The following is a 144,179-nucleotide window of genomic DNA, read 5'->3' as shown; positions in this document are numbered from 1 at the left end:
CAGCCGTCCCAGTGCAGGCAGCAACTCAGTCACCCTTTTAAGCCCCGTTTTCAGCCCTCCCCCCAAGAAAACCTGCAGGAAAAGATCTGGGGGCTGGGGGAAGGGCACCTCATGGCCCAGGCAGGATATTTGTAGCAAGTTTCATGCGAATGGAAAGGGGGGAAATCGGGAGCTTTGGACCCCCAAGCCCAGCAGGTGTTGAGAGTCTACATCTTGTCACTCTTCACCGCTGCCAAGCACACACCCCTGGGCCAGCACTCGCGCCTGGCAGCCGTTCCTGGAGCACCCCAAGGAGAAGGCAGGACATGCGCGGGGCTCTTTTCTGGAACAACACCTTGGCTTGCCAACTGCGCTGAGCCACTCTTCAACCCACACTAAGACGCCTCTTCTGGCTCGTCCCTCCTGCTGCCGATCCACAGCAAGTTCCTGGCTTGTGGTGCAAGCCAAGGCAGCAGCCATACAGGACACCACCAGCCTTGCTGCCACTCTCCCCTTTGGCCTAGCAGCTCCAGGGGACTGGGAGAGAGGTGGCCATGAGTCCTGGCCCATGGCGGCCAGAGGAATGCAGCTCCATGGGAACAGTGCTGTCATGGAGGGGAGGGAGGGCTTGGAGGGGCTGCATGAATGATGCTGACCTTGGCCCAGTTCCATGGGACCAGTGGGCGTCACAGGCCGAACCCCCTGCCCTTCCATCACCCCACAGAAATGCTGGGGATGCCTTTAGAGGACGGTAACAGCCACAGAGCTTACAACAGTCCAGGAGCTCTCGGTGCAGATCCCAAAGGGTCACACGTCTCAGAGTAACATCTCCAGAAGTTTCCCCTCAGCCCTAGCAACAATGGCTGGTGCAGTAGCCACTGCTGAGGAGATTGGTCGGCTTCTACAGAAGCTTTGGAAGAACTGGGTTTCGTCCAATTCCCTTTCAGCGTTCTGGAAAGAATTCTCCTCTGGCTTAAAAGCCAGGATGAGTCATTTTAGACAAACAGGAACGCTCAGAACGTTGGAGACAGAGGATTAAAATGAGGCGTATAATGGAAGCTGTCTCCCAACCTTCGTTACAGAGCCATGACTGCGGCCCCATGGTTATATAGGGAGAGTGAGTGTGGGTGCAGATACTCCGCTCAGTGTCCTGAAAGGGTTTAAAGGGTACCGTGTCTGCCAAACAAGGAATGCCACACACTATGCTGGGTGTCGTGAGTCTTCAGAGGCGAGGACAAATACCAGCCCTTAACACCTACTGGCTTGCGCCCTCCTCCAGAGCCCAGTGAAGTCAAAGGGAGTCTTTCCATGGACTTCAGTGGGCTTTGGGTCAGGCCCCCAGTGTCCCCACTGCCCGTGGGGGGTCCAGGGGAGCTGCAAATGTTCCATACTTTAGGAAGAAGCACTCAGCAACTCTCAGGATCTGGCCCTTACATCAGCAAACCCCTTCTGGCTGATTGTCAGCCACCATTGCATGCAAGCTCTCCGGCCCAGTCAGCGTACACACCAATGACAATGGCTGTCTCCAGCTGAGGCTAGGTCTATTGCCCCGTCAATGGAGCTCCTGGGTTGTGGGCATGAGCACCCCACCGGGTCCAGCAAAGGGCTCACTGCATTTTCCAGTGAGCCACCAGAAGGCACCAGAGCTCGTCTCTCGTCTTCCCTCGGCGTGGAAAGATACAGGGTGGGAAAGCGAGGCTGCTCCTTGCAACAGCAGCAGACAGGCGGCACCGCACCCAGCCCACGGCTGCGGGGTTCCGCCCAGGGGAGGGACACGGGGGCCGCTGCCAACGCAAGGAGCTGTTTAAAATACAGGCGGAGGGTGACATCTGGTGGCCAGCCTGGGTCTTAATACTTACAACCTTGGCAATAGGGAGGAGGGACAGATGAGTGAGGAAACTTCAGGCTGCAGGGCGTTATTAATTGGGTTGATTTAGTTGGGGATTGGTCCTGCTTTGAGCAGGGGGTTGGACTAGATGACCTCCTGAGGTCCCTTCCAACCCTGATATTCTATGATTCTATCGTTACCCTCCGGCCCTGCCACCAGACTCCTAAGGCACATGTGAAAACTTACCAGAACAATTATGCCGATAACAAAGCCATCCCCAAGAGGAGAAGGATTCTGTATTTATTCAGGCCGCTTGGCAGCCTCTTCGATGTCAATACCAATCTGAGAGTCAGTTTAGTAAGACAGGGCCCGATTCTGCTACCCTCACTGAGTAACACCTTCTGCGATGAGTGCCCCCCTGGGGCCAGCGGCTGTATTTGCGCAGTAAATATCACCCTTCTGCCCGTCAGAGTTGGCAGCAACAAGGGCCGGGTTCAGTATGTAGGGGTTCCATTCCAATAACACAATGGAAAACCAGCACGAGCCCCCACCCAGTGACCTGGGACAAATATATACCACCCCCGCTGAGCGCCTCCAAGGGGCAATACTTCCCCTCTCGCAAGCACAGAGTCTGAGTGGAGCAAAAGCCTTTTAATAACAGAGAGAAACAATGTGGCCTTATGTTGGGGAAACACCACCAACAGGATTCATAACACAACCCATGAGCAAAAAACCCACCCCAAGCAAATTGGGGCATGTCCTTTCCCTTTGGTTCTTGAGTCCAGCAACCCAAAGTCCAAAAACCCAGAAGTCTCTGTCCCTGGTCAGTGCAGTGCCAGAGTTCAAAAGTTTATCTGCAGTTTTACCTCCCAACCTGGGTGGAGATGGGGGGGGGGGGCTTAAGCAGCACCTTACGTGGTCCAAAGCTGATTGCCTCACCTCTCCATGGGGCTCCACTCCACTCCAGTCCACCAGCCATCCCACAAATTGCTCTGCTCTGCCAGCCATCCCATGAGCTGCTCCAGCCATCCTGCAAGCTGCTTCAGGCTCCCCCACTACTTAACACAATACTCAGTGATTTCAGCTTGTAGCAGGGGAGCCTCAGTGCTGGTGCACCATTGGCCCAAAATGAATTCAGCTCAGCAGCCTGTAACTAGTCTCCTAATGGAATCAAAACTAGCTCTGATATTCCACAGTGGAGAAAGGAGGAAGTACAATTAGCACATAGGACCCATACCACCAAGCATTAATACCTATCCTCAGCCTCTCTCCATTCACTGAGAGTTGGAACCCATGTCCCTTGCTTAGCGAGTGCTACTTAAGTGATGGTGAGTCCCTCCATCATAACAAAAGGCCAAGTACAGTTCCACTGTCCTTGATTCACATAATCAGGATAATAACAATTTATTCTTCCTGCCCCAATAACAGAGAAACTGGGGATCCCCACAGCAGCCAAAGTGACCATTTGGTCAGCTTTGGGCTCATGCTAGGCGCGGTGGGTGTGCCTATGCAAATGAGATCAGCCCCTGAAGTTCTTTTCCACAACTTGCCACAGCTCACCACCAGATGTCAGGATGGAGCTCATCCTGACTCTGCTTACATCAAGTACAGCTCGTGAGTGAGAGTGGCAGCATCTGGCGCCAGGCCTGATCCAACTCTGCTGAAGAGACTGAGGGTCTTTCTATTGACTTCAAATCCATTTTGAAGCACTTGGAGGAGAGGAAGCTGATCCGGAACAGTCAGCATGAATTCACCAAGGGCAAGTCATGCCTGACCAACATGGTTGCCTTCTATGGTGAGATAACTGGCTCTGTGTTTATGGAGAAATCAGTGGACGTGATATACCCTGACTTTAGCAAAGCTTTTGACACGGTCTCCCACAGTATTCTTGCCAGCAAGTTAAAGAAGTATGGGCTGGATGAATGGACTATAAGGGGGATAGAAAGCTGGCTAGATCGTCAGGCTCAGTGGGCAGTGATCAATGGCTCGATGTCTAGCTGGCAGCCGGTATCAAGAGCAGTGCCCCAGGGATCGGTCTTGGGGCTAGTTTTGTTCAACATCTTCATTAATTATCTGGATAATGGGATGAATTGCACCCTCAGCAAGTTCGCGGATGACACCAAGGTGCGGGGAGAGGTAGATATGCTAGAGGGTAGGGATGGGGTCCAGAGTCACCTGGACAATTGGAGGACTGGGCCAAAAGAAATCTGATGAGGTTCCACAAGGACAAGTGCAGAGTCCTGCACTTAGGACGAATGAATCCCATGCACCGCTACAGACTAGGGACCGACTGGCTAAGCAGCAGTTCTGCAGAAAAGGACTTGGGGGTTACAGTGGACGAGAAGCTGGATATGAGTCAACAGTGTGCCCTTGTTGCCAGGAAGGTTAACAGCATATTGGGCTGCATTAGTAGGGGCATTGTCAACAGATCGAGGGAAGTGATTATTACCCTCTATTCGGCACTGGTGAGGCCACATCTGGGGTATTGCATCCAGTTTTGGGCCCCCCACTACAGAAAGGATGTGGACAAATTGGAGAGAGTCCAGCGGAAGGCAACGAAAATGATTAATGGGCTGGGGCACATGACTTGTTAAAAAAAAAAGCAGAAAGCATACAGGGAGTGGAAGATGGGAGGGATCAGCAAGGAAAGCTACCTTATGGAGGTCAGAACATGTAGGGATAAAGTGAGATAGGCTAAAAGTCAAGTAGAGTTGGACCTTGCAAAGAGAATTAAAACCCATAGTAAAAGGTTCGATAGCCATATAAATAAGAAGAAAACAAAGAAAGAAGAAGTGGGACCACTAAGCACTGAGGATGGAGTGGAGGTTAAGGATAATCTAGGCATGGCCTAATATCTAAACAAATACTTTGCCTCAGTCTTTAATAAGGCTAATGAGGATCTATGGGATAATGGTAGCATGACAAATGGGAATGAGGATATGGAGGTAGATATTACCATATCTGAGGTAGAAGCGAAACTCAAACAGCTTAATGGGACTAAATCAGGGGGCCCAGATAATCTTCATCCAAGAATATTAAAGGAATTGGCACATGAAATTGCAAGCCCATGAGCAAGAATTTTTAATGAATCTTAAACTCAGGGGTTATACCGTATGATTGGAGAATTGCTAACATAGTTCCTATTTTTAAGAAAGGGAAAAAAAGTGATCCGGGTAACTACAGGCCTGTCAGTTTGACATCTGTAGTATGCAAGGTCTTGGAAAAAATTTTGAAGGAGAAAGTAGTTAAGGACATTGAGGTCAATGGTAAATGGGACAAAATACAACATGGTTTTACAAAAGATAGATTGTGCCAAACCAACCTGTTCTCCTTCTTTGAAAGTAACAGATTTTTTAGACAAAGGAAACACAGTGGATCTAATTTACCTAGATTTCAGTAAGGCGTTTGATACCGTGCCACATGGGGAATTATTAGTTAAATTGGAAAAGATGGGGATCAATATGAATATTGAAAGGTGGATAAGGAATTGGTTAACAGGGAGACTACAGCGGGTCCTACTGAAAGGTGAATTGTCAGGCTGGAGGGAGGTTACCAGTGGAGTTCCTCAGGGATCAGTTTTGGGACCAATCTTATTTAATATTTTTATTACTGACCTCGGCACAAAAAGTGGGAGTGTGCTAATAAAGTTTGTGGATGACACAAAGCTGGGAGGTATTGCCAATTTAGAGAAGGACCGGGATACCCTACAGGAGGATCTGGATGACCTTGTAAACTGGAGTAATAGTAATAGGATGAAATTTAATAGTGAGAAGCGTAAGGTCATGCATTTAGGGATTAATAACAAGAATTTTAGTTATAAGCTGGGGATGCATCAATTAGAAGTAACAGTGGAGGAGAAGGACCTTGGAGTATTGGTTGATCATAGGATGACTATGAGCCGCCAATGTGATATGGCCGTGAAAAAAGCTAACGTGGTCTTGGGATGCATCAGGCGAGGTATTTCCAGTAGAGATAAGGAGGTTTTAGTACCGTTATATAAGGCACTGGTGAGACCTCATCTGGAATACTGTGTACAGTTCTGGTCTCCCATGTTTAAGAAGGATGAATTCAAACTGGAACAGGTACAGAGAAGGGCTACTAGGATGATCCGAGGAATGGAAAACTTGTCTTATGAAAGGAGACTCAAGGAGCTTGGCTTGTTTAACCTAACTAAAAGAAGGTTGAGGGGAGATATGATTGCTCTCTATAAATATATCAGAGGGATAAATACCAGAGATGGAGATGAATTATTTAAGATCAGTACCAATGTGGACACAAGAACAAATGGATATAAACTGGCCATCAGGAAGTTTAGACTTGAAATTAGACCAAGGCTCCTAACCATCAGAGGAGTGGAATTCTGGAGCAGCCTTCCAAGGGAAGCAGTGGGGGCAAAAGATCTATCTGGCTTTAAGATTAAACTCAATAATTTTATGGAGAAGATGGTATAATGGCATAATATGATTTTGGCAATGAATTGATCTTTAACTATTCATGGTAAATAGGCCCAATGGCCTGTGATGGGATGTTAGATGGGGTGGGATCCGAGTTACCCAGAAAAGAATTTTCTGTAGGATCTGGCTGGTGAATCTTGCCCATATGCTCAGGGTTTGGCTGATCGCCATATTTGGGGTCAGGAAGGAATTTTCCTCCGGGGGAGATTGGAAGACACCCTGGAGATTTTTCGCCTTCCTCAGTAGCATGGGGCACAGGTCACTTGCTGGAGGATTCTCTGCTTCTTGAAGAAAAGGAGTACTTGTGGCACCTTAGAGACTAACCAATTTATTTGAGCATGAGCTTTCGTGAGCTACAGCATCCGATGCATCCGATGAAGTGAGCTGTAGTTCACGAAAGCTTATGCTCAAATAAATTGGTTAGTCTCTAAGGTGCCACAAGCACTCCTTTTCTTTTTGCGAATACAGACTAACACGGCTGCTACTCTGAAACCTGCTCCTTGAAGTCTTTAAACTACGATTTGAGAACTTCAATAGCTCAGACATAGGTGAGAGGTTTATTGCAGGAGTGGGTGGGTGAGATTCTGTGGCCTGCATTGTGCAGGAGGTCAGACTAGATGATCATAATGGTCCCTTCTGACCTTAATCTCTATGAATCTATGAATCTATGAGGAGAGGCTGAGGGAACTGGGCTTATTAAGTCTGCAGAAAAGAAGAGTGAGAGGAGATTTGATAGCAGCCTTCAACTACTTGAAGGGGGGTTCCAGAGAGGATGGAGCTCGGTTGTTCTCAGTGGTGGCAGATGACAGAACAAGGAGCACTGGTCTCAAGTTGCAGTGGGGAGGTCTAGGTTGGATATTAGGAAACACTATTTCACTAGGAGGGTGGTGAAGCACTGGAATGGGTTCCCTGGGGAGGTGGTGGAATCTCCATCCTTAGAGGTTTTTAGGGCCCAGCTTGACAGCGCCCTGGCTGGGATGATTTAGTTGGTGTTGGCCCCGCTTTGAGCAAAGGGTTGGACTAGATGACCTCCTGAGGTCTCTTCCAACCCTAATCTTCTATGATTCTATGATTCAAAGGGGCCTGGCTCTGGTCCTAAGAAAGTCAGGGGTGACTAGTGCCAGCTGGAGAGGATGCAAAGAGGTGAATGCTTCCCTCTCCTAATCTGCTAATTTACCTGAGCCCTGATCTGCTAAATCCACCATCAGGCCAAATGCACAAGTCTCTAAAACAGGCCCACATCTGTCTTCATTTGTTCTGGGCTTCATCTGAACCAGGGCTATTAGCACTGGCAAACTGCATGCTAGTTTTGTGATGGGGATAAGTAGGAAGAGCCCACCAACCAGTTTCCATTTCTGACCCAAACCAGGATTAAAATTCAGATCTTATCATATATAAAGACAGCATGCTACACCACTGAGCCAGTTAACCCCAGGGCTGAGCCCTGCCTTTGGAACAGGGAGGGTTATATTTCTTTTGGAATTTAACTGATCCATGGACTAGGTATCTGGAATAGACTCAACTACAGCTGTAACTGATCAGATTTAGTAGGAGGTGGACTTCTCAGGTTCCATTTCTTGCAAATGCGATGAGAAAAGCTGTCAAAAATATTTTATACAGAACCAAAACCATCCTTCCACCTCTGTGACCCTGGATAAAAATGATTAAGACTCTATCTATCCCACATCTCCATGTGCAGAGGAATCCTGCAGCCCTAATTCCAGAGGCACTGGGGCGGGGGGGGGGGGTTACATTTTCTAATGGACTGCATGTTGAAAATTAGAATAATTAAAAGTGACTAGTGTGAATACACAAAAAGCTGAATTACAGCTAAAGCAGAAGCATTTAAATGTAAAATGTCTCACTGGTGAAAGTCACTTTCCCGTAGGGAAAATTATCTATTTTTCTAAACCCATTACCAGTTCTATATTGTGTTTTCTAAAGTATATTGCACATATAGTATAGGAAACTATATGTAACAATACATGAAATACTTGGCCTAATTTTTGTTTAGTGCCCAAACGTAAAAGCCAGAAGCACATTTTCCACTTACTGTCAATTTCAAGATATGGAGTTTTCTTTAGTTAAGTGCTTTAAATAGCCAAGGTTTTTACCTCTTCCTGTCTCTTCTTAAACTCCTCAAACCAAAGGAGAAACCTTTCCCAAGAAAGCAGAGCTTGCCAGTCCAGCCTCAGACCAAAATGATCAGAGAGTCAGTCAGCGATATTTTAGGGTGGACTCAAGTGGCAGATTCCTTCACTGACGGAGGAAGCCCTCCAACACCACAGGTGTGAGTTCAGGTCTTCACGGCTAAGCAAGAAAGCGTTCCAGCCGTGCGCCAACTCTAGATACATAGCTGGCACGTTTACTGGGGTCACCCCCTAAACACTGGGCTTGGCTTTGGGGTGTGTCAAGCCGTTAAGATTTACACTAAAGAAACCTTAGAGACTAGCCTGTAGCCCACGAAAGCTTATGCTCAAATAAATGTGTTAGTCTCTAAGGAGCCACAAGTCCTCCTTTTCCTTGTGCGGATACAGACTAACACGGCTGCTATTCTGAAAACTAAAGACACCCTCTGATTCTTTTCACACATGGAAAGTCCAGCCACTGGATAAAATTAACGTTCTCTCAGACCCGCGACCATGCAGATGGGGTCATCTGCCCCCTGCTGGCAGGGGCTGCTCTTGGCAGCTGGAGATGGGACACTCAGCCTTGTGCCTCTTTGGAGCTCTCTGACCATTACTGGGGCACTGACTTGTCATTCCGCACCACCTTGCAGGGCTCTCGCTCCTGGGGCTGAGCTACCTAGCAGGATGCTGCTGTAGTTGGGGATTGGTCCTGCACTGAGCAGGGGATCGGACTAGATGACCTCCTGAGGTCCCTTCCGACTCTGATATTCTGTGATTCTATGACGCTGCTGGAACTCCCCTGGCCAGGCAGCAGTAGCGGGGCAAAGCACAGACCAGGCCATGCCCAAAAGCTGCCCTGCAAATGTTTGTTTGAGTGCGCAGAGGGGATGCTCCCAGAAAACAAAGCCAGCTCCGGATAGCTAACAGAAGCTCAACGCCTCTCCTGAGAGACAGCACAGGGACACCACAGCTGGGGGAAAGCACCCATGCACGGGGATGGAGCATCCTGCCATGCCACGGCTGCAGAGATGCAGAATTACAGCTCAGATAGTCCTGCCTCTGCAGGACGCTCCCCCGAGAGGCAGCAGTTCAAGGGGTATCCCAAAGGAACAGGAGAGGGAAGCTGCAAGGAGCAGCAACAAGGCTGCTATCTGCTGTGTGACCAGGGAGGTTTCTGCGTGCACACAAAAGGCGTGCTCTCTCATGGGCAGTGTCGGGGACATAGCCAGCAGGGTCCTCTGAGGTGGGTCTTTTTCTCAAGCACCCTGGAGCGGGGGTAGCTAGGGGAGGTATGCAGTCCCTCCCATTAGCTGGCTGGAACAGAGACAAGGGCCAGCAACTCTGCTTCCTGCAGCACACCTGGGTTGTGGCCCTGACAAGTTCCTGGAATGGCTGTCACTCAAATTCAGCTGCCCTGGCCACTTTCTGTCTAGCCTGAGCCAGCTCTGCTCCAAAATGATCACAAGCGACACACTCCGGTGAGATGTTCCAATTTTGAGACAACTGCACTCTGCAGTGGAAACCTGTTCCACCGAATTGTCTTGGCCAGCTCTACTTCAAAACCTGGTGAGGATGTAGGTGGGGGCATGCTGCAGTCACTCCAAATGGAATTCGGTTTCGTTTTCCATTTTCCTTTGTGAAATAACCGAGGAAATTGCATACGAAAAGATAAATGAAAACCACATGATTAATGTTACAAAGTCGGAAGTTAGGAAATGACACAATTAAGACTACCTAAACCAGTTAATGGGCCCCCCTTGTACATAGACATGATGATACTCCCTTTTCCACAGACTCTCTGCTTCCATCAGTGCACAGGATAGCTGGCGCTCAGCTCATGGTGCCCAGCTGTGTAGTGAATTGTCTATAAGACCCCTAAAGTGCCAGAACCTCAATGACTTCTGCAGGTTTCAGTTTTCCCCCACAGCCTGGCCCATGTGATGCTTATGCCTGATCTACCCCAGCTTTCATCTCCCTGCATGTAGGACCAGAGCAGACACACTTGCACAGAGGATTTAATGGCTGGCAATTTGCTTCTTGAAACCTGCATGACTCTGCTTTGGAGCCACTTGCTCTTGGTAGTGCCCAGTTTGGGGGTGGGGAGGGAAGGGGATCAGGGACAGGGCTGGCCCTAGACCAAATGGCACCCCAGGCAAGGTGTGTCTTCAGCACTCCCCCCCTCATTTGTTAAACTGTTGAATACCTTATTTTTTATTGCCTTTGTAGCCCATTTCATGAATTTGGTGAATGATTTGCATGCATGATTTATCCCTGTCATATAAGATGATAAATTTGTGTGTTAGGATCCATAAATCTGTATTTATTCCTGCCATAGATAAGCAAAAAAAAAAAAAGAAAAAGTTTCCTCTAAGATTATAGGTTTCAGAGTAACAACCATGTTAGTCTGTATCCACAAAAAGAAAAGGAGGACTTGTGGCACCTTAGAGACTAACCAATTTATTTGAGCATAAGCTTTCGTAAGCTACAGCTCACTTCATCAGATGCATTCAGTGGAAAATACAGTGGGGAGATTTATACACACAGAGAACATGAAAATTGGCTGTTACCATACACACTGTAATGAGAGTGATCACTTAAGGTGAGCTATTACCAACAGGAGAGTGGGGGTTGGGGTGGAACCTTTTGTAGTGATAATCAAGGTCAAGGTGGGCCATTTCCAGCAGGGGACACCATCATAGAGCCTAATCACATCAGCCACACGATCAGAGGCTCGTTCACCTGTACATCTACCAATGTGATATATGCCATCATGTGCCAGCAATGCCCCTCTGCCATGTACATTGGCCAAACTGGACAGTCTCTACGTAAAAGAATAAATGGACACAAATCAGACGTCAAGAATTATAACATTCAAAAACCAGTCGGAGAACACTTCAGTCTCTCTGGTCACTCAATTACAGACCTAAAAGTGGCAATTCTTCAACAAAAAGACTTCAAAAACAGACTCCAACGAGAGACTGCTGAATTGGAATTAATTTGCAAACTGGATACAATTAACGTAGGCTTGAATAGAGACTGGGAGTGGATGGGTCATTACACAAAGTAAAACCATTTCCCCTTGTTTATTCCCCTCCCTTCCCCCCCCCACCACTGTTCCTCAGATGTTCTTATCAACTGCTGGAAATGGCCCAGCTTGATTATCACTACAAAAGGTCCCGTCCCCCCCCGCTCTCCTGCTGGTAATAGCTCACCTTACCTGATCACTCTCCTTACAGTGTGTATGGTAACACCCATTGTTTCATGTTCTCTGTGTATATAAATCTCCCCACTGTAATTTCCACTACACGCATCCGATGAAGTGAGCTGTAGCTCATGAAAGCTTATGCTCAAATAAATTGGTTAGTCTCTAAGGTGCCACTAGTCCTCCTGTTCTGTTTTCTAAGATTATAGAAGCTTTTTAATTTTAACAATAACTGAAATATACTAACGTCGAGAAATTGAACTGTCACCAGCATTGGGTGGACAAGTATTAAATAGGTTTACAGCTGGTGACAGCCTTGGAGAGTTAACCCTCGTCCTTTAGTTCAAAAGGTCGCTTTTCTTGCCTCTGCCCTCGCAAACTGAAGCCCAGCGTCGGAGACATCCAAAGACTAGCCAATGGCACTTTCAAGCAATAAAATAGCAAGTAATGTCCATCTCTCTTTGGCCATCATCGACTGAAGATGTGTTTTAATGAGCCAGAGCTCCAAAAGGCTGTGCTCATCACTCATGACTATGACCGGCAGCGTGAGCAAAAACCTCAAAGCTATCCACACCTTAGGAAAAGGGTCCTTCAGCTCTGCATCATGAATGAATTGGAGAACTTGGTGGGGAGAGTGCTTCCCATGTCGCAAAATGTGACAGACATTGTCCAATTCGATATAGATTATCTTTGACATCCGAACATTCCCCATGTGTCAGCATCCGGTGAGGGTCTGTACAATTGTTCAAGAGCGTTTTCCTGTCTGCCTGCAGCTAAGGTCATACAAAAACCCCCAGGTCTTTTTGTGGTACTTCATTTGTCCAAACCTTTCTTTGACGGACATGCAAGCAGTGTCAACAAGAGAGCAAAAAAAATGCCTCTTGAATTTTTTCTTCTGAGCTCCCCATCACTGCATTTCTTCCCTTGTAACCACACTGTCTCTTCTTCTGATGAATACGAGTTTCCTTGAAGACAGGCTCAACTCCTAAATTTTCCACCATTTCTTTGGCAGCAGTGATGGCATCTGCAAATCTGTTGTCTCTGTAGGCCACAATGAAGTCAAGGCAGCTTCTCATCCAAGTAGCAGTGGTCGTGATGTCTATTGACTGAGTTTGTAATGCCGTGCTTACAACATTGGAACAGGATATCATGCCAAACCACAAGTGAGACCAGAAATTTGAAGTCAGTGATCTGCTTTGCCAGGCTTTGCACCTTGTGTTGGATTCTGGCCTCAGCTTTACTTGACTGCGCTAGTTCCATCAGGGTGCCATAAACCTCAGTCACTTGGTACCTCACTGGCCTTCTGCTGTCAATGTAGCTCTCTCAGTGAGTGTCACTTAGCGGCTTCATTGTCAGATTTGTAACATTGTCCGTGAGGATCTTCCACCTGATAGCTGATGCTGCAAACAGGACATATCTCCCTTGCAGTACTGCTAAGAGAGATACTGAATCTAAAGAAGATGATGCTGCATCTGACATAACCAGGTTGAGGGAATGGCAGCCACAAGGCACGAAGAAGGCTCTTGGATTCAGTGCAAGGATGCTGGCCTCAACACTACTGTTTCTGCCCTTCATATCTGTGCTGTTGTCATAGCCTTGTCCGTGTCAGTACTGAATTTTATTTTATTCTCATTCAGTTCTATTAGCCTTTTCCAGTAGTCATCCACAGACCGGAAACAGACAAAGCGTTCCTTTGCTTGGATACAGCCATCCTTGTCATCAAAAACTCTTACTGTAAATGGCATCTTTTCACCGTGACTAATGTTGGGAGTGCAGTCCATTATTACGATATAATACTTTGCTTTTCCATGCCACACCAATAGGTTCTCAAGCACCTTCCTTGCCATAAGGTCAATCAATTTGTTTTGAATTGTTTTTCTGCAGAAATGGTCCATAGGTTCTTTACAAACTACTCGATGTAGGTGCTCACACATGACATCATCATATTTCCCAAGGAGCTCTACCAAACCAAGGAAATTACCATTATGTTCAGTGAACAACTTATCCGATGAGCCCTGGAAAGCCAAATTATTCTTTGGCAGGAACAGGGTAATTGAGCTCAGATGTATGAGCACGTTTCGCCAGTGCTGGGTTGCTACATTAATAATGCACTTGTTTTCTGCATTTATGCATTTATTCAGCTTGAGCCTGGACTCGATCTCCATCCATTTGGAGTAGGCTGTAAAATGGCCAGGTGACTTTTCATGTTGCTTCAGAGCACCGGCTAAGTTATGTCAGTAATTGTACCCGGAACGCGCAAGCAAGGATTTGGCATTCTTGTCAAATATTTTGCAACAAAACCAGAACACTTTGTCAGTTGATTTCGAGTAAACTAGGCAATGCCAATTCAGTTTCTCATCATTCTCAAGCACTCTTTTGCAGTGTGACTTTGAGAAGTGTCGCTTTTGCTCATTTACTGGAAATGGTCATATCCTCAATTTTGCCCAGCCCATTCAAAATTGTACGATCAATAATGGCAGAGTTTAAGATCGCTGGCCATAAAGCAGGCTCTGATGTATTGATTTGTGATGTACAATTTTTCTCACTGCTGTTTCTGTCATCATGCGAGGCTGATTCTTCTTTATCGTTTCTCTCTTTTTCATGTAAACCAGATTTTCCTTTGTCATTACTCCCCTTTTCCTGTGAGCCACTTTCTTCTTTATCACCACTCTCCTTTACTCCGCCAGGAAAACTGGATGATTCTCCATCACTTTCCACACATTTCCATTCCTTATCTTCAGGCAAATCTGCTAATTCCTTAGTAAGAGGACTTCCATCATTTACGCTTCACTCCACAATGTCTTCTGCCCTGGGACGATTGCTGCTACCTAAAGCCCGGTCTGTGTTATTCTGTTTCAGATATTTTCCCATCAACTTTGCCCCTTGCTGAAAGCTATATTGCAATTGAGCTCTTTGCTTCCTACACTGAGCTCCTGAATGCTTCTTTGGGGGTATCTTTTATTTTCTCCAGGAGAAAACAGACAGCATTAGGGAGAGCAAAAGTCTATGTTCCACAGTCTGAGAAAGTCATCAGATATTACATGTTAAACATGGCAAAAGAAGTAACTATTTGTTTTATATTGTTGCATATATAGGGATTCAATAGATATCTCTGGCATCTCATTAAATATGTCCTTCATTAGTCGCTACTTACACTCTTCAACTCTTAAAACGTAAGTACACTTTCACAATTACACAGTAAAACAAGGTTCACAATATTGCAGCTGGACTCTCATTTTGTTCTTATATCTCACTGATTCACTGGCGATGCCCCACCCCTCATATACCCGTGAGGGCCTGGCTGACAACATTCTAGGAAGTTCAAGGAAAACGTGCTCTCAGAAAGTCTGGAAGGTTCCATGAGATTCTACAAAAGTCCAGAACATTCTAGGACATAAGTGCAAAATGAATCCACATCAGACATGCCAAACCTGTGAAAAAAACGCAGAAATTGGGCTTGTTTTTGGCTTAATTGGCTTGTGAGTTGCTTGTTGGCTAGTTTTCGGCTTGTAGCTTGTTTGGCTTGTAGCTTGTTCCTTGTTGTAGCTTGTTGCTTCTTTTTTTGATCAGCTCCCGGCAAGCAGGGGCAAGGGGGGCAAGCAGGAGCAAGGGGCAAGCAGGGGCAAGGGAGAGAGAGAGTCTGGGGTGCACAGCGGGCCCACCACAGTCCCAGACTGCACGCCGGGGGGATCTAGACACATAGGGTGTTGGGGTTCTTAGGGATTGGCTTGTTTTGGCCTTGTTTTGAAATGGGATTAGTTTGATTTTTGGCTTATTGTGAAAGTTGGGGTGCTTATTTCCGGCGTGAAAGTTGGCAACCGTGATCCACATACGGAATACCAAAAACATTTCACTTCAAACATTTGATTTTCTCTTTTGTCACTAACAACAAAAACAGCACGCCAAGCCTGGCACCTCCCCAAACCTGGCACCCCAGGCTGTCTCCTGGGTTGCCTTCCCCTAAATCCAGCTGTGATCAGGGACCTACTTTCTCTGCCAGCCTCTTCTTCTCTTAGCTGCTGTCTGTATTGTTTGGTTTCAGGGAGAGGACGAGGAGGTGCATCAGCATCACAGTTAATCCCCAAGGCCTCCCCAGCTGGTTCAGCCAGTGAACCCTAGTGCAAGTAGAATATCTCCCCCACCCTTTGCAGAATAAATGTAAAATTAGAGAATTAAAGTTATCTTATGTTTGGTTAAAGAAATGTGTTATTGAATATGAATACACTGGCCAGGGATGGTCTAGGTTCACTTGGTCCTGCCTCACAGGACTTGATGACTTCTCAAGGTCCCTTCCAGCCCTACATTGCTATGATGCTGTGCTGAGAATGAGACAGGGATCTGATGCAGGAGAAAGGCTGATCTCATGGTGAAGGCTGTTGACTGTAATCCAGAAGAACTGGATTCCATACCTGCCTCTGACACAGAGTTTCTATGTGATGCTAGGCTCTTCACCAACATTTTCGTTTAAGCAAGTGACCACTAACTATGTGTTCTTCATTTTCTGAGAATGCTCTGGCCTGTTTTGGTTTGCAGAAGTGCTGAGAGCACACAACTACAACTGCTATCAATGGGAGCTTGCCTGTTCAATGCTGCTAGCCGTAAAGCGGTGCATTCTGGGGGAACAAGCGCGGAATTAGAAGTTAGAATGTTCTAATCCTGGTTTTACCATAAACTCATAAATAGGGACCCCTGAACTGACACCAGTAGACAGGTGAGAGTGTACCTGCATAATACTTTTCATGTTCTCTTTTTCATTCCTTATGCATCCAGAGGTGAAAGTAGGCCAGTACGCCCCGGTACGTGTACCGGCAAGAGCCGGTGCACCGTATTGGGGCAGCCTGGCTTCCCCAGGGGGCAATTTAAAGGGCCTGGGGCTCCCCTGCTTCTACTGCCCGGGCCCTTTAAATAGCCCCAGGAGCCGTGGGCTGCTGCTGCTACCCCGGTGGGAGAGGGGGGGAGAAGAAAGGGGGGCACTTACTTTACAGGGTGAGCTGGGGCTGGCTCTGACCCTCTCAGCCCCGCCCCTTCCGGGGGCCAGAGCTGGCCCCAGAGTACCAGTGAGTCAGTCGACTTACTTTCACCCCTGTATGCATCCTAACTTACTCTTTGCTTTGTTTTAACTGTCACCGTACAGATGTTTTCATTGAGCTGTCCACAGTGACAACCATGTCTTTCCTGTCTTTTTCCTGAGTGCTTCCAGGTAACCAGCCATGTGTCTGTGCGGTTTTACCTCTCCCGAAACACGACACTTCCTGCTGCACAGCGTCCACACTGCTATGGGGAGCCGGGAGGCCGTACGGAAGCGAATCTCTAGCATCACTTTCTGCAGCAACTGCGTTCTCCTTTGTGGCCTCATCTGCAAGCGGACCTGGGCCTGCCGAGCCTACTGACAGATCACAGCAGGGTGGGACGTGAGAAATAGAAGAAATCGGTATGTCTCTGGGTGTTAGTAATACAACTATGGAGCCTTAAAACTCCACCAGCCCTGCAGCAGAGAAATAACAGAAAACGAGTGCTGCTCAGCGACTTCAACCTGAAGGCAGAGAACGCCCTGTGGACAGGGGGAAACTAGTGTCTCTAAGACTCTACAGTAACACGCAATCTGTTTGGCTCCTGAAATAAGCCTTATTATTTCCTTGTGCTCCCTCATCTGTCTGTCTCCAGCTGCTGTAGCCTGTAAGCTACTAGGAGGCAGGGACCGTTTTTTGTTCTGTTTGTACTGCACCTTGCACAAAGGGCACCTGTCCATGGTGGGGGCTCATAGACCCCACAATACAAACAATAAACAAACTTACACTATTCCTGTAAACCTGGCAACGTATGAATAGCAAATGTCTAAACATCACCAGACATTCAGTTGCTAGCACTGGCAGTGTGGCCTAGTGGCTAGCCCAGTGGCCTGGAACTCAAGAAACCTGGGTTCTTTTCCCAGCTGTGCCAGGTGCAGTCACTCCCCTCCACCATGCCTTAGTTTCCCCATCTGTAAAATGAGGCATTCCTACTGACCTCCTTTGTAAAGCACTTTGAGGCCTACGAGCTAGGTAATGGTATTTACTGGCTGCCAAACATTTCCAGACAGGAACCCTGGTCTCGGTCAATTCCAAAGGAGAACCATACCCCACCGTTATCCTGTGATGAATTTGTCCCATTATGACTGCATTGTTTGGGAGGGCTTCACACCCCTTCACATTGCTACAACATTCAAACCTGGGTGATTTGGCCTTTCTTACAGCCATTCACCCCTGTGCAGAGGGTCTGCCGGCTCCTCCAACCCCCTATAGATGGTGAAATCCACCTGGGTGCAGATCCACGCCAGGTCTGTTCACCACGTCCGTCCCTCGTAGCCCCTCCCAACAGGGCCCTGCCCAAGGGTGAATGCCACCCCGAGGGCTCTAATGTTTCACGGGCCCTTGCACGGACGCTCTACACTGGCGCACCCTCCTTCCACTGGTTGCAGCTGCGCGATTAACAACCATTGTGGTCCTGTGAAAGAAACAGCCAGGGTAGTAGCGGAAAACCAAAAGGCAGGAGTGCTGTTTTACTAGAGTCTGTGACCACCGCCCCTAACATGCATCGTTAGCCCGGTTAATCGTGGTTATTATGGTAGGGCTTGAGGCCCAGCCAAGGATGGGGCCCGGGCACTGTGCAAACAGCAGCTGGCCCCTGCCCCGAGGAACTGGCAATGGAACTAGACCAGGCAGAGAGGCAGGGTGGGGAAAGGGTAGCACACACCAGCAGAGGGAACAGTGAACGGCGTGTTAGGGCCCCGGTGCATTGACTTCGGGTGGGCTTAGTTAGGAGGGGATCTGCTCCCTGGAAAGACACGGGGTGAGGGGGCGGGGCCGGTACAGAGCAAAGCTGAATGAAGAGCCAGTCGGCGCGTGGGAGCAACCAGCCAATCAGCACAGGGCAGAGATCGTCCAGTCAAACTGCAGGAAGTTCTCCAAGTGTCCCGCAGTCTCGGCTTTTGCTGCCCCAGCAGCTGTGGCTAGAAGCAAACGCTGCCAAGCTCTGCTGTGCACCTCCATTAATCTGCAAAACTCACCCGTTTTTATCATCTGAGGTTGCATTCGTAAGGGCCTAGCTTGAGTAAATCCACTTGATCTTGCTCTCATTAACCCTTTCAAGGCAGGAGTGGGGCCTTCTCAGTGTGAGGCACCAAGACATTCATCTATCCCCCTAATTGTGATGAAAACTAAAAATGGCAGAGACCACCAGCCGTTACACCGAGGCTGAGCCACGGAGAGGAACTGGTGCTCACCGTCAGGTGCAAAGATTCAGAATGTGTTTACTCAGCACAAATCTCTGGGAAGCTTGGCTGCACACGGGCAGGGGCGGCGAGTTATATGGGCCCATGGTGCCATGCTCCAGCAATATTCAGGGCCCGGGGGCCCGGCTCCACCAATGCTCAGGGCTGGGTCTCTCCCCCAGCCCCTCCTGCTGCCCACCCCGCGCCTCCCCGAAGTGTCCCTTCCTGCCCGGGGCAGTGGGTGGCTGCCTCCTGCAGCTCTGCACTGAGCTCTGCTCTGCTGGCTCCTGGCATCAGCTGCCGCCGCAGGATCCTAGCGCCCCCCAACCACTCGTGCCTGGGCAGGCTGACCCTGACCCTGCCGTCAGCCTCGGACCGATGGACCATTCCCTCTTCCGGCGGGACCCTCCACCAGCACAGCCCCATCCCCTCCCACAGTCACCGCTCCTGCCCCACGCTGGGCAAGGGGCAGCCCCATCCCCACCCCCCGTGAAGCTACCATGAGGGGCAGCAGCAGGGGAGGAGGTGCACACGTGGTGGCAGCCCCCTCTCGCACCCACCACGGGGGAGGCGAGGGGGCTTTCTGGACCTGAGAGGGGCCCTAGGAGCAAGTGTGATGCCGGGGGACAGAAGGGGGGCCTGCCCCGGAGCTCGCGCTGTGTAAGCTGGAAAGCTTGTCTGCTTCACCAAAGAAGCTGATCCAGTGAAAGATCTGACCTCCCTCGCCTTGTCTCGCTAAAGCAGTATTTTATAGAATCACTGGACTGGAAGGGGCCTCAAGAGGTCGTCTAGTCCAGTCCCCTGCACTCCCAGCAGGACTAAGTGTTATCTAGACCAGCCCTCACAGGTGTTTGTCCAGCCTGCTCTTAAAAATCCCCAATGATGGAGATTCCACAACCTCCCTAGGCAATTTATTCCGGTGCTTAACCACCCTGACAGGAAGTTTTTCCTAATGGCCAACCTAAACCGCCCTTGCTGCAATTTAAGCCCATTGCTTCCTGCTCTGTCCTCAGAGGTTAAGAAGAACAATTCTTCTCCCTCCTCCTCGTAACAACCTTTAATGTCCTTGAAAACTGTTATCATGTCCCTCCCCAGTCTTCTCTTTTCCAGACTAAACAATTTTCCAGACGCATATTATGGCAGGTTCTCGACCCTATTTCATTCCCTTTGTGCCTCTCATGCAGCAGGACCCTCCCTCAAATCTCCAGCTACATTCAAAAACCAGTCGGAGAACACTTCAGTCTCTCTGGTCACTCAATTACAGACCTAAAAGTGGCAATTCTTCAACAAAAAGACTTCAAAAACAGACTCCAACGAGAGACTGCTGAATTGGAATTAATTTGCAAACTGGATACAATTAACGTAGGCTTGAATAGAGACTGGGAGTGGATGGGTCATTACACAAAGTAAAACCATTTCCCCTTGTTTATTCCCCTCCCTTCCCCCCCCCCCACCACTGTTCCTCAGATGTTCTTATCAACTGCTGGAAATGGCCCAGCTTGATTATCACTACAAAAGGTCCCGTCCCCCCCCGCTCTCCTGCTGGTAATAGCTCACCTTACCTGATCACTCTCCTTACAGTGTGTATGGTAACACCCATTGTTTCATGTTCTCTGTGTATATAAATCTCCCCACTGTAATTTCCACTACACGCATCCGATGAAGTGAGCTGTAGCTCATGAAAGCTTATGCTCAAATAAATTGGTTAGTCTCTAAGGTGCCACTAGTCCTCCTGTTCTTTTTTCTAAGATTATAGAAGCTTTTTAATTTTAACAATAACTGAAATATACTAACGTCGAGAAATTGAACTGTCACCAGCATTGGGTGGACAAGTATTAAATAGGGTTACAGCTGGTGACAGCCTTGGAGAGTTAACCCTCGTCCTTTAGTTCAAAAGGTCGCTTTTCTTGCCTCTGCCCTCGCAAACTGAAGCCCAGCGTCGGAGACATCCAAAGACTAGCCAATGGCACTTTCAAGCAATAAAATAGCAAGTAATGTCCATCTCTCTTTGGCCATCATCGACTGAAGATGTGTTTTAATGAGCCAGAGCTCCAAAAGGCTGTGCTCATCACTCATGACTATGACCGGCAGCGTGAGCAAAAACCTCAAAGCTATCCACACCTTAGGAAAAGGGTCCTTCAGCTCTGCATCATGAATGAATTGGAGAACTTGGTGGGGAGAGTGCTTCCCATGTCGCAAAATGTGACAGACATTGTCCAATTCGATATAGATTATCTTTGACATCCGAACATTCCCCATGTGTCAGCATCCGGTGAGGGTCTGTACAATTGTTCAAGAGCGTTTTCCTGTCTGCCTGCAGCTAAGGTCATACAAAAACCCCCAGGTCTTTTTGTGGTACTTCATTTGTCCAAACCTTTCTTTGATGGACATGCAAGCAGTGTCAACAAGAGAGCAAAAAAAATGCCTCTTGAATTTTTTCTTCTGAGCTCCCCATCACTGCATTTCTTCCCTTGTAACCACACTGTCTCTTCTTCTGATGAATACGAGTTTCCTTGAAGACAGGCTCAACTCCTAAATTTTCCACCATTTCTTTGGCAGCAGTGATGGCATCTGCAAATCTGTTGTCTCTGTAGGCCACAATGAAGTCAAGGCAGCTTCTCATCCAAGTAGCAGTGGTCGTGATGTCTATTGACTGAGTTTGTAATGCCGTGCTTACAACATTGGAACAGGATATCATGCCAAACCACAAGTGAGACCAGAAATTTGAAGTCAGTGATCTGCTTTGCCAGGCTTTGCACCTTGTGTTGGATTCTGGCCTCAGCTTTACTTGACTGCGCTAGTTCCATCAGGGTGCCATAAACCTCAGTCACTTGGTACCTCACTGGCCTTCTGCTGTCAATGTAGCTCTCTCAGTGAGTGTCACTTAGCGGCTTCATTGTCAGATTTGTAACATTGTCCGTGAGGATCTTCCACCTGATAGCTGATGCTGCAAATAGGACATATCTCCCTTGCAGTACTGCTAAGAGAGATACTGAATCTAAAGAAGATGATGCTGCATCTGACATAACCAGGTTGAGGGAATGGCAGCCACAAGGCACGAAGAAGGCTCTTGGATTCAGTGCAAGGATGCTGGCCTCAACACTACTGTTTCTGCCCTTCATATCTGTGCTGTTGTCATAGCCTTGTCCGTGTCAGTACTGAATTTTATTTTATTCTCATTCAGTTCTATTAGCCTTTTCCAGTAGTCATCCACAGACCGGAAACAGACAAAGCGTTCCTTTGCTTGGATACAGCCATCCTTGTCATCAAAAACTCTTACTGTAAATGGCATCTTTTCACCGTGACTAATGTTGGGAGTGCAGTCCATTATTACGATATAATACTTTGCTTTTCCATGCCACACCAATAGGTTCTCAAGCACCTTCCTTGCCATAAGGTCAATCAATTTGTTTTGAATTGTTTTTCTGCAGAAATGGTCCATAGGTTCTTTACAAACTACTCGATGTAGGTGCTCACACATGACATCATCATATTTCCCAAGGAGCTCTACCAAACCAAGGAAATTACCATTATGTTCAGTGAACAACTTATCCGATGAGCCCTGGAAAGCCAAATTATTCTTTGGCAGGAACAGGGTAATTGAGCTCAGATGTATGAGCACGTTTCGCCAGTGCTGGGTTGCTACATTAATAATGCACTTGTTTTCTGCATTTATGCATTTATTCAGCTTGAGCCTGGACTCGATCTCCATCCATTTGGAGTAGGCTGTAAAATGGCCAGGTGACTTTTCATGTTGCTTCAGAGCACCGGCTAAGTTATGTCAGTAATTGTACCCGGAACGCGCAAGCAAGGATTTGGCATTCTTGTCAAATATTTTGCAACAAAACCAGAACACTTTGTCAGTTGATTTCGAGTAAACTAGGCAATGCCAATTCAGTTTCTCATCATTCTCAAGCACTCTTTTGCAGTGTGACTTTGAGAAGTGTCGCTTTTGCTCATTTACTGGAAATGGTCATATCCTCAATTTTGCCCAGCCCATTCAAAATTGTACGATCAATAATGGCAGAGTTTAAGATCGCTGGCCATAAAGCAGGCTCTGATGTATTGATTTGTGATGTACAATTTTTCTCACTGCTGTTTCTGTCATCATGCGAGGCTGATTCTTCTTTATCGTTTCTCTCTTTTTCATGTAAACCAGATTTTCCTTTGTCATTACTCCCCTTTTCCTGTGAGCCACTTTCTTCTTTATCACCACTCTCCTTTACTCCGCCAGGAAAACTGGATGATTCTCCATCACTTTCCACACATTTCCATTCCTTATCTTCAGGCAAATCTGCTAATTCCTTAGTAAGAGGACTTCCATCATTTACGCTTCACTCCACAATGTCTTCTGCCCTGGGACGATTGCTGCTACCTAAAGCCCGGTCTGTGTTATTCTGTTTCAGATATTTTCCCATCAACTTTGCCCCTTGCTGAAAGCTATATTGCAATTGAGCTCTTTGCTTCCTACACTGAGCTCCTGAATGCTTCTTTGGGGGTATCTTTTATTTTCTCCAGGAGAAAACAGACAGCATTAGGGAGAGCAAAAGTCTATGTTCCACAGTCTGAGAAAGTCATCAGATATTACATGTTAAACATGGCAAAAGAAGTAACTATTTGTTTTATATTGTTGCATATATAGGGATTCAATAGATATCTCTGGCATCTCATTAAATATGTCCTTCATTAGTCGCTACTTACACTCTTCAACTCTTAAAACGTAAGTACACTTTCACAATTACACAGTAAAACAAGGTTCACAATATTGCAGCTGGACTCTCATTTTGTTCTTATATCTCACTGATTCACTGGCGATGCCCCACCCCTCATATACCCGTGAGGGCCTGGCTGACAACATTCTAGGAAGTTCAAGGAAAACGTGCTCTCAGAAAGTCTGGAAGGTTCCATGAGATTCTACAAAAGTCCAGAACATTCTAGGACATAAGTGCAAAATGAATCCACATCAGACATGCCAAACCTGTGAAAAAAACGCAGAAATTGGGCTTGTTTTTGGCTTAATTGGCTTGTGAGTTGCTTGTTGGCTAGTTTTCGGCTTGTAGCTTGTTTGGCTTGTAGCTTGTTCCTTGTTGTAGCTTGTTGCTTCTTTTTTTGATCAGCTCCCGGCAAGCAGGGGCAAGGGGGGCAAGCAGGAGCAAGGGGCAAGCAGGGGCAAGGGAGAGAGAGAGTCTGGGGTGCACAGCGGGCCCACCACAGTCCCAGACTGCACGCCGGGGGGATCTAGACACATAGGGTGTTGGGGTTCTTAGGGATTGGCTTGTTTTGGCCTTGTTTTGAAATGGGATTAGTTTGATTTTTGGCTTATTGTGAAAGTTGGGGTGCTTATTTCCGGCGTGAAAGTTGGCAACCGTGATCCACATACGGAATACCAAAAACATTTCACTTCAAACATTTGATTTTCTCTTTTGTCACTAACAACAAAAACAGCACGCCAAGCCTGGCACCTCCCCAAACCTGGCACCCCAGGCTGTCTCCTGGGTTGCCTTCCCCTAAATCCAGCTGTGATCAGGGACCTACTTTCTCTGCCAGCCTCTTCTTCTCTTAGCTGCTGTCTGTATTGTTTGGTTTCAGGGAGAGGACGAGGAGGTGCATCAGCATCACAGTTAATCCCCAAGGCCTCCCCAGCTGGTTCAGCCAGTGAACCCTAGTGCAAGTAGAATATCTCCCCCACCCTTTGCAGAATAAATGTAAAATTAGAGAATTAAAGTTATCTTATGTTTGGTTAAAGAAATGTGTTATTGAATATGAATACACTGGCCAGGGATGGTCTAGGTTCACTTGGTCCTGCCTCACAGGACTTGATGACTTCTCAAGGTCCCTTCCAGCCCTACATTGCTATGATGCTGTGCTGAGAATGAGACAGGGATCTGATGCAGGAGAAAGGCTGATCTCATGGTGAAGGCTGTTGACTGTAATCCAGAAGAACTGGATTCCATACCTGCCTCTGACACAGAGTTTCTATGTGATGCTAGGCTCTTCACCAACATTTTCGTTTAAGCAAGTGACCACTAACTATGTGTTCTTCATTTTCTGAGAATGCTCTGGCCTGTTTTGGTTTGCAGAAGTGCTGAGAGCACACAACTACAACTGCTATCAATGGGAGCTTGCCTGTTCAATGCTGCTAGCCGTAAAGCGGTGCATTCTGGGGGAACAAGCGCGGAATTAGAAGTTAGAATGTTCTAATCCTGGTTTTACCATAAACTCATAAATAGGGACCCCTGAACTGACACCAGTAGACAGGTGAGAGTGTACCTGCATAATACTTTTCATGTTCTCTTTTTCATTCCTTATGCATCCAGAGGTGAAAGTAGGCCAGTACGCCCCGGTACGTGTACCGGCAAGAGCCGGTGCACCGTATTGGGGCAGCCTGGCTTCCCCAGGGGGCAATTTAAAGGGCCTGGGGCTCCCCTGCTTCTACTGCCCGGGCCCTTTAAATAGCCCCAGGAGCCGTGGGCTGCTGCTGCTACCCCGGTGGGAGAGGGGGGGAGAAGAAAGGGGGGCACTTACTTTACAGGGTGAGCTGGGGCTGGCTCTGACCCTCTCAGCCCCGCCCCTTCCGGGGGCCAGAGCTGGCCCCAGAGTACCAGTGAGTCAGTCGACTTACTTTCACCCCTGTATGCATCCTAACTTACTCTTTGCTTTGTTTTAACTGTCACCGTACAGATGTTTTCATTGAGCTGTCCACAGTGACAACCATGTCTTTCCTGTCTTTTTCCTGAGTGCTTCCAGGTAACCAGCCATGTGTCTGTGCGGTTTTACCTCTCCCGAAACACGACACTTCCTGCTGCACAGCGTCCACACTGCTATGGGGAGCCGGGAGGCCGTACGGAAGCGAATCTCTAGCATCACTTTCTGCAGCAACTGCGTTCTCCTTTGTGGCCTCATCTGCAAGTGGACCTGGGCCTGCCGAGCCTACTGACAGATCACAGCAGGGTGGGACGTGAGAAATAGAAGAAATCGGTATGTCTCTGGGTGTTAGTAATACAACTATGGAGCCTTAAAACTCCACCAGCCCTGCAGCAGAGAAATAACAGAAAACGAGTGCTGCTCAGCGACTTCAACCTGAAGGCAGAGAACGCCCTGTGGACAGGGGGAAACTAGTGTCTCTAAGACTCTACAGTAACACGCAATCTGTTTGGCTCCTGAAATAAGCCTTATTATTTCCTTGTGCTCCCTCATCTGTCTGTCTCCAGCTGCTGTAGCCTGTAAGCTACTAGGAGGCAGGGACCGTTTTTTGTTCTGTTTGTACTGCACCTTGCACAAAGGGCACCTGTCCATGGTGGGGGCTCATAGACCCCACAATACAAACAATAAACAAACTTACACTATTCCTGTAAACCTGGCAACGTATGAATAGCAAATGTCTAAACATCACCAGACATTCAGTTGCTAGCACTGGCAGTGTGGCCTAGTGGCTAGCCCAGTGGCCTGGAACTCAAGAAACCTGGGTTCTTTTCCCAGCTGTGCCAGGTGCAGTCACTCCCCTCCACCATGCCTTAGTTTCCCCATCTGTAAAATGAGGCATTCCTACTGACCTCCTTTGTAAAGCACTTTGAGGCCTACGAGCTAGGTAATGGTATTTACTGGCTGCCAAACATTTCCAGACAGGAACCCTGGTCTCGGTCAATTCCAAAGGAGAACCATACCCCACCGTTATCCTGTGATGAATTTGTCCCATTATGACTGCATTGTTTGGGAGGGCTTCACACCCCTTCACATTGCTACAACATTCAAACCTGGGTGATTTGGCCTTTCTTACAGCCATTCACCCCTGTGCAGAGGGTCTGCCGGCTCCTCCAACCCCCTATAGATGGTGAAATCCACCTGGGTGCAGATCCACGCCAGGTCTGTTCACCACGTCCGTCCCTCGTAGCCCCTCCCAACAGGGCCCTGCCCAAGGGTGAATGCCACCCCGAGGGCTCTAATGTTTCACGGGCCCTTGCACGGACGCTCTACACTGGCGCACCCTCCTTCCACTGGTTGCAGCTGCGCGATTAACAACCATTGTGGTCCTGTGAAAGAAACAGCCAGGGTAGTAGCGGAAAACCAAAAGGCAGGAGTGCTGTTTTACTAGAGTCTGTGACCACCGCCCCTAACATGCATCGTTAGCCCGGTTAATCGTGGTTATTATGGTAGGGCTTGAGGCCCAGCCAAGGATGGGGCCCGGGCACTGTGCAAACAGCAGCTGGCCCCTGCCCCGAGGAACTGGCAATGGAACTAGACCAGGCAGAGAGGCAGGGTGGGGAAAGGGTAGCACACACCAGCAGAGGGAACAGTGAACGGCGTGTTAGGGCCCCGGTGCATTGACTTCGGGTGGGCTTAGTTAGGAGGGGATCTGCTCCCTGGAAAGACACGGGGTGAGGGGGCGGGGCCGGTACAGAGCAAAGCTGAATGAAGAGCCAGTCGGCGCGTGGGAGCAACCAGCCAATCAGCACAGGGCAGAGATCGTCCAGTCAAACTGCAGGAAGTTCTCCAAGTGTCCCGCAGTCTCGGCTTTTGCTGCCCCAGCAGCTGTGGCTAGAAGCAAACGCTGCCAAGCTCCGCTGTGCACCTCCATTAATCTGCAAAACTCACCCGTTTTTATCATCTGAGGTTGCATTCGTAAGGGCCTAGCTTGAGTAAATCCACTTGATCTTGCTCTCATTAACCCTTTCAAGGCAGGAGTGGGGCCTTCTCAGTGTGAGGCACCAAGACATTCATCTATCCCCCTAATTGTGATGAAAACTAAAAATGGCAGAGACCACCAGCCGTTACACCGAGGCTGAGCCACGGAGAGGAACTGGTGCTCACCGTCAGGTGCAAAGATTCAGAATGTGTTTACTCAGCACAAATCTCTGGGAAGCTTGGCTGCACACGGGCAGGGGCGGCGAGTTATATGGGCCCATGGTGCCATGCTCCAGCAATATTCAGGGCCCGGGGGCCCGGCTCCACCAATGCTCAGGGCTGGGTCTCTCCCCCAGCCCCTCCTGCTGCCCACCCCGCGCCTCCCCGAAGTGTCCCTTCCTGCCCGGGGCAGTGGGTGGCTGCCTCCTGCAGCTCTGCACTGAGCTCTGCTCTGCTGGCTCCTGGCATCAGCTGCCGCCGCAGGATCCTAGCGCCCCCCAACCACTCGTGCCTGGGCAGGCTGACCCTGACCCTGCCGTCAGCCTCGGACCGATGGACCATTCCCTCTTCCGGCGGGACCCTCCACCAGCACAGCCCCATCCCCTCCCACAGTCACCGCTCCTGCCCCACGCTGGGCAAGGGGCAGCCCCATCCCCACCCCCCGTGAAGCTACCATGAGGGGCAGCAGCAGGGGAGGAGGTGCACACGTGGTGGCAGCCCCCTCTCGCACCCACCACGGGGGAGGCGAGGGGGCTTTCTGGACCTGAGAGGGGCCCTAGGAGCAAGTGTGATGCCGGGGGACAGAAGGGGGGCCTGCCCCGGAGCTCGCGCTGTGTAAGCTGGAAAGCTTGTCTGCTTCACCAAAGAAGCTGATCCAGTGAAAGATCTGACCTCCCTCGCCTTGTCTCGCTAAAGCAGTATTTTATAGAATCACTGGACTGGAAGGGGCCTCAAGAGGTCGTCTAGTCCAGTCCCCTGCACTCCCAGCAGGACTAAGTGTTATCTAGACCAGCCCTCACAGGTGTTTGTCCAGCCTGCTCTTAAAAATCCCCAATGATGGAGATTCCACAACCTCCCTAGGCAATTTATTCCGGTGCTTAACCACCCTGACAGGAAGTTTTTCCTAATGGCCAACCTAAACCGCCCTTGCTGCAATTTAAGCCCATTGCTTCCTGCTCTGTCCTCAGAGGTTAAGAAGAACAATTCTTCTCCCTCCTCCTCGTAACAACCTTTAATGTCCTTGAAAACTGTTATCATGTCCCTCCCCAGTCTTCTCTTTTCCAGACTAAACAATTTTCCAGACGCATATTATGGCAGGTTCTCGACCCTATTTCATTCCCTTTGTGCCTCTCATGCAGCAGGACCCTCCCTCAAATCTCCAGCTAGAGCAGGGCTGGGATAGCTGGTTCTTGTGCCCTCCTTTACCCTGTGGTGCAGGGGGCGTGTTAGCTATGAGGACAGGGCATGGCTGAAGATCATTGCCCGATGGGGCAAAGAATCAGCCAAGCTGTCCACCTTCTCTCCCTCCAGGGCGGTCCTGGGCCTTTCTCGGAGCCCCTGTAGGCTCAGAAAAAGCTAGTCACGCTCCTACCAACATGAGCTAACAATTCCTTGCCATTAAGAAATTTGATTCATGTCACCTGGTTGTCTCTCGGTGGAGTTGATGGTGCTGGTTTGGACTTATGAAGCCTGGGAGCTGGAGAAAACCCTCTCTCCCCTTGCTGCACTGCTGCTGAGATCAGCCGAGGGGAGGGACACCACCGTGGCCTTCGTCGCTGGGAGAAAGGTTTGCTGGTGGGGCTGTCTCCACAAAGACCCCTTGGCTCTGGAACATTCTCCCCAGACACCGGGCCTGACCTCCGGAGCATGCTTTCAAACCCGAGGTGCAGTGTGATGGGGGACATTTTGCTGCTCTTCTTACTGGCTGGTGTGTTAGCTTATGCTGGTGTGAACGACTGCTGGGTGGCATTCTTCCACGGACCATATGTTCGTTTGTTGTCAGGGTACCTAGGGCTCACGTACGGGCGTTTCTTGTAGTTGAGTTAGAAATGTGAAGGCTCCAAGGAGTTCTGATACTGGAGGAGCCGGTCTCTGGCTAAGCTATTAAACCAAAATGTGGTGTGTGCGACAGAGTGAAATGAAAAGCCCACCCTACAGGTGTTTGGTCTGTTTTTAAATGAGGGGACAGCTGTCAGCCAGGTGCCTGCGCTCGTGGATTCTTTTGCCCAGATGTCAGCACAGATGGGCCTGCGATCACTGTCTCCTGGCCACATGGCTGCTGGCCCTGTTTGGAGCATGCAGCCACCCCACTACCTGTACGTAATGAGACTCTTTGTAGTGCGCTTGGGTGCTGGATCATGTGCACAGGGAAATACAAACGGGAGTGGATTCCAAGTCACTCTGGCGGCAAGGGAGGAATGGGACAATGCGTTTTAAGGAGTTTGACGCTCGTTTAAACGTTTGGCCTTGAAATTCCTCAGTGAACTCAAAATGCTTGAGGCTAGAGTCACAAAAGGACTTAGGTGCTTAACTGCCACTTTAGGTGCCCCAAACCCTGGGCAGCTGCCCCCAAACCTGTGGGTGGCCACGCTCACGTGTAGCCTCCATAGTAGCCTCTGATCTCACTTGCGGCTGCCCCGGGCCAGGTGTCCAGGTGCCCGAGTCCCAGAGCACTACCCAAATTGTCATTCCTCTGTCTAGCTCACCTGCACAGCCCAGTCCAGCCTGTGGGCTGACCGTGCCCTCTAGGTGAGCTTACACTGAAGGGCAGGGCGAGAAGGCGCACCCCCATAACCATTGGCCTAGTGGGAGAGACCCTGGTTCAAGTCCCCGCTCAGCCTGAGGGGAAGATGGGATTTGAACAGGAGTTTCCTACCTCTCAGGTGTGAGTTCTCATCAGTGGGCTGGGGGGTGTTCTGATGGCGGACTCCTTCTGGCTCGCCCGCGGAAGTGTGGATAAATAACTGGAGAAGTCATTGGGAACAGGCAGGATCTCCCAGGGGAGTGCTCTGAGCACCAGGCTACAGCATCACGCACGTGATGGTGCTCTATCTGGTCCAATGGCTCTCTGAGACCAGGCCTAGAGGCCCCTCTCCCTGAGGGGGCAGGGCCTATTGCACCCCTTTCTGATCAGCATCTCCCAGGTCAGGTTGGGTGGGTCCATGCCTAGCGTGCTGGCTTTTGTGGACCCATCTAAGGTGCCTCTCCATCCCTGATCTTTGACTTGGGAGCCTACATGCCCAGCTCAGCCTTTGTGAATCCCAGGGCACTTTGCGGGCCCCTAAAGTTAGGCAGTGTGATGCTGAGTGCTGCCATGCCCACCTTTCTTTGGGAATCTAGCCCCTGAGGTTCCGACTCTTCTATGGGACAGATTCCACTGCAGGCGCAGGGACCGCTGCCTGTTTTTCACACCTTTGCAGGAGGCAGCCAGAATCCTGCTGCTTGCCTGCCCACAGCACCAGGTGTGGGGTAATCTTACTGTACCAGCCGTGCTGTGCACCAAATGGAGATGTGATGGGAGGAGCTGGGCCACTGCCCCACCCTCTTCCAGGCTCGCTCACAGACGGAGGCCTGTGCTGGGAGAAGCCCACGCTGCATCCTTTCAACTAATGAGTGTCGCTTTGGCATGAGCTTCCCCACCAGCCCACAGGCTGTCTGTTATCTGCAGGAACAAACCTTCTCCCCACATGCACGCACGCACCTGGCTACGGCGGTGGCTCAAATAGCGAGACCATGAGGCGTTATAGCTGCTAGAGAAAGAGAAATGCCTCCATGTTCATTCCTCCCCAGCTGAGCGTATCAACCTGCAGTGGGTGCCCATGTGCAGCACTACAGGGAAACCATGGACAGAGCCAGCGGACACATTTGTGCCATCCGGAGCAACGCTGACCACACCCAGGAGCATTCCAAGCAGACTGGTTGACCAGTGGGCGCTAGCCCAGTAGCACGGCTCCTGAGGCAGAATAAAGGAGACCTGGCACACGTGTGTTTATAGGTGTGCGCTTGTGAGAGACACAGAGAGTGGGGAAGAGCAGGAGATCGTGGAGCTCATATGGAAAAATAACATTTCCCATGTGTTACAATGCTAACGTATTGCACAGATACTGTAGCTAGTTCTTATCATGGTATTTTACACACGTGTAATACATTAAATATGTTCTATACATTCTATACAGTATAAATGTATTGTTATTTATGGAAAATATATCATTTTCCCCACATGGGAAATAGGATAGCGATACAAAGACAAACTTGTGGAAGCAGAAAGCAGGGCTGGGGTTGAAGAACAATAGGTGAGAGCACAGAACCCACCCATGGCAGATTTGTCCAGACAAGTGGGCTGGAGATGTAGGGGTTTTTTTTTCATATCACAAGAGGTCAATTAATCTGAGGGGGAAATGGAATCATTTTGCAACAGGAATACCTTCCTTTTATAAAAAAACATTGGGGAATTCAAAACCTCTCAAGCAATGCATCAATCAATGGGGACCTTTAAAAAAAAACAGATCGGAAGGTTTTGTGGATGAGCCCAGATTACTGAGACAAAATGGAAAGAGTGGAAGGGGAGGAAAAGCCCAGGCTCAGCCTAGAAGCTCATTCGGAGAACCCCAGGAGAAAACCAGAGTCAGAAGTCAGAGCTCGTTGGTAGCAGAGCTGCACAGATATTTATTGAATACAAACAATGGCAAACACAGCAGGCTCACAGAGATTTGAGCTTCCTGAGCTAAGTCCAAAATTCACTATGGGCTACTGTCTTAAGAATACTTGGAGAGGTCCCTGTGGCTTTGGATTCCAGATCCCTAAATCCCCCACCCACCCCACTCCCAAGTACTTCCTAGTTAAAAAATAAGACTGACTGTTTTTCTTCTTTCTTTAGTAATAAAAATGGCTTGTTTGGACACTGCCATGTTGGAAAGAATATACTGTGTGTGGGAACCAACAGGGACTCAGAGGTGTATTCATTGGCTCCTGCACATCCTGCTTCCAAAGTGACACGGGGTAAACCATGCCACATTCTCCGGACATGGATTCCAGGTTTAAAAGGTGAGCCAGGACAAGCAAAATGAAAAATGGACCTTTCAATGGGATAATTATGAGCAGAGTATTTCAAAGCAAGCACAGCTCTAGCTGGCATCATAAATCATACACTACAGTAAGTGCTGTTAAAATGTCAAAATAAAACATTAAAATAGCTAAGCTAAGCTGACACCAGAGACCAAGCCTTCTTCTGAAGTCTCACCAGTGGAAACCCCCCAAAAGGTAGTTAAAATAATTAACACTGTACTTTGAAACCATGGACAGGCCTGGGACCATAAAAAAAGCGTTCAGGAGCAATATCAGGAGCACAGTATGGACTATATAAAGAAACTGTGTGTGTGTGTGTTAGTAAAGAAAAAAGTATCTATGGAGGTAAAGGGAAGGGAGTAAAAATACAGATTGTTCAAGCCGGGTGGAGTGTCATTGGCTTGAGAGGGTCAGGTGATGCAGAATGAAGGGTGACGGGTAGAAATTAGAGTGCCCCCATTCCAGTGACCTCAGACGTCAGCCTAGAATAGACAAAGGTAAAGAGAAAGGGGAAAGGGAAGAGATAAAAACAAACAGCAGGATTAGAAAAGAAAACGAAGATTTTGTGGCATACTCACAAGTCCTCTTTTCCGCTGTCTCCTATTCACTCTTCCCTTTCCGCCAGTGCAACCTGCCAGCTAAAGTGTTCATTTATCAGCCTGGAAGTGACACCATAGTCAAGACTGCATTTTAAAATGGGTCTGAACTGGAGGGAATAATGTCTGCCGGTCTCTAAGAGCAGGTGGCCAATCAGTGAAATTTCCCACAAGGTTAGTTTTATGCCCGTTGAAATGTCGAGGGAGCCTCTTTGGTCTCTTTCCATAAACTTTTAATGGGAAGTCTCTGAACTGGGACTCCAGATGGCTGCTTTCCTCAGCACCCCTGGTTTTACTGTTGACTGACATCTCTTTAAAAAGATGGTCAATCTCCCTCAGTAGAAAGGTGACCCCAGAGATCTCGTCCAATGGGGAGAGGGTTTTTTCCAAAAAAAAATTCTAAAAAAAGAAAAAGAGCAAGGTTGGCCTCGGGTGATTTTTAGACATAATTCACATAATGAATTGGAGTTAATGGCACTGTGCATACAAGCCTGATATACATGAGCCTGGGCACATGCAAGCCTGATTAGTTGTGAGGCGGGACCTTGAGCTCACCCAGGCCTGATTGATTGGCTGGGCACACAAAAATCACTTCCTGTCTGGAATTATCAGCGTTTATCCCACAGTGCAGGAGAACGCATGCACGGATGCTGACAGATAAAATATCTTCCTTCAGCAGCTGCACTTGTAGTGTCACCCAGGCCTGCGCCCCCCACACCTCCACCCCAATGATGCATTACAATCCTTGGAAATGAACACACACAGTCTCCATGGTGAAGCAGTGAAGGTTGCCACCCACACAGCACACTTGACATAAGCCCACAACAACATGGAGATGAAAAGTTAAGTCACCTAACAGTACATACCCTCTACTCTTCCTTCACGGTGCATACCTTGCCACTATCACATCTTGTACACCACAGACCCCACAACCTTAACTCTGCCCACAGGATGCTCGCCTTCCAGCACCCGCTTTTGCACATGACCCTTTGCCAAACTTCCTCTCACAATGCAAACAACTACTGTGCCCCAAAAACCTCCAGCCACAACTACTAGTGTTGGGGGGAAAATAATCTGGTAAAGGGTGTGTGTAGAAGGGCAAAAGGAGGGAGCAGAATTAAGGTTGTGGATGTGGCCTGTGAAGTACAGATCTGTTAGGTGGCTTAACTTTTCATTTCCTTGCTTTTGTGAGTTTGTGTCAGGTGTAGTGTGTTCGTAGCAACCCTAACTGCATCATAACAAAGGGATTTATATATTAAAGTTCCTTTTGGTCTTTTCACGTTGCCATAGATTTTAAAAAGTTGGGAGAAAATGATTTATTAACATTTATTAATCATTTAACAATGATTTATTTGCTACATCCCAACTCCATCTCTTCCTCTGTGCTATTCACAGCTGGAATTCAGATTGCCTAATAGTTATTATTAATAACAGCCCCACCTGCAAAGAAAGGAGAGTTTGTTTAAAGAGGCACTTAAAGGTAAAAGAAAGTTCTATGCCAGCAGCTCAGACATGGTTTTCAAATGTGGCTTTGCAGCTAGGGAAGGACAGACATTTCACACTTTAGGCCATGTGCTAGTCTCTGCTCAAGGGAGACCCAGGGCTTGACCCACAGAGGGGCTACAGGTCAGAATGCAGGTGCTGAAGCACATCAGAGTGGGAAGAAGACGTTTAGGACAGAAAGGCAGAGGTTGGGACAGGTCAGAATTGCGGTTAGTTAGCACAGCCTCCATTATGGCAAGAAAGCTCACACCGACCCTGCTTGCACGATACTTGATCTACCCAGTGTGATCAGTCCCTCGCCTGAATGAGCACCAAAGTCATGAAGTGACTAGGAGAAGAGCACTGCTCGGGGGGCATTCTTACTGCAGTTTCATCCTGACAGCGTGATGGGGCAGGTGCAGAAACACTATCAGAAGGTAATAAATGGGATGGTTAAATGCTAAAATCCCAGTGACCTCTCATGATTGGCTGGCATGATACAGACTCTGCCCTGTGTGGAAAGATTTGATAGTCAATCTAGCTGTATGAACCCCTTCTGCAACTGGTCTCTTTCTAATGTTAATGTGATGCATTGTTCCAGGGGCTCCTAAATAGAAAACTATCACATTTCCTCTGAACTCTGGTCTTCCCTCCCCATCTCACCACCTGTGCATTTGTGCTCAGACACAAAAAGTCTGACTAAATCCAACCTCCACCCCTTTTCCTCCTCGAGACTCAGTTACAGCTTGCACTCTGGGATAAACTCAGCCAACCACACCCAATTACAGCCCTCTTAAAAAGCGTGTTTTACTCAGTAGTCCAAACTTGCACTTTCATGTTTGCACAACTGGGCTTTGCTCAGTGCATCCTTGCCCCAGTGAACCACAGACACTGTTATGACTCCAGTTTGGGCCAATGTTGATGGTGAACATTCACCATAAGTTCAGCTACTAATTACCTTCATGAAATCTTCTGTTTCAAATGTATCGCAGGTGTGCTATTATTAAAGAAAATAAACAGGCTGTTCCATTTTGTTATTTATTGGTCTAATTAGTTTGAAGGAGGAAGACATTTCTGAGTCTTGGAAACACATAACAGAGGCACCTGGGACTTCACATTCAGCATTTGCTGTTCTTTATATTTTTGCCACGTGGACAAAGTGGCTAAATGAACTGTTTTCAAATTTTGCCCTCTCCCCCAAAACAAGCAAATTCCCACACCCCGGCTGAGAATTCACCCTGCTTTTGAGGGAACGTAATATTACAGCCTAATTATAAACTCCTGCTAACAAGGGTACAACTACAGAGACGTTAACAGACCCATAACTCGAGCAACACGTAAGTTGTGGCCTGACTTCTAACCCTGAGGAAATGGCTGAGTTGTCATTAGGAAGGCTTTCCTGGGAGAAAGGCCCACATCGATGATATAATATTCCCACTCACTTTGAACATCAACAACCAATAAAATCACCGGTGTGTTCACTTCATGCAGTGCCCTGGAACCTAATGAAATCACTCCCATGAAAGTAATGCTTGGAGTATATGTTACTGTCTGAGTTTTGTATGACTTATTCAGTTGGCCTCTCTCTTTACAGGGCGGTCATGAGACTGTGGTGGATGAACGTGGCCTTGATTAGCACATCTCACCTGGCGTTGATGAGGTACTGGGCAAGGCTGATGTTAGCTGGGGTTCCTGTGATGGTAATTTGACGTTCCGATGAGCCTTCTGTGGCATTGGCGATTTTGATCTGCGCTCCAGACATCTGTCGAATTTCATTGATTTTGGTCCCTTGGCGTCCGATTATGCAGCCTATTAGCTAGAAAAAAGTATGGAGGGAATTTCTTAAAGCAGATCCTCAGACAGTAACTTGCAGGATGCAAGCATGATCACACGGTGAAGCTCACAGGGGTTGTCAGACAACTCATCATTTCTGTGAAAGGATGTGAGTGACTTTAATGCTCATGAAGGCAGGAGACTGAAAGCACTGGTTTAAGCCATAGGTAATATGAGCAATTTCCTGCCCAAAGCTCTGCCACTGTAAGTTCATCCTGACCTGCAGTAGCCTGGTCTTTTGGGTTCTCTTGAGCAGAGGCTGCTAATTGTACAGAGATTATGCCAGCTAGTGCTGAGGGCTAAGATACAGACATAGCACTAGGTCACCACACTCATTTTCAGTTGTGTCCTCAGCTGGTTGGAATGTACCAGAGGTGAAAGGCTATCTATCTGCATTGTGATTTTAATGTGTGGGAGAGTTACGGAGTTTAAAATGGGGGGTTACTGAACTTCTGCCAAATCACCAAAGACATCATCTGCTTCTGCCTTCTCCTTCACTTTCTTTTAATAACAGCAGCTACACTTTGAATCGGCATGAATGGGTCTGTTCTGTCCCTGACACCCTCCTGGGTCAGTGTGCCTCTCCACATTGAATCAATCCCTTGCTAAGCAGATCCTAGAGGTCTCCATCTAACCAGGTTTGAAGTGGCCTGAGCTCACAAAGGTGAGCATCAGAGAGAAGGTGGCGGTATTTATTTTTGTGTTAGTGGAAGGTAGCAGGTTGACAGCACTAGAGACTAACGTTCTCTATTCCCAGAGAAGATGCATTACAGACATTTCCTCAGCCCTTTTCTGGAAAGGTCAGCTATCGGGCTGAGAGTCGGTCAGGTCTCCATTCCCATGCACTTGATAACGTCTGCTCGCCCTCAAGGGTTAGGTATTTACAGAAGGAATGCCAGTCTACTTATGATGGCAGTGAGATCACAAACTTCCTTTGCATAGGCCCCCAACGGATAAATTTATCAACAGTAAGAGGAAAGAATAGATAAAGAAAGTGAGAGGGGAAACTGGGAACCAGGAAAGTGAGAGGAGGATTTCTGAATGTTGCCTGGGTATTTTTAAAGAAAATCAAACACTGCCAGAGTGGCTACGTTAAGGTACATGGAAGTAAGGAAAGTGTGTCTGTCTCCAGAGCTTCCCCACTGTGTTCGAAGCAGTCAAAGGGAGCTAGCTAACTTCGGGCCTGAGAAGTGGTGGTGAGGTATGCTAAGGAGATTTGCAGTGACCTGTCCACATTAAATATTCAGTTTTTCTGCCTTTCATCAATGGCATTCCCTCAGACACAGTGAATGACATGAGAAACAGACAGAGGGCAAGATTAGGAAACTCCAAATGGTGACCCTTTACTTAAGCTCTGCTCACAGTCCTACAGTACCTGAATTTCATTGTTTCAAGGGTTGAACATTTTAGCAGAAACAGTTAATGGCCTCATTGGGCTTCACAGCTAATGCATCATTGAGCTAATTAGGCATTGTTCACACCTGGTAAAGTGACTGCCATAGCCTACCTTAGATTTCACAGGACGACAGGGTGTAAATTCATTAGAGCTCTCAAGCGATTAAAAAAATTAATTGCGACTAATCACACTTTTAAACAATAATAGAATACCATTTATTTAAATATTTTTGGATGTTTTCTACATTTTCAAATATATTGATTTCAATTACAACACAGAATACAAAGTGTACAGTGCTCACTTTATATTTATTTTTATTCCAAATATTTGCACTGTAAAAAAGAAAACAAATTGTATTTTTCAATTCACCTAATACAAGTACTGTAGTGCAATCTCTTTATCGTGAAAATTGAACTTAGAAATGTAGAATTATGTACAAAAAACCTCTGCATTCAAAAATAAAACAGTGTAAAACTTTAGAGCCTACAAGTCCACTCAGTCCTACTTCTTGTTCAGTCAATCGCTCAGACAAACAAGGTTGATTACAATTTGCAGAAGATAATGCTGCCCGTTTCTTGTTTACAATGTCACCTGAAAGTGAGAACCAGCATTTGCATGGCACTGTTGTAGCCGGTGTTGCAAGATATTTACGTGCCAGATGTGCTAAAGATTCATGCATCAACCACCATTCCAGAAGATGTGTCCATGCTGTTGACGGGTTCTGCTTGATAATGATAGAAAGCAGTGCATATAGACGCATGTTCATTTTCATAATCTGAGTCAGATGCCACCAGCAGAAAGGTTGATTTTCTTTTTTGGTGGTTCAGGATCTGTAGTTTCCGCATCGGAGTGTTGCTCTTTTCAGACTTCTGACAGCATGCTCCACACTTCGTCCCTCTCAGATTTTGGACAGCACTTCAGATTCTTAAACCTTGGGTCGAGTGCTGTAGCTATTTTTAGAAATCTCACATTGGTACCTTCCTGGTGTTTTGTCAAATCTGCAGTAAAAGTTCTTGAAACAAACATCCCAAACTGCTATAACATGAACTATCTGGCAGACTGCAGGTAAAACAGAGCAGGAGACATACAATTCTCCCCCAAGGAGTTTAGTCACAAATTTAATTAATGAATTTTTTTTTTTTTAATGAGCATCATCAGCATGGAAGCATGTCCTCTGGTATGGTGGTCAAAGCATGAAGGGGCATACGAATGTTTAGCATACCTGGCTCGTAAATACCTTGCAATGCTGGCTAAAAAAGTGCCATGAAAATGCCTGTTCTCACTTTCAGGTGACGTAAATAAGAAACAGGCAGCACTATCGCCTGTAAATGTAACCAACCGTGTTTGTCTGAGCGATTGGCTGAACAAGAAGTAGGACTGAGTGGACTTGTAGGCTCTAAAGTTTTACATTGTTTCATTTTTGAGTGCAGTTATATAACCAAAACCAATTCTACATTTGTAAGTTGCACTTTCATGTTAAAGAGATCCCACTACAGTACTTGTATGAGGTGAATTGAAAAATGCTATTTCTTTTGTTTATCATTTTTACAGTGCAAATAATAATATACAGTGAGCGCTATACACTTTGTATTCTGTGTTGGAATTTGAAAATGTAGAAAAAATCTAAAAATATTTAATAAATTTCAGTTGGTATTCTATGGTTTAATGGTGAGATTAATTTTTTGCAGTTAATCACGTGAGTTAACTGTGATTAACAAACAGCCCAAGTCTCAGCTCCACCTGAACTCTGAATCATTCATTGACAGCAAAGTTAATTCTAGCCTGGAGGTGGTTCACTGCGCCTGCAGGAAGGGAGATCAGCAGTTGAGGTAGAGGTTGCACGGCTTTCCACAGAATGAAAGGATTTCCCTTACAACATAACCCCACTCTGGCAGACTAGAGCCTGTATAAAGAATCCAGTGCTGCATGCAATTACCAGGTCAGCCACAAAGTTATGAACACAAAGCTGTGATGTATTTGACACTATTCGACATTGGTGAGGCCTCATCTGGAGTACTGTGTCCAGTTTTGGGCCCCACACTTCAAGAAGGATGTGGATAAATTGGAGAGAGTCCAGCGAAGGGCAACAAAAATGATTAGGGGACTGGAACACATGAGTTATAAGGAGAGGCTGAGGGAGCTGGGATTGTTTAGCCTGCAGAAGAGAAGAATGAGGAGGGATTTGATAGCTGCTTTCAACTACCTGAAAGGGGGTTCCAAAGAGGATGGCTCTAGACTGTTCTCAATGGTAGCAGATGACAGAACGAGGAGTAATGGTCTCAAGTTGCAGTGGGGGAGGTTTAGATTGGATATTAGGAAAAACTTTTTCACTAAGAGGGTGGTGAAACACTGGAATGCGTTACCTAGGGAAGTGGTAGAATCTCCTTCCTTAGAGGTTTTTAAGGTCAGGCTTGACAAAGCCCTGGCTGGGATGATTTAACTGGGAATTGGTCCTGCTTTGAGCAGGGGGTTGGACTAGATGACCTTCTGGGGTCCCTTCCAACCCTGATATTCTATGATTCTATGATTCTATGTGTTATCATGCAGCTTGGAATTTGCAGCATTTGAAGAAAAATGCAAATATCCCCCTCATGGTCACCCGATAGGGCAGGGTCTGGCTCATTTCCAGCTGAACGGGACTAATACATTTCTCACTAACACCACCCACATTTTTTCCTGTTGGAAATTTGGAGTCAAATTCAGAGTCAATTGCCTCAGATGTAGAGTCCAGTAAGTTCAGAGGTAAGAGAAGTCCCCTGTTACTGGGTGGGTGGAGATATACAATGCCTCTCCGGGGAGTGATCGTTCCTCCGTATGCTGCTGTTGTAAATGTCATCATTTCTCAGTCCAGGAGTATCTGCTCAAAGCACATTCAACCCCTGAGCCTCTTCAGGACCAACACTGACAATCGTGCTGAAGATGTCAATCGTGTGTACACTGGCTTGGTAAAATGAGTCTTGATCAACTAATGATGGAACAAAGTTCTCCCCCCTCATTCCAGTTAGGACCTGAAGTTAGAACTGAACGGAGCTCCTGAATTGTATCCGCTCACAGCTTCCCTCCAGACCCAGCCAACCTGAAACCGCTCAGCAGAGTCGTCTAATTAGAAGAAAATGGATAGGTCACTTACCACTGGAGTCCCTTCCTCTCCTCAGGTGGATCCTTAGGACAAGTGTCCCATCAGGAGGTGAGCTGACACATTTTCAGTAGTTCTCAATAATTACTCCTACCCCTTTGTTACTCCTACTCCTTCCCCAATTTCCTCTCTCTCTAACTGTATGGGGATCAGAACCAGACTATGACACTGAGCAACCCAATAGACTCTCCGATACAATTCTCAAGAAATATGGGGCTAGATCCTCAGCTAGTGTAAACTGACCTAGCTTCATTGATTTCAACAGGACTTAAGCACATGGCTACGGGAGGCTGACCCCCCAACCCTGCCCCTTCTGCCCTAGACCCCGCCCCTTCCACCTGAGGCTGGGCCCCTGTACCGGTAAGCTTTTTATGTTACTTTCACCCTTGACTCCCTGTCATTTATGTGTGCAAATTATAGTATTTGCAAAAGCCAACAGGACTTGTGTGTACAAATCAATTAGTGGTCTAACTACTTGATTCGATGTATGTCAGTCTCATTTGTGTGTGCACATTCTACTGGGGCATGCAAATTTAAGTTCACTTTCAAGAAATTTGCCTTGAAATTCTGCATGCCATTCAAATGGCATCTGTGCTCCCTCTGTCATAGTCTGTATAACTGGTGACGGTTTCTTATCTGAATGTTTATTCTTCTTTTGTCACATTGAAGACACATTAACAGATCTTACAATGATTTGCTCCACTTTGCAATTAGATTTAGTGTAAGAATACTGCTTCTATGACAGTGCAGATTTCCTTGTATTGCTGACTTCTCAGTAAGTGGAGGAGAATGGCTGCTGAGGGAGGATGATAAGGAAAGGGAATCCTCACTGGTAACCTATGCTATGTCTCCTTCCTCTTCTGTGGCCCCATAGTACATAATACTAGATTAACCAACGGAGCAATATCAAGTGGGGATAAGTGAAGAAGGTGAACAGAGTTATCCTGGTTAGAGAAGGCAGCACACAGAACTTTAGGCCACTAGAATTCCTCTTTAAAATCTCACAGGAGGCTCCTCCACCAACTAACTGCTTCTTAACTCTGAACACTAGGAGCCAACCACAGAGATAATTATAACATCACTTCATACAACATTGTTCATCTAACAGGAGGGGGCACCATGTCCTGGAATGCAAAGACTCTGAAAAGGACATGGGGCCCTGGTGGAAGAACATCGCCAAGCAGTACAGAGTTGAGACCATTACTGGATACTGTGTCCAGTTCTGGCATCCAAAGTTCAGAAAGGATGTTGACCAATTAGAAATGGTTCAGAAAGAACTACAAGAATGATCTGAGCTCTGGCAAAGCTGCCTTATAGTGAGTGACTAAAGGAGCTCAATATATTTTGTTCATCCAAGAGAAGGTTAAGAGATGACTTGGATCATGGTCTCTAAATACATACATGAGGAGAAGGATCTGACCACAGAGGGCTCTTTAATCTACTAACAGACAAAGGCATAACAATGGCTGGAAACAGAAAGTAGACCAATTCAGACTAGGGACAAGGCAATACCTTTCAACGATGAGGGTAATTGCCATTGGAACAATGTACCAATGGATGTTATGCATTGCCCATCATCTGAAGTATTTAAATTGAGATTGGATGTCTCTCTAAAAGGATCTGTTCTAACTCAACCACAAGTTACTGGGTCTGGTGCAGGAATCACAGGGTGACTTTCTCTGGCCTGTGTTACACAGGAGCTTGGACTAGATGATCCTGACAGTCCTCTCTGGCCTTAAAAAAAAAATCTATGATTCTGCTAATCTCCAGACATTGCTGGATAACATCTTACTAAATGCCCCGAAAAGGCCCAATCCCACAACTGAGGAGGAAGACTGTGCTGGGTTAAAAAAAACAACCTAGTTTAGAGGGGAAGTGAAGGTAGCTATACAAAAACTAAAAAATAATATATAACAAATAGAAGAAAGGGGAACTTGATAGTAATGAATATAAATCAGCAATTATCAATTTTCTACAACTCCTAAGGGAAGCGAAGGGACACAAGGAGAAGTCTATGGCCAGCATAGTTCAGGCCAATAAGAAAGAGTTTTTCAAATAGAAACAAAAAGAACCCTAACCATGGTATTGGTCATTACCAGATGGAAATGGTAGAATTGTCAGTAGTAATGCAGATAAGGCAGAGGTTCAATAAATCTATCTGTTTCTTATTTGGAGAAAAAACAGATTATAAAGTCTGATTATATGGTGGCAATAACACTCTTTCCATTCCATTAGTATCCCTGGAGGATGTTAAACAGAACTACTAAAGTTAGACATTTTTAAATCAGCAGGTTCATATAACTTGCACCCATGAGTTTTAAAAGAGTGGGCTCAGGAGCTTGCTGGACCATTGATATTGATTTTCAATAAGTCTTGGATCACCAGGCAAGTTCCAGGAGACAGGAAGAAAGCTAATGTTGTGACAATATTTAAGAAGGGTGAATGGGGTGATCCAGGTAATGATAGGCCTGTCAGCCTGACATCAATCCTGTGAGAGTGGCTGATACGGGACTTGGTTAATAAAGAATTAAAGGAGGAGACTGTAATTAATGCAAATCAACATGGGTTTATGGAAAATAGATCCTGTCAGACTAACTTCATATCTTTTTTTATGAGATTACAAGTTTGGTAGATAAACGTAATAGTGTTAATGTGAGACATTTTGACTTCTGTCAGGCATTTGGCTTGGTATGATATGACATTTTGATTAGTATAAAATTAATATGGCATGCATTAAATGGACTAAAAGCTGGTTACTGTAGTCATTGAGCAGGGCTGTTTCCAGCGGGATCCCACAGAGATCAGTTTTTGGCCCTGTGCTATTTAACCTCTTTATCAAGCAACTGGAAGAAAACATAGAATCACCACTGATAAAGTTTGCAGATGACACCAAAACTGGGGGAGGGGTAAATAATGAAGAGGACAGGTCACTGATACAGAGTGAACTGGATCGCTTGGTAAACTGGGCGCAAGCAAACACTGTGTGTTTTAATATGGCTAAATGTAAATGTGTACATCTAGGAACAAAGAATGTAGGCCAGACTTACAGGATTGGAGACTATCCTGGGAAGCAGAGACTCTGAAAAGGATATGGGGGTCGTGGCAGATAATCAGCTGAACATGAGCTTCTAATGTGATGCTGTGGCCCAAAGGACTAATGCAATCCTGGGATGCATAAACAGGGGACTCTTGAGTGGGAGTACAGAGGATATTTTGCCTCTGTATTTGGCACTGGTGCGAACAGTGCTGGAATCCTGTGTCTGGTTCTGGTGCCCACAATTCAAGAAGGATGATGATAAATTGGAGAGGGTTCAGAGAAGAGCCGCGAGAATGATGAAATGATTAAGAAATGTTCCTTTTAGTGACAAACTCGAGGAGCTTAATCTATTTAGCTTAACAAAGAGAAGGTTAAGGGGTGACTTGATCACAGTCTACAAGTATCTACATGGGGGAAAATATTTAGTAATGGGCTCTTCAATCTAGCAGAGAAAAGGTCTAACACGATCCAATGGCTGGAAGCTGAAGCCAGACAAATTCAGACTGCAAATAAAGCATAAACTTTTGACTGCAAGGGTTTTGACCATTGGAACAACTTACTAAGGGTCGTGGTGGATTTTCTGTCACAGACCATTTTAAAATCAAGATTGACTGTTTTTCTCAAAGGTCTGTCCTAGGAATTATATTGGGGAGGGTCTCTGATCTGTGCTATACACGAGGTCAGACTAGGTGATAATAACAGTCCCTTCTGGCCTTGGAATCTATGAATTATGCAACTATTAACAACAGTTATTTATTAATGAATCAAGCCTCACAACATCTCTGTGAGGTAGGTCTTGTGTCTTGCACTGCCCAGTTTGCTTAGACTGCCATTGTATTATCTGTTTTATAAGCATGGTTTTGTTCACCAGATGTTCACCATACGCATGACTACAATTCCTGTGGTAATTCTGAACTATCGGCGATGAAACTTCCCAAACTGGAAACAGAGATTTATCTGCTGGGGACCAAGTGATGCTTTTGGTGTCCCTCAGGAATACTTTAAAGGTATTCTGCTCCTCCAACATGTTTGTCATGAACCTTGAAGCTTCTGTCTCACGACTGACTGATGCTACATATCCAGAAGAAATTCAGGATTGACCTCACCTACATGTGCTACAGGAACAAAGAACCCTAATTCGGAGACCAAGTTTCAGGGCTGATTTTGTAGGCTAGTGAAGTTGAAGTATGCATGAAAGAGGTCTTTTGTATATGTGGCTGCAAAGTGTAGCTTGCTTTCATGTTAGAACAGTTATCAGCTAACCAGGAAGCACCAAGGACAATGGTGTTTCTTTCGTTCAGGTCTGGTATATTAAACGCTTTTGCAAAAACCCAGGAGGTGATGGGGAGTGTTTGTTGACTGCTTCTGGACTCTCTGTTCTGCCACAACTCAAGAGTTCCTGTGTTTTTTGCCTGCAAAGAATCGAATTGAGATGGAAGCCTTCTGATTTGGGGATTCCAAAATGTTTTGATTTTAAAATAATATTTTGATAAGCAGAGCAGTTCTGAAATTAACCTTCTAGGATCAAAGAAAATACTTCACTCCGTTACACTCCCTTGCACTCCCTCGACTCTCTCCACCCTGCCTAACACAATTGACAAGGAGCGTCAATGCATGTATTAAATCATCATTAGTCAAACAGAATTTCCAAACCCTAGGGCATTCATCCTTTGACTTCTGGCACTGATTTCTTCTGTAATACAAGGAAAGCTATTCTACCTCTGCTAAAAAGAGTTGTTAGGCTATTTGCCTTACGATATGGAAGGGCATGTGAGCCCTTTTTCTCCAAGCGAAGATAAATTAGTGGATTTGAAAGCTTTCAAAACAGACTTCTCTATTTTCTTGCTCAAAATTATTCTGGTCACCAAGAGGTAAAGAAAAAAGGATATTCTAGCACACTGGATGAGAAAGCAGCTGTAGATATTCAGCATGCTGTCAATGTTTGACAAAAGGTGTGTGAGAACAAGTTTAGTTTCTAGTGACTGCAAGTCCCAAGTCATTGAAGTAATACATAGTAGTTTGTGTAAGGGGACTGGTGCCCCCTTACTAACATTCAGTGGGGGTGTTTTAGTTGCTAGCTCCCAGTACTAAAAAGGGGGAAGGGTTGATGGGGAATCAGGACCCTGAGACTGACAGTCCCCAGGATCAATGGGGAGAGGCCAATGCTCCACGTCAGCCTGAATGACAGGGCGGGCAGGCTACCCAGGGAATCAGGAGGCCAGGGAGGTCCCCTCCTCCGTGTGAGCTGGATTTGCCTGGGTCAGACAGAGCGGGTCCGAGCTAAGGAGAAAGCAGGGGCCCAAGCTGAGCTGGGGAGCAGAGCTGGGCAAGATCCATAGAGAGCAGACCCTGTTCTGGGAGCAGAGCTGCAGCCCCAAAGCCAGAGGCACAGGCCAGAGAGAACAGACCTGTCCCGGGAGCAGAGCTGTAGCAACCGGAGCCAGAGGGGCCAGAGAAGCAGCCCAGGGAGCTGGGGGCAGAGCAGCAGCCGTGCAGAGACCGAGTGGTGGGGCTGGGGCTGGAGCAGTCCGGAGCTGTGTGCGGTGAGCACCTGGGGAGAGCGAGGGGGACCCTGGGCAGCGGGCCCCGCACAGGGAGATGCCTCAGCCAAGGGGCTCTGCAGGCCAGGCTTGGATCGTAACCCCAACAGGGCGGGGGCCACACTGGGAAGAAGGGTCCTGCCACTTCGAGCCTGAGAGCGTGTGGCCACCACCAGAGCGAGTGTCCGACCAGCAGCATCCCCGCAGCACGGCCAGGGCCGGAGAAGGGGCCTGGGACTCACAAGGAGCAGACTGTGAACTGCCCGGACGTTCCAGGGACACTGTTTGTGATGTTCCCTGCCACAGAGCGGGGTGATGTGTTTCCTTTCACCTTTCCCATTTTTCCTTACTCTTTTTAAAATTGTTTAAAATTGTTGATTAAATAACTTGCATTTGCTTTAAATTGTATGTAATGATCAGTGGGTCTGGGAAGCGCTCAGTGCAGAGAGAGTACGCCAGAGTGAGGACACCCTAGCCCCTGTCCTAGGTGACCACAGCAAGGTTGGGGGTCGAGCTCCCCAGGACTCCTGGGCCCAGCCTTGTCGGGGTTACGAGGACTCTGCCAGACAGGAGAGTGGAAGGGGAGTCCTTAAGGGCAGGGAGGCCACTGGGTAAAGGAAGTGGGAGCGAGGACTCAGATCCTTTCACTAGCCCACTTCACCGGGGTAGTGCAGAAGCCAGGAAAGTTCCCCACAATAGCGGGACTATTCCCCCACTTACATTTGTACATCACCTTCACAGAGAGCTATAATTTATCAGAGACTAGATCCTTCTGCAAATAGTTGCTCCAATCTTCACAAAAATGCTTTAACCATCTCTGCATTCATGTTTCCAATCCTGAGATGACAACTACCTGAACCCTTGGGAATCAAGGCACAGGAAAGCACCAGGGATTTCCCCAAGAGGATTTTCCTAAGAACATAAGACCAGCCAGACTGGGTCAGACCGAAGGTCCATCTAGCCCAGTATCCCGTCTTCCGACAGTGATCAGGGCCAGGTGCTTCAGAGGGAACGAACAAAATAGGGAAATTATTGGGTGAGCCATCCCCTGTCATCCAGTCTCAGCTTCTGGCAGTTAGAGGTGTAGGGACATCCAGAGCACGGGGTTGAATCCCTGACCATCTTGGCTAATAGCCATCAATGGACTCATCCTCCATGAACTTATCCAGTTCTTTTTTTAACCCAGTTATTTGGCCTTCACAGCATCCCCTGACAACTAGTTCCACAGGCTGACTGTGCGTTGTGTGAAATAGTACTGCCCTATGGTAGTGTTAATCCCTCTGCCTATTAATGTATGTGTTATATGAAGGGATAAATAACATTTCCCTATTCACTTCCTCCCCACCATTCATGATTTTGTAGACTTTGACCATATCCCCCCTTAGTTGTCTCTTTTCTAAGATTAAAAAGACTCAGACTGTTTATCTCCCCGTATAGGGAAGCCGTTCCCTGCCCCTCAATCATCGTGTTACTCTTCTCTGTACCTTTTCCATTTCTGATGCATGCTTTTTGAGATGGGGTGACCAGAACTGCCTGCAGTATTTAAGGTGTGAGCGCACCAGGGATTTTCATAGTGGCATTATGATATTATCTGTCTTATCCATCCCTTTCCTAATGGCACCTAACGTTCTGTTCGCTTTTTTGGCTGCCGCTGCACACTGAGTGGATGTTTTCAGAGATCTATCCACAATGACTCCAAGATCTCTTTCTTGAGTGGTAACAGCTAATTTAGACCCCATCATTTTATATGTAGAGTTGGGATGTTTTCCAATGTGCATGACTTTGCATTTATCAACATTGAATTTCATCTGCCATTTTATCGCCCAGTCACTGGTTTTGTCAGATCCTTTTGTAACTCTTCACAGTCTGCTTTGGACTTCGCTATCTAGAATAATTTTGTACCATCTGAAAATTTGCCACATCACTCTTTGCCCCTTTTTCCAGAGATGAACCAGAACATAGGTGCCGACTCCGTGGATGCTCCAGGGCTGGAACACCCATGGGGAAAAATTAGTCGGTGCTCTGCACCCAATGGCAGCCAAGCTTCCCTCATCCCCCACCGCACCTCCTCCTCCCCTCCCCCTGAGCGCGCCATGTCCCCGCTCCTCCACATACCTCCCAGCACTTCCCCCCAGCTGCCGCCAAACAGCTGTTTGGCAGCATGCTGGGAGGGAGGGGGAGGAGCGGGAACGTGGCATGCTCAGGGGAGGAGGCGAGGAAGAGGCGGGGCTGGGGCAGGGATTGGGGAAGGAGTTGGAATAGGGGCAGGGAGGGGGCGGAGTTGACGAGAGGACTTTGGGGAAGGGGTTGGAATAGGGGCGGGGTTGGGAAGAGGCGGGGCAGGGGCAGGGCTGCATGGAAGGGATAGCGTCAGGGCGGGGCCGGGAGCAGTGCAGGGGTCAAGCACCCATGGGAAAACAGGGGAGTCAGCGCCTATGAACCAGAGGAATAAGAATAGGTTTGGAAAATGTCCTGTGACTAGCTAGGTTATCTATGCTACCTTCCCTCCTGCGTGCAGCTGAAGCTTGCCAAGGTGCAGAAGGTTTTGAGAATTTTCGGTTTCCCTGACCCTGGGCTGCCTGGAGACCAAAATGCCCCTGGATGGCATGTAGAGGAGCCTCAGGGCTGCTTTAAAATATGATGCCTGCAGTGGTCCTGGGGAAACCAGTGTGGCAATCCAGGATCAGTGAAGTGCCCTGTACTCTGCCTCTTTCATCCCTGTCCCTAACACTCTTCAACTTTTCGGGTGGGAGGAGCCAGTAGCATAGAGCTGGCTATGCCCATGCAGCTCCACCTGAGAAATGACCCTTGGAATCCTTGGATTTTCCATTGGGACAGCTCCGTGCCTCAGCTGGGGCTGAGTTTAGCCCTTAAATGCTTCATTTCTATGAAAATTTGAGCATGTGAGTTTGACATTTACTGTATACTAACACACCAGAGACACTCAACAGCTCAGACGCTGTCAGACCAACCATGGGCACATGCACCCGTAGGCAATCTGCATGAATATTTACAAAAATATACATTCTATTTCCCTTCCCCTGCTGAGGAACCTCGATCGTCTCAGACTCTTCCTTCGCATAACCGCCAATTTTTTTTCCTAAATTGGGATTTCCCTTTCTCTGTTCAACAAGATTAAATTATAGTTAATCCCTTTCCAGATCCATTTACAATAAATTAAACATAGTAAACTGGCAGTCAGCAGAGAGAACAAGGTTTGAGTGGGCAGTTACATCACAGGGGTCCACATAGCTAAAGCACATTGATGGGACCATGAAAAGAGTCTCCTCGTGCTGTACCGGTCATGGAATATTAGATGACCTCATTCTCTAGAGCTGTCAACCAGACATATTTCATGAGCATTAAATTCACTTTAAAGAAAAGACATAGTCATAGATTTTAAACTAGCAAAGAAAAAAAAGGGGAGAGCCAGATTGACCCATTCTTAACTTTCTTTGTTTTATTCTGTGCATTAAGTCTAGCAATCATACTAAATGTTTTGACACAACATTGCCAAACAACATGGCTGGGCTCAATGAACTGGCTGCTACATAGCTATTTAACTGATTTATCTGTAGCTTTCATATATATCCTGGTACAGAGAGCATTCAAAGGTGCTATACTCACATCATTGGGAATGGTGAGTTCATGAGTACTGGCCGGGGGACTGGCATCCAAACCTGAGCATATGCAAGGGAAAATGATTATAGCTTGCAGAGAAAGCACTGTGTATTGCCTGGTATTTAACCAAAATAGCAGACATCACAAATGTTCCATACTCCCTTAGGGCCAGGAGGGTAAGCAGACAACACATTCTGGTATAATAACAAGGAACAAAATTACTACCAACACTCCTACAACTGGTTACCACTGTTCTTCTGGGACCCTGAACCCTCCCAGTTGGTTCTCATTAGGAGGTTCACAGCTTCCAGACTAAAAGCCAGTGACTGTAGGTGCCTTTCCATCACTTTGTCTTCCTTCCAAGAAACAAGGAGGAAGAGCTCCTTGCTACTGCCAGCTAGTCCATGCTTCCTTTCTTTTATTTTAACACTCAAAGAATCCCTAGATTACTGAAAACCATTGTGCAAAATTACAGACCCACCTGGGAAAAGCTGAAATAGGTTAAGCAAGCAACATCCTGTATTGTTTGAAGTCTACCAATGAGAAATAAGAGGTGCATTTTGTGTGGGGAAGTCTGTAAGTAAGCACTGGAGAGTGAGAAATCACATGGCCCACAACAAATTAGAAGTAGTAAATGCCTTATAGGATGAATGCTGTATCATCATGATGATGGCATCAAGGGGTAAGTAGTATACACACTACAAACCTCTCTGATCACATGATACAGCAAAATATGCTTAAGAAACAGTCATGGAGAGGAGGTACAAGATAGATCAAGAATGGTCTTTGTTAGGACATGTGGCATTGCTACATTAGATGATATATTTCTGCATGTCCCTCTGGCAGCAGTCTTCACAAGTGGTTTACAAATGGTAGTGAAAGTGGAATACTGTGTCACAATGCATCAGATAACACAGGCTGAGAGAGGAACTTCTTCACGTTGACTCGTTTGTGTTCTGCGATGCAACGCTGGGAGTCCAGGCACTACAGATTTACACTCAGCAATGAATCAAAGACACAAAGTACAAAACAGGAACTGACTAACTGAATTCAATACCCATCCTGCTCTTCCACCACAGGAAAATCAAGAATTCCAGTTTTAGAGCCTGAATTATTGTTTAACCAGATAGAAACATGCTGTACCTAGTGATTGATTTGTATAGAGACATATATTTCCTTTCAGTTTCCCTGAAGAGATAAAGAACACTTTCCATTAATATGAAAGTGGAGGTGTCAGGGGACAAATCTATGCAGCTTGAAATGTAATCAATCAGCATTTCATACTGTTCTCAGTACAGGACCAAGCATATGTCAGCAGTAGTTTCTCTAAATAAGATTATTAGATCTTCATTCATTGCCGAAATAGTGACATTCATATCCCTATTTGCAGCACTGGGAGAGTGAAGCTGTCTAGTAGCCAACATAAATTTACAGTTACTCGCAAAAACTTTAATCAGTATATAGAATAAATGACAAGGGAAGGAATTTGAGGCAAAGAATATAAATGAGTTCAAGAGACACCAAGGTTTGTGTCTGGACAAATAGGGGAGTAAGAGCATGGAGAAAAAGCACACAGAATGTAGGATTAAAATGAAACAAAAGAAAAAGAAAAGAAAAGGCAGGTACGTTAAGGCCAGATGGCCTTCACGGCTCCTAAAATGCCTCATGTTTTATCATTTCCCCCAATTAACAGCGATGAAGCCAGTTACTTACAGTGTCTCTATGAAATAACACAGCGGCATTATTGAACTCTATCATGCAAGTCATGAAATGAAATTACCCCAGAATTGCTGCTGCATGCCATGTGGTATTTTGTAGTTGCTCCAAAAGGAATATACAAACAATACAAGCAATGATCTAGTTTTGCTATCCTTCAGTTCCGCCAACGTTTTCTGTACTGCTAAAGATGATTTCCCAACTAATTTTGCTGATAACAACAGAGTACATTTAGAAAATGAACGAACCAATACTGGAACTAGGAGTGCTGGGGGTGGGCTGGGGGGACTGCCGCACCACCTGGCTTGAAGTGGTTTCCATTTTTGACTCCAGTTTGGTTCAATGGCTCTCAGCACCCCCGCTGTACAAATTGTTCCAGCACCCCTGGAACCAATGAGCTCCATTTCTGTTGGTATCATTGTGTTTTAAGAATTCAAATCAGAACAACCATATTTTACAGTATTAAGTCCATAAGGAAGATTGATGTTGCATTAATAATACAGTGAAGAGTGAATATATGGAAAAATCCTTAAAAGAAATGTGATGTGTTGCCTTTGTCCTTAGCATGCCAGAGTTGACATGATACAAAGTACTTCTCACTAAGACTGAAATCTATGAACACATTGAAAAAAAGTTTAAATAGGCATTTCGGAGACTACTCCTGGAAATAACTATATCAAATTGCTTTGCTTTGCTGGAAGATATAGCACTTCCCATACATTACTGAATTTAGCCTCACGACCATCCCAGGAGGCCAGGTAAGTGTTGTACCCATCTCCCAGAAGAAGAAACTGAAGGAAAGGTAAGGCCACAATTTTCAAACTTGGCTGCTCAAGGTTAGACACCGAAGGGTCCAGATTTTCAGAACTGATGAGCTCTCACTAGTCCCAGAAATTTCCAAGGGATTTGTTAAGAACCTCTGAAAATCTGGGCACTTATTTAAATATCTAAATATAGACTTAGTTGCGTAATCTTAGGCGCCGAAGTTTAAGTATTTTGGCCTAAATGAATAGTCTAAGGACACAAGACGGGAGTGGCAGAGCTGGGAATACAAGCCAGGACTTTCAACTGCCAATCAAGTGCCTTAACCATAAGAACACCCATCCTGCCGTGCAGCCCTCTGTTGTGGGCACAAAGCAGCATTAGCCCTTGGCTGGGACACCAGCTCAAGAGACTGTCACCACTAGCTCTCCCCTGCATTTAATATTGGTTTTACAGCAGAGGAAGGACTTTACTGGTCAGCAGTAGGCTCCTAAGTGCCAAGACTTAGTGAGAAGCACTTCTCACCAGTCAGGCTTGCAGAGTAACACACTCACTGAAATAGATGCAGCCTTCTTTTATATTACTCCACATTGTCACTAATACTCCCTTTCTGGGTTAACAAATCCGCCCCCGCAGTGTTAATGGGAAGGGCAAATCATTGAGGCAAAATAATAGCCGGTCCTAATATTTGCCCATACTCAGATGGGACTGGAAACTCTTCTCCGGTCTGGACAAATTCCCTCCTCTTCACCATTCCATCTCCTCCTTGCTCCCAGTTCTGATCCAGTCCTGACCCCATGGATCCTTCTTCACTATGTCTGTCTAGAACCTACTCCTCATTCCCCTAGATGAGCCCATCTCAACATCCTCTCCCCCACTGAACATTGTACAGTCCAGCAGGTCTTCTGGCTTCCTTGCTGGGTGCCACCCTAACTATCACGTCCCATGCACTGGAGTTGGGGTTGTCCCTGTTACTTGCACCTCAGAGTGCACCAACCTGCAGTGATGGAAAATCCCAGAGTGCGTGACCTTGAACTCTCTCAGGGGGTTCTCACGTGCATTATGAGGTTCAATTTTGTAACCGCTTGGAATTCCACAGGAGACATTTTCTGAATCAATATGTTACACAGTTACAATTTATAACATCTCCTGGGAGTGAGGCGAGGGGACGCTATCTAATGAAAGGTCATGAACCAGATCGTCAGCTGGTGTGAATCAGCATATCCCTATTGACTTCCGAAGGCCTGGGCTGAATTAATCCAGCCGAGAACCTAGCTCCATGTGTCAGAGCTAGGATGACACTAGTGTGACATGAGCACTGAAGAATGCCAGAGCAAGAAAGTGAGTTGTAGTCATGTGCACAAAACAACGGTCAAAATTTGTCCAACTATTACAAAAATACTAAACCAACACATGCAGAAAAATGTAAGTTTTTGCGTGTCATGTTATACTTTGGGGGGCGGGAATTAAGTCTTGCAGAATCCATTTCAGTGGTCAAAGTTTGCCTTTTTGGTTAAGTAATGTCGTCAGAACATTTTGCAGTGTGCCTGATCTATGTGTATGATGTCACCAGCACATTTATGTTGGCATTTTTATGTATTTATAAATAGGGCTCTGTGTCCATCATGGAGGTTGTGGAAGTCACGGATTCTGCGATTTTCCGTGACCTCTGTGATTCTGCAGGGGCCAGTGTGGCTGACCCCAGGGCTGCCCAAGCGGCTGGCGATGGGGCCAGCTGCTCAGGTGGCCCTCAGGATAGCCATGCCAGCCACTGCTGGAGTGGCCTGGGGCATAGCCACACCAGCCCCTTCTCCGGCAGCTGCGGGCAGCGTTCCCCGGCCGGCTGGCTGGCCGGCTGCAGCAGCTGCAGTTTGCTGGCCCGGACAGCTGGTGCCGCTGGCCCCGGATGCCCCCCGAGTGGAATCCCCCCCGATACCCTCTGAGATGCACCCCCCTTCCAAGATTTAATCACAGGTATTTTTAATATAAGTCATGGACAGGTCACGAGCCATGAATTTTTGTTTATTGCCTGTGACCTGTCCATGATTTTTACTAAAAATACCCGGGACTATACGTAAGGTTATGATTTAAACATAAGGCCAGATCTTCAGCTGATATAAATAGACGTGACTCCATTGGCTTCGTTGGAACTAAGCTGATTTCCATGAGCTGAGGCTATAGCCCATAAAATATACCCATACTGCTTTAACAAAATGTACTTCCATTCCCCAGCAAGAGATATTATAGTACAATAAGATCCCCAAAATTCCTTTCAATGGCATGAAGAATAAAATATTTTTCACCGGAAAATACATTAACTTATTAGCACTAGGCCATATTATGAAATGATTATTTTCCAAATGTATGTTTAAATTAAAGGTATTTTGAGTGTTGTGAATGTCAACAATATTTTTCAAGTGGTTAATTTCTTCTATCATCTATCAAGTGCTAAAACACCCTGTTTTGACTGCATTTAAGATATAAACAATTATTATTAAAGAAAGTCTGCACTGACACGTGTTAGCTTCTTAGCCAATTGTCAGTGCAGAAAATTTGAAATAGGAATTTATCAAAAATGACAGCTTTACTCAGATACATGAATGCCTTGCACAGCTTAGAAAGCTACCTTCCTTTGGATGGATTAATAAAGCTACACTAACGTAGGATTGCTGTCTCTTGCCTCCCATGGGTATTCTTCTGTTATCTCATGGAGAACTGTATAAAACTCAAATACAATAATACAGGTCATAATTCTATGATTTTCTTGACCATGCATAATTCTCATTAGCATGAATGGCGATTATACACCTATATCAAGAGACTATATTAATGGACTATTGAAGTACAGTACAGTACGGGTAAATTTATTCCGTTCCTTGGACATACTGTAGAAAGAAAATGGCAGGTACTGTCTTACGCCATCGGTTCTTGCCCATTGGAAGTCGTACTGTATTGTCAACACAATAAGACAATTTATGTATGATTATCAACACTGATGGGGTCCTATTCAAGAAATACTGCAACAGAAGCCTACTAATTTCCCTATAGCTTTTATTTTACCTGATGACTGGCCCATCAGATTTTGAGCTTCTTCGGAGGAATGTAAGGGCAGCTTTTCTCCTGAAGAGCAAAGAAGAAACAGATTTAATGCTTTTGCCTTCAAGGAGATAAGCAATGTCACTTCATCTAGGAAGCTCAAAATATGATGGACAAAATGGCAGAAAAGGAATTTCCAGTTGGCATTTTGACCATCGAGAGGAATGAAGGTATTTTAAGTATTTTCATTCCCGACTCTATAGTTGCCACCCTAGTTCACAATGAAAAATGTAAACTGTATTATCAATTCTGCTAGCAAATTTTGAGACATATAGCCCTAACTAGAGTTCTGCGGGTCCTCCATTATAGCATATTGCTTCAAAGGCCTCCTTCACCAGAGGACAGGATTCCCCCCTAAAAGTATGGCTAATTCCCACCACTTCTCATGAAGCACAAAACAAAGAGGCTTCACGTACAGTATGTTTCTGTTGACATTCTACAGCTACTTTGTGCATATGAAGAGAACATCCTGGATGGACAGTGACTGAGATCAATAGGAAGAGCTGAAAGGAATTTACACAGCCTTTACAGATTTCTGAATCTGCAGACAATGCTCAACAAATGAAGCATTGTCAGAGTGTATGGATGTCTCCCAAAGGACATACCAACCCGTGGCAATGAATACCCAGTCCTCTGTGCTAGAAAGGGCCCACAAGCATTTGTTTTATCCCAAAGTTGATTCACCTCTATTCAAGCTAGCAAAGCAGGAAGCAGATAAACATGGCTTCCCAAGAGCAGACTGTACACGCACAATTACAGCAAACTGAGCCATAAGGAGAAGCACTTTGAAATACTAATCTTTGTTAACTTTTCACCATTGACATTTGCAACTTCACTTTACTTGTCCTATTTATTTCCATTAAATAAAACAAGCTTAGAAAGAGAGAGAAACTCTACAGGTAAGAAGAGAAGGAAATCTGTAAAGGGCATCTGGGTACGTACCAGGGAAAGCGGGGGTGGTCTGTCCAAGGGGAGTAAAGGGGGTTTGCTGCATAGCCAACTGGTGGAGCTTGGTCAACTGCTGAGGGGTAGGAGGGACATTAGAACTAAGAAGGTTATTGTTATAGAATACAACAAGTCACACCAAAAAAATTAAGAACAAAATTATAATAAAAAAACCAAAGCAGGACGCCATGTTAAGACATGGCAAACATGACATTAACAGAAGGACTTGGCCTGGGTAGATACAGTAAAGCCCAAATCTTTAGCAGAAGTGCTTGATCAGGGTCTGAAGTACAATACCAGCAGCAAGCCCAGTTTTGGTCTCTAACTGAAATCATTTAACTTTGTCAGTGCAGATCTCTCCTGATCCTGCCAGCCCACAGATAGCATCACGTGCCCTGATGGAACAGGGAGCTGTCAAAGCCGGTAGAAGGGTATCAAAGCACAGCAATTCCAGATGCAACTTGGCTGATCAGACTTTGTAACCCATTGTCACTGACTGCTGCTAGTGAAGAATAGGAGTAAAAATATCTGAACAGTGTCAAATATGCTGCCAGGTCCATAACAATCAAATTCCAATATTTAAAAAGCACAGATAGTCCCTGGGATAGCTATCAGAAGTGTACAGTAATTGGCCATTTTGTTTCATTACCCACTGGATGTTCCCCTTGCTTGACTTGAATACTGCACATTGAAAGGGAAATTTATCTAGTTGCCAAACCAGTCGTAGCTCTTAAAGTCGTCACTTTATCGACACAAACTACCCAGCAGTTGGCAAAACATGGGCTTCAGCTAAAACAGGTAAGTATTTCAGAGCCTGCAAATCCCTTGTTGTGCTCGGAGTCTTTTCCTGGCCCCTTAAAAAGAGACCTCGGAAGAAGAATATGTTTGGAATACATTTTGTGCTCCGTTTTATTGCTTCAAATTTAAGAAAACTGAAGAGGTAGAAATTTCATCCTGATAAGGCCCCCTTTGAGATTTTGCTGTGTATGCAGGAAGGAGTGCCCCGTATCACACCCCCTTCAATAATCTTCGAGAGCTTGGGCGGCCTAGGAGGTTTAACAAAACCATAGACATCAGAAATGGAAAAGACCTGTTAGGTCAATTAGTCCAGTCCCCTGCAGGCAAGTGGGGGAGTTGTCATTTAAATTTGCATGTGAAACAACATCCTAAAAGTCCTGGCTCCTGCAGCACGTCTGAGGGAGGGAGTGGAGGGGAGCCTGACATCAGCAGTGGTGAGGGTGAAGCCCTGGAGGCAGAAGAAAACAGGTGGGAAGGCGGAGAGGAGTTTTGGAAATGGTATCTAACAGTCAGTTACCAGAGAGCTGGCAAGTAAGAACATCAGAAGCATTTGGCATGCAAGTGGTCAACTTTTAAACAAACTAGTGGAAAAGAGTAGGCCAGATTCCAACCAACCCGAGTGGGTGAGCTTGCATCAGGTTTTCTAGTGCAACAACAGACATGGAGTATCAGCTTTTAAACTCTCCCAAGGCGTTACTGACCAAGGGGGCACAGTGTCATGCCGGTGCACAGAGAGTTTTGTGTCTAAGTCCCAATGAATCAAAATGAGAATAACCCCTAATGTCACATGCAGTATGAGTCCAGCAAACCAACATGGAAACCCGGGGATAAGACGTGTTAGTCCACTGGGCATGACAACTCTCTAACTGAAACAAAAAAAGAACAGGATTATTTTTTAAAAAACAGACCTTATCCTGCTTTACACTAAAATGGAGACCAAAACAGTCTCCTTGGGTTCATTCCAAAGATAATGATAAAATTTTCAATGGTTCTTTAGCCCTTCACGTTTCTCTTTTAAAATTTGCATCTCCCTGCTGAAGCCTCTCATCGCTGCCATCCAAGGACAGCTGCTGTGCAGTATCTTACAAGAGCTCTTTCCTCACTGCCACCATTACCAGCCTAGCTTTCCCATCCTTCCTGCCCTGAACGACACAACCCCTGCCCACTGCTGTTTGGGCTGTAAAATGGAAACCGGAGTAAAGCCAACCAGATTGCTCATTAACCTGAGCATTCCTAACTACGTCAGTGTGAAGAGATGATGTTTTGCCGAATGGAACAACTTTGGGAGCCACAGACCATTCATTGGAGCTGCTCAGGGCCAGGGGAAACAGTGAAACCCTTTCTGTTTCTATTATTGAATGAAAATATTTTTCATGTGGATATGTAACAAAAGCATATGAGTGTAATGAAAAAACTCAAAAGACTTAGGGGACTCCACAGCCAGGCAGTAAGGTAAAGCAGTTGTTTGAACCAATGCCTAAACGGCTTACAACATCTCCTATATTTCTAATTTCTGTACTCTGACGAGCTGGCAAGAGTTGTGAGGAAAGTGTTGTGAGCCAGCATTTCACAGAACCATAGAAGATTAGGACTGGAGAGACCTCAGGAGGTCATCTAGTCCAACCCTCTGCTCAGCAGGACCAAACCCAGCTAAATCATCCCAGTCAGGGCTTTGTCAAGCTGGGCCTTGAAAACGTCTAAGGACGGAGATTCCACCACTTCCCTAGGTAACACATTGCAGTGCTTTGCCACCCTTTGAGTGAAATAGTGTTTCCTAATATCCAATGTAAACCTCCCACACAGCAACTTGAGACCATTGCTCCTTGTTCTGTCATCTGTCACCACTGAGAAGAGCCGAGCTCCATCCTTTTTGAATCCCCCCTTCAGGTAGTTGAAGGCTGCTATCAAATCCCCCCTCACTCTTCTGTTCTGCAAACTAAATAACCCGAGTTCCCTCAGCCACTCCTTATAAGTCATGTGCCCCAGCCCCCTAATCATTTTTGTTGCCCTCTGCTGGACTCTTTCCAATTTTTCCACATCCTTCTTGTAGTGGGGATTCTAAAACTGGACGCAATACTCCAGATGTGGCCTTACCAATGCCGAATAGAGGGGAATAATCACTTCCCTCAATCTGCTGGCAATGCTCCTACTAATGCAGCCCAGTATGCCATTAGTCTTCTTGGCAACAAGGGCACACTGCTGACTCATATCCAGCTTCTTGTCCACTGTCACCCCTAGGTCCTTTTCTGCAGAACTGCTGCTTAGCCAGTCAGTCCCCAGCCTGTAGCGGTGCATGGGATTCTTCTGACATAAGTGCAGGACTCTGCACTTGTCCTTGTTGAACCTCATCAGATTTCTTTTAGCCCAGTCCTCCAATTTGTCGAGATCACTCTGGACCCTATCCCTACCCTCTAGCGTATCTACCTCTCCCCCCAGCTTAGTGTCATCCACGAACTTGCTGAGGGTGCAATCCATCCCATTATCCAGATCATTAATGAAGATGTTGAGCAAAACCGGCCCCAGGAGAGACCCTTGGGGCACTCCGCTTGATACCGGCTGCCAACTAGACATCGAGCTGTTGATCACTACCCACTGAGCTTGATGATCTAGCCAGCTTTCTATCCACCCTATAGTCCATTCATCCAATCCATACTTTTTTAACGTGCTGGCAAGAATACTGCGGGAGACTGTATCAAAAGCTTTGCTAAAGTCAAGATATATCACATCCACTACTTTCCCCATATCCACAGAGCCAGTTATCTCTTCATAGAAGGCAATCAGGTTGGTCAGGCATGACTTGCCCTTGGTGAATCCATGTTAACTGTTCCTGATCACCTTCCTCTTCTCCAAGTGCTTCAAAATGGATTCCTTGAGGACCTGCTCCATGATTTTGCCAGGGACTGAGGTGAGGATGAACAGTACATAGTCCCTGGATTCTTCTTCTTCCCATTTTTAAAGGTGGGCACTATATTTGCCTTTTTCCAATCGTCCGGGATCTCCCCCGATCACCACAAGTTTTCAAAGATAATGGCTAATGGCTCTACAATCACATCAGCCAACTCCCTCAGCACCCTCGGGTGCATTAGATCCAGATCCATGGACTTGTACATGTCCAGCTTTTCTAAATAGTCCTTAACCTGTTCATTCACCACTGAGGGCTGCTCATCTCCTCCCTATGCTGTGCTGCCCAGTGCAGCAGTCTGGGAGCTGACCTTGTCTGTGAAGACCGAGGCAAAAAAAAGCATTGAGGACTTCTGCTTTTTCCACATCATCTGTCACTAGGTTGCCTCCCCCATTCAGTAAGGGGCCCACACTTTCTCTGACCCTATTCTTGTTGCTAACATATCTGTAGAAACCCTTCTTGTTACCCTTCACATCCCTTGTTAGCTGCAACTCCAGTTGTGTTTTGGCCTTCCTGATTGCACCCCTGCATGCTCAAGCAATATTTTGATACCACTCCCTAGTTATCTGTCCAAGTTTCCACTTCTTGTAAGCTTCCTTTTTGTGTTTAGGCGCACCGAAGACTTCTCTGTTAAGTCAAGCTGGTCATCTGCCATATTTGCGATTCTTTCTGCACATTGGGATGGTTTGTTCCTGCGCCCTCAATAAGGCCTCTTTAAAATACAGCCAGCTCTCCTGGACTCCTTTTCCCCTCATGTTATTCTCCCAGGGGATCCTGCCCTGAGGGAGTCAAAGTCTGCTTTTCTGAAGTCCAGGGTTCTTATTCCGCTGCTCTCCTTTCTTCCTTTTGTCAGGATCCTGAACTCGACCATCTCATGGTCACTGCTACGCAGGTTGCCACCCACTTCTACTTCCCCTATCAATTCTTCTCTGTAAGCAGCAGGTGAAGAGAAGCATGGCCCCTAGCTGGTTCCTCCAGCTCTTGCACCAGGAAGTTGTCCCCAGCACTCTCCAAAAACTTCCTGGATTGTCTCTGCACTGCTGTATTGCTCTCCTAGCAGATGTCAGGGTGATTGAAGTCCCCGATGAGAACCAGGGCCTGTGATCTGGAGACTTCTGTTAGTTGTCCGAAGAAAGCCTCATCTACCTCATCCCCCTGGTCTGGTGGCCTATAGCAGACACCTACCAGGACATCACCCTTGTTGCTCTCGCCTCTAAATTTAACCCAAAGACTCTCAACAGGCTTTTCTCCAGTTTCATACTGGAGCTCTGAGCAATCATACCGCTCTCTTACATACAATGCAACTCCCCCACCTTTTCTCCCTGGCCTGTCCTTCCTGAACAGTGTATACCCATCCATGACAGTGCTCCTGTCATGTGAGTTACCCCACCAAATCTCTGTTATTCCAATCGCATCATAGTTCCTTGACTGTGTCAGGACTTCCAATTCTTCCTGCTTGTTTCCCAGGCTACTTGCATTTGTGTACAGGCACTTAAGATAACTAGCCGGTTGCCCTACTTTCTGAGTATGAATCAGGAGGCCTCCCCTGTTATGTTTCCTCCCTGTATCCCACTTCCCCACTTACCTCCAGGCTTAGGTCACCGTCCCCTGACAAACCTAGTTTAAAGCCCTCCTCACTAGGTTAGCAAGCCTGCCTGCAAAGATGCTCTTCCCTCTCTTTGTTAGGTGGATTCCGTCTCTTCCTAGCAATCCTTCTTCCTGGAACAACATCCCATGGTTGAAGAATCCAAAGCCCTCTCTCCGACACCACCTGCGCAACCATGCATTTACCTCCACAATTCAATGGTCCCTACCTGGGCCTTTTCCTTCAACAGGGAGGATGGACGAGAACACGACTTGTGCCTCAAACTCCTTTATCCTTCTTCCCAGAGCCACGTAGTCTGCAATAACCCACTCAAGGTCATTCTTGGCACTATCATTGGTGCCCACATGGAGAAACAGGAAGGGGTAGCAGTCCAAGGACTTGATCAGTCTTGGCAGTCTCTCCGTCACATCGTGAATTCTAGCTCCAGGCAAGCAGCACACTTCGAGTCTCCCGGTCTGGACGGCAGATGGATGACTCCATCCCCCTTAGGAGGGAGTCCCCAACCACCACCACCCGTCCCCTCCTCCGCTTTAGTCAGGTTCACAGTATAGAACTATGACGACATATCCAGGTAACCAAGCTGCCACGATGGGAGAGCACTAGCTTCTACCAATGTGCAGTGATGCAGAATATCACTACGTACTGGCAAAATGTCTGCTTATACCCTATTACGGGTAACTGGGCAATCTCGTGCATGGCTCTGGCGCATGGCTCAGGGCTGAGATCCCACTATGCTAAAACAGTTCCTATGCTCCTCATATCCAAAGAACCCCTAGCCTCCCAGTCACCACTGGCTTCCCTTCCATTGCAAATTCCAAATGGAGACTACCTGTCTCGGTCTGTACATGAATGCCCAAGGGCCGTCCTTACTGAGACAAAACTCCCATTCACTCGAGTGACCAATTTATCCACGGGAAAACTGAGCAAGGAATTTGGGGTTTGTCCCAGGATGTCCATATTCATTCATTCCTTACAGATAGTTCCAAATCCCCAGGATAACAACATTGCTGAGGTATCAATAAAAAGGGAAAGCTCAAAGACAAATGTGTGTTGCAGCAAGTGAAAGAGCGAATTACTTAGTAAAATTGTTTTCATATTTCCATTAATTAACTAATTGAGCATTGTTTTAAATACTAAAGCCTTGAAAGAGATACAACTACATTACTCAGGCATTGAATGAGGTCTCTGTAAATTCTGCAGGATTTGGCCACAGAGTATTGAACAAATCACAAATATTATTTGCCTGTTACTGACCAGAGCGCAAATGCTTCCACAATGCAGTATACACCATAATGTGCTTTGTTCCTCTGCCAGAGAGCTGCATCATAACAAGAAGAAGTATAGCCTGAGTCAATGCTGGGTGTATTGAGAAGGACAATTAGGAGAAAGGGCATGTTGATCTGACTAGCAAAGTAGACTCATCATATTCACAGTCTATTTAAGGAGAGAACTTGAAATATATAAAACAAAAACTTCTTAGAAAAAATAGACAATGCTGTGTTAAAAGGGATGGGTAACACTGAACTTTGTTAGACTTGACTAAAACAGTGCCTCTAACAGAATTTGGCCCAGTCTGTGTGTTATTACCACTACATTTGGCTGCATAGTAAACATCATTTCAGTAGTTCCCATTTTCAGAAGTGTCATTTGTGTCACCATAAAAGCTTTTATTTGTACGTTAAAAGAAAAGGAGGACTTGTGGCACCTTAGAGACTAACCAATTTATTAGAGCATAAGCTTTCGTGAGCTACAGCTCACTTCCTCAGATGATATGCATCTGAGGAAGTGAGCTGTAGCTCACGAAAGCTTATGCTCTAATAAATTGGTTAGTCTCTAAGGTGCCACAAGTCCTCCTTTTCTTTTTGCGAATACAGACTAACACGGCTGTTACTCTGATATTTGTACGTTGTTATGCAAGAAGTAGTGTGTTTTAAACCCGCCTGCCAGAAATACAAATGTTAAACCATACTGATTATTGAACAACATGAGATTTGCAATGGGTTGTTCAACAGCAGATTGCACAACACAGAGTGATGGGGGTGACAGCTAAGATTTTCAGAGGGGTCTAGGAGAATTAGGTGCCCACATCTCATTGATGCTCATTGGGAGTTGAGCACCTAATTCCCTTTGGCTCCTTTGCCAACAGCATCTGCCAATGGTTCACAAAGAGTGCTGTCAAGAGGTTGCCATTGTTTGCCCTCATGCTGAACTGAGAGGCCACCGTGGCATATTTTGTTTTTGTAATGACATTTGTTGCATAAGTGATATGAAGTGCTACGCACGTGTGTCACAGGGATGGGGTGATCCAGTCCAACGTGTCACATAGCCTAGAGTTGTATGATCATGTTATAAGAGATGCTGTTGTGAAGCATAAGCGAAGGGGACACAACGGAAGTTGCCCATGGAACCTTAATTCTAAATGCTCTGGGCCAGACTGTCCACTGAAGCTATGCCAGTTTACACCAGGGGAGCATCTGGCTTCCTGGCAGCACGCAATTAAATCTCTGTCTTCACGTTGCAGTAAAGCAGCCTTTTGCATCTTATTTCTTTATTGTTTATAAAAAAGGACAAACATTTAAAATAAATCATGTTTTCTATTTTTATCAGTATTTTGTCAAAAAAATATGTCCCAATAGTCATCTGTATACTTTCTCCTCAAAAATCTTCTGTATTCCCTTCATCCCCATCACCACTACAAAATAATAAAAGCAGCAACAAATGTGAATACTGGCAAGAATGAATAAAAATTGCAAAACTTGATGTGGACTGTGCCTCTTGTATCCTGTTAGTAGCTAGCAAGAGCTGAGGTCAGTAAGCGTCTGCCTGGTACACAAAGGATACATGTATTCCACAGACCTCACCTTGCCCTGGTCTCCCATCTAAGTACTAACCAGGCCCATATCTGCTTAGCATTTAAATACAAGCATCAGGACACTCAAGCATATTAATAGCAACACAGCTCCTGTCTATCACTCATCCAGCGACTGGCTCTTCAATCAACACACTCCACAAATTTCATAAAATGATTGCCAACTATAGAGAAAGTGACCTTCTCACCCACTGCTGAAATGCAACCTAAGTAGAAGCTGGCAGCTTTCAAACTGTGCACAGAAAAAATATACAACAAAGGAGTCCAGGAAGGGAAGAATATCATAACCAATGGAAATGCCACAGATTTCAGGGAGTAGAATTTCACCATGGCACTCATTTTTGTGGAAAGTGCAAAGGCATTTCTACTGAACACAACTGATCAGGACCTCCGCTTTACACTTTGTGTAAAAGTTGGGGTTCTAGCAGCACAAAGCTACTAACCCATCTGATGTCCGACCTCAGCGCTGCCTCCGAGGGAAGAGCCCCACCTACCGACTCTCCAATATTACTTTCTAAAGCACCTGCCGGTATGTGTCGTAGCTGCAAGGCTCACATCCAAGTACTGATTATGGCCAACCTTCATAGCTTAGAAGATCCGACAAAATCACGTCATGAGGCCCACAGAATGCATTTGCAAACAGACTAACAGAATATGAGCTTGATATTCCATTAAATCACTAGGATCAGTATTCATGACCCTCACGGGTTTATCATATCCTGAACTGTCTCTGAGGCTGTGCATGCAAACAGACACAATGGAGCTCATCTTAGGCAACAGCCTGACCACAGTACGCAGAGGAATATGCCTTCATCACGGTCTAATCACCACTTCCTGCAGGAGGGTCCTTCCACTATGCTAATGCGGCAATGGACCAGCTCTAAGAGTCTGGTCTCCATGACTCATGGACTTTAAGGCCAGAAGGGACCATCGTGATCGTCTAGTCTGACCTCCCGCACATTGTAGGCCACAGAATCTCACCCACCCCATCTTCTAAAACAGTAGTTCTCAACCAGGGGTCTGGGGCGTGAGCAGATTTCAGGGTCCGCCAAGCAGGACCAGTGTTAGATTTGCTGGGGCCCAGGGCAGAAAGCCAGAGTCCTACTGCATGGGGCTGAAGTGTGGGGCCCTGAGCCTCACCACCTGGGGCTGAAGCAGAAGCCTGAGCAACTTAGCTTCACGGTGCCGCTTGTGGCATGGGGTCCTGGGCAACTGACCTGCTTGCTACCCCCTAACGCCGGCACTCACTTTTAGATGCAGAAAACCAGTTCTTGGGGCACAGGTGGGCCATGGAGTTTTTATAGTATGTCTGGGGGGGCCTCAGAAAGAAAAGGTTGAGAACCCCTCCTCTAAAAGACCCGAACCTCTGGCTGAGTTACTGAACCCTCAAATCATGATTTAAAGTCTTCAAGTTACAGAGAATCCACCATTGACACTAGTTCAAACCAGCAAGTGACCCATGCCCCATGCTGCAGAGGAAGGCAAAAATCCCCCAGGGTCTCTGCCAGTCTGACCCAGGGGGAAATTTCTTCCCGACCCCAAATATGGCCATCAGTTCGACCCTGAGCATGTGGGCAAGACCCACCAGTCAGACACCTGGGAAAGAATTGTCTGTAGTAACTCAGAGCCCTCCCCACCCAGTGTCCCATCTCCAGCTGTTGGGGATTTTTGCTACTAGCAGTCAGATGAGCCACATGCCACTGTAGGTAATCTTATCATACCATCCCCTCCATAAATTTCAAGCTCAGTCTTGAAACAAGCTAGTTTTTTGCCCCCTACTGCTCCCTTTGGGAGACTGTTCCAGGACTTCACTCCTCTGATGGTTAGAAAACTTGTTAATGGTCAGTTTATATCCATTTGTTCATGTGTCAACATTGGCACTTAACTTAAATAACTTCTCTCCCTCCCTGGTGTTTATCCCTTTGACGTATTTAGAGAGAGTAATACACCCATGTTTCTCTCTTTCTTTCTCCTCCTCTGTTACGTTCCCAGCTTAGACCAAAAATTCTTGTTTTAGTTACTAAGTGCATGACCTTGCACTTTGCACTATTTTAGTTTTTATGTTTTCCCCTTTTCTTCCCTTCCTTTTTGCCTCTGAAATAGGCGGTGGTAGAAAAAGGTAAACATGAAATAATGAAAAAGTTCCATTTTGGGTTTCAAAAAGCAAAAAAAGAGGGGGGTGGATTTCAGGGGTCATTCCTTCAACCAAGGAGCCTGTAGTCTCTAGGAACGGACTATAGATAAGAAACCTGCTCAGACAAAGATAGTAACTTGCTGAAGTTACAGTTTAGTCACTGGAAAGTGTCTTTTGTTCATTTTGTTTATAACCTTTGTGGTAAGACACCTTCTCTGTCTCACTGGGCGTACCACTTCCCTCTCTGGCGGTGCCTGGGGTAAATCAGTCCACTCTGGACAGTGTTTGTCTTCCCACTCGGGGTTTATTTATCAATGTTTTCAAGGTAGGCCTCGGGGCAGGCCCAACGAGGGCTCCTCCACCAAACAAAAGAAACAAATTCACAAACACAAAATAAAGGGGGATTCCTTTTCCTGACCCCCTCTCTGGAGGGGGGTTGTCCTGTTGCTGGCCCCAGGGTGCAGGTCCTTCCCCTAAACAGGCAGTCAGCTTGGTTGTTTCCCCTGTAGAGATGAGAGCAGCCTCTCACCCTGGAGAAGCCTGTCTCTTTCCCTCCCAGCTCCCTGAGGAGGGGTTTTTAAAGGCCTCAGGCAGCCCTTAATTGGATTCAGGTGTCCCTAGTTGACCTGAGGTAGCCCCTTCTCAGCTTATAGGGCAGGGGTTGGCAACCTTTGGCACGCGGCCCATCAGGTTAATCGGCTGGCGGGCTGCGAGACATTTTGTTTATGTTGACCGTCTTCAGGCATGGATCCCCGCAGCTCCCAGTGGCTGCGGTTCGCTGTTCCCAGGCAATGGGAGCTGCGGGAAGCGGAGGCCAGCATGTCCCTGCGGCTCGTGCCACTTTCTGCAGCTCCCATTGGCCAGGAACGGGGAACCATGGCCACTGGGAGCTGCGGGGGGGGGCGTGCCTGCGGCCAGTCAACATAAACGAAATGTCTCGTGGCCCACCAGTGGATTACCCTGATGGGCCACGTGCCGAAGATTGCTGACCCCCATTATAGGGAAAAGGGCCTTTATCTTTCTAGGGCTAACACACCCGCCCACCTCTTGCAACCCAAGAGGACCACCCTCTTGAAGCTGCACCACTTGACTTTGTCACACCTCTCAGATCGCTTTCACCCGTACTTGAAATCACTTAAGCCTATGTCCTTTGTTAATAAACTCAGGCTTGTTTTGTTACACACCCATCCCAGTGCTGTGTGTTAGCAGGGGAGGGGAAGTCCTCAGCCAGCCTAGCAGGGTGCTGTGTGCTCACTCTCTCTGGAGGCAGCGGGTCCCAGGGAGAGGGGCTGGACGCTGCAGGGAGGCGTCCCTGGGAGCTCCGGGAGTGGGGATCGCTGCGGGGCAGGGCTGGACTGGCAGATGCTGCAGGGTTTGCTGGCAAGGCAGGCAGGCTGGCGTGTCAGGGACAGATTCCCAGCTTAGCCGCAGCAAAGCGCCCTCCCGCTAAGGCACAGCGGTAACGCAGTGGCTCACAGATCTGGGTGAGTTGAGCAAGTCGTCACAGTGTCATTCAATCAGGCTTCCAGCTGGGCCAGGGCATGGCAATCGCATGATCTTGGCAGTCACTGGTCTTCTCGCGACAACGAACAGAGGTGGGACATCTGGGCTCACACTGCTAGGTTGGTCAGTGGCTTTAGGTACTAGTGACTACAAGGTGCTGCTGATCCAGCTGTGGCCCCTGGCAGGTCAGGGCTGTAGTCCTTAAAAGTAGCTCCACTTATTTTAGGGGAGTGCAAAGGGCTGTTTTGGCTGCCTGCTATGGTGTCTCTGTCACTCCTCTTCAGCACCTGTGTGAAGCCACTGGGGAAGGTCATAAAGACCTCAGGGCCAAAGTGTCACCAATAGGCAGAGGACACCCAGCTCTGTCTCGCCTCCTCTTTGACTCTGGGCGGGACCATGTCCTTGCTTTCCTAGAGATGGATGGGGTCCTGGATAGAAGCCAATTGGCTTAAACCACCCACCTGAATAAGCACACCTGTTGTAAAAGTGGTCCCCAACCTTGAGGTCTTACTAGACTCACTCTTACTCGAGCACTCACCAAGAGCAGTGTAGCTGGGAGTTCTTCCTTTCACCTATAGAAGGCTAAGAGACTGCCTCTTTTCACCCCGCCTCAGTGCACGTGCCTTCGTTCACACCCACTATTATAAAACATATGGTTTTGCCTTCTTCCCTGTGTCTCCTCCCACTAAGGAGGGAATGCTGCAAAATGACAAAGACCGGGCCAAGAAGGGAAGATACGGAACAGGCCTACACCCCAGGAGAGAGTTGTCTCCTGGAGATGGTGGCGTCTGTATCCATCCCGCCTTCCCTTGGGGGACCTGTCAAGAAGGATAATTTTAAATTTCTGCTGGAGGCTGCATATGAGCCACATGGGTGAAAGCTGCAGAGGGGATGTGTTTACTCCTTGCTCACCTGTGCCCAGCTTTTCTCACTAGAAATAAGCATTAACCAGGAATGAATTTGGCACAGAACCTCCTTTTCTTTCTCTCCTCCATCTGTCGCCTCCCCCATTGACTAACATTAAGATCAACAGAAAAAAATCCTCACCCTTACCAGAAAAGACAGAGAGCACCAAGGGCCTTCCTATACAGCCCTGACTGGGAATTGAACTCAACACAGCAACCTGTACTGTCCTTCATTTCTAGGGAACTTTTGCATGTTGCTTGTAAGCCATGTCAAAGAGAGAGCTTGGGACATTTCATCCCTTCCGCCAAAACACAAGGAATGGGTGCATCTATGCTTAGGTGACTGATCAGTTTGACTGCAAAATCAATCCTCAGTCTAAAATAATAGTGGGGAGAGAATTCAGGAGCACCAGATGCCCAGACTTCCTTTGCAATACAACTGACAACATACCCAAAGACAGACCAACCTGTGGGAAGGCACCGCTTTTAGAAAGCAAAGTCTATGAGACAGCCATAAGTCTCTAAGCTTTCAAATATACCTACCCCCTCACAAGAGCACCCGGATAAGCCAGTGTACGCATTTCATTAGCAACATTTTATGGAGGGAGGGACACAGAGGGAAAAGACTATTTTTGACCATTCTCTGGGGCACAAAATGCATATAGGGTTTGTCTTAGTAAAGGGATAGCACTGAACAATACAAAAAATTTAACATCAGGCCAAGTCCTCAATATTAATAAAGTTTAGTGCTAATAGGTTAAAAGGCTATTCAAGGTATTACAGATACTACACAGAGACTGTTACTTTGAGAATATGCTATTAATATTATTGTCTAATATTAATATTCGTAGTAATTAACAGTATCATGCAGGTGACATAAAAGAGCAAAATGGGTATAAGAAAAATTAGGGTAAAACTCACATCCGGGTGTGGAATTGCATATTGTCCCTGAATTGTATAGGCCTGTGAAAGGAAAAGATATGTCATTAGACTTGGTTGTCGGGTCTATTTAAGCCCTATGCCTCAGCTGCAGCTTTCATCTAAATCCCTTCCCCCTTTAATAGCCAATCTGGGAAGGGGGAGAAGCCCCCTATGATTTTTGGGAAAGTATTTTTATGTATAAATGAAGCCAGACCAGGCATCCACCTCCTCCCCATAAAGAACCCTATCATCACTCTTAAAACCGCTCCTCTCACAACAGGTGTCAGCACTGGTTTTTTGGACTGGCCACTATAAAGCACTCAGCCCCCCAGGCTGACGGCACACTGTTAACCTTCGCATTACGCAATGAGCCTGCCTCTCGGCTTGAAATGATTTCTGTCACAGAGAGCAGCGCTGCCCACTACAAATGCCCACTCCAGAGCCGTCCCTTAACAATACACAATTATAGCAAAGGTACGTATGAGTCCCCAAGTGCCGCTCTTTGGATTACAGGATCCTCATTTAGAGGTCAGCACTGGGATGTCACCGCAGAATTGCTACACAGTCCTTACACCCAATGCACAAATTGCCCTGAAGGTTTTTGAACAGCGGCACGCTTGGGAAGCTGTATAAATACATAGTGGCAGCGGGCTAGCTTGGAAAATCCCTTGTCATGTGACGACTTCCAATCTCTCCAGTGTGAATCTGGTTAAGTAACTCTAAGGTTATGAGTAGGGCCCTATCAAATTCAGGGTCCATTTTGATCAATTTCATGGCCAGAGGGTTTTTAAATTGGTCAATTTAATGTTTTTTGTTGTTTACATCTGAAATTTCACAGTGTTGTAATCATGGGGTCCCAACCCACAAGGTACCAGGAAGTGGGTCTGATCCTGCCATTCCAGAGCTGCCACGCAAGGGAAGGACAAGTCCTGACCCTTCCCAGACTAGCAGGGACTCACAGCTAGGAGCCCCCCGAGCTGAGGCGCTCCCAGGAGCAGGGGGATATTGGACCCACCTCCACAAGTCTCCTCCAGCTGCAGGAACCTCTGGGACTGGAGCTTCCTGCAGAAGGGGAGGCACTCCAAGGTGGGTCTGATCTCCCCCTGAGAACGAGAGTGGCCGTGCAGGGGAAGGACAAGTCCTCTCCCTCCCCAGCCCATCCAGGACTTGCAGCTAGGAGCCCCCTGACTGAGGCGGTCCCAACAGTAAGGGGGAGATCAGATTTCACGGAGAAGGGCTTATTTCACAGTCTGTGACACATTTTTCAGGGCCATGAAATTGGTAGGACCCTAGTTACGAGGTTGCAGGAAAGGGCGCCATGTTGGGTGATCAGAATGCTGCTGTGTTTGTACCGAAGAGGAGATATGTAGTCGGCACTATTGTATCACAGGGGCTGAGACTGGGGGCTTGTCTACACAGCAGCGCTTAGTCATGACGCTACCTATGCTGATGGGAGAGCTTCTCCGGTCGGTGCCAGTTCTCCTCCTCCCCAAGAGGCAGGAGCTATGTGACTGGTTTTCCAACCCCCTGAGCAATGTCGTTATTCCGACATAAGCCTGCAGTGTAGACCAGGGCTGGGAGGTCCCAACTATGGAAACATTTGAGTGGAAAGCAAATGAATGTATTCATCCCTGGATTCCATGCTGTGCCATGAAACACATATCACATGTGGTTCTTAGGGGTTACACTGGCCATCTGTTCCCTCTGTGTATCATGGAAGTTCCTTCTAGGAGCTGATGGGCATTCTACATGCTGTGGAACTGAGACCATTACAAGCCAGGCAGGAGGCATTTAGGCCACATCTATGCTGCAATGGTGGAGGGGGAAGGTAGACATACCCGCGCTAGCTTTAATGTAGCTAGCTCACTAAAAATAGTAGTAAAGACATGGCAGCATGGGCTGTACAAGCCTGCTTGGCCTCCCTGGGTCCATGTTGTCATTGCTAGCCTCCCCTGAAGCCCCCATCACTGCATCCTTTTTAGCGTGCGAGCCAGATGAAAGCGAGTGCGGGTACTTCTGCCAGAGCCGTAAATCACACCATGCTGCAGAGACCAATCCTTAGAGAGAGGGTGGGCTGCGGGTTTGAATTTATTTCTGAGGACCTTTTTCTTTTATCTAGAGACCATCCTTTCATGATAGTCCAGCTTGAATTTAGAAGTTGCACAGCTGAACAGACAACGCACCTGCAAGCCTGAGTCACCTCTAATGACCAGCCTGATCCCTCAGGGACTGGCCATCTGACAGGAGCTCAGCAACCTCAAGTCAGGGCTGGGCCCTAGCTTTCTAATAGCTTGCACCATAATTGATAGAGCTAAATAGCTTTGTACTGGGGGAGGGGGGGATGAAAAGTGACATCCCACAAACTTAATATACAGCAGATATTTGGAAAGTTGGTATTAACCAGGGCTCTGAATTTGCCAGCTTGCTGCTACACTTATGGCCGGAGAATGAAAAAGCAAATGATGTGCACAGAACGTACCAACTGCAAAGGGCACCAACTACTTCCCTTTCCCCCCTGTACATGGCCTATAGTCCTACCCAGGATAGATCATTCTGAAACGACAGCCTAACAGTGCAGCTATAGTGTCCTTCCTCCAGACAGAACTTCCACCTGTCAGTGGGAGTGTAGCCAGAGGAAGGTTTCCACTGGCAGAACTGAATCCTTTAGTCATCTACCCTGCAAAACATTATGGCTGGGATTTGCAAAGCCAGGTAAGAGATTAGGACACCCAGTTTCCCTTACAGTTAGCAGGAATTGGACATCCAAATCCCACATGTGGCTTTGAAAATTTCAGCCCATAGACGTCAGTCCAGGGTCTGTGGCTGGTGTAGGGAAAAGGGGGCTAAGGAAATGTCTCTGTCCTTGGTACTGACTTCAACAGACTGCAATTTCCCCCTCCTGGCCACTGCAGATGAATTATCTCTATCCACTGTCCAAAAGGGACATAGCAAAGATCACCGAAACAGCAACGTTGTGCAGAGTGAGTGTGATTTGCTTCTCAGGTCTGACAAAAGGTTTGCTCAGCCCTGCAGCTCAGCATCCTGGAAGAGTTTGTTTAGAAAGAAACACTCAAATCGGTGACAGAATGGCCTGTAATGTGTAGAATTAGCAATGAAAGGTCCAATTCTGTTTTACATCATTGATGGTGTAAGTGAGCTCAGAATCAGACCCTAAACCCTTCAGTTATTTAGGTGTTTGTGATGTCATCGTTAGCTTTTGTAGGGGTAACACAAAATCCTGCTCTCGGGTCTTAGAAAGTGAGAAATATTTTGTTTAAAATTATAAAATGTCCAGTATTTATACACTTTTAATCTGTACATACATTATGTTACTACATTAGGGTGAAATGAAACCCTGAGCAGAGATGCAGCAGAAGTCCAGTGTGCCATTTACGTCTCACTTATGCCCTCAAAATAGAGCGCAAGTGGCATTTAAGTGGCATGTAGGCCTTGTGGTGGCTCTCTGCATTGTGGTGAATTTCACCCTCTGTAGTTCAGGGTGTTTCCTAGGTATCTTCAGCAAAGTTTTGCAACAATCCTTTAACATAATCTTTTTATCACTTTGAAAATAAGCATTATTGTCTGCCAACAGCTGTAGACGCCTTATTGCTAAGGAGTTTACTGGGTAATAAAACATATCTGATTAAATAAAACATTTTTCAGATGATTCCAAATTAAATGGCATAAAGGATGGATAACACTTTGTAAAGGGAGAGTAAAGACAGCAAAGAAGAGGAAAGTCTGGTAACCTTTGAAAAGTTACATCACTCGTTGCAAACAACAAGCTGTTTGGCTCAGTAACATCCTCAGCTTGGTGGGGTGAAGATCAATAACAAGTGTAGAGAAATTGGACACAAAAGCCAATTCAGTGGTTTCTTGCCATCAAAAATGCTATTATCTGATTCTTAGAACATTGACAAAGATAAGGTGGGTGAGGTAACATATTTTATTGGCATTATACATGTCCACGGTCTCCAAAGGGTTAAATTCCCATCGCTAAATCTTTCACTCCCTAGGCTGTATTCACACAGGGTATAGTAATAGGAAGGAAAACAGACTGAGGATGTTCTCTAAATTGTTCAATTTTTCCTTTAAATTTCCATTTGATATTTTGCTTTAATTTTGTTTAAATGACCAGGCTCTGAAGATAGTTCATTGGTCAGCTCCGAATTACCAATCAGCTCCAAAAGTATCAGTAATATACATACTTATTTCTACTGGGGACTCAGTAACTAGAGATGTAGAAATGAAAAATGGTCCAATAAGCACAACATTAAATAATGTCCAAAATAAACAGTCCAACCTCTTGAGGCTATTCTGTGATATCTTTTGATGATTACATACAGAGTTAGCCACAGATAGGACGGTGTCTCGGACAGATGCAAATCAACTTTCTTCAAAAATAAACTGGGTACAGTAGTTGTTTTTAAAAGGTCAACATTTCCCAACAGAAACCCCAGAGATATTGCCAGTCCAAAGCACATGGAAAAACCATAGAGTGCTAATTGTCAGAAAACACTGACATTTTAATGGGAACCACTGTAAATATATTTGAAAATACTGGAGTTTTACTACAGGTCAAAATGCACCTTGAGCTGATCTACATGCAACTTCCCATTCCCCCATGGACCTGGTCCACCCTGGAGTTTTCTCAAACACCTCCCTGCTGCTGCTATGTGGCATACCAGTGACCCAAAGGGACAAGTTGCTTTGACGCAGGAGGTCCCATGGAATCCGTCAGGTGTGGGGCCTTCCCTCCCTGGAGAGACAGGGGTTGTGGGGCCTAAACTGTGCCATCCGCACCAAGGGCCGGGATCTGTGGGTGGCTCCTGAAAGAGCCACGTTGCCAGGGCTCAGAGGTGGGGGGGCTCTTGGAAGCATGGAGGGGAAAGCTGTAACGAGTTACTGAAGGCGCAGTGTGCTCTAACCTGTACGACCTCGGTGCTGGGCAGCAGTGGAATCTGCAGTGCCCAGCCAGCCCCTAGCCCTGTGCCCTGCTAACCCGCAGAGCCTTCCCTTGCACAGTCCCTACAGAGGGGCTCCCAACGGATCTGGAGCACACTGTGGAAGTGGCACTCCCCTCTTCCAAGATCAGAGCTGCCGAGTCCTGCCCAGCTCCAGGGGTGCCATGTGTCACCAGGAACCGTCCCCGACTCCCCTCAGGGTGCCCCAGGCCCCGGGACTGCACTGGCAAGGAGGCAGGAGCACTCCCTCTCTGCACAGGAGGTTGGGTCTGGCAGATGCATGAGCAGCTGGGGAATGGGAAGTCAGCAGTGACTGGGGAGCCTGCAAAAGTCAGTGGGGGCCAGAGCATCTCAGGGAGTCGGGCTCAGAGTGTGGCGGACTGGGTTCACTGAGTCATTGCGGGTGGGGTGGGGTGGGGTGGAGAGAAAGCGCTGGTGGAGCCTGAGGCTGGTGGGGGTTGCTGAGGGGATGGGAGACCCTGAGACTGTGGGGGGATGTTGGGGATGGAACAGCCTGAAGTGGGGACGGGGGAAGAGCCTTAGCAGTTGGCAGGATTGCTGGTGGGGGAGAGCCTGAGGCCGTTGGAGGGCTGTTGTGGGGGTGGAACAGCCTGAGGTGGGTGGGGTGTGGCAGAGCCTGAGGCTGTTGGGGGGTTGTTGTGGGGATGGAACAGCCTGAGGTGGGTGGGGTGTGGCAGAGCCTGAGACTGTTGGGGGGTTGTTGTGGGGATGGAACAGCCTGAGGTGGGTGGGGTGTGGCAGAGCCTGAGACTGTTGGGGGGTTGTTGTGGGGATGGAACAGCCTGAGGTGGGTGGGGTGTGGCAGAGCCTGAGACCGTTGGGGGGTTGTTGTGGGGATGGAACAGCCTGAGGTGGGTGGGGTGTGGCAGAGCCTGAGGCCGTTGGAGGGTTGTTGTGGGGATGGAACAGCCTGAGGTGGGTGGGGTGTGGCAGAGCCTGAGACCGTTGGGGGGTTGTTGTGGGGATGGAACAGCCTGAGGTGGGTGGGGTGTGGCAGAGCCTGAGGCCGTTGGAGGGCTGTTGTGGGGGTGGAACAGCCTGAGGTGGGTGGGGTGTGGCAGAGCCTGAGGCTGTTGGGGGGTTGTTGTGGGGATGGAACAGCCTGAGGTGGGTGGGGTGTGGCAGAGCCTGAGGCCATTGGGGGGTTGTTGTGGGGATAGAACAGCCTGAGGTGGGTGGGGTCTGGCAGAGCCTGAGGCTGTTGGGGGGTTGTTGTGGGGATGGAACAGCCTGAGGTGGGTGGGGTGTGGCAGAGCCTGAGGCTGTTGGGGGGATGGAACAGCCTGAGGTGGGTGGGGTCTGGCAGAGCCTGAGGCTGTTGGGGGGTTGTTGTGGGGATGGAACAGCCTGAGGTGGGTGGGGTCTGGCAGAGCCTGAGGCTGTTGTGGGGTTGTTGTGGGGATGGAACAGCCTGAGGTGGGTGGGGTGTGGCAGAGCCTGAGACTGTTGGGGGGTTGTTGTGGGGATGGAACAGCCTGAGGTGGGTGGGGTGTGGCAGAGCCTGAGACTGTTGGGGGGTTGTTGTGGGGATGGAACAGCCTGAGGTGGGTGGGGTGTGGCAGAGCCTGAGGCTGTTGGGGGGTTGTTGTGGGGATGGAACAGCCTGAGGTGGGTGGGGTGTGGCAGAGCCTGAGGCCATTGGAGGGCTGTTGTGGGGGTGGAACAGCCTGAGGTGGGTGGGGTGTGGCAGAGCCTGAGGCTGTTGTGGGGATGGAACAGCCTGAGGTGGGTGGGGTGTGGCAGAGCCTGAGGCCGTTGGGGGGTTGTTGGGGGGATGGAACAGCCTGAGGTGGGTGGGGTGTGGCAGAGCCTGAGGCTGTTGGGGGGATGGAACAGCCTGAGGTGGGTGGGGTGCGGCAGAGCCTGAGGCCATTGGGGGGTTGTTGTGGGGATGGAACAGCCTGAGGTGCATGGGGTGTGGCAGAGCCTGAGGCTGTTGGGGGGATGGAACAGCCTGAGGTGGGTGGGGTGTGGCAGAGCCTGAGGCTGTTGGGGGGATGGAACAGCCTGAGGTGGGTGGGGTGTGGCAGAGCCTGAGGCTGTTGGGGGGATGGAACAGCCTGAGGTGGGTGGGGTGTGGCAGAGCCTGAGACTGTTGGGGGGTTGTTGTGGGGATGGAACAGCCTGAGGTGGGTGGGGTGTGGCAGAGCCTGAGGCTGTTGGGGGGATGGAACAGCCTGAGGTGGGTGGGGTGCGGCAGAGCCTGAGGCCATTGGGGGGTTGTTGTGGGGATGGAACAGCCTGAGGTGCATGGGGTGTGGCAGAGCCTGAGGCTGTTGGGGGGATGGAACAGCCTGAGGTGGGTGGGGTGTGGCAGAGCCTGAGGCTGTTGGGGGGATGGAACAGCCTGAGGTGGGTGGGGTGTGGCAGAGCCTGAGGCTGTTGGGGGGATGGAACAGCCTGAGGTGGGTGGGGTGTGGCAGAGCCTGAGACTGTTGGGGGGTTGTTGTGGGGATGGAACAGCCTGAGGTGGGTGGGGTGTGGCAGAGCCTGAGGCTGTTGGGGGGTTGTTGTGGGGATGGAACAGCCTGAGGTGGGTGGGGTGTGGCAGAGCCTGAGGCTGTTGGGGGGTTGTTGTGGGGATGGAACAGCCTGAGGTGGGTGGGGTGCGGCAGAGCCTGAGGGCGTTGGGGGGTTGTTGTGGGGGTGGAACAGCCTGAGGTGGGTGGGGTGCGGCAGAGCCTGAGGCTGTTGGGGGGTTGTTGTGGGGATGGAACAGCCTGAGGTGGGTGGGGTGCGGCAGAGCCTGAGGCTGTTGGGGGGTTGTTGTGGGGATGGAACAGCCTGAGGTGGGTGGGGTGCGGCAGAGCCTGAGGCTGTTGGGGGGTTGTTGTGGGGATGGAACAGCCTGAGGTGGGTGGGGTGTGGCAGAGCCTGAGGCTGTTGGGGGGATTGTTGGGGGAAGCGATGGGGGGCAGTACCTGTGCCAGGAACTGTAGCTGAGGATGGTGAGCTGGAGTCTGCCTGTGCGGGTGAGGTTATGTGGTAGTGTGGCACTGAACGCCTGACACTCCTCAGCCCTGCTGTATACATGGGGAGATTTGAGGCAGCTGGAGGCATTTTCCCCCATACATTTGTTCCTCCAATCACAGGACAGGGCACTTACCCCTTCTGAGGCAGAGCCCTTACAACTAATAGCTTCCTATGCAGAGTAGCTAAGGAGTTTTCTTTTATACAGCCAATGAGGATTTCCGACCCCTAGAGCCCCACTTCTTCCCTTGAAATAAACCTCTGCTCAAGACACCAACAATTTAACAGCAGGGGGAAGTTCCTTCCATCTTACTCTCCCTTTTGAGAAGATACAGTTCACTCCACAGCTGGACCCAAAGCTCGTCTGCAGGACTGCTGCTCAGAGGGTGGTGATGCTTTTGGCAACTGGTTAAGATGCGTTCTGCTGTGTCCCCTTGTCATGTGCTCCCATACTTGGTTTGCACTTCCGCTAGCAATTATGGGCTGGGGGAACAACATGCTTTAAACAGGGCTGTCTTGGAAGGCACACAGAGGTTGAGCTACCACAAAGATATAAATTGGCTACTAATGCCCATTTTCCCAAGGGCACACATTGGAGTGGCTCCATTTTTGAGCATCTACATGGAGAGAACTGGGGCCTGACTCCCAGGACTCCCCTGAAAGTCAATGGCACCCACAGGTGCTCGTCCCTTCTGAAAATCAGCCTTGAGTGTTTCCAATTGGGCTCCCACTCACTGAGGCACCCAAAAGGATGATTTGGGGATTTTTGGCCACATATGTTTCTGTTTGCTATCATTCTGGCTTGAAGGGAAATTACTGGAGCCTGGGAGAATTCCGATCCTAATTTGTTTCTTAGATGCAACAATGATGAGTTCTATAGAAAACCGAGATTGATCAGAGACAATTAGATTAGACAGATGACGTAAGTGTCATTAATGTCATTTTTCAGAGGAACAGCCGTGTTAGTCTGTATTCGCAAAAAGAAAAGGAGTACTTGTGGCACCTTAGAGACTAACCAGTTTATTTGAGCATGAGCTTTCGTGAGCTACAGCTCACTTCATCAGATGTTTACCGTGGAAACTGCAGCAGACTTTATATACACACAGAAATCATGAAACAATACCTCCTCCCACCCCACTGTCCTGCTGGTAATAGCTTATCTAAAGTGATCAACAGGTGGGCCATTTCCAGCACAAATCCAGGTTTTCTCACCCTCCACCCCCCCCCCACAAATTCACTCTCCTGCTGGTGCTAGCCCATCCAAAGTGACAACTCTTTACATAATCAAGTCGGGCTATTTCCTGCATAGATGATCTATGCAGGAAATAGCCCGACTTGATTATGTAAAGAGTTGTCACTTTGGATGGGCTAGCACCAGCAGGAGAGTGAATTTGTGTGGGGGGGTGGAGGGTGAGAAAACCTGGATTTGTGCTGGAAATGGCCCACCTGTTGATCACTTTAGATAAGCTATTACCAGCAGGACAGTGGGGTGGGAGGAGGTATTGTTTCATGATTTCTGTGTGTATATAAAGTCTGCTGCAGTTTCCACGGTAAACATCTGATGAAGTGAGCTGTAGCTCACGAAAGCTCATGCTCAAATAAACTGGTTAGTCTCTAAGGTGCCACAAGTACTCCTTTTCTTTTTATTAATGTCATTGCACGCTGGACCCCGAACTTCAGAATATGGCTACCTACACATCTGAAAATGCCCTGAGCACTTAAACCCTCTCTCTACAATGTTGCCTGGGTTTAATTCAGATTGGTTTTAGAAGGCAGTTTCAGGGTTTCCACCCAGAGGTTTGCATTGCTTTAACTAAACTGATTTTTTAAAGTGACTTCAGTTAAACTGGTGCAATGAGGTGTTTAGAGCAGCCAGCTCCAACCCTAAGGAATGATGGGTAATAAATATGGCAATGCAGGTCTCATGGGGGACTCGCTGACCGTCACTTCCTCGCTTGAGAAGTAATGAGAAATCACAAAGCTACAGAAGAGGTGGGGATGCTAACGTTTACTTCATAGTGTAGATCAGCTTTTAAAATCCATGTAATTCTTGATCCGTGTCTGATTTTTTAAAATGTGCATTGATTATCTGAAGCAAAAAGCAATGCCAGCAGCCAAGAGTTCAGACTCTCTGCAAATCTCCGGCAAGCCAATGTGGGCGAGTGCCATGAAAGGCACGAGTATCTATGGAAAAGAAGGTGCAGATTCACTTTCAAAGGGTTATTATAAACACATTCAAAGTTCCCTAATTGTGGGCCAAACTCTGCCCTGATTTACAGGCACTGAAGCCAGTGCAATATTCCCTGTTATTTTTCAGTCCCTCCATTAAAAACAACGGTGATTATGCCGTAGCATGCGTTACTGGTACCGCATTACCTTCCGCTAACTGTGCAAAAAACGTGCAACACTGCCCTGTATTGTGGGCTTTAATAAAAGGCCCAATTCAGGCAAAATTTTAATGCGAAGTTTGTGTAAATAAGGACTTAGGACCCCATTAGGACCCAAGGGGCTGAGTTTTCCCTGGGAAGCGCTGAGCTCCAAATCCAGTCCTACTGCTACCAAAGTGATGTTTAATCAGAGCTGTGTGTAACTTTCCAAGTGAAACTGAAAATACTAGAAGTTAGAAAGCTTTTGGATTCCTCTGAGAAAATATTAGCTGGCCTATCTTCATATGAAAAGCTAATTTTCACTAGAAAATGGGAAAATGTCAGTGAAAACGCCTTCATTTCTGTGCATCTAAAGGTGAAATGTTGCTCAAAACTGAGCAGAATATATGAAAAATAAAGCTAAGGTTCCAGCAAAGATGAAGCTGTAGCAAACCCATGCCAAAGCGTGATGTTTTACATCACAAGTGGTATTTTCACTGCGTGTAAGCACCCCAAACCAACCAGTGGAAAGCGTTCCCGTTCCTCACGGCCCTTGTCTCACAGCACAAAGGGAGCACTCCTGCAAGGTTCTCGGTTCTCTGAGACAAACGCAACACAGCCCTTCATCGTGTGCTGAATATGCACGGGCTAAGGTTCTTTCCCGGATCAGGACTAGCGCGCCCAGCATCTTCCTTTGCAGACTCAAGCCGTAAATGTGGGGAAGAGCACATTCCACCCTGAGTGCTGCCTGCTACAAATGTTCAGTTGTTTCCTAGAATGCAAGACAGCATGGAAGCGGACTGTAAAATTCACTTCTATTCCCAGCAATTTGGCCAGAGGAAGAATTTTTCATACTCGCCCCCCATGGATGGGGCAACTAAGCCAGGTATTCAGGCAAATTAACCAAGAGCAGTTTAGCAAAGAGCTTTCAGTCCATCTGCTTTGGCACAATATGAATGGGATGAAACCATGCAAGTGAGAAGGCGAGAAAACCTGAGTGCACTAACAGGCAGCGGCTGGTGCTGCAGTAAGAGGCTGAGGTTGGCAGTGGAGGCCGCAAGCGGGTCGGCTCTTACCTGACCACCTGCAAAAATGACAGGGGTGGAGGCGGGCTTTGGGCGATAGGGAATGGTGGCACCTTTCGGTGGGGACTAGGAAAAGGGACAAGGAGAGGGAGAGAGAACATTAGAACAGCTTTCCTGAAACATCAGTAAAAAGAAAGTTAGAAAGCAACCAACCCAACCCATGTCATGGACATCGACATCACAAGGCCCATGAATTCTATCACACTGTCCTTGCCCCACAGAGATTCCTTCAATACCTTTAACAGAAACATTGCTGTTGGGACTGGGCGAATATGGTTTCCAAATGAGAGGAGACAAGGGAAATAGTCATGTGAGCGGGGGGCGGGGGTGGGGAGAGAAGTCCTTAAATTAAATGAGGTGAGGCTTCTCAGCAATTCCCTTTCCTACGGGCGTTACACCAGTGCACCTTCTCAGCATAATCTATTTCCCTCTCCAGCACTCATCCCCACACACACTGTATAGACTGATTTCTCAGTTAATCTACATTCATAATTTACCAGGCTTTTGTGCATGAGAGAACATCTGAACAGCACCCCTCAAACTCTCATTGAAGAACACATGTACCCAGAGACACGTGGCAATAGCACGATGTGCTGCCTATGGGACACGCAGCAGGGTTGCGAGGGAGATAACTCGTTAGGCGTACATACAGGGAAGTTGTCTTCATAGCATGGCCTTTGTTACCATCATCAAGCTACGCTGTACATCTCAACACCTGATTACAGCATCACATCCGTGGTGTCAGGTGTTGGATACAATGCTGGGGCACTGTTGTAGAGCACAGCAACCATCAGTGTGTTGGGGGAAATTAGAAAGAGTGAGAAGGTTGTACAACACATTGACCATCTTTGTCTTCTCCACTTAAAAAAATCCTTTTTAGTTTTCTCCAACGCAGATAGGCCACCCGTGCTGCTGGGCCCACTTCTAATCTTATGAACGGTTTTGTGCCTGGTTGTACAGCTACTATTGGAAGGTCTTTGGGGCAGAGACTATCTGGTTACTACGTATCCATACAGGACACTGCAGGGCTTTAGTGGAATGGGGCCTGCTATGTGGTGCAGTAGTATCAATAACGGTAATAATGAACTGGTGACTGTGATATACACACACAGGGCAGCTCACAAACAAAGGCTGGGAAATTACCCCGCCTCTCCCATGGTCTCTATATTTTAGAAGAAAAGCATTTTATTATAAACCTGCAAATAAGAAATTCTGTTTATTACACTCCATGGAAAGTGATTTCCTCGCTTCCTGGTTTAAAGAGGAAATAGCATACAGCTCTTGAGACCCCTTTCCGTGATGTTACCGTACTTATGAAAGGGATCACCCTGGGGGCATGGGAGATTCAAGTCCTCTGCTTATCCACAGAACAGGGACAGCACAAGCAGCAATTGTGCAAGCTGCACACACACACACACCCCAACAGTGTGCTGGTGGAGCGAGTGAGCAGTGACCGAAGAGCCACCACGTAGCCATATGCCATTGGGAGGGTTCTCCTCGACACACACCCTCTGTCTTTTCATCCTGCCACAAGTCAATACCATTTGCCAATTCAGTCTCCTGCTTCAGCCTGACCTGTCTGTTGTGAAGGCAATGCACGAGCTGTATTCTGTGACTATTGCTCTTACTGGTGTTTGTGAGAGGTGTATGCCGAGTTCTGTCTGATAACCAAATCATTGTTAATGCACGAAAGAAATCTTGCGAAAGCCTCTTCCTATGAGATTTCAGACCAAAATGTTTGGATTCGTATCCATTATTGTTTATATTATATACAGTACGTATTTATAGGTCATTATAGTTTATATCTATAATTGTAATTACACACACAACTACTATCTGCAGAATGCATGGCATATAAAATCAATATGAGTTTTAAGAACCTCACAATAAATATTAACACACAGAAACCTGTGCAATCAAACCCCCCAAATGAGCTACAGAATTTCAGGGCTCGATAGTCACAAGTCTGCTTTCTCTCATACTGCATTAACAACACAGGGAAAATGAGAATTTCACTGGTTAAGTACTAGAAAGGTGACAGGATTGTAGCGAAGTCATTGTAAAGCATTACAATAATTATCGATACTTCAGCTCGTAGACCTATCTCCCAGTCTGACGCAGGCTTCCCATTTGCCTCTACTGCCATAATGGGCACTGAATTCTGCATCTCCAAACAGGTACCTGGTGCTGCAAACCTGTCCACCACCTGTGCAGCCCGGCCTGTGATTACTACTGCTCCAAACCCACCTCTGCCAAAATCCTCCTCCCTCTCCCAACTTCCTTTGCTAAGAACTCCCCAGACTCCAGTGTGCAGAAGGCTGATTCCTGCCTTCTCTCACACACTCAATGCAGTGACCATATCGCTCCGGTCCTCAGACAATACCACTGCCCCCTTCAGTTCAGGATCCAGTTCAAAATGATCTTCCTAGTTTTTCAAATGCTCCATGGACTAGATCCAGCTCACGTCACAGCTCTTATTTCTCTCTATGCCCTTCCTACTCCCCTTGCTTTTCTCGCACTAAGCCGTCTCTGTCCCACCGCACAAGCTCTCCAGTCTAAGGGAGAGAGCCTATGGCCTCCTAATTTCAAAAGCAACCTTCTTGAGACTCTACTGCTGACTGCCCCTCCATCTCATTTCAAATCTAAAGAGAAAACATCATATTTCACTTCTCAGTTAAGTTAGAGTTCAGCCCCAGACTCCATACCTAGTAAATGAACAGAGTGCATGGCTGGGCAAAAACACATGGTGAGGATTTTAAACTAATGGTACCAGTAAGTGAGGGTGAACAATAACATCAATAGCTATTCCAGGGTTTTCACTGTAGTTTGGTTGTTGATAGCTTTTCCTATATACTTTACCCCCATTGTTACAGACTGTACCTCCAGCATCACCACACAGATCTGTTTGACACACTGGATAATTGCATCGGGGGTCCCCGAAATTGTCACTGCCCGTTCTGTGGAGTTGGGCAGCATGTCCCCCGCCACTTGAACCTGAGCACCTGTTGACTGGAGAAAGCAGGAAGGGAGAGAGAGAGAGAGAGAGAGGAAGAATAGCAAAGTTGAATGCACAGCAGCTGCAAGAACGAAAACACCTTCCCTTCCTTTTTGTAGTCAGCTGTAACTTCAATGTGCTCAGTTTTCGGTGCGTTAGACCCTGGTTAAGAATTGCTTTGCAAACATGACATGACAATCACCCTCCCTCCTCTTGCCACGCCATGCACACAGTGCATATGTCAGTCTCCAAGGCCTGTAGAAGTCAAATGCAGTGTCATGCCGGTGCTGGCAGGAGCCCACGTCAGTTACATGCTGGGATCCTTAGGAAATCAAAAGTCCAGGTTTAGCATTTCCGAGTCAACTTCTGGTGGCAGGCGTTTTGCTGGAGGCGATGCTATTTGTGAAGCTGGCTGCACGTGGATACCCACTGCAGAGGCTGCAGAGTCAGTTTCCATTCTCACTTGAGTTAAATGTAGCTTTTAAACAGTGCACTTACAAGGGAGGTTTAAGAAAAAGGTCTGCCTTACCTCCCTGATTTCCTTAATCTTGGAGCCTCCTTTGCCAATCAGTGACCCACACTGGCTAGCAGGCACGACCAACCTCAGTGTTACTGGTGGTTTACTGGTAGCAGTGCTGTTACTCATTGAGTTGATTATGTCCTTGGGAAGGGGAAAAATGAAAACAGGCTCTATTATTCTGCCATACACACCCTATCCCAACCGGTGAAAATATACACAGAAGGGGACAGCTTAATCTTGCCTTAAACTGCACATAGGACCATAGCGTGCGGTCAGAAACCAAAAGCACTGTCGGTCAACTATTTCCATAGCTCATAATTATCTCTCTTAGGTGTCTGTCTGGTTCCAGTCACTGCTCTACACCCGTAGCTGTCCACAGACCGTACCTCCCAGTACTTGGGAAGGAATCCAAATGGACTATACTGGAGAATTACCTACAGCCACTAGAGGGAACAAGTATATTTTGGTAATTGTAGAATTTTATTAGGTGGACAGAAGCTACCCCGACTCAAGGCTGTACAGCCACCCCGACAGCTAAGGTGCTAACAGAAGAGATGTTCTCTAGGTGAGGTTTTCCGAAGGCTGTGGATCGTGATAATGGATTTGTGGGAAAGGTGATGAGGGAGGTTTGTGAGTTACTAGAACTTGATCCAAAATTCCATATACAATACCACCTGCAACGCTGGGGATTGGTGGTATGAGCCAACTGGACTGACAAAACCATGTTGAAGAAGGTGTTTTAATGCCCACAAAGGAAGTGTGGTGAAAGGTACAAGGATTGCTCCTTTTGAGGCTGTCATAACCATAGGGATAGCCTAAATTCCTCCTTACCTGTCGGGGGTTAAGAAGCTCAAGTAACCTGGTTGGCACCTGACCAAAGGAACCAATGGGGACAAAAGATACTTTCAAATCGGGTGGGGAGAGGTTTTGTTTTGGGTTCTTTGTTTGTGCGGCTGTTCGCTCTTGGGACTAAGAGGGACCGGACATCAATACATGTTCTCCAGACCTTTCTGAACAAGTCTCTCTTGTTTCAAACTTGTAAGTAACATCCAAGCAAGGCGTATTAGTTCATCTTTGTTTTCTCAACTTGTGAATTTTCCCTTTGCTAGACGGAGGTTTATTCCTGTTTTGTTGTAACTTTGAAACTAGGGCTAGAGGGGGTTCCTCTGTGCTCTTTGAATTTTCTGTTACTCTGTAAGGTTAACTACCAGCCTAAGCACAGAGGGAACTCTTTTACCTCTTTCTCTTTAAATAAAATCCTTCTTTTTAAGAACCTGAATGATTTTTTCCATTGTTCTAAGACCCGAGGGGTTGGGTCTGTCATCCCTTTGTAACCAATTGGTGAGGATATGTGCTCAAGCCTTCCCCTGGAAAGGGGGTATAGGCTTGGGGGGATATTTTGGGGGAACAGGACTCCAAGTGGTCCTTTCCCTGATTGGTTTCAGAGTAGCAGCTGTGTTAGTCTGTATCCGCAAAAAGAAAAAGGATGACTTGCGGCACCTGAGAGACTAACAAATTTATTTGAGCATAAGCTTTCGTGAGCTACAGCTCACTTCATCGGATGCGTGTAGTGGAAAATACAGTGGGGAGATTTATATACACAGAGAACATGAAACAGTGGGTGTTACCATACACACTGTAACCAGAGTGATCAGATAAGGTGAGCTATTACCAGCAGGAGAGCGGGGAGAGGGGGACTTTTTGTAGTGATAATCAAGGTGGGCCATTTCCAGCAGTTGACAAGAACGTGTGAGGAACAGTAGGGTGGGTGTGGGGAATAAACATGGGGAAATAGTTTTACTTTGTGTAATGACCCATCCACTCCCAGTCTTTATTCTAGCCTAAGTTAATTGTGTCCAGTTTGCAAATTAATTCCAATTCAGCAGTCTCTCGTTGGAGTCTGTTTTTGAAGTTTTTTTGTTGAAATCAGACATCAAAATTATAACATTCAAAAACCAGTCGGAGAACACTTCAATCTCTTTGGACACTCAATTACAGACCTAAAAGTGGCAATTCTTCAACAAAAAAAACTTCAAAAACAGACTCCAACAAGAGACTGCTGAATTGGAATTAATTTGCAAATTGGACACAATTAACTTAGGCTTGAATAAAGACTGGGAGTGGATGGGTCATTACACAAAGTAAAACTATTTCCCTATGTTTATTCCCCCACCACCACCACCACCCTACTGTTCCTCACACATTCTTGTCAACTGCTGGAAATGGCCCATCTTGATTATCACTACAAAAGTTTTCTTCCCCCTCACCCCACCCCCACTCTCCTGCTGGTAACAGCTCACCTTACCTGATCACTCTCATTATAGTGTGTATGGTAACACGCATTGTTTCATGTTCTCTGTGTATATAAAATCTCCCCACTGTATTTTCCACTGCATGCATCCGATGAAGTGAGCTGTTGCTCACGAAAGCTTATGCTCAAATAAATTGGTTAGTCTCTAGGGTGCCACACGTCCTTCTTTTCTTTTTACCTGATTCTTTGTTAAATCACTTGGTGGTGGCAGCGATCCCAAGGCAAGAAAGGAATCTGTGCCTTGGGGAAGTTTTAACCTAAGCTGGTAAGAATAAGCTTAGGGGGTCTTTCATGCAGGTCCCCACATCTGTAGCCCAGAGTTCAGAGTGGGGAAGGAACCCGGACAGAGGCTATCACTGGAAGGGAGATGAGACTCTGGGAATGCTTATTCATTACCTCAGTGGCAGATGTAATGCAGTAGGGCATTGTAACAGATCAGTGGGCCAAGGCATTGGTATGGCATATACAAGATAGACACAAGATGGTGGCAGGAAACCTAGGGGAAGCCCAACGAAAAATGAAAAGATATTCTGATGACCAAGCTTCTGGTGAGGAGAATGAAGTGCGAGATCAGGTACTTGTGCAGCATGTCTTAGATAAAAGGCCACTTCCAAAAGCCATTTGGGAGGGTCACTGCTATGTAATGGACCAGACTAGTCCATCAGTACACCTGGTTCAGGTATCGATGGTGTATCGGTGGTTGCATGCTATGCAGCTGAAACTGTACAGACAGCAGGACAGAAGGGAATCCACTGATGTAAGTAGAGGGAAGTGAGAATTGTTTTCTTTTTCAGGTGTTGTCCATCGTGGGAGGCATAACATGCACTGCCTTGGGGTCTGTGGAATTCGTGATCCAGCAGAGGAACAAGGCCATGACAACGCACGAGGGGGAGAATGCCACTTTAGCCTTATGGCTCCCAGGTAATCATGCAGGAGAGCCTGCCCTATCCTGGTGCAGACTGGACCACAGCCAAGGTGGCGGATCCTGCAGCACAAGTGACTCTCGGGAGCAGGTACTTGGACTGGGGGACTTAAACGGGGCAGTGCGTTACATGGGATGGTAATGGATAACCTAACCATTCATAGGGCACAGGTAAGACACGTCGGATCTAATACAGTGACTTCGGCAGATTGCTGGACTACCACCTATCATGCCAGCAAAGTGACCGAGACGTTGACCCTCTCTCAGCATGCGATGAGGGACTGGCAGAGTACCACACCACTCCTGAACACGCTGGAGTAACAATGCCTCCTACTCCAGAATTGAAGCAAGGTGATGAAACATGCCCGAAACAGAAGTGAGACCTGACAATGGACTAGTGATAAATCGTGAACACCAGATTATGTATAATAATATACAGTACCAAATGATACCCGTAGTGTTGAACTGAACCATTTTTACATTAGCACAGAAGCTCTGTCATGAAAAATACGTGCATTTCTATACGCGAATGCCAACGAAAGTGGTACCGAATTTCAGACAGTCAATGGATGGGGTGGAAGAGGAGGAAATTTGGTGGCTTGAGAAGGGAAAGAGAAAGAGGAAGAAAGATAAAAGAAAGAGATTTAGGACCAGTATTAGGAGTTGGGGTGTTGGGAACTTCCCTATGGAATGATATAGATATCACAGTATTGTGGGAGGAAAACCAGTAAATGAGACTTCAATTACAAAACCTGTCAACAACAGCATGGGGGTATGGGGAGCATTTAAAGGCTGTCCGGGATGCTAGGATAACAGGACAGCTGTTTAGGGAAGTGGAAGCAGCAATCAATGAAATGGGAAAAATTATGAGCCATCCACATGTATCCAAGGCATGGTATAGTATGGCATACGGTAAGGCAGCTTCCGAATACTGGAACTACAGGTAGGACTAAAGGAAACTCGAGGTGGAGAAGTGCCTGGGTTCAGAACAAATAAGATGCTAGACAGAAATAAGGGGAGTAGATTGGTGCAAGGTTAGGTGCTACTCAAGGGTCTGTTATGCTGAGGAAAGGTGCAAACTTGATGAAACATGGATCCTTTCTATGGTACTGGCAGTGGCAGTGGCCACAGGACTAAGTGAGGCATTAAGAGTGTATAGTGTCCAGTCCATAGGTACATTGGAAACTTCCGTGACAGATCACATCTCAAAGGAACATGGCACTCATCCTCAGACGCTGGAGAGGATGGGTGTGGGAGTCTGGAAAGCCCCAGATACCTCATATTGTTCCAAGAGGCCTCGTACCTGGTTGTGTTTTTGTGATGTACTGCAGAGTGCATTGCTGGCATGGGGTTTCATTTTGGATGAAGAAACCTGGAATTGCACAGTATGGCTGAGGCAAGGTCAGCCAAGGTTGCAAGGGCTGGAGAAGGCAAATATTATATGAGCTCTTGGGCCAGATACTTCCAGTATGGGACACAAACATGCTGTTATGACTGGCCAGTCTTCTGCCAAGAAATGTTACCTGACTAGGGGACAAGGTAATTTTTTCAGTTCCCCAGCATGAGATCCACAGTGTATCAGCTTCCAGAGTAACAGCCGTGTTAGTCTGTATTCGCAAAAAGAAAAGGAGGACTTGTGGCACCTTAGAGAGTAACCAATTTATTTGAGCATAAGCTTTCATTAGCTAAAGCTCACTTCATCGGATGCATACTGTGGAAAGTGTAGAAGATCTTTTTATATACACACAAAGCATGAAAAAAATACCTCCTCCCACCCTACTCTCCTGCTGGTAATAGCTTATCTAAAGTGACCACTCTCCTTACAATGTGTATGATAATCAAGGTGGGCCATTTCCAGCACAAATCCAGGGTTTAACACAAACGTCTGGTGGGGGGGGTAGGAAAAAACAAGGGGAAATAGGTTACCTTGCATAATGACTTAGCCACTCCCAGTCTCTATTCAAGTCTAAGTTAATTGTATCCAATTTGCAAATGAATTCCAATTCAACAGTTTCTCGCTGGAGTCTGGATTTGAAGTTTTTTTGTTGTAATATCGCAACTTTCATGTCTGAAATCGCGTGACCAGAGAGATTGAAGTGTTCTCCGACTGGTTTATGAATGTTATAATTCTTGACATCTGATTTGTGTCCATTTACTCTTTTATGTAGAGACTGTCCAGTTTGACCAATGTACATGGCAGAGGGGCATTGCTGGCACATGATGGCATATATCACATTGGTGGATGTGCATGTGTATCAGCTGATGCTCATCTGATTGGTGCTGCCCTAGACTGTGTGATAAAGCTAAGCTGAGTCATACCACCACTGCATTGAAATGTGCAGGCCTCAATGACCAGATGCCCAGAACATCTGTTGACCTTAAGACAAGAGAGTTGAAATATTCAAAGTGACATAGATACTCTGGGAAATGCCCCATGGTGGGAGTTAGCATATAATATTGGGGAACATCCATGGACACGTATGATATCAATGGACTTCGCAATTGCGCAAGCCTTACTCGTAGGGGTGTTAATTGCTTTGATCTGGAAGGGTAGGAGGCAGCTGGGAAAGAGAAGAGATGTATAGAAAATACAGGCTTAGATGAAGCCTTAGAAAGGATTCTATGGCTTCACAGTGGAGAGTGTTGGGAGCGAAGGCGTATGTAGGCCTGACAGAAGCCTGCTGGAGATTTTAAGAGTCTGTGCTTATAACATTTAACGGTATAAGCGTAAGTAGAACCGTGCATGTGTGAGAAATTACAGAGCCCTCATGTTTGTGAGAACAAGAACAGGTAAAATCACTAAAAAGATAGAAAGGATCGGTTTGAACTAACATGACACCTGTACTGATGGGGGAGGAGAGCTGACATGGAAATGAGAGACTAGTACATATGTATAAGACAAGATAACAAAAAGGTATAAATAATTTGCGTAACAAAGGGAAGTTGAAGCTGTATTGTCAGTGCTGGCGGTGATTGTGATGAGATCGTCCTAATGAGCTTCCTACTTGTAAGTTATTGATCACTGTTTGCTGAGTGTTTTCCCTTAATAAATATTTGTTAGATCTATCTGTTGAGTAAGTGAACCTCAATGGAACTACCTGTATCAAGTCTACAGATACCTCCTTCCTATTCCCATCAGCATAAGAAGGGCTGTCTTGAGAGGATGCAACCAGGAAGCACGAGGGCACCGATTAAGGGACTGAATTTGCCTCTATTCCCACAAGACTACATGGAACCCTTACACTTGGCAGAAAGACAATGGGCAAAGACTGAATTAAACGTGAGGCAAAACCTGAAGGAGATCACCTGCTGGCAAAATTAGAGACAGCGACCATGTAATGTACAGGGATGGTATCTGCCCCAGCACACACCACCTGTGAACTATATCTCCTCACAGTTTTACCTAGGAGTAAAGCTTTTGCTTTTCTCGCCCTCCCTGGAAGAGACTGCTCCTTGTGCCCTCAACGCTCACAACACCGTATAATGGCTAATCCACTTTCCGTGTAATGCACAAAGCCCTCTACTGCAGAGGGGTTTCGGTGGCTGTATTTTTCATCTGTTGAGCACAAATGTAGTGAAGGGGTGTGGTCTAGTGGAGAGTGCCCTGTCCTGGGATTCCTAGCCCTGGCTCTGCCACTGGTTGACTTTGGGCAAGTTATTGTACTGCCCCATGCCTCAGTTTCCCCATCTGTAGAGTGGGGCTAATGATACTGACCTCCTTTGTAATGTGCTGTGAGATCTACCGATGAAAAGTGCTGGGTATTCTGAAAAGTACTGTACTTTTGAGGTGCAGAAACGGACTTTCCCCACTCAGGAACAGGTGCAGCGCCCATGCTGGCCTATCCCATACTACCCCATCCAGGCAGCTCAACCTTAGCCAGCAGGCACGAGCTCTAAAAATAAGTACTTCTGGTTCTAATCCTGCCTATTTTGGTTCTTGGCCTCTCTGCTGAGACTACCGGAAACGATGCCAGGTAGTGACCTTCCTGTTGCGAGAGGGCTACCCCCTTCTCCACTAAGAAACGGATGGATCTCACTCTCAGGGCTGGAATGAATCTGTTGCCAGGATGACAGGCTCCAAAACAAGAATGGAAACAGGGCCACTCTGTATCTCCCAGCATGAGGTGGCTCTGTGTGGACTTGTTCACTCCAGCTTCTGACCAGTGCGTCACCTCTTCATCCCTCAGTGATTTTCCTCCCTCCCACCCTCTCCACCACCCCTGTTCCCCACACACGTGTGCACACATGCACACTCACCCATGCACGCTCCCCCCAGCTCTCCCCTTCCCCTTCTGCCTCAGCTTTCCGTCTCCCCTGCTTCCCAAGCTCCCGGGCCCTCTTACCAGGTCCGTCTGGTAGTATTCCCTGATACAGCTCTGCCACCGACATCACACCCATTGGCTCCTCACCGCAGCAGCCAGAGGGTGCACAGCAAGAGAGGGCTGCAGCCGCCTCAGAAAGCATTCCCACCCCGCCTCACTACCTGATGCTCAGGCCTAGAAACTTTGTCCTGTTACCCCCCTCCCCAGTCTGAGGTGACAGCTGTGTCCTGACATTACGTCGCAACCTTCTAACACTGCGCTATGACAATGCCAGGTAATGCTGCATCATAATAGTGAGCTGTAGGCACGGCAGCATGATAAACATGTGCGCTGACCCACAATTATTTCCACCAGACTTTAATGGTCTTTAATGGTTTAATGGAACTGGGGGACCATTCCTAATGACCTGACCAAAAAGCAGGTCACCAGTTCTCCATCTGCAAAGGAGTGTGTGTATTTCCTTACCTCCTCAAATTTGTAAGCAATCATGGCAAAAGCCTTGAAGATGGCATCAGTGGGGCCTGTGATGGTCACAATTCTTTCCGGACAGTTTCCCTCTGAGATGTTGATTCTTGCTCCACTCTAGAAAGGAAAGAAAAAAATCTTCTCATCCCATTAAAAAGCCCATCAACCTGACAGCCGCACACTGAACCAGAGCTGGCTACTGACCTAGAGAAACAGGCTAGAGGTTCACCAGTGACCTCAGCTCCTGCAATCTGACCAGTGTGTAGGCAGAGCCCTGCACCCCTGTGGACTCCTGGTGGCTCCCCTCTAATGTAAAGGTGCGCTGGCAGGGGTCAGGTTCATTTATAAAACAAACAAACCTTTTATTCGGCTATGACAGCCAAGCAGTGCACAAAAGCTCAAAGTGCTCAGACCATGAACTTGTAAGGCAAATTACTGGTTCAGGTAAATCTCCACTGAAGTTAATGGGAGTTTTCCTGAGTACGGCATGAATAAAAACTGACAAAGTCTCTGGCCATAGCCTACTTTTATTATTCTGCAGCTTGCTTAAATTTCTTGAATAATGGGTCAATGGTCTTTAAAACTGAGTAAGTGACTAATTGCACATTTTCTCACAGCTAAAATCAAATGTCTGCAAAGCTCTAGGCAACTATTCACTGAAGCTTCCACGAACTGGGCCATAGGAGCAAGGCCTTTCCATTAGTCTCCATGTCGCTTTCATTAGAAATCATTTCAAATGTCTGGGTAGCTCACCTCCTCCCGCATCTTTTTCACCGTCTCTCCTTTCTGAAATAAGATGCAGAAACACAACCATTAGAATATCATCAATAGCTTCATCCAAACACCTGTCCCGATACTGAAACTTCAGAAAGTTTCTAATACATTTTCATAAAATACAAATACATACAATACAGTTTAGAAAGCTGGGAGAAGAGTTCACCCCCTGCTCCCGCTCCTCAGTCCCGCCCTGCTAGAGCTTTGAAGTGTATTTGTACTCTGAGAATGGGCTATTAACAATTTCCTTTTCATACTCTACAGATTTTATCCCTGCGTGTATTGGAATCAAGTCTGCTCACTTCACTGACAAAACAGCATTCAGATCATTCTGATAGAGATTCACAATGAGTTTCTTCCTTTCCAAATGTCCTTCTCCATGGAAGAAGCTCAAAGACATTCATATCCATCAAAAAGTTGACTAAACAATCTGAGTTTGATAAGAAAATAATGGAAAAAATAAGGGCCATGTGTGGAGAGACAGGCATCCTCCCTCTTACCAGTCATTGTAATGACCCCATCTTCTACCGACCTACCAACCTGTAAAAACACTCCAGCAATGGTCCTCCATAACGCTGTAGTAATGTCACTGTTCTTTGGGGGCAGTGCCATGGAGTATCATGTCACTTTTCATGAAGGTCCACCGGGGCCAATGATAGTCTATGTTCTTTACTGTAAGTGCCATCCAATTTTGAACTTTAACACATAAGCACCTGTCCACTTTTCAGGAAGGTTGTAATTGTAATTGGCGCAGTTGTGTAAACAGGTCACCTATAACTCAGTACTCTGCTGTAGAGGAATTGGAGGAATTTCTTTGTTGTTATGCTAGTCTACCAAGGTTGTGAAGACCAACTTATTTACTGACATCTTGCTACTCTTGTGATGAGATTCATCTTTTTCCTTAATGTATCAGTGGGAACAAAATTATCACCATCCCAGAATGAAGATACATATTAGTAGCCAGAGTGATGCAGCAACATTAAGACTTGAAAACTGACAGTATTTTAGATGCATTTGGAAAGGAGAACATCATTTGATTTCTTCTTCGGATACCTGAATAATCTCTCTTGCAATCAGAGCAATAGATCCACATGATGCCAATTGTCAGAGGTGTATAATGTAATAATTAACAGCTGTAAAAATACAGGTTATAACTATTATGCAACTAACATGTACAATGATGGAATCTGAAGAAATATTTACCTTCCCAATGATGCTTCCAACTTCCTAAAAAAGACCCAAACACAAAGACAGAAATTACAGAATTTACGAAACTCCAATAAAATCTCCTAGTGACGTACAGGAGCTGGTGCACGCACTGAGCTCAATGAATTATGAGCCACCAGATCAATTTTCAAATAGCCCCAAAAACACAGAGCAGAAAGGGAATTACTTCTTTATTTCAGAGGGGGGTGGTCACATGTGTTTGCCAAAGGTACGTGCTGCTCTGCCCTGAGGAGGGTATAAACTCTGTTTTCTTTCTGAGGTGCCTCATAGACCATGTTGGTTCTGAACTATGGCCCCCGTTCAAGAGATCACCCCTGTTCAGGGCTGCACGTAAGAACATGCTTTCCTGAATGGGGCCTGGATGTCTGCAAAGTGAAGCCGAGTGGTTGCATGATCTCCTGGACAAGCTGGCTGCGAGGCAGCCTAGAACACAGCTCTCGCACTCTTGTGGCATCATGTGCAAAAACCAATACCTATGAATTAAAGGGGGGTTAATTTTTTTATAAGAAAAGATGTCTCCTACACAGGACTCTCAGAATGGAGCCATCGGTTGTGTTTCAGTTCCATGGTACACGGCCCTCCTCCAGCACATGGGCATGCCTGTCTTCTGGCACGGTCAGCCAGCCAAGCAGAGCAGCTGGCTGCACATTCCCAGCTAGGCTGTATTACGCCACGCGACTTCCCGGCGAGTTCAGAAGCGGTTTGTGTGGTGGCTGATTAGCACAGCCATCCCCACAGTGAGCAAGAGAGAGGAATGTCTGTCACTCAGACCACTACTGACACATGGGGGAGGAGGCTCACACCTTCCCAAATGCCATCGGTCGGAGAACTGGACCTTCCTCTAGAGCAGGGGTCGGCAGCCTTTCCGAAGCGGCGTGCCGAGTCTTCACTGATTCACTTTAGTTTAAGGTTTCGCGTGCCAGTCATAGATTTTAACGTTTTTAGAAGGTCTCTCTCTATAACTCTATATATTATAGAACTAAACTATTGTCATTTGTAAAGTAAACAAGGTTTTCAAAATGTTTAAGAAGTTTCATTTAAAATTAAATTAAAATGCTGATCTTACGTCGCCGGCCCGCTCGGCCTGCTGCCAGCCTGGGGTTCTGTTCACCTCGGTCAGCAGCAGGCTGAGTGGGGCCAGCGGCCGGGACCCCAGACTGGCAGTGGGCTGAGCGGGGCCAGTGGCTGGGACCCCACACCGGCAGCAGGTTGAGTGGGGCCGGCAGGGTGTGGAGGGTGCAGGGCTCAAGGCAGAGGGCTGGGGTGTGTGGGGGTGCAGGGCTCAGGGCAGAGGGCTGCAGTGTGTGCGGGATCAGGGCAGAGGGCTCGGGTGTGTGTGTGGGGGGTGTAGGGATCAGGGCAGGGGGCTGGGGTCGTGGGGGGTGCAGGGCTCAGGGCAGAGGGCGGCGGTGTGTGTGTGGGGGTGTAGGGGTCAGGGCAGAGGGCTGGGGTGTGTGGGGGGTGTAGGGATCAGGGCAGGGGGCTGGGGTCGTGGGGGGGTGCAGGGATCAGGGCAGGGGGCTGCGGTCATGGGGGGGTGCAGGGGTCAGGGCAAAGGACTGGGGGTGTGGGGGGGTGCAGGGGTGAGAGCAGAGGGCTGGGGAGTCGTGGGGGGTGCAGGGGTCAGGGCTGGGGGGTTGTGGGGGGGTGCAGAGGTCAGGGCAGGGGGCTGGTGGGAATGTAGGGGGGGTGCAGGGGTCGGGACTGGGTGTGTGTGTGGGGTGCAGGGGTCAAGGCAGGGGGCTGGGGGGTTGTGGGGGGGTGCAGGGGTCAAGGCAGGGGGCTGGGGGAGTGTGGGGGGTACAGGGGTCAGGGCAGAGGGCTGGGAGTGTGTGAGGGGGTGCAGGGGTCAGGGCAGAGGGCTGGGGGGTCGTGGGGGGGATCAGGGCTCAGGGCAGGGGGCTGGGGTTTGTGAGGGGGTGCAGGGGTCAGGGCAGGGGGCTGGGGGATCGTGGGGGGCAGGGGGCTGGGGGTGTGTGAGGGGGTGCAGGGGTCAGGGCAGGGGGCTGGGGGTCGTGGGGGGCAGGGGGCTGGGGGTGCGTGGGGGGGGCAGGGGTGAGAGCAGAGGGCTGGCGGGTTGTGGGGGGGGCAGGGGTCAGGGCAGGGGACTGGGAGGGTGTGAGGGGAGGTGCATAGGTCAGGGCAGGGGACTGGAGGTGTGTGGGGGGGTGCACAGGTCAGGGCAGGGGGCTGGGGGTGTGGGGGTCTGCAGGGGACAGGGCAGGGAGCTGGGAGGGGGACATGCCCTGATTCCACCCCCCATCTCCACACCCCCGGCCCCACCTCGTCTCCGCCTCCTCCCCGGAGCAGCGGCTCCGCTTCCCCCCCTGCCCCAGAGCACCAGCTGAGTGGCGGCAGGGAGGGAGAGGGGCAGGGCCCAGCACAGCGTGGGGGGGGAAGAGGGAGGGGGGAGGGACAGGACCCCCGCACGGTGGGGGAAGAGGCCGGGGAGGGGGGACCTTGCCTGCCCTGCAGCAGCACCCGGCAGGACCAAGCTTCTTCACCCTGCCTGGGGGGTGGGAGGGCGGAGAAGAGCGGGCGGGTCGGGCAGGATTTTGCATGGCTCACTGCAGCCTGCCGGGATCCCGGCCCGGGTTTGGCAGCGGGCTGAGCGGGGCCGGCGGCTGGGACCCGGCAGGCAGCAGGGAGCCATTGAAAATCGGCTCGCGTGCCGTAGGGTGCCCACCCCTGCTCTGGAGCCTCATTTCTCAGCCGAAGGATTTGGGACCCCTCCCCTGGGGGGTCATGAGAGGCCAAGAGGGGGGAAGGGTTGAGAGGTGTTGAAACTCCTCTTACAGTCTAAAGCAAAGGAAATCTCATTCCCCCTCTCCCCAAAACCCTTCTGCTTCAAGACCAAGGATCCTCTGTCAGCCTCTCCAAAGACACCCACAAATCCGTAACACAGGCTTGTCACTGAAATGTATTTTGCTCTTACTCTTTTGAGAAATGTAAGGGGACCGCAAACATTTTTGCCTTTAAATACCAAGTCAATGCCAACCTGAGCCGGTTGAGAAACGCTGCTCTAAAGCCGTGGAATGGTGCTAAATTCATGCGACTTCAAGTGTCTAGTAATGCTCCCTCAGGTCTCGTCCTTCACTGAGCTCTGCAAAGAGCTCCTTGCCTTTGAAAGCGGGAGAGGAAGAGGAAGAGCCGTGACAGCGCGGAACCTGTGCAATGGGGGAAGGCAGCTGCACCCCTGTCAGGGCTGGCCCAAGCAGGGAGCAGGAATTGCACCTCTCGGAGTCCCAGTTCCCTCCTAGGCTTCTCCTGGAGCAGCGCAGTGACATGCTGACCCTTGCTCGGGGCAGGGCCGAACGGCTCCATCTAGCCTTTCATCTTTCTCCATTTGGTAAACACTGATCATTTCATTGTTACGGGCAATGGAGCTGAAATGAAGACAACAAAACGTGTATCCACTCCTTACCTTTCCATGCATGAGCAGCCGGATGGTGAGAGTAACATTCAGGCCACCTTCCGAGACTTTTGATTCCATTTCCTACTGAGTACGGGAGATGTGTGGTAAGGAACAGGGAGCCCCCAAGGAAGGACAAGACAGCCCTAAAACAATCACCTGTAAGGAGACAGAGGAAGAGCTGCTTAGTGCTCCCTGCTTTATGAATCAATGAAGTCTACCGGCTGATTTCACTCTTTTCACAACACCTGCTGCCAATGGCCGGGGACTTGGACTTGGCCTTCAGCAGAATACGAACAAGCTGAGTGCTCCCACACGGCTTGAAGACAAGGGACATTTGTAAGGTTCTGTTCACTGACTGTTTGCTCTGCCCTTGTCCTGCACAACTCCCATGGTCAGGGCTCCTGAATACTCATGGGTTTGCTTCTTTGTTTTTGTTATAGTAAAAGGATGTGGGTGCATGTATGTGACACACAGTACATTGCTTGTGTGACATGGCAAGAGCTTGTTTCATGGGGCACATCAAAACCAGAAGAGTGAGGTAGGGGCTCACCCTCATCTGGGACAGACAAAGGGTATGTCTATACTGCAATCAGACACCTGTGGCTGGCCCCTGCCAGCTGACTCAGGCTTGCAGGGCTCAGGCAAAGGGGCTGTTTACAGGTTCCCCTCCCAACTTGCAGGCTCCTAGATCCCAGGCTCCAGCCCAAACCTGAACCTCCACACTGCCATTAGACAACCCTGGAACCTGAGCCTGAGTCAGCTGGTACAGGCCAGCCATGGGTTTTTAATCACAGCGCAAACACACCCAAAGAGTGGGACAATTATTTGTAATACACATTTTTCATCTTGCTTATAAGCAAGACTAGAACCTACCCAGGGAGCTTTTCTTCCCAGAGTCTAGCTCTGCTCATGTCCTGCTGAACTTCTATTTGTGGTTTTCTCATCGGGTCAGCTCCTCGGCTTGCGGATCTCCAGCTTTACCAGCTGCCAAGGAATTCTGCAAGGGGAATCCCTGCTTGTCGAGAGCCGGCTCAGTGCTACCCACACTTCAGGCAAAGTGGCGGGAATGGGGAAGAGGGAAGTGTGCCTTGGGTCATAGGGAGCCTGACATGCACCAAGGGCCAAAGCATTCTCTGGATGGCCCAAAGATTAGAGAAACACAAAGGTGGGATGTGCTAAATTCCCTCCGGTCCTGTGCCAAGCACACCTGGGTGCACCAGAGAACCTGGGCCAGATGTGTATCCTCTACAACTGCAGCTGGAACCAAACGCATCCAGTGGGCTACTACACTCACTAGCAGCCACAACGGGTGAGGCTTTTCCCGCTTGGTTATAGGTGAGCTAAAGACATTCATGAATCCATGGCCCAGAAGGGATCACCAGATCAACTAGTCTGACCTCCTGTGTAGCACAGCCCATTACAATTCACCCAGTTACCCTGTCCTGAGCCCAGGCATTTGTATTTGCATCGGCATATCGTCCAGAAAGGCATCCAGTCTGAAGATATCCAGAGATGGAGAATGCACCACTTCCCTTGGAGGCTGGCCAAATGGATAATTCCCCATCACTGTTAACAATCCGTGCCTGACTTGGAATTTGAATTCGGGTGGCTTCAGCTTCCAGCCATTGGTGCTTGTTACATTTTTCTCCACTAGATTCAAGAGCCCTGTGGTACCTGGTATTTTTCTTCTTGTGAAGGTCCTTACACATCTCAGTTCCTTCCATTTGACTCTGAAACATCAGGCGCTGACCACAACCAGAAGCAGAATACAGGACTTAATGGACCAATCATTTCATCCATCTAACCCACAAAACACGTGCCCTTAAGGCAATGGAAAACCCTCCCTCTCTCCGCTGGACCCGTGAGTTGCCTTGTGGGACCATGACAGCCAGCAGAAGACCACCGTACTACCTTCATTACAGCCATCTGCAATTGCTCTTGGTTTCCACACGGCAACGTTACATGATGGAAGAAATGTCCCCTGGCACATACTCCTATAGTAGAAGGAGCTTTCCTGGGGAGAGAGGAGATGGGAGAAAGCCGCGCATCACTAGGGTACATGGCTGATTAAGCTAGGGTTGGGAGAGACTGGAATGACCAAACTCCATCTGTAACATTTCACATTCAGGAGGACACCATTCTATTGTTATTTGTATTGTAGTAGCCCTGGCAGCACCATGCCTCATGGATCAAGGCCCTTCTGTGGGCCGCCCCCTTCCCTTCTCCTTCCCCATCACTTTCTTCTCCTTCAGTCTTGTCACTGATGGAGATGTCTCCCCACTCTCCTCCTGTAACCTCTCCGTTCACCCCAGCAACCCCATCCCATACAGTTTCATGACCTCCCTTATCCCCACTTTCCTTCCTGTCTTTACTGCTCTCTTTCACTTTTCACTGCCTATCACTCTTACCTACTTTCTTCCCCTCACAATATAAGCATTGTCTCCCAACCATAAAACCCTGCAGAATCAGAGCAACGTAGGACTGGAAGAGACCTCGAGAGGTCGTCTAGTCCAGTTCCCTGCGCTAAGGCAGGACTATGTATTATCTAGACCATCCTTGACAGGTATTTATCTAACCTGCTCCTAAATACTCCAATGATGGAGATTCCACAACCTCCCTAGGCAATTTGTTCCGGTGCTTCACCACCCTGACTTCCTAATGTCCAACCTAAACCTCCCTTGCTGCAATTTAAGCCCTATCCTCAGAGGTTAAGGAGAACAATTTATCCTCCTCCTATTTATGTACCTTTTATGTACTTGAAGACTGTTCTCATGTCCCCCCTCAGTCTTCTCTTCAGACTAAGCAAACCCAATTTTTTCAAATCTTTCCTCACAGGTCATGTTTTCTAGACCTTTCATCATTTTGTTGCTCTCTTCTGGACTTTCGACTTTCTCTATTTAGTCCACGTCTTTCCCTAAGCATGGTGCCCAGAACTGAACACATTATTCCAGCTGAGGCCTTATCAGCACGGAGCAGAGCGGAAGAATGACTTCTCATGTCTTGCTTACAACACTCCTGCTAATACATCCGAGAGTGATGTTTGATTGTTTTGTGACAGCGCACTGTTGACTCATATTTAGCTTGTGATCCACTAAAACTCCCAGATCCCTTTCCGCAGTACTCCTTCCTTGGCAGTCATTTCCCATTTTGCATTTGTGCAACTGATCGTTCCTTCCTAAGTGGAATACTTTGCATTTGTCCTTATTGAATTTTATCCTATTTACTTCAGACCATTTCTCCAGTTTGTCCAGATCACTTTGAATTTTAATTCTGTCCTCCAAAGCGCATGCAAACCCTCCCACCTTGGTATCATCCGCAAACTTTATCAATGTACTCTCTATGCCATTATCTAAATCATTGATGAAGATATTGAATAGATCCAGACCCACGACAGATCCTTCCAGTTTGACTGTGAACCACTGATAACTACTCTCTGAGTGCGGTTCTCCAACCATCTTTGACCCTGACTCCCTCCCCTATTACCTCCCTGTGACCCTCGACCCTGCCTCACTCTCATACCACCTCCCCATCTCCTTTTATCTCTAAACACATTGACTGTACTATCGACTAGAGTCACCTTGGTACTATCTACTAGAGTCCTGTCCACACCCTCCCCTGAGCCCTTCCACTCTGGTTGCTGTCCTCTCCAGCCCACTGTGCCCATCACGGTATCTAATGCTCTAAGCCCTCTTTGCACCTCCCCTTTCTTAGGCTTGCTGAGAGGCAGAAACAGTTGCCACCCGCACTCCCCGCCCCACTAGCCTGATCCTCCTCTTCCCCTCCCAGGTGTCCCCCTCCCTGGCCTGACCTCCTGCCCCCTCCCTGGACCCTCAGCCCAGGGAGCCCCTCCATGTCCCCTCTCAGGAGCCCCTGTCTCCCCCACCCTGGCTCCCACTCCTTACCCCTCTTTGGTGGGGTCCTGCTTTCTGGTGCGGTAGGAAGCAGGAGCCTCAGCCGCCACATCGAGAGGTTGAGGGCCCCACACGCAGAGTGAGACCCGGGTGCCATGCTAACAGCACTTCCAGCAGCCACCTGACCTGCATGCCACAGTGGATGCAGCCACTGATGGTCCCACACGTGCACACAGCAAGATCACCGGTTGGAGTGTGCCAAGAGTTATGAGTGAAAAAATCTCAGCACATCGCAACGAGCAACCAGCAAGGCAGGAGAAAAACTGGCCAGGCGGCTAGGGGTCTGGCTGGCCCTGACATGAATTACAGCATCCTGAGGGTAGTTCTCTCTGACACTCTGCTGTCATGGTCCTTGAGGGTTGGGTTGGGAGAGGGGGCAGTGCAGAGACGTTGCGGCAGCTCTGTGCCATCTGTCCTGACAATCCCCTAACACCTGGGATAACCCTGGGGGCAATTTCTACCCCTTTATGTTACCAGAGAGGAAGGGAAAATGAATCTCATTGTCTCCTTTCTAACCTCTCCCCAGGTTCTCCATCGCCACGGGCAAAAGGCTTCCATCACGGTGTCTAGTCTCGGTGTGTTCTGTGGAACAACGTCCTCCGTTTCAGACGGTGCTGAAATACCTACCGGGATGGAAAGGGATGAGACATTGCACCTGCCGCCCTCTCACACCATTTATCACTCTTCTGAGCTCGGTCCAGCAGGGAAAATAAGGCCTGTCACAGCCTGCAGAGCCATGCCACAATTTACACTGGGACGGCAACAGCAAAGATGTTCGGACCCTTTAATCCTCTGCATTAGGCGTGTGCAGGGGTTGCAGCTCCAGGCAGGACCAAGGGGACAGCTTGAGGGGCAGTTAATGAGGGATCCTTTCAGTAAGAGTTGATTATCCAGCAGCCTGTACGATACAGTTGTACCCTGGGCAGTCCAGGAGGAAGGTGGGCTCTGCTAGTGAGTCACAGAGTATTTAGAATCATAGAATCATAGAATATCAGGGTTGGAAGGGACCTCAGGAGGTCATCTAGTCCAACCCCCTGCTCAAAAGCAGGACCCATACCCAATTAAATCATCCCAGCCAGGGCTTTGTCAAGTCTGACCTTAAAAACTTCTAAGGAAGGAGATTCCACCACCTCCCTAGGCAACGCATTCCAGTGTTTCACCACCCTCTTAGTGAAAAAGTTTTTCCTAATATCCAACCTAAACCTCCCCCACTGCAACTTGAGACCATTACTCCTTGTTCTGTCCTCTTCCACCACTGGGAATAGTCTAGAACCATCCTCTCTGGAACCACCTCTCAGGTAGTTGAAAGCAGCTATCAAATCCCCCCTCATTCTTCTCTTCTGAAGACTAAACAATCCCAGTTCCCTCAGCCTCTCCTCATAACTCATGTGTTCCAGACCCCTAATCATTTTTGTTGCCCTTCGCTGGACTCTCTCCAATTTATCCACATCCTTCTTGTAGTGTGGGGCCCAAAACTGGACACAGTACTCCAGATGAAGCCTCACCAATGTCGAATAGAGGGGGACGATCACATCCCTCAATCTGCTCGCTATGCCCCTACTTATACATCCCAAAATGCCATTGGCCTTCTTGGCAACAAGGGCACACTGCTGGCTCATATCCAGCTTCTCGTCCACTGTCACCCCTAGGTCCTTTTACGCAGAACTGCTGCCTAGCCATTCGGTCCCTAGTCTGTAGCTGTGCATTGGGTTCTTCCGTCCTAAGTGCAGGACCCTGCACTTATCCTTATTGAACCTCATCAGATTTCTTTTGGCCCAATCCTCCAATTTGTCTAGGTCCCCCTGTATCCTATCCCTGCCCTCCAGCGTATCTACCACTCCTCCCAGTTTAGTATCATCCGCAAATTTGCTGAGAGTGCAATCCACACCATCCTCCAGATCATTTATGAAGATATTGAACAAAACCGGCCCCAGGACCGACCCCTGGGGGACTCCACTTGACACCAGCTGCCAACTAGACATGGAGCCATTGATCACTACCCGTTGAGCCCGACAATCTAGCCAACTTTCTACCCACCTTATAGTGCATTCATCCAGCCCACATTTCCTTAACTTGCTGACAAGAATATTGTGGGAGACCGTGTCAAAAGCTTTGCTAAAGTCAAGATACAATACATCCACTGCTTTCCCTTCATCCACAGAACCAGTAATCTCATCATAGAAGGCGATTAGATTAGTCAGGCATGACCTTCCCTTGGTGAATCCATGCTGACTGTTCCTGATCACTTTCCTCTCATGCAAGCGCTTCAGGATTGATTCTTTGAGGACCTGCTCCATGATTTTTCCGGGGACTGAAGTGAGGCTTACTGGCCTGTAGTTCCCAGGATCCTCCTTCTTCCCTTTTTTAAAGATTGGCACTACATTAGCCTTTTTCCAGTCATCCGGGACTTCCCCCGTTCGCCACGAGTTTTCAAAGATAATGGCCAATGGCTCTGTAATCACAGCCGCCAGTTCCTTTAGCACTCTCGGATGCAACTCATCCGGCCCCATGGACTTGTGCACGTCCAGTTTTTCTAAATAGTCCCTAACCACCTCTGTCTCCACAGAGGGCTGGCCATCTCTTCCCCATGTTGTGATGCCCAGCACAGCAGTCTGGGAGCTGACCTTGTTCGTGAAGACAGAGGCAAAAAAAGCATTGAGTACATTAGCTTTTTCCACATCCTCCGTCACTAGGTTGCCTCCCTCATTCATTAAGGGGCCCACACTTTCCTTGGCTTTCTTCTTGTTGCCAAAATACCTGAAGAAACCCTTCTTGTTACTCTTAACATCTCTTGCTAGCTGCAGCTCCAGGTGCGATTTGGCCCTCCTAATTTTATTCCTACATGCCCGAGCAATATTTTTATACTCTTCCCTGGTCATATGTCCAACCTTCCACTTCTTGTAAGCTTCTTTTTTATGCTTAAGATCTGCTAGGATTTCACCGTTAAGCCAAGCTGGTCGCCTGCCATACTGACTATTCTTTCGACACATCGGGATGGTTTGTCCCTGTAACCTCAACAGGGCATTTCAGGCAGCTTACGAGCATCTGTTAGTCATAATTTATTTTTACAATGTCTAATGATAGCCAACCATTAAAGACCAGTCTGATGGCTGTGGGCAGTAGTATAGATGCGATGGAGAGAGCCGGGGGAGGGAGGGTGAATCAGTAATTAGTAACTCAAAGTGTGTTTTGCTTGCTCGCTGCATGTCACAGCTTGAAACAGGTCCCCAGTCAGTCGGGTCTCTCACCCACGGAGTGAAAATTAAAGCTCTGTTTATCCTCAGAAGGGCAAAATCCATCAGAGCTGATTTCAGTGGCAGCCTAATCCCTGCCTGTTTACTGCACTTTATAAATGACTCTAGTCCTCTCTCCAAATTAACAGGGGAAAGCCTCTCATTGGTGAATCCTGATTCTTTCCAAATTCATAGCAGCAGTCGCCTTCCCAAACCTGACGGTGCAGAGTCCCAGGGCTCTTGGCATGCTGTCAGGAGTGCCCTCAATTAGCTGCCAGCTCTGCTGGCCCTGCAGTAATCGGGCCACAGGGTCTCGCTGTCCCCAGGCTATAGAGCATCTTAGCCACAACTGCTGCACACAGAGAAAATACATTTCCAGGAGGGACGGTCCTAATTAGGACAGCTCAGCCACCCAGGGCAGGGAGCTCTGGCCTCTCTGGAGGGAGCTGCACCCCGCACCCAGACTGTGGGGTCAGCATGACACTGAGCCTTCCAGAGCAGTAGGAAAAGGAGACAAAGGGACACGGGTGCTCAAAGATCCAGGAGGGGGAGTCAAGGATGTCAAGGAGAAAAGCATTGTTTGGGGAGCTGGGGGGAGAAGGCAGGCAGCCCCTGACAGGTATGTTCTTGGTGCAGTCCAAGGGTTCAGCTGCCCTCATTTCATGAGTGTAAGTGGGTCCAAAGCGGCAGGCTGGCCGCGCCATGGCCTGGAAGCTTCAGTCTATAAATGGTGTGCCAGCCAGGGGTGAAAGTAAGTCGAGTGACTTACCGGTACTCTGGGGCCAGCTTTGGCCCCCGGAATGGGGCGGGGCCTAGGGCGGAAGGGACGGGGTTGAGGGGGTCAGAGCCAGCCCCAGCCCACCCTGTAAGGTAAGTGCCCCCCCCACCGGGGTAGCAGCAACAGCCTGGGGCTCCGGGGGCTATTTAAAGGGCCCGGGGCTCCCCTCTTCTACCGCCCTGCCCTTTAAATAGCCGCCGGAGCCCTGGAGTAGCGGTGGCGGGGCCCCAGTGGCTCTTTAAAGGGCCCGGGCAGTAGAAGCAGGGGAGCCCCAGGCCCTTTAAATAGCTGCCGGAGCCCTGCAGCCGCTACCCCAGGGCTCCAGCAGCGGGGCTCTGGAGGCAATTTAAAGAGCCTGGGGCTCCAGGCACTGCTGGGAGCCCCAGGCCCTTTAAATTGCCCCCTGGGGAAGCTGGGCTGCCCCAGTACGGAGCACCGGCTCTTACCGGTACGCCGTACCGGGGTGTACCAGCTTACTTTCACCTCTGGTGCCAGCCCTCCCCTCCTCCCACTCTAACAATGTACCTCTGAAAGGGCAGGTTAGCACCAGCGTCCTGCATTAAGAACACCAGGAAAGAGACTAGAAAAGAATAAAAACAATGAAACACAAAGAATGGAATGACTTTGCAGCCACTTCAAAGCCTGACCAGGGAAAATATTGCTTCTCCCTGCAGCCGTGGCCATGCAGCACCGATTCCGGCCTTCTTGCCGAAATCCACGGGAAGGCCTGCCTAGCCCCAGCAGTACTGGTGGCAGAGCCTGGCGCCCCTCAGGCGGTGCAGCAGAGTGGGGCTGTGGGGCAAACGCATTGCACACTCAGCCCGAGAAAACACCTCCCGCAGCATAGGACAGCTTTCCAATATTACAAATAGCCACTTGTCAAGATGTTCCAGCATGCTGGGCCACACTCTTAAGGCTATCTTGGGAGGTGGGCTACCCAAAAGAGATTGCGAGGCCTCCCACTGCACTCCTGCGTGGCCTCCCCAGCCCTTGGCTGGAGGCATGCAGGGACAAGCTCACTCCCTCGCAAAGCAGGTGGGCAGGAGGGGCGGGGAGTGGGTATACCTTTGGCTCCACCCCACAATGTAACAGCCAGCAGAAAGGGGCTGGCATGGAAGGCTCAGCAGATAAATACCCCTACAACAACAGGAAAACATCAATGTGCCGACCCTTGCACAGGGCAAGAGGAAAAACACAATGTAGCCCTGAACATCTGGTTCACAATTCGCATGGGGGGAGGGATTGCTCAGTGGTTTGAGCATTGGCCTGCTAAACCCAGGGTTGTGAGTTCAATCCTTGAGGGGGCCATTTAGGGATCTGGGGCAAAAATTGGGGATTGGTCCTGCTTTGAGCAAGGCGGTTGGACTAGATGACCTTCTGAGGTCCCTTCTAACCCTGATAGTCTATGATTCTATGATTTAAAGGTTTGATTGAATCTGCCATCTTTCAGTTGCAAGATATACACCATAATGTATGAACTGCATATGCAAGGGATGGTTTAGCAAATCCTTATCAGAGATACTTATCTGAGCTGTAACCAATTTGTTTTTTTTAACGGTGTTTTTTTATTCTTTCCTCCATAGCCAACAAATGCAGAACCCTGAATCAGTCGGTTATGTAAATGTTTCCAATTGATTGAAAAAGTGGGTCATGTGTTAGCCAAATGCTCCTGGCTTTAAGACTTATCAGCGTTATTAAATTAAACACGCTTCATGCTTCAATGAGCAGCAAAGCTACACTGGCCTTTTCTTAATCATTCTGGTGAAAGGTAAGTCTTTATATCTGAGTTCATAAACTCCCTGAAAAACGTGGGGGATAGTACAGCCGAGGCAATGACTTCATCTATCTGCCTTTCGCCATTTGGGAATTATCCCCAGAGACAAAGGGCTTAAAAACAATTTTCCCAACACGCTATTTTGTGTGATTCCGAACAATGCGTTCTATGTCCTGCCCAAAAAGAGCGAGAGGCATTTAAAGCTCCTCCTCTTCAGTGGCCATCATCTTCTGCTTATTTCAAAGAAGCCTTGAAATTGCTTCTTTGTCTTTCTGCTTGAAGGCCCCAAAGATAGCATTACGTCCAGTCCAGTGGATCAAAAAGATAAGGGGCCAGATTCAGACCCGGGTAAGCAGGTACACCTCCACTGACGTCAATGGCATTGCATCGGCTTACAGAGGGGCAAAATCCGGCCCAAAGACTGAAGAGCCATATCTAGCTGAAGTTTTCCTCTGCTGTAGATTGGCTATGAAAGTTCTGCGGGCCCATCAGTCACAAAGGCTCATTCCTGTTGGAGGCACTGTTCCTTGGCTCCTTGGCACCCTGAACCACCTAATTCCCCAATAAAGGAATTTCTGAGTGTGCTGGGAATGAGCTCCTTCCTACAATGGCCAACCGTAGATTGGGATTTTCCCCAGCTGACTGAACACTGGGCACCAGAGAGGGCTCTCCTGGGGCAAGTATCCAGCATCCACCAATGAGAATATGGAACACTCCTGCGGGGAGGAGGGAAAGGCCCTGGCAGTACCCCCATGTCCTGCTGGTTGGGTCCGGTGTGAGCCACAATCCATCGCTGTGGGGCAGGGATGCTGGAAGCAATCTGGGGCAGTGCTTTCACATGCACAAGGAGCCCTTAGTTCCACCAGAGCACCGCATGCGGGAGCCTCCTTACTAAAAATGATTACAACCTTGCAGTCCAGGGTGTGGTTCCTCCCTCTGCCAATGACACAGACAAAACATAAGGAACCTTTTCATGCATGTTAAAATAAAGCCACATCTTTTTTTTTTTTTTTTTTGCTTTTACTTGGCATGTTCCCGGCATGCATTTCTCTAGTGAGCAGCAAATATGGCCCCTGGCAGAGAGCTGGGCACACTTTTCTTCTTCTTGTTGAAGAATATCCATGTTTTAAATCCATTTCTTGTTTTTCAGATAGAAAAACTGCCAAAAGGAGGTGTTCTTTTAAAAACATATACAGAAGACCACCCTGTGAAAAGCTGATCAGCAAAGTGACATAGCAGAAGGAAAAGAGGGGAGAACAGAGAAAACCAAACAGTGAAAGCATTTCCCCTCCCCCTTCTCTCTGCACTTTCATTGCAACTTTGGATTGACTGGCTTCATTAGAGATGGGATTTCTTTGGGTGTTTTTTTTTAATTTTTGATTATTTCAAAATTTCAAAAATCATGTTTGGAAATAAAACATGACAAACAAAGGTTTCCGAGGGGGAGCCGTGTTGGTCTGTATCAGCAAAAACAATAAGAAGTCCTTGTGACACCTTAGAGACTAACACATTTATTTGGGCATAAGCTAGAACCCACTTCATCAGATGCATGGAGTGGAAAATACAGGTATATATATATATACATAGTACATGAAAAGATGGGAGTTGCCTTACTAAGTGAGGAGTCAGTGCTAACGAGACAATTCAATTAACAGGGAGGGAAAATCACTTTTGTAGTAGTAATGAGGGTAGCCCATTCCAGGCTGCTGACAAGAAGGTGTGAGTAACAGTAGGGGGAAATTAGTATTGGGGAAATTAGTTTTTGTAATGAAACATTCTATTAAAAAAATTATAAATATAAGTAAATTACATTAAAAATCAATTGAAATGAAAGTGAAAACCTATTCTGATATAAAACCAAACCAATGTTCAGGATTCCCCCCCACCCTCTCCATTGGGAAGACACAGGGGACAGAAGGAGGCGCGAAATGAAGCATTTTGATCTGCGCTCCACAAAACATCATTCCGTTTGGTTCACATGTCAGAGTGCAACAAAGCTACGGTGTCTAGTACAGGAACAAGATATACATTGGAAGGGAGCAGAGAGCGTCTGATTGGTACAATTTCCCCCCCTAATTTGCAGAAGTAGTTTCCTGTTGGGCACGGATGTGTCTATTTGCATAGTCAGCTGAATGGCAAAGTGAAGGCAGGGTTCTGAGTCACGCTACGGGTGCCTGAATCTGCATTGGTCACTGCCTGGGTTTAGCCTTAGCCTGCACTGAACACCATCTTTATTTTGGAGCACAAAGGCTTGACAGCAACCTGACTCGGAAAGGGCATTGCCTATTTTAACTGCAGCTAGTTGCAGATTTCTCCTTGAAAAGGGTTTTATGATTTTTGGATTGTTACTTTTAAAAAATGCTTGTTAGAACCACGTGGGTTTTTTTTATGAAAAATGTTTGTGTGGTTCAAAATTTTCTAATGTTTGATTAAATGATTCCAGGCCATTTTCTGTGCATTGGCTTCAACTCATTTAAACGAACATTTGGAAAATCTACACACACAAAAAATCAAATGAAATGAAAATTATTTTGTTTCCTTCAAAATTGTGAAAGCAAATGGCCATTCTGTGTTACCAGCTCTAATTTTAAGTACATCTCTATTGAAGTCGAGGAGATTATTAGTGACTCCAGTGGGCTTTGGATCAGGCCCTTAAGCTGGGACCATCCCTGCAGTCTGTGACCTTCTACCACAGGAAATTACATGAGTCCAGGAGGGCTGTTAATGTGAGCAAGGTTTTGCAGGGCTGGACACTGTGTTTGAGGCTCGCCTCGATTGCTCCAGCACCTTGGCTAGCAAAACCAGCATTAGGGCCACATTTCCAGCATTCAGAGTGCAGCCACTAGGAGACTGCGGAGAGCCCTCTAGGCGAGCGTGTCTTGCTCTTGTGTTTGATCTTTTGTCAAACACTTATAAAGGCTCTGCATGGAAGTGCTGAACAGATTCGGTACCTACCAGCACTCTCCCATGCTCCCTATATGTACAACTGCACCAGCCCATCTCCTTTGGCACGCTCATTTTGAGTCACTGGGTGCATTAGTTGCACGCTAGCAAATCCTCGGACATCTCAGGCCTTAAAAATGAAATGAACCACACAGTGTAAGTCAGGACGCAATGAGTCCTCAGGCTTCAAACCCAGCTGAACCAATTTGGAGCCCTGTTGTACTCTTGAGATACCCTGCAGAACGTGGTCCTCTGCACACCCATGATAGTGGAGTTTGGTGCAGGCGGCTGTAGCCAGCCCCTGCCCCAGAAGCACATCGTGTGCTAACACCATACAGAAGGTAAATGCACAGTGCAGGGCAGGCCTGGACCTCAGCTTACATCACTACACTACTGAAGAGAGGAGTGCTGGCTGCCATCGGTTCCCATACAGCTTCGGGAGAAAGGCTGCCATTTAGTTTTTCAGAATTAGAGCTATTTTAACCTGTTGTTACAGCGGATGGTGGCTTTGTGTTATTCCCCCCCACACACACACATACTCCCTCCTCCAGCCACACGCTGTCATGCTTCGGCCATACCCCTAGCCACAGTTTGCAGGCAGCACTCCCTCTCCGTGCACATCTGGTACTGCTGTTTCCGGGCATGATCCTCCCACGCCCAGCCCCAGGTGGGGCACCCCACCCTCCCCGCACAGCACAGGCTCTCATTGTCCTTTCCCGGCCCCGGGGCGCCAGGCCCCACTCACGTCCCAAAGCCATGACTTCTACTTATCACCCTCAGTCCTAGCCTTACCCCACACCTGCTGTGGCTCCAGCTGCCACGTCCCTGTCCCTGTCAGCCACAGACCTAGCCCCATCCCCTGGCCATCCCCAGGCCTAAAGTTATGTTTAAAACTTCACCCAGGCACCAGGCCTATCCCAGGCCTTGGTGTGCACTGTTGTTAGCCTGGGGAGCTCTGACAGAGCCCCTTGGACAAAGATGGGTAGGTCCCCCATGATATACCAGGGTACAGGTATATCATAGCACTCATTAGTCTGGATTGTACCCCGGTAAGTCACATGTCCCCATCGCTGCCTCTCCACCAGCAGCTCAGCTTGGCCAGCTCTCTTTCGAAAGCCCTCCACAGGGTCCCAGGAAAGGGGGGAGTGCTGACCCAGGAGGGGACTAGCCTCGCCACCACTATTTCTAGTGGGGAACGGGACATCCATGCATGGACCACAGCCCTGAGATCAGAAGTAGACCCCATCAGTTTGTGCAGGTACGATTGTGCAAGACTTGGCCTGTAGTTTCCTTTCCACCTACGTGCAGCCCCCATTAAGTCACAGCGGCGTCACATTCTGCAGAGGAATAGATTCACCACCCTGCTCCCACGCGCTGCGGGGTGAGGAGCAGAGCGCGGGAGACAATGGCAAGAGGCCCGATAGAGAGATGCAGTCAGTTTATGTTGGCCCATCAAACCGAATCCCAGGAAGGGAGCGAGCTGACTTATCACACCATGGAGAAGGCACTGCATGGCGCTCTGAAAGCACCTTCCTCCTTTGGAACCAGGCAGCTGGAAGAAGAGCATGGACCCCAGAGCCAAGGCCGCGGCATGGGGGCTCTGCATGTTTGGTCCTTTATCTCCTATATGTCAGGGGAGCTGCGGGTCTCAGGGTCTGAACCTCTGCTCCTTCTTTGGTGAGACAACCCCCCTGCCCCAATGGAATAATTTGGAGAAAACATGACAATGGTAATCTCATGGAGTTTTCCTCAGCCGGGGCCCCTGCCACAGGAGGCTACAGTCTGCCCCAGAGCTATGAGAAGCAGAAGCCAGGAGTTCTGAACCCTACTTGCCCACACTTACCACTGGACGACACTACCTCCCGGAACACGCATGGTCCATTGATTCATTCAGCTACAGAGTTTGGAGGAGTTTATATTGAAAGCACACACTGAGCTGGATTAACTAGGTCTGACGGTCCTTGTCAGGGTGCATTGTCGTGGTGAAACCAGTGAGGTGAAAAGAATCCCTCAGCATTACCGCTCCCTTCTTGTCGGCAAGCAGAGCTGAGAGACATTTCTTTCCTCAGATCCTTCTTTGTGGGAATAAAGTCATCCACTGCGGTGCAGAGATTTGTGAAAATATCAATAAAAATCCCAGTTCATTACCATTGCAGTGAGCTGACAACATTTTTCAGACCTGTACAGTGCTCAAAATCTTGCTCATTTCCTCAGATCCAAAGCAGAAATACTTTCTCATGATTAGAACTAGAATAGGTCAGAAAATGGAAGGTTTTTATGTGAAAAATTTCAGGTTCTTGGCAAAAAAATCAAAAAATGAAAATTTTTAGAAGAAAACCAAACAATTTTGGCTAAAATTAAAAAATTCCATTCAGAAATTCTACCAAAGTGCCTGATGGGAGTTGCACTTTGGGTGCCTCAGGTCTCCATTCTCCTCTTTGGGCTGAGGTCTCTGGCTGGATGACATCTCTCATAAAGCACTATGGTCCCTCCTTGCAGAGCTGTCGTGGTGCATCATGGGAGTCCCCAGCTGCAATGTATCATGGGAGCTGTAGTCCAGCCAGGGCACCCAGCCTATAGAGGGAAAGGGGTCATGAGGAATCTGAAGTACAACTCCTATAAGCTATTGTGATGGCATTTTCAAATTTTAAAAAAGATGATTTTCAGTCAAATGTTTTCAGGTTTTAATAAAAATTTTTCCTTTTCTGCTGAATTTTTTTTACTTTTTCAGATGGAATTTTCTGCAGAAAGCAGACACATTTAATGCAAACATTTTGTTTCGTTAAAAACTCAATTTTCCATTGACAAAAAGTTGTGATGCAAAATTTTCAACCAGCCCTTAGTCAAATTTTACCAAGGAGTGGTCTCGTCACATCTGCCATAACATGATAAACGTTGGTAGCTTTTATCAATCCTAAAGAAAACTCAAACTGCAATTTCCTGAGTGCAGCTTAAAAAGGTCCCCAAAACCAAAACCCTATGAAAACATCTTGTAAACTTCATAGGCTCCTCAGCATTTCAGGACTGTGGAGTTAAGCTACGAAAGGTGGACACAGTGGGCCCAATCCTTGGCCAAAACCAATGGCAAAATTCCTATATACTTCAACAGACCAGGATTCGGTACTACAGGTCAAAAATATCAAACTTGGTTGCTTAAAATTAGGCCTTTAACCTAGAGCTGGGCAAAATTTTCATCCAAAACCTTTTTTCTCCAAAAAATGCAGATTCAGATCAACCCAAAACATTTGCCAAAATTATGTCGATTTAGGCAAATTGTTGCAGTTGAATAAAAAAGAATAAATCATTTGGAAATGTCAAAATGAATCATTTCAATTTTTCAGGCTAGATTCACAAGGGGACTTACGCACCATTCACAAAACTAAGGAGGGCGGGGTTCTCGCCTGCAATACCCCAAAAGCCCCACAGTTAGTGTACTCATGTGGGAGGCCTGGGTTTAAATCCCCACTATGGGTCAGGCAAGTTGGAAAATGCTGGCCAATAGCTTCCTCTGGATGAGCGTGCTAGACTCCCACTGCCTCAGCCATTCTGTGCACCACAATGTGTGTGGCAGGGCTGGCTGCAAACTGTCTCTCAATTTCATTTGGCGGAAATGGTCTCACACCAGGCAAATTCACTGCTCAAGATTGCATTTTTGGTGGTGAAGGGGAAAGGCAGGAAAGAATGTTTAAATACTTCCAACTATTTAGCACATCCTCAGTGTTATTAAGACCAAAATCTTGATATCTCCCAAAAGGAAAAGGAGGACTTGTGGCACCTTAGAGACTGACAAATTTATTTGAGCATAAGCTTTCGTGAGCTACAGCTCACTTCATCGGACGCATTCAGTCTTTCTGCGAATACAGACTAACACGGCTGCTACTCTGAAACCTGATATCTCCCAGAGACTCAGCGTCATAGATTCCAAGGCCAGAAGGGACCATTGTGATCATCTAGTCTGACCTGCTGTATAGCCCAGGCCAGAGAACTTCCCCAAAACAATTCCAAGAGCAGATCTTTTAGAAAAAAATCCTGTCTTTATTTAAACATTGCCAGTGGTAGAGAATCCATCATGATCCTTGGTAAATTGTTCCAATGGTTAATTACCTTCACTGTTAAAAGATTCCACCTTATTTCCAGTCTGAATTTGTCTAGCTTCAACTTCCAGCCATTGGATTACTTTATATTTTTGCCTGCTAGGTTTAAGAGCCCATTATCAAATATTTCTTCCCCATGTAGGTACTTACAGACTGTGATAAAGTCATCCCTTAACCTTCTCTTTGTTAAACTAAATAGACAGAGCTCCTCGAGTCTACCACTATAAGACATTTTCTAGTCCTTTAATCATTCTTATGGCTCTGCTCTGACTCCTCTCCAATTTATCAACATCCTCTTGAATTTTGGACACTACAACTGGACACAATATGCCAGCGGTGGTCACAACAGAGCTGACAGAGACGTAAAATAATCTCAATTCCTACTTGAGATTCCCCTGTTTATGCAGCCAAGGATTGCACTAGCCCCTTTGGCTACAGCATCGTACTGGAAACTCATGTTCAGCTGATTATCCACCATAACCCCCAAATCTTTTCAGAGTCACTGCTTTCCAGGGTAGAGTCCCTGATTATGTAAGTGTGGCCTACATTCTTTGTTCTTACATGTTCCTTGTTTGAAAAAATAACTACCAGCGAATGTTGGTCCTTCCTATTCTCTGCCTGTGGCCCAGCACAGTCTAGTCTCCTGTGGGCTGTGATACTTTGGTTTCATTTCAGTTGTTGGGGACGGAGGTCAGACTAGATGATCGGGTGATCCCTTCTGGCCTTAAACTCTATGACACTTTACATTTCAATTTAGCCATATTAAAACACATTGTTTGCTTGCATCCAGCATACCAAGAGATCCAGCTTGCTCTTATCAATGACCTGACCTCTTTGTTATTTACCACTCCTCCTAATTTTGCGTCCTCTGAAAACTTTATCAGTGATGATTTTATGTTTTCTTCCAGGTCATTAATAAGAACATTAATTAGCAAAGGGCCAAAAACTAAACCCTGTGGAACCCCCCTGGAAACCCCACTGACAACATGCCTTCTCAATGACAACTCACCATTTACAGTTACATTTTGAGACCTATCAGTTAGCAAGCATTTAATCCACTTAATGTGTGCCATGTTCGTTTATATCTGTCTAGTTTTTTTAATCAAAGTGTCACGAGGTACCAAATCAAACGCCTTACAAAAGTCTAAGTGTATTACATCAGCACTATTACCTTTACCAACCAAACTCATAATCTCATCAAAAAAGATATCAAGTTAGTTTGAGAGGCTCTATTTTCTATACACCCATGTTGATTTGCATTCGTTATATTACTCTCCTTTAATTCGTCATGAATCCAGTCCCATATCAGCCACTCCATTATTTTGCCTAGGATTGATGTCAAGCTGACTGGCCTATAATTACCTGGTCATCCCATTGACCCTTTATAAATATTGGCACATTAGCTTTCTTCCAATCTTCTGGAACTTCCCCGGTGCTCCAAGACCCATTGAAAATCAACATTAATGGTCCAGCGAGCTCCTGAGCCAGCTTCTTAAAAACTCTTTGACGCAAGTTATATGCACCTGCTGATTTTAAAATGTCTAACTTTAGCAGGTATGGTTTAACATCCTCCTGAGATACAGTGGAAAGGAAAGACTGTTATCATGTGATAGGATTACACCATCTGTTTATTACCAAATACATAAGAGAAATATGTATTTATCATGAAAAGAAAAAGAGTACTTCTGCCACCTTAGAGACTAACAAATTTATTTGAGCATAAGCTTTCGTGAGCTACAGCCCACTTCATCGGATGCATTCAGTGGAAAATACAGTGGGGAGACTTATATACATAGAGAACAAGAAACAATGGGTGTTCTCTATGTATATAAATCTCCCCACTGTATTTTCCACTGAATGCATCCGATGAAGCGAGCTGTAGCTCACGAAAGCTTATGCTCAAATAAATTTGTTAGTCTCTAAGGTGCCACAAGTACTCCTTTTCTTTTTGGGAATACAGACTAACATGGCTGTTACTCTGAAACCTGTATTTATCATGTCTGCCTTTATTGCATTATTAATAATTATATGTAGTATATATAATTATATTATAATAATATGTATCATTTTTATAGCTGCGTTCATTTCCCCTCTAAACCAGTTCGGCCTTCTTCCTCAGTCATGGCATTGCGGCTTTTTGGGCATCTAACCAAGTGTTCAGAAAAATAAGGTGGAGAGAGGATAGCTTTTGTTTTTTCTGCATTTTACATACTCCAGTTCTCCTCTTGACTGGGGATTTTGGGGGCTTAAGTAAGAGCTTTCTCTCTTGCTCTCTCCTCATTTCTCCCTGAAGCTTGAGCCTGCCATTAAGACCTAATCCTGTAATTTTCAGCAATGCCTGTTAGCAGCTGGGAAGGACTAGATGCAGAAATTTCAGGATTATGACGTCAATACAGAATATCATGATCAGGCTGGAGATGGAAGGAGCAGGAAGAAAAGATTGCTGTGACAAAAGATAAACATCTATTAATCCCTGTAATAGGGACTCTGTGCATAGAAATATATCCACAATTAACAAAATTATGTTGTTAGAATGTGCTATGCTCTAGGCAGAGAGGTAGCAAGACCTATCTAAAAGTTGCCAAACACTTCCCATTATAACTCTGTGTTTTCAATTATTTCTGATCTTGGCAAACTTTAACTATTCAGGCTGACATTTCCTATAGTTGGTCTCTGATTCAGGTTGGGAAGTGTGAGCGAAAAGGTGCAGTGGTTTTTAAGAAAAACAGTTTATTTTACCAACGTTAATCTTGCTGATTTTTTTAAGAGCTCTTCATCACTACAGTTTGGAGCAAGAACACAGGAACATACTTGTTCCCTCAACTCCAGTCCTTCTAGCTCCATTATTCTCTCCTTACAAATCCTTATTCCAATGCTTACCCAATTGCCTTCCTCTCTTCCATTCTCAGATCTCGGAATAGGCTGTTCACTGGTCCGATTCCATCCTCCATGGCTTGGTGGCCTGGACCTTTCAAACCCATACTTCACTCACGTCATCCACACAGCCCTCACTACAGTTATTCAAGACATCATGGAGCAAAATCCAAAGGCCTCACTTCTCTCCATTTTGTTGCTTGGCCCATCAGCCACTGTGGCATTCATTACACCCCACCTCTTCATTGCCTCAGCACACACAACGTTTCTCTGGGTTCTGCATGCCAGTGATTTTCCTGCTTCTCATCTGATTGATCATTTAAAGTATCCTGCAATGAGAATCTTCCTTGCTCCTTTGGTGGGTGTCTCCGAAGGCTCTCGTCTCAGTCACCAACTCTTGTCTCTTTGTACTTCCCTCTTGGCACTGTATCTCTGCTGACAAGCAATTACATCCCACCTTTCCTCCCTCACTCTTGTATAGCCGTAACGCTGTTTCAGCCTATCTCATCTCCATGTCCTTTTGGATGAAAGCCAATTACTTCAATTTCTACAATGGCGATCTGAAATCCTCTCTTCAGACACTTCAGTCAGTTCAAATTCATGCAGTGTGTCTAATACTGGCTCTCCTTCACAGTTTGCATTTCTCTCTCTCCCTTCCCCCCCCCACCTTCTTTTTTTCACTTTACCATCTACTTCTTCAATTGTACTTGATGTTTAATGCCATCATCTGAACCAGTCCTCTCTACCTTTCCCCTCTTACCACTACTCTGCCACTCTCGTGTTTGCTCCCTTGGTTCCTTGTCTTAAAATCTTCTTATCCTTCTTCTCTTCCTCTCCTTTAACATTATGCCTTTTCCTTGCTCGTCCCAACTATTGGGAATGCTCTCTTTTTCTTTGTTTTCTAGGACCAAATAATATTTTCCTACAGTTATTCAAAGTCAGCCTGACTTTATTATCTAGTCCCAGAAATAGTGTTTCTATCTATCTTTTATAGCCCCATTATTATTTTGTTAGCCTGACCCAAAGCAGTAAGTTCTGGAAATCACATTAAAAACCAATTCCCATAAGATCTTTGCTCCACCTGGCATCTACGCTTTCGGGTTTCTTTATAAACCAGATCTCTGAACCTTTTGTGGTTCACCTGGCTTTAGTCTGACTACATTCTGAGAACAAGAGTCTGTCCCGTGATCAAGACCTGCGTAGTATAGGAACTCGAGCAGGCCACCAGGGGGCCAGTTATAACGCCCTCATTCTATGGGCCGGTCTTCACAGGCCCTGGCCCTGACATGATCTAAAAGGCTGCTCCAGCTCATGTCTGCTGAGGCTGGCAGAGTGGTGCTCTGCCCTGCTCTCTCCTAGCCCTGACACACCCCTTACAATGATGTGGGGGGTGGGAAGTTGGGGCAGAAGCTGGCACTGCCAGCTTTAAGGCAGCTGAAAGTTCCCTTGCCTGAGGTGTACGTGGGAGCAGGGAGAGAGGAAGAGGATAGACAGGGGGAGCGCTTATAATGTAAATCATGCCGCCAAAGCTACCTCAGACAGTCACATCTGGGATAAAGCTTTGCCCTTCGATGTAGGGCATCTTCAGCTGTTTCACTGGGTGTTTTGTGTGTACACCTGGGGACTGAATTTGGCCCACGGATTTTTTTTCCAGAAGACTATAACATGCAAGCATCAGTTTGGTTTAAGCAATTCACAACCCTCCTTTTGGGATCTTCAGCCTTTTTCTTTCTCTTTCTCTTTTTTTTTTTTTTTTTTTTTGCAGTAACCTTTATTCTAAATTTCACAAGTTTCAAAGAGCCCCTCCCTACTTTTGTAACTTGAATGTAGCCTGACCTATAAAGACTGAAGCGAAGGGCAGAAATACCATTTTGTGCCGCTTCACCATTATTTACTCATGTAAATAATGACAGATTTCACCTCTCGAGAGCAGAAATGATAGGAGGCAACACAACCTTCTGCTTGCTGTTGTGAAGAGTGAAGATACACTGGGTGGATCAAGCAACAATCTCAGCTCAGCTACAGAGAACTGGACAGCCGTAGAAAATCCTAGTTGGCCACCCCCAACAGTCTGAGTACTGTGGTACCATGCCTCAGAATACTGCAAGACATCTGAAATACACTGATTACCATAGCAATTGGGACAGCAGAATATAACCTACTATGTGTAGCTAAAGGAACGGAAGCATTTCTTAGCAGGTGGATAGACAGTGCTTTATGCCATGTACTTTACTGCTTTACTGGTCTCCATTACCCCAGATCCTTTGGGTCTATTTGCTGTGATTACTTTGTCTAGTCTAGGGGACAACAGTATTGGAAGTGATCCTGAAAAATGTCAACATTCCAGTCATCATTTTGCAAGTAAATGCTCCCTGCCGGGCATCGATGGCTTTCTACCAGCACGGAGGTTTGCCAAATACTGGGCCTGATTCTGATGAGAAATGTTAAACCGGCGCCAATGAAACCATCATCAGGCGCTCTATGTCACCTGGTATTAATAGCCCCTTTTATCAAAAAACAGCCCACAGTGTGACTGGAACATCCAACTGAGTTAAAATAATTGTCCCATAGTATTGATCTTTCATGCTAACGAATCTGAATGGAGCTGCAACTATTCATGCTAATTATTGGATGGAGAATGTAATTAGAGCAGAACAATAACTTAATCTGACTAAAAGAGTAAACTGCAAGCAAGCATTATTTGTATCCATTCATTTTTCCAGTTTTCTCATGTGTGTAAGAAGCTGGGGAATACTGATAATTCTAGCATTTTCAGGAATACCATTTTATTAATTTAGAGAGTTCTTCTTCAGGTCTGTGTGGCTTGAATGCTTGTTCCTCTCACCAGGGGAAGCTGGTCCAATAAAAGCAATTATCTCACCCTCCTTGCCTCTCTAATATCCTGGCACCCGCATGGCTACAACTGCTCCGCGCATCTTAATAACTTGGTTTACAAGCCACCGCCCTACGTAGTGCTAACTGGTTAGGAAGGTCTGACGGGACACACTCGGTAGATCACAGAGCTCCAATCATTCATTAAATCCACTGCCAAGTTTTAACCAGTCACACAACAATGAATGCATTTAAGCCCTCCTTAGTAGATAATTTATTAAAACTATGAAGAAATGTTTATCTACGCATTAAGGTTTTGGAGGATTGATTGCAAGTATCTCACACGTAGACACCACTAGAAACAAAATGCCAGCTTCTGATCTCTCTTTCACTTTCAGGGCCTTAGCAGTCAGGCTTAGTAGAAGTAATTAACTGTGCAATTCCTCAGCAAATGAAAGCAAGTGTCAATACTGACACATTGGGACTCCTGCAGAGTTATGTGAGTGATCTCAGTTCCTTCTCAGGGACAGCATTCAGCACAGGACAGAGGCACGTCAGAACTCATACGCTCAGGGAACAGGCAAGAGACGAAGAGCAGCAATGGTTGCTTCCCTGTAACTTGGGGAAAAGGTGTGCCATCTCCCTAACAATGCCAATCAGAAAACAAGACAGTAGGAAACAACTCTAAGGATCGTGCAGCAGGCTTACGAAAGATCGGAAATAAGAACATAAGAACGGCCAGACTGGGTCAGACCAAAGGTCCATCTGGCCCAGTATCCTGTCTACCGACAGTGGCCAATGGCAGGTGCCCCAAAGAGAATGAACAGAACAGGTCATCCTCAAGTGATCCATTTCCTGTCGCAGATTCCCAGCTTCTGGCAAACAGCGGCTAGGGACACCGTCCCGGCCCATCCTGGCTAGTAGCATCATCACGCCCTCAGGCAGCACACCAAGTACTCTGAATAATCGTCAGAGTTCAGAGTGTCACAGTTCAGGGCAACAGCACCTGCATTTTCCCTCATGGTCCACCCAGGGCACGCGCCTAAAGGTTTCCGCCTCCTCAGCCATCACCTCTCCTTGGGCAGAGACTTGCATCTCTCTCCTTTCTGACACATGGTTTTCTGGGCTGCACAGTTCCCTACCTACATTGTGATATTCCCAGCAAGCTAGATTGCCTAAAATGCCAGCATCTACACTTTGGTTTCTCTCCGGTGGCTATGAACAGCATGACTGCCAGCAGTTATAAGTTACCACACAGCTCTTTATGAGCAAGCACATTTATTCTTAAAGTGAAAGCATTACAGAGAAAACAAAACACAAGAAGAGAACCAACGTGCATGCGACAAAGCTTACCAGAGGTCACCCCCAACTCCAACCTTGGGCTCTGCAGCAACTCCCATGGCTACAAGTTCATAACTGATACCAACAACTACAAATAGTTCAGTCTTTCCTATTCAACTTGGGCCTTTGATTTTGGCCTCATGTAACAGGCGATCAGCAGACAATGCCCCTCTCCTCAGGGCATAGCTTCAAAAGCCTGGGTTTTGGCATAGCCACAGGTGGAGAATTTGCATTTCACCTGTCCCTAGATATTCCCCAGGAAAACCACTTCCCACATCTTGTTCGAAGAGTCCATTCTTGTCTGGCACAATGTTCAGTACAGTCATTTGAACTCCCAGGTCTCACATCTGTCACATAACATCTCCCCCTTCCAGAGGTTACACACAATCCTAGCCCACAATAACACAAACAATTCATTTAATACAGTAGACCCAATGATATTTAAACTTAATTCAGTAAATTCTCCCAAGGATATTGCAGGAAATTGCCATCTCTGTCACACAGAGCACAAAGAGCATATAAAATGGTGGGACTGGAAATCTTCTAGCTATTTTTCTACATTGACGTATTTACAATGTAAACATGTACATTTTCTGACACCGTTCTCAGTTTGGGTCTCCCAAAGGTTTAATGGGTGCCATACACTACCTTGGTTAAAACGCGACCGATTGAGACCATCTGGAAAGGCATCATATCAACAGTTTGATCTCCGGCTCTTCACCAAAAAAAAAAAAAGCACCCCACCTAGAAACTTTTTTTGAACTGTCTTGTATCTCCAGAAGTCCTGGCTCAGGTGACTCCCCATTTGGCTCACTGCCCCAACCTGGCGCCCTCCTGAGGCATACCTCATTTCAAAGCAATCCCAAAAACATGTCAATTGTAGAGGACTTAGAAAAGTCAGTGTTCAAACAGATGGCTTGATGCAACCTTAACTAGAGGACAGCGCATAGGACAGAGGAGGAGAAGGGAGGAAGGTGGGCAGATCCCCCATCCTTGTTTTGTTTTGATGTAACATTCATTTAATCAAGAAAGTGACCAGCCCTGGGACTGGCCTGTTGGCCCCGACTAGGGGATGCTGTGCAGAGGGAGGAGCCTCCTGGAACCGAAGGTTTTACGAGCCTTTCCCATTAGCTTTCGAGTATCCTGGGGGTTGTAAAATGAATGGGCTCTGGGTGAAGTGCGACGTTTGTGCTGAGAGCTGTGGTGTAAGGCTTGGCCTGTCAGGGCTAGGGGAAGAGCTCGCTCTGTAGCCAGGGCAATGAGGAGAGGGGAGAGTGGCTATGCCAGCTCCCCAGCCCCCGGCCCTGGCAGCTCCTGGCACCCCCTCTTACAAGTGAAGTCTTTCTGGGGAGCCCAGTAGCCAATGCCTCTTCCCTGGGTTGCCTTCTGGGGCAGAGGAGACTGTCCTTCCCTCTTGCAGAGGGATCAAGAGGGGGCCAGACATTGTTCCCCAAAGAGCCCCAAAGTCAGGGAGAGGCAGCCTGGGGTCCACTGAGGATGCCTGCTGGGGAAGGCAGGAGATGGGAACAGCTCTATCCCTCCCCTCATGGGGAATGAGGAAAGGCTCTGCTCCCTTCCTGCTGGGGTCTGAGGGCTCTCCTCACCCCGTCCCGATGGGGGCACAAAGCAGGAGAGCATGGAGAGACCTTGCTGCACCACAGTCGGGGGCTGGTGTCGGTCAAGGAGAAGGGGCCCAGGTCAGCTCAAGGGCAGAGGGAGCAGAGCCAGGGCACAGCAGTGTGCTGCTCCGAGGGACAGCTGCTCTAGCTCAGGTCTATTCTCAAGGACAGCAAGAACCCTCTCAGCAGCAGCCCAGCAAAGGTGTCTTGCCAGCACGAAAGACGGTTGAGTTGTGGGGTCAGAGTTAAGAAAAGGTGCCTGCATGAACCACTGCCTACAGCCCCACAGGAGATGGGCAAGCCACTGATGCTGGAAGACACTGACCACATAAACCCAGTATCTCTCAGTATGGGCCAGCTATCAGCCTCCACATAGAATCTTTCTGTGTCACTGGTGAGATAAAATCCAAACAGCTGTAGGGCCTAGGGCTGGGGTAGCCCCCAGCACATGCTTCCCGCAGGCCCTATGGCTGCAGTCTACTTTCCATGCCCGTCCCTCAGAACTTAGGGCCGGGGTCCCCTCTCCATATGCATCTTGCAGGGCCTAGGGCCACCGTCTCCTCTCCACATCCGTCCCTCAGAACCTAGGGCCGGGGTCCCCTCTCTGCACCCATCCCGCAGGGCCTAGGGGTGGGCTCTCCTTTCCACGCTGTCTTATAGAGCACAGCACACATTTCTTATGGTGTTTTCCATTGAGGGAAAGTCATTATGCCACTCCTGCTTGTAAGCCAGAATGTGGCCCTGCTGAGCTATCCCAAGTGATCTTGTTCTGCCTAATGCCAATGCCACGTGTCTATGCCGTACTCTGTTCAGACGTCCTTGTTGTCTCGGTTCAATGGGCACACATAATCCTGAGCTGCCTAGTGTGGCAGCCACCAGCGTGCGACTCTGGTGGGGAACAAAGGGATTTTTTACACAAACAAGAGACTCCTAGAGTCCAGTTATAATAAAAACATTCATTGTGTGCTGGGTTCCCCTGGCCTTTATGGCACTGCAAAGTGAGAATAATGGATTACGGCCCCTGTGCTCAAGGGACTACCCCTTGCAAGCCCCCTTAAGAGGGTGGGGCAGATGCCCAGGCAGGGAGTGATGCATGGCCCTGCCTCCCCCCTGCACCAGGTCATGAGGGAGGAGCTATCCGCAGGGGCATCAGGCTGTCCATGTGTGCCAGGGCGTCCTGCCCCTCCGAGCTCCTGCGGGATAGTGCAGTGCCACACCACCTCTTCCCACATGCTGGGCCACAACGGCACACCCCAGCACTGTGCCGCTGGTACATCCCTCCGTGACCGGAGCGGAACCTGGTCACGTCTGCAGCCTCTCCTGGCTGAAAGAACTCGGCATGCTCTCTGGCACAGCCAAGCCACCACCGCTGCGGAGAGGTGTGGGGCACGTCCAGCAGCAGAGAATAGCCAACGCCATTCACGTGGCAGAACCCTGGTCACTGGTGACAGCGTGCCAGGCACCGGGGACACGGGTAAGCAGCGGATCCCAGGCTGGCTTTGCGGGGCCAGAAGTGAAAAAACAGCTTTTCGTTTCCCTGGAGAGGACGTCACGGAGGGGCAAACATGGGGCCCTACCATGCCATTGTTACAAGTCACTTTTCAGGAGATACCTCCCTTTAGCAACAAATACACACACACACAGAGTCCGGGCAGCGGGATGGATGCAGGATCACAGAGGGTCAGACTGGAGGATCAGAATGGCCCCCACTGGCCCTAACACTTATGAAAACACTATTGCCAGAGCACTGCACATGCTCCCTGATCCAAAGTGACACTGGGGCCCCCAAAAAGAAGTAAACAAAAATAACTGGGTGGCGGGCAGCGCTATAAGAAATGCAGGGAAGGAAAAGCTTCATGTCCTTGCAATGTGAAATGGACAGGGTCCATTGGAGATGCAAAGGTCTAGAACTTTAAAAATGAAAATATATTAAAAGCTATTTAAGCAAACAAGCCCCTGGTGTCCTTTGAGAGAGGATGAGATCAGTCCAATAGGGCTGTTTGGGCCCGGCGAGGCTGGTGCAGGAGCCCTGCAGTGCTGTAATTATTTATGCTTTTGCCTCAGTGGCACAACACCCCTGCAGTGGATTCCAGCGTGAGTGGCAGGCGCTCCTCAGGAGTCTCCTTTCAGAGACAGCACGATGGCAGCAGAGCGAGCCAGCTGCAGCTGTCGCTGCCTCCCCGAATGCGACCATCCGAGGAAAGGCTTGGGAAGGGACACGGCCACTTTGACGTATTGCGTTTAACAGCTCGGTACCCACATCGGCATGTGTGTGGGCCAGGCTAGCAGAAACTGACAGAGTTTATTAGAGGTTGTACTTTCCTACAGGACCTCGTGATAAATTGTATCCTCGGGGCGATAACTCCAAGCGCAGCGCTGGGAGGAAGGCACAGTCCTTCGTTAACAGGACCGAGTGGGTTTCACTGGTTCAAAACTCTAGCCCATCTTCATTATACATGTGCACAGCCTAGAGTCACACCTTGCCTTAAGGCCTTCTTTGGGGTTTAGCTTGCAACAGACACTAAAGCCCGATGTACTTTGCCGTCTCCTCGCACTGGATCCAACCATCTCCGCAGAACACTGATGCCCATCCCATGCTGCCTTGACTGAGCAGCCCTCTTGGCTCTTCTCCATCTCCTCCTGGCAGGCAGTGTTCCCTTGCAGAGACTCTTGAATGCGAAGCCCAGCTGTGTAAAGCAGCGTAAATCTACTGCCATCCTCAGTGCAGCACAGTCAGAGACAGAGCATCCGTCTGATAAAGGCAGTATTTCTCTGGTCACAGCCGGGAATGCCCTTTTGTGTGAAATCAGAGTAGGCTTCCAGTGGCTGCATTTAGAAAGGGGTCCCAGTGCTCAGCCTGTTTGTGTCTTGCAAGGTAGTGGGGAGTGGTGCCCAGCCATCAGCTCCAATTTACAGTGAATATAAATGGGCTACATCCGGGCCCAGGCTGAGTTTGGAGAGATGCCCATTCACATTATAAAAGCAGTTTTCATGGGCCAAAACCTGGCCCAAGGAAGTCAGTAACAAAGCTGACATTGACGTCAATGGGACCGAGATCTGGCCCACTGGATGCCCACTGTCTGGCCACCCTAGCCCCAGTGCTACACTTCATCCCCATCCTCTCTTGTCCAGACTGTTCCTGCAAGGACACACATTATCTGCATAAGGGCTGGGGAGAAGGAGGGCAGGATGTATGTAGGTTACAATGCAGGGTGCCCGGACTACAGCCTGACCCATAAACCCCAGCCTGCAGTTATAGGGGACCTGGTGCAGTGGTTTCTCTTTGGGTTAGCAAGGAACCAGAGGTGGGGACAGAACACAGCCACCCATGGTCACCTGCTTGGGCAGGGCTTTTGACTGTTCAGCGTGTATGTATCCTGCCTCTACAAGGCTTGTATATTGTGCCTAATGTAGAGATAATTCCTTGGGATCGTATTTGCCTTTTCAATCCCACAAGCAGCCCTGGAAACAATACTGCAAGGGACAAAATAACTCCCAGGTTAAAAAGGGAGAGTGAATTCTGCAGGGAATCTATCAAGAGGAAAACAATCGTTTTATAATCAGTATTCAGGGTGCTAGGAAAATAAGCAGCATAGCTGTGCACACTGTAGCAACCTGCTACCAGGGTATATACCATCATCATCATCATCATCATCAATATAGCAACTAAATATCAAAGAGCCAAATCCTGGCCTTACCTGTGCTGACAGCATGGGGTGAGCTCCTCTTGAAGATGGCCACTGTAATCTTGCCCCCTCCCTAGAGCAGTCATTTTGGCTCCTCACCTCTCCTGACTGCTGTGTCCACCGAAGGACAGTGTGGTTCCTCCGGGGCCAGCGCTCTCCACAACTGAGCACCATCCACTGAAGAGCAAGGGCCATGCAAGATGGTGCCCTTGGTTGCAGCTCTGACACAGGATTGTCAGCCAGGAAATGACAGGTCCCATCATGCCAAAGAAACCACCCCAAGGCAGTAGGGAAGGGAGGCAGTGGGTCTCAGGCTCCCATCAACCCCTACCCCCCCAAACAACTGTTTGTTTTTATAAACATATATGCCAGGCACCCAAGAATCTTCTCTGCTCCCAGGGAAGCTGCCCAGCTCTCACTGCAGACCCAGGATTGCATGAATCTGCGTGCAGCTTGGAGACAGGAGATACCCAGGTGCTCAGAGCAAAGGTGGTTTTGGAGATGTGGGATTCATTTACATGAGCAGTGGGTATCTATCCTGGCCCTGCCTCCTCCCCATCAGGATGACTAACCTGAGGTCCATTGGGGGCCTATTTCCAAATCCTCATACTCAATTCATTTGGAAGGTTTGAAAAAATGAAACACTAGCCATCTTCATGCTTCAAAGATGGTTTCCAGCTATCATTCCCACTTCTGCGAATCCCTTCCCACAGCACCTATCTCCATAGGATCTCAGTGCTTCCCAGGGACTTACAGTTGCACTGAGAGTGGGACTGGGAGAAAATTTTCCATCAAGATTTCTTTTTCTGATGGAAAATTGGGGTTTTGACTAAATGAAATTTTTCATGGAAAGTGTCTGATTTTCCTCTGTATTTTTTTTAGTTTTTAGAATCCTAGAATCAGAGACTTTAAGGTCAGAAGGAACCATTATGATCGTTTAGTCTGACCTCCTGCACAATGCAGGCCACAGAATCTCAGCCACCTCCTCCTGTAACAAACCCTAACCTATGTGTGAGCTATTGAAGTCCTCAAATTGTGGGTTAAAGACTTCAAGGTGCAGAGAATCCTCCAGCAAGTGACCCGTGTCCCACGCTACAGGGGAAAGCGAAAAACCCCCAGGGCCTCTGCCAATCTGCCCAGGAGGAAAATTCCTTCCCGACCCCAAATATGGTGATTAGCTAAACCCTGAGCATGTGGGCAAGACTCACCAGCCAGACACCCAGGAAAGAATTCTCTGTAGTAACTCAGATCCCACCCCATCTAACATCCCATCACAGGCCATTGGGCCTATTTACTGCTAATAGTCAAAGATCACACGTTTTTGTCACATGTTCAGGGTTTTTTTTATGAAAAATAAAAATTTTCCACTAAAAATTTTAATGAAAACAAACATTTGCTATTGTCCAACTGAAGTCAAGCCACAAAACACTACTGTATGAGGGATATTCCTAGAATAATATTGGGCTATTGTCACTTTGTGCCAAGAAAACCATTGGAGAAGGCAGGGCTAGACAGGCAGGGAAACCCTCCCTGGAAGCTGGGAATTCCCTAGAACCACTGAAGCAGGAGCAGCCCTGCGTGGCTGGTGTCTTCTGCATAGCTCCACTTCCCTTCCCTCGACACTTGCAGGAGCTGTGCAGCTGTGGGCTGGGTTGCATGCTAACTGTGCACCAGACTCACGGAGGGAACCCAGAGGGAACTAACAGATCTCCACATGGATTTCTGTTGGGAAATCTCTTGGCTCTGGAAGAGATGATTCCATGGACCGTGGCTAATTCACTGATGCACCAGATACCCCAGCCTCAGATCTCACCCAGCACTGATGCTGTGGCCCTCCAGCTCCCCCACACTAGCAGGGATAGCAGGAGCTATGGAGGGCTCCATCCCAAGAAGGTGCCCTGTGCTTGTGTCATGGAGGGGACACAATGCGCACATTGGCTTACTGTTATTAATACCATGGAAGATGACAGGCGCCCACCGAGCTGGATACAGACCATAACCACACTTTAAAAGTGCATTGCTGGTTTTTCACTTTTAAAAATCTTTGCTACGCTTAGCAGAATCCCTCCATATGCAGCTCACTTGCTGTCTTCCTCTCACTAATGCCCATCGTGAGCATACACCAAATCTTCCTCTAACCAACAAGCCTGAATTTCTGGAAGGCTGTTACTGCTCCTACATTGACCAGGAAACTAGCACAAGAACCAAGCAAAGCCTGAGCTGACCAAACTCTACCTGCCAAGAGCGCTGAGCTGGTGCTGGGCCCACGTCTGCCGCCCTTTCTCATGCTGGATTGTACAAGGAACCTGTGGGATTAACCATAGAGCCAGGGCCTGCCACAGGCGAACAATGGTGGAGCAATCACACCCAGAAGACAGTGCACGTCGAGTTGGATCTTCTCATTTTATCTCTCCCAGGAGAGCAAATGTTTACGGAATAAGCAGGGACAGAAAGAAAAAAGAAAATGCATATGGGGACTCAGAAAATGGGGATTGTGGGGAGGGGTTTCTGGGGCTTTGGGAAATTTAGGAAAATAAAAAAAGACGACATCCCACAGCTCCCCCCAGCAGGTTACTTAGCAGGAAACTGATTCCGTGGAAGGTGCTCACCTGCCCTTAGCTAGAGATGTCTGAGACACAATCAAAAACTATTCCAACCCTGTGCCGAGACTCACTGGATTATGGGTTTTGAAAGGGGCCAGTCTCTCCACATGAAAAGGTCCATCAGAGAAATTCATTTTCCACTGGATCCTAGGAATTACCGGACAGGATCAGATCCAAGGTCCATATAATCCCACGGCCTGTCTCTGACAGTGGTCAGCACCCGGGGCCTCGGAGGAACATGTAAGAACCTGCTGCAGCACTTTAGCCCGCACATTCGCTCTCGACCCTGGTTTCTACTAGTTAGGCATTGGCTTAAACCCTGAAGCACAAGGGTTTTATCCCTTCCCAACCTCTCTTTCTTCGTACTAACTGTGATAACTCTGGATACTTCTGTTATTTAATGTAGCAATCCAGCTTTTCCATTTCTCTCCATAGGAGAGTTTCTCCAGGCCCTTGATGCTTCCTGTTGCCCTTCTCTGAACCCCGCTAGTTCTGCGCTACCCATTGCGAGATGGCGTGACCAGTATGCCAGGCGAGGCTGCACCACTGCTCTGTACAATGCTATGGTAATAGTCTCTGTATTATTCACCATCCCATTCCTCATGCCGCTGAACATCTTGCAACAGTTGCCAAAGTACTGTTTGTTCACTTGACAAGTCAAGGTTTATATCTGTGTCCCCAGTCTGGGTCTTTGAAAGCCATGTTGTATTTCAGCCTCCATTTTGAGTGCTGCTTAGATGGTGACCTTCACTATATCCCGTAAGTGCCATGCAGGATTGTAACATCCCTCTGGTGTTAGGGGACCTGGTGCCTGGGTATCTGCCCCAAAGGAGAGTGCTGTCAAGGGGCCACCACATTTGAACGACTCTTCCCTATGGGAACAACGGTTTAGCTAGACAGAGTGACCAGAAACTGGTTCTCCCAATCCGTCTCCAAGAGGCGAGGGTCTTTAGCCACCTGGCTGGGACTCTGAAGCCTGTCGGTGAATCATATGAGAGAGGGAACAAACTCCAGTCTCTCTATCTCACCAGCCGAGCATCACCAGGTAACAGGAGGACTGCAGGAGGCAGAGCGGCCTGCCTGCTGACATGTGGCCTGGACCTCAGGGCTCAGCAGAGGGGTGAGCATAGACTAGGGAGGAGAGCGTAACTCATGTACGCTCTGAGTGTAAAGGTTTAGAAACAACTGTGCAAAACCTGCATGCTCCTTACTTCACCTGCCACATGGTTAGACTATTAACCATTGGGGTGACACTCGGGGGAGGGAAGCTGGGGAAGTTTGGGGGGAGGGGGTCAGCACTGGTGTCGGGGCCTAGGGCAGTTGGATGGCAGAGTTCCACATCCCAAGGAAAGGTGGCAGATGGGGGATCTGCGGCAAGATCTAGTGACTGGGCATTGCCCAGGCTGGCTTGGAATCACGTGTGATACAAAGGCTGGGTCCAATAGAGCAGAGTGGTGACCATCCACAAGGGGGGCTCAACCAGGGCTGTGCGGGCCCATTTGTACTAAGCCCTGGTACAGTGGAGTCTGCCAGGAATTCCAGGTGTCTCTGCTTACAGCTACCCACTCACAGACCGACTCGTCTCCTCAAGACCAGCCTCCTCCTGTCCAAACTAAAATCTCAGTGCTCCAAGGGGAAGGAGGCGGATCCCATGCCTCAGAGCTGGGAAGCTGCCGGCAGCAGGAGCTGCAGAGCTCCCGCGGGAGGGGAGGCAGCGAGAACCTGAGAGGAAGCGTCCTGAAAAGGGGCCTCCAGGGGGACGAGCCCTGGGTGGCAGCCCTCGGGAACAGGCATGGGAGGGGAAGGCCGTGAGAACCGGAAAGGTCCAGCGGGTCACAGCACAGGGTGAGCTGAAAAACTGTTTTGTTTAAGTTTGGACCACAAAACTGCCTAACAAAGACAGTGTGCATGGCAGGAGATTCTTTGCAGGTGTGGGGTGGAGCCTGCCTTGTCCCACATGTCCTGTCTCTCTGACATCTCCTCATGGATATCAAGCTCAACATGGCTAAAACAGCTGCACATCCACTCCGTCCCTCCCCCGGAGCTCCCTGCTTTCTCAAGCCCTACGGACAATCACAACACCACCATCAAACCTGTCACTCGGGCCATGACCCGGACATCATCTTGGACTCGGACCTCTCTCTAGGGCCTCCTATCCAGGATATGTCTAAATCTTGCTGATTCTAAGACACAGCCTTTCCTATCCATCCACACAACTAAACTTCCCATCCAAGGTGTCATCATCTCGTGTCTCAATTACTGCAACATCCATTGCCTTACCCATGTCGCTCCTCTCTTTGAATCCCTCCACTGGCGCCCACTTCCCTAGCGCATCAAATGTAAGCTGCTTGTCTTCACTCTGAAGGCCCTTCACTGTCAGCCCCCCCCATACACACCTACTATCTCTCATTCCGACTGAGCTGCCGATTGGGCCATGACACCAGCCCCCAGAGTAAAGTAACAAGGGGGAGAGCAGCCAGTGCAGGGAACCAGCTGCATGTTCCATTGACTCCATCGATAGATTTGAAAACTCTTCACTGTGAGCACAGTTGGTCAGAAAATGGAAACTCAATGATGTGAAATATTTCAAAATTTCAAATTTGTTTCTATTGGAACCGTCGGGGGGGGGGTTTCAACATTTTCAATGAATTTTTTTTTAATTATTTATAATTTTCATTTTTTCCCTTTCCTCCTTTTTTCTATTTTGCCCCTGAGTGCAATAGAATGAATAACTGTTTTCTTTTTTCCTCGACGGTAACTTTTGGAAATATCGCTGACTTTGGAAAAGTGACGGAGCGGCAAAAGGAAAAACAAAACTCTGTAACTTCCATCATGCAACCTTTCCAAACAGTGTGAAAAGCTTTTTTCTGGTGTATTTACCCTACCCAAAATCACAGAATCACAGAGAGGTAGGACTAGAAGGGACTTCGAGAAGTCATCAAGTCCAGCCCCCTGCACTGTGGCAGGACCAAGTAAACCTAGACCATCCCTGACAGGTGTTACTCCAACCTGTTTTTAAAACCTTCCAATGATGGGGATTCCACAACCTCCCTTGGAAGCTATTCCAGAGTTTAACTGTCCTTATAGTTAGAAAGTTTATCCTAATAACCCCAAGCACTGACAAGTTACATGATACGGGCTGTTGTTTCAGTCCTGGATTCACATTGCCCACATCTCCAAATGCAAGATCCCGTCAGTGATCTCAATATACAGCCAATCACTAGTCTCTCCCCTCTGCACAGAGGAGCGATCTCCTTTCTAGCATGTATGTAGACCCCACCTACACCTTGAACTTCCTCAGTCCTCACTCATCTCTGCTCCCGACATGCTGAGATGTCCAGATGGAATCATTTCATTTCCCATTTTGACTCTACTGATAATGCTGCTGCTTGATAAGTATCGGGCGCTCTGGGGGACTCACAAGGCCCTGACAACTCTGGCATGAGCTCTGTAATATCTCAGAAATGATCTGGCAATCCTGCCGCCTGGCCAAATTCAGTTCCCTGCTCAAAAGGAGGGAGGGTGCTAAAACCTCTAACATAATCTTACTAATAAAAACTTACGGCCATTTTGTTAATATGGGCAAAACAAAAAAATGGAGGTTTTCCCATAGTCTGGCTCTGTGATGCTGCTGAAGCATTCCCCAGGCAGGTCAGCCTGAAGCAGACGCCCGAGATGGAAAGTTTCAGTCGGGACGGTTAAAGTTGGGCAAAGTTCGAAGCAACTGAAAACAGGGCCTTAACATGGGACGTTCCCGGGAGCCCGTGGGGAGAGGGGATGAAGGGAGCTCTGAGGCTAGTGGCAGGGGAGGACGAGGTGTGAGACAGGAGAGAGGTGGGGCTGAACTGAGACTGTAGTGATACACACCCTGTGCACAGCAGTCACCGTTCAATACCAATCTGTGGCTGGTCGATTGTGCACAGCCGTGGGTGCAGGCTGGTGGATCTGTGGCATCTGCTCTCACGCAGACCTCCCTGTGAGTCACAGCCCCTACCTGCTTCCTCCTCACGGCTGTGCGGAGGGGGGAAATCATTTGCTACTGGCCTCCAACAAGAAATACCACAAAGAGCACCCCACCTTCCTCCTGATCACCCTGACACAGGACGCCTTCACCCCATCTCGCCATCGTCAGTACACGTCTGATTGCACCGCCAACAGGCCTGAGGGGCTGTTCTCTGCGGTCAGAGCTTTGTGTTATACTGTGATGGTGAGTCCCGGATACGCTGGGCGGGGGGTAGGGGGGAGGGATGTGGGGTGGCGGGGAGGGATGTGACTTATTTCCACCCAGTAGGATGTGCCTGTGGAAATGCTGATTCTGCTGTATAGGGTTTCAGGTAGGTCCCAGAACCATCCCTTCGCTGGACACTGCCTTGCTTTAAGGGTTTGCATGCAGGGGCAATCCATCCCCTTCAGCAACAGAGATGTTTCTTTGTGGGAATGTCCTTTGTTTTAAGCTCTACACGGACTGCCTGGTAGGAGCAGATCTAGGCCAGGAGGCTGGGGCTCACCATGGGATGTGAGTCCTTGCTTTGTCCTTATGCCACGACCTCTGTAAGAGCTGGACCGAATAAGCCCCGCACAAAGGCCTCAGAATCTGGCCCTGCGCTGGCGGCATGGCAGTCCGTCCCGTCCCCTCTGCGGGGCCCGCTCTGCAGGGCTCTGGAGCTGCACTTTACACCATCCCTCTTGCCAAGCCCAATTTTAAAATATGTTTTAAAAATAAATTCAGTGTCGCTTCCACGGATGAGCTCTCCCCGGTGCTTTGCAGTGCACCTCCCCTCTCCCACGCACTCCCGTCTGCTGCCGGAGAGGGTGAGGAGCCAAGTCATGTGATCTTGTACACAAAACAGACACCCGGCCACCTCCCCATCTGGGACTCCCCCATTATTTCACTCTGCTGGAGCCTATTCACCGTTCTCATTTTAATCCATAGGCAACATCATCCCAATAATCTTCCTTGGCTCTCAATCCACTGAGCTAGCGATGTTCCTCAAATCCTCTCATCCAGAGAGCAAAGCAATCTTTGCTAACTCATTTCATCTCGCTTTGTTTTTAATCCCTGGAAACATGGACCAGGTCTGAACGCATGTGCCACTTTAGCTACAGGAATCTGGAGACGATGGGCAAGGTCTCAGCCCTGCATCCCAGTCCTCCGGACGTAAAGCAGCGTTTCTGAACGTGACAGCACCAGCTTTGAAGTCTGCCTTCTCCAGCCCTCGAATGGGCAGGTGTTTGACTCTCAGCTGAGGAGGGAATGCCTCTCTTTCCATCACAGCAGATACCTGAGATGCTGAACCTCGGACCTGTCACTCATCCAGGACTCAATGCCAGCTCTCCTGAGATCGAACTGCTGTAATATTTTTAGGGACGGGAAGGGAAGGGAGGAATAATTCTATATTGTGCGGGGGCAATTCTCTGTATCCTGTGTGTTTAATTGTTTCAAGTGTCAGGGGGTAGCCATGTTAGTCTGTATCCCCAAAAACAACAAGGAGTCTGGTGGCACCTTAAAGACGAACAGATTTATTTGGGCATAAGCTTTCGTGGGTAAAACACCACTTCTTCAGATGCATGTTTCTTCAGATGGTGTTTTACCCATGAAAGCTTATGCCCAAATAAATCTGTTCGTCTTTACGGTGCCACCAGGCTCCTTGCTGTAATTGTTTCAAGTTGCTCTGAGATTTGGAAGGTTAGATGTGTCCCTGGCAGAGACAGAACTGTGGGCAGAATGCAGGGGAGAGGGCCAGCAGAGCGTGAACCCAGCAGTGGCGACGATGATGACAAAGGTGATGATCTTTGACATGTTTGCTACCCTTAAACTATACCTGCCCTGAGGAGCAATTAGTCTGACACGCTAGGTTCCAGTGTTGCACACACCCATTCTGCATTTGTGCATGCGTGCACTCACACACACACACACACACACGCACTTCCATAACAGAGGGATTTTCAGGCTGCAGGCTGCTTTTCTTGTGCGCTCTCCCCTGGCAAGCCAAGCCACAGGGAGCTGTGGAGCAGCGGGGCTGGTTCTCCAGGGAGCCGTCTGAGCCCTGGCTCGCTCTCGCCACCGCAGATACAACCAGAGGAGCCGGATTCTGCTGAGGCCCTGGGAGCTCCTCATTCATTCTTTGTGTGGACCATGCATGAGCCTCTAAGAATGCAGGCGCCTCGACTGTGTTTGGGAGGGGCTCTTTGCAGCTGGCTGCCCCCAACCCCCCTGCTCTAGAACACCAGGGCAGGATCAAGCTAACCCTCTGTCCCAGACTGCAAGTGAAGCGTCTCTGGGAAGCAGATGCTGAAGCCGCTTCCCGTATTGGAGGTGCAATGAGGGAGGGAACCGAAGGGGACGCTGTTGCTCCCCGCTTACAACTCCAGCACACGAGCCAAGCGCTGTCTGGACCCAGTGAGCAACTACCCTGTGCAGTCACGTTAGCTGCTCACACGGCCGGCTGCGGTTCAGATCGTTCACAGGCCGGCTCTTTCCTTCCGGCTGACTGTGACCCTTTCTATTACAACAAGGGCACGCGTGGGGGCATTTTAGTTCTTTACGTTGCAGCCCTGTTTCTGTGCACGGAAGCTCAGGGCACAAGAGCATGTGCTCGTCCTTACCCTCTGCACTTGGCCTGGCAGGAGACCACGCTAAGACCCTGTGTTACAAGCACATCACCAGCCGCTCTGCAGGCCACCGGGCATTACCGTCTTATCCCAGCAACACCACACTGTGCTATGAAATTTAAACCCGATTCCCGGCACAACGGGAGGGATGGGCGCCCCCCAGTCACCCCCCACGAGGCAGGTCACACCGAATGGGAGCAGGATCTTACTAAAATGCAGAGATTAAAAACAAAGTGAGGCCTGTTTGCTGGCGACTCTTGCGTGCGGAGGCTCCAGAGGGGAAAGTCCTCTTCTCCTTGGGAGGGAGCCTGACCATACAGCAGCCCTGTTAGTTAGCTCCCTGCCTGACGCTGCGGGAGTGCTGGGCCCAGCCCAGCCCAACCCATGGAGGCTAGTCCGTGCTTCTCTCCTGGGGCCACCCCGCTCCGCCGGAAGTATCATCCCAATCCCTCCTGGGGGTCTCTGGTGCCACCTCCCACAGGACAAATCCAGCAGGGGCGGAGGGAGGAAGCAGACAGCGCATGCGAGAGCTGGGACCCTTGTTCTGGCAGGCAGGGTGTAGGCGAGCGTGCGGCGCAGTCTTTGCTCTCCTGGCTGTCCTGCCCTCACACACCGCTGCATCCCCCCAGCTTGGCCCAGCCCTGTTCTCGCTGCCTTTGAAGCCGATGGGATTCTAGATGACCAGCTATTTTACTGAAAATGGCTGTGTCAGAACAAGGGCCCCCAGCCTTCAGTGCAGGTGAGGGGCGCTGAGCGCGAAGGACCTGGGGGAGCAGATGGCTTCCCCCAGGCCTGCTCTAACCTCTACGGCTTTGTAATGGTCCCATTGAGGGCTCCCCACTGGCCAGGGAGTTCCAGAATGCCTTGCACTCTAGCCCCGTCCCCTTCCACAGCCGGGAATGCACGTGGCTGGAGTAGGACCAGCGTCACTGGCTCCATGGAGGGCAGGAGTTCCCCAACACAGGGGCAATCCCCAGCTGCCCTGGGGAGTGAGCTTTGTGCCCCGTGGCCATAACGGGGCTGAGGATCTGGGTCATCAGGATGATCTCGTGACGGATGGGAGGGAGACAATTACAAGTTAAAGCTATGGAATCAGTGAGCCCTGATTGAAAATAACAGAAAACTGCATGGAAAACTGAAGGTGGGACATCTGGAAAAATATACAGGGAGTCCAGTGACGTGGGTCCTATCCCAGGCTGGCCAGGTCTCTGTACCTCTCACCTTTTGTCTGTCTTATTTAGATTGTAAACAATTTGGGGCAAGGACAGTCTCTTACTATGTGGTTGTACATCACCTAGCACAATGGGACCCTGATCTCACCTGAGGCTTCTGGGCACTACTGAAATACAAAGAACCATTATTTTAAACGATGTTCTTCCATTTTCAAATAGGGCGCCCAGAGCGCTGGATGGTCAAGCTTCGGTGTAGACTTTGCATAGGACCGAAATAAATACACAAGTGCTACGCATTGTTATTAACCATGGAGAGCAGCTCCTACTAGATCCTTAGCCAGGAAACCATCCTCTTTTTATCTGCAAAACCCCAGATCCACTCACGCCCCAGTACTGTGGACGTTCAGGTTTGGATCTTGTGTTTCTTACCTACATTTGAGAAAACAAAAGGCAGATTTTGTGGGGTGGGAAATGGTGATTTCTCCAAGACAGTTAAAATGTTTGTGAAAAGAGAGGCATGCTTCTGCCAAAGTTTAATACACAAAATCTATCTGATTTATGAGGAGAGGCTGAGGGGACTGGGATTATTTAGTCTGCAGAAGAGAAGAGTGGGGGGGGGTTGATAGGTGCTTTCAATTACCTGAAAGGAGGTTCAAAAAGGATGGAGCTCGACTGTTTTCAGCGGTACCAGATGACAGAACAAGGAGTAATGGTCTCAAGTTGCAGTGGGGGAGGTTTAGGTTGGATATTAGGAAAAAGGTTTTCACCTGGAGGGTGGTGAAGCACTGGAATGGGTTCCCTAGGGAGGTGGTGGAATCTCCTTCCTTCAAGGTTTTTAAGGTCAGGCTTGACAAAGCCCTGGCTGGGATGATTTAGTTGGGGATTGGTCCTCCTTTGAGCAGGGGGTTGGACTAGATGACCTCCTGAGGTCCCTTCCAACCCTGATATTCTATGATTCTATGATCTGCATTTCAAAAGGGTGCCCTGGATCGCGTCTGCAAATCCTCACAGATCCACATTTAGCAAAACTTGGGAGCTTCACATAACCCATCTCCATACAACCGACCCAGCGGCACCTACGGTGTCTATCATGTGAAGCAAGACTGAGTGCAGCATCTCCGGGCTGGAATGAATGCAGGAGTAGGAATACACACACACCCGACCCTCCGTCTGCCTGGGAACGGTAGGGCAACACAGATCCACTGCCAAAAAGGGCAGGCCAGAGAGAGCCTGAATGTACTGCCCCCCCATGTACCCCACTGAACAGTGCTTCAGGAGTCTCCATCAGTGGCAGGGTACAGGGCAACTCGTGGCGGGAGGCCAGTGGGGTTAGCTGTGGAACCACGAATATGGACCAATGCAATCCCAGTGCCCTAGACTGAACAGGTGTGATGCAGTGGCCACCCAATACCACCTAGTGACTGCCAGACACAGGGGGACACGCACAACACCCACGCGGCTCAGCGGCCACCCTGGACAGAACCTTGGTGACTCCTGAGGGTCAGAGTCTTACCTGCATCAAGATTTGCTCAGTGCCGAGGGTGAGTGTCAGGACATTGGTTCCAGCTTCCTGATCTCCAGCTGCCCCAGCCCAGGCCCCAGGGTGAGTTAAAGCAGCCTGGAAGTTGCTCTAATTTATGCCAGTTAGCTACTGTCCCCAGGGGACTACGTGGCAGCTGGGAATGGCTGTACAGAGCTCTGCTTTCCACCCTGGCATGCCCCCTTCTTTTCCCCGACCCATGCCCTGTGTCTGCGGCGAGGGCAAAGTTAGTGTAGGAGGCATGTCCAGTTGATAATTCCCCTCCATCTGGGGAGTTCTCCACTGGCCAGCTGCAGCCAGATTACATCCTCTTCACACTGCTCAAGTACTGCAGAGAGAACAGATCTAGGGCTGAGAATCTGACCTGATATGTGCAGAAGAGCGGCAGAAAAGAGTACAGTTGTATTGGATCTGTTTACTACATTCCTACCATTAAAGACTCAACACAACTGGCTTTGTATAAATGAACCTCTGGCTGATACAGGATATATCAGGTCTCTGCAATGAAACACTCGTTTACTGCCTGGTTATGAATGCTGGAAAAATAAGGGTTTAGAGAAATCAGCTGACCCAAACTTTACAGAGGGTCAAGCAGCCTGCACTGCAGAAAAACATATTTTAAAAAGAGATACCACCGGGGTGCTGGAACATTGTGTGCAGTGGGTGGGCTGAGAGCCATTGGACCAAACCGTAAACCCTGGATGTGAAGGAAACCACTTCAAGCCAGGGGCTGCTGCCGCACCCTCAACACCCCTCATTCCACCACCTATTGATACCGCTTCCTATCGGTTTGTCCTAGCTAGGCATTTTTGCAAAAGCAGAATGCAAGGGACACCGACTACAACAATTTAATCTGATCCTTCCATGGCGTAGGCAGAACTTAAGTAGGTTTGTTAGTAACTCCTCAGCATATACCAGAGACTAAATTCAGCTATGGGTGGTATACACTGAATTTTTAAGACAAAGGTCATAAAGCAGGGCAACGCAGAGCCATCTAAGCTCACTGGGACACCACCATGTCTGTATTTAGCTGGCAAGGACAATGTATCTGGGAAATCGTTATGCACCCCTCAGATGCTGAGCAGGCTCGAGTCAGACCCTGACAGCAGGCTCAAAAACTGTCACTGCAGATCTGTTTTCACTTCAGCTAAATCTCAACCTAGATTAAAATCAAGAGAAGATTTTGTTTTTCTCTTTCCTTTTTCCTGTAGTGGGTCCTGTATACCCCCGGGACTAAGCATTGGGCAAAATACACCAATGACTAATTGATCTGTTGCAAAATCAGCTTCACCCCAATCTAGCGGAAGCCAAAGCTACTCTCATCTATTATTCACCTCTCAGACCAATGGTCGGTTGGGCGGGGGGTTACCGGGATGGCTAATTAGTAATACTGTATATTCATTAAGGATCAGCCAGCTGAAGTGAGTGGATTACTTGCATGAGTAAGGGTTTCAGGATCAAGCCCTTGGCTATTAATTAGAAAGGCTGGAATGCTGCCAACACTGCAGCCTTTGTATTTCTTTGCTCATGTGAGGAGTCCCGCTGGCTGAAAGGGGATTACTCACGTGAGTAAAGTTGCAGATGTGTTTGCAGGATCAGGGCCGCAGATAGTGCTTGGTCCTTAGGCAAGTGTGGGGGAAGGAAGCCCATAAGGGCCATGCACAATGCAGTCCCTGCACCGACTGCTCCCTCCCTACGGCCCTGCAGCCCAAAGACCCGAACAGGGAGGGGAGGAGGTGAAGCTGTGCACCTGATAGCATGTCCCTAATGCTAAATTAGCACTGGGTTTAATGATCCATTTTCTGAATAGTAAGGCATTTACAAATGGAATATGTGGGTTACCAGTTCATACAAAGATGAAAAAGTGGTGAAAAGGGATATATAGACAGCTGGGTGAAATTTTTATACCGAAGTTTTTTCTGGTGAAAAAGGCAGATTTGAGTCAGACAGAAACATTTCACGAATGTGTGCTGTTTTTTGCAAATTGTTTTGGTTGAAAAACAAACTAAAAAAAATCTTTAAAAGTTGAAATGTTTTGTTTTGACGTTTTCAAAACGAAGCACGTGAACTGTTCGATTGGAACAACTTTTCATTTTGAAATTACCTTTCCTTTTATTTTTTTTTAATTTTTAGAAAGGGAAAAAGCTCTAAATCAAAACAAAACTTTATAATATAATATATATATATACATATATATTATGGTAAAGGCAGGACAGAAGGAAATAACCGATGTGACATTCCTGGTAGGAGCCCCAAAGAGATACAGCTTTCGTATTGGGATGCTGAAATTAATTAAATCAAACTATTTTTCCTTTTCAGCTTTTAAAAGGAGTATAGGTGGTCATTTGTAAATTCAAGTCACTCATGCTGCAACCTGCCACTGTAATCTGATCGCATGTACGCACGCACACCTCCGAGATATGCTATGTTCCTTCAGCAGCAACTTATTCCCTTTTCACCCTTGATGTTGGTGCGACAACGTATCCATTTAGCCAGTAGGCGCAATCCTAAATATTTTGTTGAGAAATAATCCGTTGTGCTGTTAACTGTTAAGGAACTGGACAGTAAAACACTTCAGCAGTGTTCCAGAATCAACATCTTACGCATGCAAAGCATCCTTTTGCACTCTCTACAGCAAAAGCAACACAAAAAACCTCATCCACTAATGACATTCTAGACCCAACAAACTTGAATATAAAACTTATGTTTTTAAGTTAATAATCCAGAAAAGAATATACACTTTGGTTCATCATATTTATAAAGTAATACACTTTGTCATATGTGTCATGGAAAATTGAAAGTTCTAATAGCTAAAACAGCAGTGAGAAAGCAATGTAAACTCCATTCTAGCAATTAATGGGCTGTCAACGTATCATGTTATTTCAGCAAACAATTCATATGATTTGGGGGATGTGAATTGTCCAGGGCAGTGGGGTGCTATATTTTTCTAGCACAAGACAAACACCATCTCATTCTGGTTTATTTTTATTTCTAGAAAAATGGGACAGCATATTTTTAAACTCACAACCAAAGATCACATCGCTCTAGAAAGAGCTACCGTTTAATTTTTCCACCAGGAGACACATAAATTACCACTGATAACATAGCAGTTCTTGTTTTAATTTAGGAAATATTTTGCAATTTAAGAAATATTGTGTCTTTTTGTACTGACATACGTATTTTTTAATGTTCTGTCAATAAACTCAGCTTCCAATATGTCAAAATACACATTGTCAATATGCATTCCGTATCATGAATTATACTGTGCTCATAATTTGTGACAGTTTGTGTCTCAAAACTAATCTGTTGGTACAGAGATATGGGGGAATGAGGGAATTTATATACCCACCACAAATACAAACTTTTAAACAGTCTTCAAACCATTTTAAAGGATTTTCTCTCTCTTTTTTTTTTTATGAAAGGAGATCACAATGAAATGAATATTTTAAAATATCTAACCAGATTCGGAAAACGTTTATCATAGCATTCAGGACAAAGAAATAAATATTTAGTTTTAAATCAAAGAACATAAAAAAAATTCACAAAAAGAAAATTCACAAAAAAGGGAAAATCTGAGATTCAGGGCTTTTTAAAAAAATAATTACTGCACAACATTGAAATTGTGTAGTCATACATATAACACAAAATATATCCCCAGAGCAACAACTTTTCAGGATTTTTCAATTTGGAAATGCAGGAAAATGTCTGTCTTTGATATATCTGTCTATAAAATCATTGACCTTCATTGTATCTTAGTTGTAGTGGTGAAGAGTCATTGTTTCTGAGTTATTTTCACATGACTTCTGAGTGACAGAAAATTGTATTATATTCCATAGTTAAAATTAAATGACATATGGTAGAAGATTTGAACTACATAAAAAATATTTCTGCAAGCAACTGTCTAAAAATCTCTGGAATTCCAGGGTGATCTTTTAGGATTTCTGAACAACTGATCTATGCAACACTATTTAAAAAATAAATATTTGACTTTCTGAAATGTTAACATAAAACTTAAACTTACTTGTTATAAGAAAATGTAATAGGAACATGTTGGAATCAGAAACAATTTATCTAATGTACAACTTAATCTTAAAGCAAAAGACCCTTTCATAACATACTTTAACTTTAAGGAAAAGAGAATACTGTCAATAAAATGTATTCTTTTTCCAAAATCTAGTTAAATATATCCCTTCATTGTTTGAAAAGAATTAGAGACACTAATTCACAAGCATAAAGATGGTAAATATCAGACAACTTTCTGCATGCATTTCACAATGGCGAGCCAAAGGTTTTTAATTCACAAGCGATAAAAGTCTCTTATATAGACAACATACATGTTTTGATTTTTATTATCTTGTCATACTGAAATTAATCATTTCCTTTTTACCATTTCCAGCTGCAATACATTAATATCGCCAATTCTGTTTTCATACTGTCTGTGCTCCATATATGCATATTATAGACAATATACGAAGGATGTACTGT

At 47.6% G+C, this 144,179-nt stretch overlaps 1 protein-coding gene across 9 annotated transcripts; it reads right to left on the bottom strand.

Annotated features, from left to right (window-relative positions):
• Positions 1–32,849: 32,849 nt before the first annotated feature.
• Positions 32,850–98,760, bottom strand: PCBP3 (poly(rC) binding protein 3). 9 transcript variants are annotated; one of them, XM_073304784.1, is made up of 13 exons: positions 98,692–98,760; positions 95,244–95,267; positions 94,020–94,052; positions 93,267–93,383; positions 85,256–85,387; positions 84,612–84,740; positions 81,654–81,797; positions 70,326–70,367; positions 56,685–56,763; positions 55,707–55,766; positions 50,175–50,227; positions 36,252–36,421; positions 32,850–33,009 (listed from the first exon to the last, which is right to left on the bottom strand). In XM_073304784.1, exons 1-13 carry the CDS (start codon positions 98,758–98,760, stop codon positions 32,973–32,975), a joined length of 1,089 nt encoding a protein of 362 aa, XP_073160885.1. In that variant the 3' UTR covers positions 32,850–32,972. The 9 variants fall into 9 exon arrangements, with proteins under 9 accessions (XP_073160885.1, XP_073160886.1, XP_073160889.1 ...); XM_073304785.1 differs by having other exon boundaries at positions 56,685–56,760; XM_073304788.1 differs by having other exon boundaries at positions 81,723–81,797.
• Between the last annotated feature and the right edge of the window lie 45,419 nt (positions 98,761–144,179).

The sequence above is a fragment of the Lepidochelys kempii genome, chromosome 11, assembly GCF_965140265.1.
Source record: "Lepidochelys kempii isolate rLepKem1 chromosome 11, rLepKem1.hap2, whole genome shotgun sequence".
NCBI classification, from domain to species: Eukaryota; Metazoa; Chordata; order Testudines; family Cheloniidae; genus Lepidochelys; species Lepidochelys kempii.
This window is presented reverse-complemented; position numbering and strand designations above follow the sequence as displayed.

Bases quoted from the DNA above. Each gene is read 5' to 3' on its own strand.
- PCBP3 (XM_073304784.1), bottom strand. From the start codon at position 98,760: ATGGAATCAAAAGTCTCGGAAGGTGGCCTGAATGTTACTCTCACCATC. The intron at 95,268-98,691 runs GTAAGGAGTGGA...GGTCTTTTTTAG, and splicing joins GGCTGCTCATGCATGGAAAG to GAAGTTGGAAGCATCATTGG. The intron at 56,764-70,325 runs GTGAGTTTTACC...CCTACCCCTCAG, and splicing joins ATGCAATTCCACACCCGGAT to CAGTTGACCAAGCTCCACCA.